Source organism: Cnephaeus nilssonii (genome assembly GCF_951640355.1).
Source record: "Cnephaeus nilssonii genome assembly, chromosome: 7".
Taxonomy (NCBI): Eukaryota; Metazoa; Chordata; class Mammalia; order Chiroptera; family Vespertilionidae; genus Cnephaeus; species Cnephaeus nilssonii.
Genome location: NC_137078.1, coordinates 32,318,828 through 32,463,006, shown reverse-complemented (window position 1 = coordinate 32,463,006; position 144,179 = coordinate 32,318,828). Strand labels below are relative to the sequence as shown.

The 144,179-nt window shown below is 39.8% G+C and overlaps 1 protein-coding gene and 1 pseudogene across 9 annotated transcripts; one reads left to right on the top strand and one right to left on the bottom strand.

Annotated features, from left to right (window-relative positions):
• Nucleotides 1–33,225: 33,225 nt before the first annotated feature.
• On the bottom strand, nt 33,226–116,464 carry ARHGAP29 (Rho GTPase activating protein 29). Of its 8 annotated transcripts, none has more exons than XM_079777676.1 (23): nt 116,307–116,463; nt 98,954–99,190; nt 82,911–83,045; nt 69,907–70,003; nt 69,478–69,550; nt 66,246–66,294; nt 65,457–65,594; nt 63,910–63,974; nt 63,308–63,418; nt 63,130–63,210; nt 62,512–62,700; nt 61,508–61,645; nt 49,921–50,078; nt 49,237–49,376; nt 48,860–48,964; nt 46,267–46,365; nt 45,084–45,223; nt 44,626–44,814; nt 44,217–44,354; nt 39,404–39,636; nt 37,612–37,942; nt 37,371–37,479; nt 33,226–35,230 (listed from the first exon to the last, which is right to left on the bottom strand). In XM_079777676.1, the coding sequence occupies exons 2-23, from the start codon at nt 99,156–99,158 to the stop codon at nt 34,350–34,352; spliced, it is 3,804 nt and encodes a 1,267-aa protein (XP_079633802.1). In that variant the 5' UTR covers nt 99,159–99,190; nt 116,307–116,463; the 3' UTR covers nt 33,226–34,349. The 8 variants fall into 8 exon arrangements, with proteins under 8 accessions (XP_079633802.1, XP_079633804.1, XP_079633801.1 ...); XM_079777678.1 differs by having other exon boundaries at nt 98,954–99,182; nt 116,307–116,426; XM_079777675.1 differs by lacking the exon at nt 116,307–116,463 and adding an exon at nt 104,662–104,818.
• A 1,232-nt stretch (nt 116,465–117,696) lies between these two features.
• Nucleotides 117,697–127,651, top strand: LOC307102792 (high mobility group protein B1-like; annotated as a pseudogene). Its single transcript has 3 exons — nt 117,697–117,727; nt 119,375–120,015; nt 127,583–127,651. The product of its transcript is annotated as a high mobility group protein B1-like (transcript).
• The last annotated feature ends 16,528 nt before the right edge of the window (nt 127,652–144,179 follow it).

Here is a 144,179-nt window from a genome sequence, read left to right as displayed (position 1 = left end):
GAGGACACCTACCACACCAGGAAGGGAACAGAGACTGGGAAGGGCTCTGAGCCAAATCCTGTTTTTGCAAATAGGGGCAATCTCCGTAGCAGCAACATGCTTGCCACAGGCATGGAATCATTTCAGGCCAGCAGCCACAGTCCTCGGTATACCTTTGGGTGGCCACAAAGAGCACATTGAGAGTAAAATTAAGTGAGGATCTTAATTTCTTACTGAAAAGAGGGAGGGAGGAGGGAAAACAGTTGCATACTGGCTTTTCCTTCGTGTTCCACAGATTGCCATGCAGGCGGGGACTGTGGACTGTGATTTTCTTGTTTGCCATTGTGCACCCAGCACCCGGCACACTGCCCGAGGACTGTTAAGTATTTGTTAGTTCAAGGAACAAATGAATGAATTTAACAATGAGTCTTGTTTGAACGTTGTCTGTATTCATTCTAGAGGGGGAACTCTCAGAAGCAAGGGATTGAGTCTCTGAGTACTGTTAGCACTTGGCTCCTGGGGGCAACTAATGACTTGAAAAGTTTCACCGGCTTTGCCAGGGGCGTTGCCCACAGATGAGCAGGCTCGCACTCAGTTTCCCCTCTGCCTCCCCGAGTCCTGTCTAAATTACTCAGAAAAGGACCATCCGTGCGCATGGTTGGACGGTCTCTTGCTCCCTTTTGTGCTGGTTATTAAGCAATTGTCCCTCAGTCCAAAGCCGCCAGCCAGCCAGGGCTTCCTCCTCCTGGGTCTGGACCCGAGAGCAGGCACAGAGCCCCAGCAGCAGCCTCGCGGCTCCCCTTCCTCGCAGGTCTGAGCCTCAGCCCCACCGACCTCTGCTCTGTGCTTCCAAGTCTTAACCCCACTTTCCCCGCTTTGTTCTCTCAGCTGCAGCTGTGCCATTGCTACCTCCATGGCACCTGGGAGTTCTCTTTACCCTCTCGGTTACCAGCTGTGTCACAGCCAACACCTCTTTAGAGTAAGTTCTCTCTGACTGAGACACTTCAAATGTGCCACCGTTGGCCCCCTGCCTTCTCTCCCACTCCTTCCCACACCCGGGAGAACCCTGTCCTGCCGGCATGAACCCACCTTGAATCAGGACTTGGAACAAATCCATCCTCTTCCTCCCCACACCGGATTTTCCTCCCTGCCCTCCTGCCTTGCCTGGCTCCAGTCTCTAAGCTCAGCTCTGCCCACTCCTCGACCCTCCCCGCTTCTTCTTTCGGCTCCGTTAGCCACTTTTAGTCATTTGACATTGGCGTGACTCTGCCAATAGCATAGTGCATGCGTCCCTAGAGTCATATATTTAAAACATACTCTGGGGTTTCCCAGCTGGACCAGAGGTGAGTCCCGGGTGGAATCTGTGTCTTAAGCTTCTAGCCCCTGGTCCACAGCCCGGCGTCTGCTCACGGAAAGGGCTCGGGGAACGGCTGTGATGGTTAGTTAGTAGGGTTGTATCTCACTGGAGCTAAGACACCGTCAGGTAAGATGTACTGTTGTTCTTTGCACACTACGGAAGAAACAAATGTGTCGGTTTTACTGTCACCTGAGTGTGAGCTGCGTCCCAATCTCAGAAACGTGAAAATGTGAAACCCAGTGTGCCTGGTAGAATCAGTGACTCAGTGTTTCTGGGCGGGGAAGCTCTGGGAGAGCGTTGTTTTCTGTTGAGCCTGCTCTCCAGGACTGAGGTCCTTCCCACTGCACAGCATGGATGCTCAAGGGTGTGTGGACTGGACTGGCGCCTTTAAAAACCGGGGCCGGGGGAGGGACGGGTGGGCAATGGGTCCAGAGGCAGGGAGGGCGAAAGAAGACTGCAGTGTAACCGTGCTGGGCGGTGGGTGGAAAATGCCCACCTTAGGACAGGGAAGCGCCTCTTTCTGTGAAGGACGCTTGTCAGAGCGGCTCGCAGAGCCGCCAGCCGGTTGACCACTGCTTCGGTGCTGAGTGGCAACCGGCCCATCCACGGTTCACCCTCCCCACCCCCTACCCCCCGCCCGCTGTCCCACCCCACGCTCTCCACCTGTTTATCGGCCCCACACCTCACTCTGAGACCACACGCTGCACCTGTTACCTTTTGCCTTTTCCGCAGGGTCCAGTTCTTCCAGAGCAGAAGCTGGATCTGCCTCGCGAAGCCCATGCTGGTGACCACGGGAGACCAGATCACGCAGAGCAGCCGAGGCTCTGGGAAGCAATGGGCATGAATGCCGCCAGAGCACCTCCGGCTCAGGCCGTGTCCTTCTCTGGGTGATTAAAGGCTACTTTCCCCTAGCAAAGCAGAATCCCTTTTAATTATGCATAAGCCTCTGCCGAGGAAAGCAAGTGGACATTCTGCTGGCTCCTGTTTAAGAAGAGAAGGAGAACCCTAAAGACACAAGTTGCTGAGCACTAAGCCAGATTGGGGGTGGGGGGGGTGGGGAGAGCATTTCATGGGAAACCAAGATCCTCCGGGTCCCCCCTCCATCAGAGGGTGCTGGGAATCTCTGACCTTAAAATGTGAGATAAAAGCTCTTTGCATTAATATAGGCTAGGCTTTGGCCTCCACCATAGCTGCTCTGGGTCAGCACCCAGGGTTCGATGGCCCCTGTCACCTCCACCAACCCATGTGCCAGATCTCAGATGATCTCTCCCCTTGGTAGCCATTATCTTGCTCTGTAGTGACTTTAGGCAGCTGTTGGGGGCATCTCTGAGCTTAGCAGATGGTAAATGGCTTTTATCTCCTGTGCTAAAATTGATGGGCAAGTCATGGCTACCTGGAGCTGTGCTGGAAAAGTCACTGGCGGTGCCCAGGCTCAGCGGGACAGAGCCCATGGCTGACCAGTCACGCCTGATGCAGGTTGTGCCTGAGAAAACACAGTGGGTGCGCCAGCTACTGTCACCCCGGCTCACAGTGGGGTGCTACTGGGTGAATGTGTCCTCGGGAGTTGGATCCATGATCCTGAAGGACATCACAAATACCAGACACCCTGGAACTTCACCACTGGGAACTTTCAGTCTCTACCTCCTCAGATCAGAAGTTGCTTCTCTTTGAAAGATTCTAGACCCTTGAGACCTACAGAGGGTGGAGGAGAGCCACAGAGAAGGAGTGGATGTGGACTTCAAGGGCTCGTGATCTGGTTGTAGACATGTGACAGGAACTGAGAGAAACGGAGGAGTGTGTGATGGAAACTGTGAGGGGGTACAGGCTGTGCATGGTGGGGCTCCCAAAAAGAGGAGGATGGTTTCCACTTAAGAAATCAGAAAGGCTTTTTTTTTTTTTTTTTTTTTTTGGCAGGTGGTTGCTTTAAAGATAGGCTTTGATGCATCACAAAATAACATTTTATGGTACTTTTATGGTTTATAAACTGCTTTTGCATGTGTTATGTCATTTTATCCTCCCTACACGTAGATCATCACTCTGTTTTTCAGAGGAGGAGCCTGAAGCCTCGTGGGGTTAAATACTTTGCTCAGGGTCACACATGACAACACTGGGTTCCAGCCATTTAAATCCCATACAGAGACAGGGAGGCAGGAACAGCTTATCCTGCCCAAAGAAACCACAAGAAGTGAAGCAAGGCTCGAGTGCAGGGTGTGGATGAAGTGCTGAGAAAAGAGGCTAGAATGGGGAAACAGGGACCAGGCTCACGAACTGATGATTATTATGGACTTGATCGAGGTTTCCTGAGCACACGCGAAGTGATCTCTGAGTGACCCATGGGTGCAGGGCACCCACAAACAGAAGCAAGCCCTGTGCAGAATCATTCAGATCTCACTACGGCAGTGATGGCGAACCTATGACACGCGTGTCAGCACTGACACGCGTAGCCATTTCTGATGACACGCGGCCGCATGCCGAGGATGAAACATTTATTCCTCCTGAGGATGAAACATTTGCAACTAGAGTCTTGGAGTTAGTTTTTTCCTCAAAGTGACACACTACCCGAGTTATGCTCAGTTTTTTGGCGAAGTTTGACACACCAAGCTCAAAAGGTTGCCCATCACTGCATTACAGGCTAAAGAGCCTGGCTTTTATCATGCAGAGGCAATGGCAGGTTTTAGTCCAGTGGCTGCCAAGAGTCGTAAGTTCACACTGGCAGCAGCATCAGATGGATGGGGGAAGCAGAGAGTTGGCGCAAAGGCAGTAATAGGGGAGAGATTGGAGTGATAGAAGGAAAGAGATGCAGTGGCTTATTGGACGTAGGTGATAAAAAGAGAAGAAGTCAGCTAGAATGACTGGGGTTTAGAGTCATTGGCTGGCTGAATAGTGAGATGATGAGAACTGAGGACAGTGCCAGAGGAGGGTCCTGGGGACTGGGAGGAAGTAGGAGAGAAGATGGGCTTGCGTTTGACATCTTGACTTTGAGATCCCTATGAGGATATCTGAGTGGAGCTATTCAGCGGGCAGTTCTGGGGTGGAGACACAGATTTGGGAATGATCAGCATATACATTAAGCCCTGGGAGTGATTAGGCAGATTCTCCAGGGACGATGAACTTGGAGAGTATGTGGGGTCACTGAGGGGGAGTTACAGCTGGTGAAGGACTATGTCTCCCGCCAAATTCCCAAAGGGAAAAAAGTTGTAGTCAGCAGATATGAGCTATATAAATTGTGTTCTGCCACAGTTTTAAAAATAATTCATTTTCCATTGAGTTACAAAAGAAAAACGTAAACTATGAGCACTTAGTTATCATTTAATTGATGATACTCCAATAGCATTATTTCCATCTAATGGAAGTTCTTGCCTGAACAAATGTTTGTTGATGTTGACACTCTTTTTTACTGTGGTAAAAATAGACATAACATAAAACTTACCATTTTAACCAATTTTAAAGTGTATAGTTCAGTAGTGTTAAGTACACTCATTCACATTGTTGTCCAACTATCACCACTATCCATTACCAGAACTTTTTCATCTTGCAAAATTGTAACTCTACACCCATTGAACAATAACTCCCCATTCCCTTCTCCCTCTGTCCCTGATAACCACCATCCTACTTTCTCTCTCTATGAATTAAACTACTCTAGATACCCACATAAATCAAGTATGATATTTGTTCTTTTGCATCTAGCCTATTTCATTTTGCATAATCTTCAAGGTTCATCCATGTTGTAGCAAGTGTCAGAATGTTTTTTCCTTTTCAAGGCCCAATAATAGTTCATTGTATACATATGTCATATTTTTTGGATCCATCCACTGATCCAAAGTCAGCTGAGCTGTTTTCACCTTTTGTCAATAACGCTGCTATGAACACGGGCCCACAAATATCTGTTCAGGTCTCTGCTTTCAGTCTTTTGGGATATACTCCCAGAAGAGGAATTGCTGGATCAAATGGTAATTCTATTTCATTTTTTAGGAACTACCATATTGTTTTTTATAACAGCAATAAAATTTCACATTTCCATCTGTAGTGTACAAGGGTTTGAATTTCTCCACATCTTCACCAACTTGTTATTTTCTGGTTTTCATTTTGTTTTAGAATAATGGGTGTGAAATGGTATCTCATTGTGATTTTGATTTGCATTTCCTTAATGATTAGTGATGTTGAGGACACTTATTCTTTAAATATTATAGCTCTATTTAAGTTTGAATTTTCTCTCCTACATAACTACAGTTGTTTAAAAATTGTCAAAATAAAAGCCTAGGTTCACAGTTATTTTAAATATTTCTGAGAATGTGCTGTTAGTCAAGAATGGTGCTGATAACTGCATATTTTATTCTAATGGTTGTCACCAGTAACAGTAATTCAGTGATTTTCAACGAGTGTGCCACAGGAATTTTTAAAACATGTAATACCTGAATATTTACTCTTTTCCCTTAGATTAAAAACAAAAATGACAACAGTCAACACAACAATAGCTGTCTGGTGTGAATGAATCAAAATTATACCTTTTTTATTTTTTCGCCAGAATGGAAAAAACATTTTTTGGTGTGCCACAGAATTTTAGTAATTAGTTTATGTGTACCATGAAACAGAAAAGGTTGAAAATCGCTGCACTAATTGGTTGGGGTAAATCTGGACTTGATGTAAATGTATAGAATGCTGTGGTTTCAGGCTTGAACCCCACACATGGAAAATTATGAAGTCAAGTGATGAGCCATATCAACCCATATTTATCTTCATAAGTACAAATAAGCAAAGATGAATGGTAATATTTTTAAGATTTTGTTATTCCTGTTTCTGAGAGTTGAAATGCAATGTTATCAAGGAGGAGACATTTTGTTACTTCTACCAGTTATGCTGCCAACAAAAATTCAGTAGTGGAAAAAATATATAGTTAAAAAATTCTATTTGGAAAAATGCTCTGGCAAATGTGTAAGTTAAATGAGTTAGAATAATTGTCCTTTTGGAATGTAGATAAATTTGATAATGAAACTAACACCAATAGGTAGTCATCAGTTCACATGAAACAGGCTGAGGAAAATAGAACATCTTGCAAGTACATCATTGAACACAGTATATTTCTTTGAAAATAGTGATGATAGGTGAGATAGAAAGCATTGCAAATGTACTAGAGGCCTGGTGCATGAAATTTGTGCACTCAGGGGGGGTCCCTCAGCCCAACCTGCGCCCTCTCACAGTTTGGGAGCCCCCGGGGGATGCGGGCCTAAGCCATCAGTTGGACATCCTTAGTGCTGCCACAGAGGCAGGAGAGGCTCCTGCCACCACCGCTGAGCTCGCCAACTGTGAGCCCAGCTTCTGGTGCACTCACCACCAGGGGGCAGCTCCTGCATTGAGTGTCTGCCCCTGGTGGTCAATGCGGGTCATAATGACTGGTCGTTCCGCTGTTCGGTTGATTTACATATTAGCCTTTTATTATATAGGATGTAAAAAGTATAAAGACAGTTTTGAGACATCATAACTAAGATAATGAAAAATACCTTGATTTCTAAATTTGAGTTTATTCCTACAAATTCAAAATTACATAATTGGGCAATTAAATATGAAACTCCTTCAATCATCATGAGTAGCATAAATGCTTCCTCTGCTTATTCAATAATATTTGACAAGGTAATAGTGCAATAAGTGAATATACATTAGTTTATGAAAGTTACTCTGTAAAAAAATCCAAGATTGGGTAGAAGCTGCTAGCAGGTTGTCTGCCTGGTTCACAAAGATTTGTTCTTCTCTGAGGGTGATACCAATGCCAAGAGAAGGTCTACAGAAGATTTGTCAAAGCTATAGGTCCCCGCACCCTGACCATAGCTGATTGGTCATATATGTGACCTTAGCTGGGCCAGTCAGAGCCTATTCACAGAATTTTTGATCGTGGATCTGAGAGAAGGATGAGTTTATCATTACAGACGTTCCCAGGAACTATGAGAAATTAGAGGCCATGCTTAGTCATTAGATTCAGTTTGTACTTTGTAGGCGAAGGGTGGAATTTGGGTTGAAATCTCACTTGCTTTTGCTGACTAAACCTTGGGCCCAGGCATAGGACTGCATTTAAGGAAACGAAGTGCCTTTTTCTTTTCACAAGGGTGCCTTCTGCTCACCAAACTCTGCAACTGTGAGGCCGCCTCTACACAGCAGCGCCTTTTCTAATCCTCACAAAAGGGCCATGCAGGCTAGCCCAGGTCCTGAGGCTGTGTGCCCCGCCACGGGGAGAAATCCGATCTGCAGTGAGGGGGAATGAAGGGAATGTGCAGAGAGAGGCCCAGGCAGACAGCATAAGTCCCAGCTGCAGCTGTGCTCCTGTTCCCAGCTGTCCTTGGGACACAGCTGCTCCCCTGATTTTCTTTCAGGCAATTTAGCTGTAAGACATCCCAATCCTTCCAATAAAATCCCTTTTTGCCTAACTTAGCTCAAGTTTGGCTTCTATTAGTTGCAACCAAAAGACTTCTGATGAATGTGAGTTATATTAATCAAAGAGAGGATATGACCTGGACCAACTGACATAAGGCAAAAAAAAATTTTTTATTCTTTTATTTTCAGCCCATCAGAATATATCTGAATAAGGTTCCTGGGCAGGTACATGACTGCAATATTAACATAAGCAGGAAACTCAGGATAGCTATAGCAAACTTTAAAGACCTATACTGTCGTATCTTTTAAGAAAGTAAAAGAATTCCAAAATTTCAATGTTGTTAATTCTGTATTTATTAGGAAAAAGTTGACATTTTTAAAAAAACATGCTAAGCAGTATGAAGGCATAACAAGTAGGATAATGTGTGATAGGTTCAAAACACATCAGTCATTGTATATATCAGCTGGGAGTAGAGCACTTCATAATTTATCAAAACATTAAAAATTATATCAACTGATTCTTCAAATACTTTGGTGGCCAATGAATCAAGTGGGATATTTATATTTGTCTCTAGTTCTGAGCCAACTTTTTGTTTAAAATTTATTATTCACTAAGTGTTACAAGGATTTTTTCTAAGGAGCCTCAAAGTGAAACTGTAAACACATTTTTCCTTTGTTTTTAAAAGTAGAAGCAATACCACATAGTTTATCATCAGAGAGAAATGATGAATGTTGCAAAACCATTTGGCACAGAGTATAAGGAATTTCTCCAAAAAATAATCTCTAAAAGTCACATATTTAAAAATGTCTTTTGGATGAAAAAAAAATTAAAAATCATGAGAATTTGGGTAGGGCATTTTTTCCTACCTCCTCAGGATAATATAAAATTCAAATATATTACTATAGATTTCTAACTGTTATTAGATTAATTTACAGTTTTTTCCTGAGGATGATTATACCAAAACAAAAATAATTTCTGAATTAAGTAAAGCAACATCAAAATACATTAAAAAAATTATTTACTAACTTGATAGGAGTGTAATCTGTGCTTTTCCCTAAAATAGCTGCAGCTCAATTTTATCTTTTAATCAATCTTGACTCTTACCTGACGTGTCATTAGTGAGTCTTGGGGCTTGGAGCTGCTGCATATTGCTTTGACTTGAATGGTCACTGCAGCAGGAATTGGATGCCCATTTTCTACTTTGCCTTGATAGGAACTTCTACACAGTGTCATAAAGGAGGTCCAGGCCCCATCACTCGTTATGGTGGAGTGGAAATTAATGACCAAACTAATTGAACTTAAGCATCCAGTGGTTTTATAGAATGATTAGCCCATACACTGAGAAATTAATTATATTTTACCTCTCTTATGAGAATCTTGCACATTAGCTGGCATTAATTTAATCTTTCATGCAAGAATGTTGGACTTCAGGTTGCTGTTATTGTTGGGCTAATGTGCAGATATTGAATTTTAGCTTATGAAAATAGTACTATTTGAAAAAATGTTCACCTGAAACATTTCCACCAGCTTCATTCTTGCTTAGTGAGAGGAGACACTGCCCTCTTGTCTAAGCAATCTTGGCCCATCTGCCTCCCAAATATTCTAGAGCTGCCCTGGGGGACAATGTAGAGGGAAAGGTCTAGGATGGAAATCCAGGGAGCTTGCCCCTTAAAAAGCAGGCACAGGAGTGTTTTATCACACCACACCTTCCAGTAGCAAAACTTGGAAACTCACCAAGTGTCCATAACAGAAAAATGGATAAATGAATTGTGGTGTATTCTCTAGCAATGAGTGTGAACTATATGTACAGAAATATGGTTAATTCTCCAACCACAGTGCTAAGCAGAAGTCCGACACAAAGCATTTGTAGTCCACGTTTACCTACAGTTCAAGCACAGGCAAAAGCCATTTCTTATGTTCAAAGTCAGGGTGATGGCTACTTTTTGGGGGGACATGGTGGCTGGAATGGGGTACAAGGGTGTTTCTGAGAGTGCTGGAAACAGTCTGTCTTTTGATCTGGGTTCCAGTTACTTGGGTGTGTTCAGTTTGTGAAAATTATCAACCTGTGAGTATATGATTTTTACACTTCTTTCCAGATATGTTATACTTCAATAATAATCATTTTTTTTAAAAAGCGGGTGAAGAAAAAGAACACAGTGAGAAAACTTGATTGAAATGAGCTAGAGATGATGGGGAAAGTTTGCAGAGGGCTGTCCTGGAAGTCCCAGAAAAGAGATGTTTCAAGAAAGAGGAATTGATCCTCACTACCAGATGGCTCAAGGAAGGCCAGTGGGACAAAGATGGAAAGCGGTCCCTGGGACTTGATGACTGACCTCTGAGAGGACAGTTTGAATGAGGCAGAAACCAGACAGGAGAGGGTTGAGGAGGGAGATGGAGGAGCACACGGCTCTGGTAGGTGAGTGACCAAGACAGTAGCTAGAGGGAGCAGCCAGTCAAGCAGGTCTTCATTTCCCCGAAGACAGGAGAGATTTGACCACGTTAGTAGGTGGGAAGGAGCCAGTTGAAAGGAAGATACTAAAGTCCCTGAGGAATGATTGATGGGGCCCCAAGGAAGGGGAGGAGGTGGAATTAGCCTTGGGCAGGAGAAGGGGCACTTTGCATTCCACAGAGCCTGTGGGAGTGGAGGCCAGGAAGGTGCAGCTACAGGTTCCTTGAGGAAGCCAAGGCTGGGAGTTGAGGGTGCTCACCCTAGCACAGGCAGCAGCTATCTTAAATAGGGCACAGGAAAAGGACACTGAGATAATGTGAATTATAAATTGGTAACAAAAGCAAATTTATAGTCTCATCTTGCCTTTGCTCTTCTTTGATTCTTGATTAAGCAAAGTGCGTGTCTAGTAAGCCAACTAAAACGGGAGAGTAATTTATGTACAGGGTATAGAGATCTCTGGGGCCAAATTATTTCTGCACAACCCCCCTCCCACCACACACACTCTCTCTCTCTCTCTCTCTCTCTCTCTCTCTCTCTCACACTATTAAACTCATCTAATTAGTTAGTAAATTATAGGTAGTCTTGTTATGCAATACAGATGGACAGTTTCAACTAATTAGCAACAGCAACAAAAAAGTTTTCTGAAATTCTTTTCCCAGTTGCAGTTATTTCTGCTCTGTCGAACTGGACCCTTTCAAAAGTGTGCTGTCCCTGGGAAAGCAAGGTTCTAGTGTCTGGGTCTCACCCTTCACCTTAACCTACACTGTAGCCCACCAGGGCCCTCTTAGTTTCCCTGTACCCTTCTCTCTCCTAGACACCCAGCCCCGCTCATATCTCTGGAGTTGGCCCAGTCTTCAGACTGCATGGAGCATCAACTGGCACCCTGACCTTCATCAAAGTCAGGATCAATTTAGGGAAATTGTTCACATGAAAATTAAAGATTTGGACATGTATCCTTGGGAACTGTTCATGGACCTTGGGAGATGGGGGAGGGGGTAGTCTACACACCCGAGTATGAAGAACCCTGCTCTAGCAGAATAACGCTAAATCAAGCCATTATCCAAAGTGGGGAGGCAGGTTGCTAGTCCAATCACACTTTACACAAGCACTTCAAAAACTGTTTGGAGTTTTGCTGACTTGACATTTAAAAAACCCACCAGAGCCCAGGGATTTCACATTCTCTGGGTATTAAGTGCAAGAGAATTGGCCAGATAACAGTTTCAGGGGATGCTGAGGAGTGTTTCATAGCAGACCATTAGTCTGAGCTGTTACCACATGGGCCACAGCGGCGGTTCTGAGCTGCTGGCTGTGCAGTCTGGTAACACCTGAGTAACCCCGCTCCCCAGCCAGCCCTGCCGCTCTGCAATCCCAGGGCATCGTGAGCTCAGCCTCGAGACTCGGGGCATTCCAAAGGGCTCTGCCGGAGCGGAGCAACCAAGTGACAAACTTGAAAAACAGACGAGAGAGACATTCTGGTGCCAAAAACAATTTTTGAGACTCAAGGACCTGGAGTCATTCAGCACAAGCTCTTTGTGGTGGTCCTTTAAGGAAGACCATTAACAGCCGTGATTTGAGTACCGGTGTGGAAGGTGTGTGCTACTTACAACGCTAGGGAAGACTGGGCGCCTCCCCTCGGAAATTTGCAATCAGGGGGTTGGCAAGTGAAATCTCCACCGACTGGGCAGGGGTTCTGCTTCACTTCCCACCACAGGCGCAGAGCCGGCATCCCGGGGCCACTTCGCAGCAACGATCAGGAGGGCTCCCTTCCCCTTCACCCGCCCAGAGGGCAACACCGCACAACGATGTCAGTTCTTCGGTGGCTGTTTGACCTTGAGCATGGGGAAGGCAGAGGCGAGTGGCAACGGCGTGGGCAGCGTTCTGTGCGGTGGTAGACGTGGTGTGGGAAAATAGTTCCTGTGGCTGCAGCCTGCCCGGCCACACCAAGAGAGCTTGTGGTTGCTTGTCAGAGTCCGTCAGCTAACTTTGTCAAAGGGACAAAAACCTCTCTGGGGTGAGGAAAATCTCTCTCTTCAGCACCTCCCTATCACCTCTTCCTTAATGACTCGCAGCACCCTGCCCTCTGCCTCCTCCTCTGTCACACCTTTGGGGCAGGGGAAGTTGGAACGGGAAAGAGGTCCTCATGCTCAGCTGCAAATGGTGGGTTGGCCTTCGTCCCTGCCCTGGATTCATCTCTGTGTCGACCCCAGTGGGAATGTGGCTTGGTCATTTTAGCAGAACACAGATAGCCTTGGCAACTCTGGGGTCCAAGCAGTCCCCCTTAGCAGTTACCCGGGAGCCCCCTTCAATGGTGTGCAAGCAGCTCTATCCTCATAGCTTAACCAAATTCGGATTCTATTTACTTCTATTAAATTATTTCAAAAATGCTGTTCCTTGACCTGGCTGGTGTGGTTCAAAGGTTAGAATGTTAGCCCTCGATCGAAGGGTCATGGGTTCAATTCCCAGTCAAGGGTATATACCTGGGTTGCAGGTTAGATCCCCAGCCTCAGTTGAGGTGCGGGCGGGAGACAACCAATTGATGTGTCGCTCTGACATGAATGTTTCTCTCACACCCCTCACTCCCCCCGGCCCAGCCCTCCCCCCTCGCCTCTTCCACTCTCTCTAAAAATCAATGGCAAAAAATATCCTAGGGTGAGGATTAACAAAAAAAATTTTTTTAATGCTGTTCTTCAATATCAATTAATGAAGATTTGAGTATGAATATTGTGGTAATGTAGAAAATCACAGTCTTTGAAATCAGACAGAACTGGGTCCCTATCTCAGATCTGCCCCTTAGCTGTGTGACTGCTGGTGACTCTCTAAACTTCTGTGTGTATTGAAAAACAGGATGTTGCTATTAAAATGATGAGAGAAAACGTCTGCATTAAACCAGGAGCCCTTCAAGAATGTACCTGTAGGGTTTTGTTTTTTAATAAATGATGCTTCTTTATTTTTCTCTCAATAGCTACTTAAGTTTGTTAGATTCTGTTTGGAGAAAGATTGAACGTGGTCCCTCCCAGTCCCTTAGCACAGAGACTGTGCTGCTTTGTCAAGAGATAACATCAGGTCAATGCTGGTTTCTCAGCACGCCTGGAGGAGCCCTCTTGAGCGATAGCCCTGTCATCAAAGACAAAACAAACCTTGTAGTAAAATAGTTATCGCTGGCTCTCAACCTTTAGCAGCTAAATGGCAGCTAGAGAATGGCAAACACTCAGAGCCTAACCCAGGGATGAATTCCAGCCAGGAGAGAATCCCAGCAGGGCTGCCGCAGACCTTGTCCAGAGCACGTAGGCTTTCCCTCTGAAAGGTGTTGGATCAGGACCACCAAGATACCAAAAGTAAATTCTTGCTTTTCAAACGAGAGACTCGCCCTGTATAGAAGGTGCTTCCATGGTTTGCATCCTCTGTGTAACGCGGGTTAGAGAAAGAATAAAACCACCCTTTGACTCAGGCTGAGTGCAGTCAACCAGAGTAGGGGAGGTGGGGCATGCAGTGAGCTTTGGGGAGAATGCCAACAGACCTCTTTACTGTTATTATTACTGTTGTTGAAGCCATGGACAGATCTCTAGGATCAGTCAGACGCAGCCCTCACAAGTCCTCTGAGATAAGTCTGTTTTTGAACAGAGCAAGCTTTTATCAGTGCTTCCTAAGAACATTGCCTTCTACCTTTACTAATGGCCGGACACAGGTAACACCTGTACTTTATGATATCTAATTAATTTTGAATTGGCTCACTTTTTATACTTAGCCGAATCTTCAACTATGATCTGGGCAACCACAGGGTTTTTATGTTATGTTTTTCTAGAGCACTTTAGAGCCCAGCACTATTAAAATACGTTGTCCACGGACCACCTAACTACTCGCGTGTCCCACCAGTAGGCACACCATACTTTGAAAGGCATTTCTTTAGATGGTCAAGTATATCATGAAAGGAGTAACTGTTATAGGCGTGGGATTAATGCTTATTTTTCTTTTTCTATACTACTTACTAAACATTCTCCCAACCTCTTTTTGGTTAAAGAAACTCTTACGTATATAAAAATTCTTTCATGTACACCATCTCACAGGATTCTCACAACTCCCTGTAGGTAGGCTGGATAAACATTATGACCTGCACTTACGGAGGAAATTGAGGCTCGGAGTTTGAATTACTTTCTCAAGAACACACAGCTAGTCCCTATTACGGGAGAGATAAGACCTTATACCTTCAGACACTCCATCAGCCAGTTACATCACACTTCTCCTTCTTAGTAAGTTCATGGTTGACAGGGCCCAGGTGTGTGTATGTGCATTTAAGCTACTCTCATCATCTAAGACAGAAACTTAAGTCAAGGTCAACTTGTCACAGAGACAAGACTTTTGTTCCAACTCAATGGAAAATAGTGTGGCTTCTATTCTCTTCAAGATTTTGGTGGTTAAGGACGCATGCTTTAGAATCAGACACACTTAGGTTTGAAACTCTATTCCACTGCTTAGTAGGTGCATGACCCTGGGAAAGTTTTTAAAAACGTGATCAGTTTCATCACCTGTACAGTGGGGATAATAACACTTGTTGCAGAGAGTTGTTGATAGTGGCTGTTGAGAACCCTTACATCACCGAGCCATGATTAACCGAGATGATATGAAGAGTCTATCACTGTGCTCAGTCTAAAGGGACCATTGGCGGCTACTATTACTTTGATAAGAAATGTCTATTGTTGATGCATTTGCTATATAATACTTTGAAATCAATGATGACATGATTAAACTTTTAAAATGTAGGTCCACCTTCATACATATCCAAATATGCCTGTAACAATAGAGGTCTATGCAAGCACTTACTATTTCCCCTCTAAATGCATTAACATTTTGTGACCCCAATAACCATCATCACCTCTCCAAATACCTTCACAGCAGCAAAGATACGTCACATTTTTATAGGGCTTAAAATGTACATGAACTCGCTCGGGTAAGCTAACTCAAGTCATCTGTCCTTCATAACTGCCCTTTGGTGCAGATATCATTCTCATTTCACAGATGAGGAAATATTTTTACAAAGGATGACCTGCCAAGGCCACGGAGTGTGTAAATAGAAAAGCTGGGACGGAAACATAGGCCTTCTCATCCCTTCCCACCACATGAGTCTGACAAAGCAGGAACTAAATACATGGCTGAATCTTCCTTTGACTTACATCTTCTCTTCCTGGTGCACAAGGTCACGGCCTCGGCACACGCTGCCCAGGGCCTCTGGGCTTCGGGAAGCACCCCCTTTTCAGTGGACACCAATGTGGGAAGCGGTTGTTAGCTCTCCATCCTAGACCGTAGTTGTATCCCTTTTATTTCAGCAAGGGAATCAGGCAGCTGAAATCCAGTATTTTCTAAAAAGGAAAACTGAGTCATTTGTTTTTCTGCTGATTTCCATTCTAACCGCCTACTGTGCTGATAGATGGCAAACATGATCATCTTTTGGTGACTCAGCCACATATTGGCAGCTTGTCTGGGATTCCAATTCCATTTCAGGATACTGACTTCCTATTTCCTCCCCATTTCAGAAATCATCACAATAGACTTTAATTACCACTGTGAGCATCCAGAGGGAGGAAAAGGCGGGTTGGTTTTACACGCTGTTAGCTCTTTCAGCCTCGAAGACGAGACATTTGGCGGGGAGCCTGCAGGAACAGGCATCACCCAGCCCTCTGAGGTCCAAGAACCCCTTCAGAGGGCTCTGGGCCTCAGACTTCGCTTACACTTCAGAGAAAAATTAAGGAAAAGCAAAAACGAGCAGCACTGGAGAGAGGAGGCAAAGGCTAGAAAAGTGAGGAGGGACAGAGGGGAGGTTCTCCCGTCAGGTCCCTCTCATGTCACGTTAGCCCACAGGCAGGGAAACCCCGTGGCACTGACGCAGGTGGAAAGAGTAGCTGGCATTCCTCTTCCTCTTGCCTCTCCCTCGCAGCCTGCGTCACCATTCCAACTGAACACTTTTGCAACATTAAGTATTTACTAACTTCTCCCACTATAGAGAACTGTATTGTGTCAGATCACTTAGTAGTATTCTCTCTTGATTAGATTTTGAATTCTACCTGAAGTTGTTTTAGTGGAGTCTGTATTCTATTTTCATTCAGATTAAAGGGCAGGTTTTGTAAAATACCCCCAACAGCTTTGGTAAAACACTTAATTCACTGGGTTTGAACACATTGGCTCCAAGACTGAATTCAACCAGGAGTAGATGTCTCCAAGGGCAATGTAAGGTTCTTTGCTGTACAAATACATTTGTGAAAAAACAGGTTTAATAAAACCATATAATACACGCCTAGCATGGGAGAATTCGCACAGCGGCCTAGGTTGTTAAACCTTGCACAGGTTTCTTTTGGCTGCTGGTCATGCAAAAAACAAAGTACAGCCCATAGCGTCTTTCTGTAGGTGCATGCACACGGCACAGAATCAACCGGGGATGGCTGTGGGCTTGGTGGCCAAGCTACTCAATCAGGATCTCTGGGGTCGAGGCCCAGAAATCCATCTTTTTATTTATTTTTTAAATATTTTTATTGATTTCAGAGAGGAAGTGAGAGGAGAGAGAGATAGAAACATCAATGATGAGAGATCATCATTGATCGGCTGCCTCCTGCACGACCCCTACTGGGGATCGAGTCCGAAACCTGGGCATGTGCCCTGACTGGGAATTGAACGATGACCTCCTGGTTCATAGGTCAACGTTCAACCACTGAGCCATGCTGGCTGGGCAGGAATCAGTATTTTTAACAAGCTTCCCAGGTGATTGTGATGCAGCTTGCATTTGAGAAGCACCCCAGAGGTTAGAAAGACAGGCCAATATTCCATGAGGGTGTGAGGTTTTGCCATTCAAGTTCAGGTACTTCTCACAGCTTTCAGATTACTACAAACCAGTAAAGGAAAAGGCGGGTTGTAGAAACCACCAGGAGTGGAATTGGTTTATATTAGAAAATATAACCTTGACTTCCATTATGTCACTGGCAAATCTTTGAGAATTTTAACTTACTGAATCATAGAACTCAGGTCTGGGATCTTTTATGTGAAACTCTTATTTGAACGCACGGATATTTATTCATTTTTAATTCAAGGAAAAGGACTCCATAAATAAAAAGAATGGTTTATGACAACAAAGGCATATTCTTTGTGCAGTCTTACATCGTTAGCAACCAGAATCTCCTTACCAAGTGGTTTTTGTGTGTGTGTGTTTTCTTTTTTTTTATTACAAAAGAGGTTGGGCCTGTCCGGGTTAAATCAATAATTCGGTGGGCTCAAATGACACATCTGGAACAAGTGCAGCTATGGCTTTGTCAGCATTTTATTTACTTAGAATAAATAAATAAATGGGACTTGATGTAATGACTGCCAATAATGCCTCCAGTGAAGCTCGATCTCAAGTCAGTCACCACTTACGCGAACAGATTCTGAGGGTTGTCTATGTGCCAGGCAATTAAGCTGGGTACTATTTTATAAAGAGTTCCTCTCAACACTCAGCTGTGCATCAGAATTACCTGTAAAGCTTTTATAAAATATTAAAGTATGGGTCCATCCCACATCGACTGAATTGAAACCTTTAGGGGCAACATCCACATAATTGAATGCACAAACCTCCCCAGGTTCAAAAACAAGGTTCAAAACCATGGTGTTAAAAATCCTACCTTCTGAGAATTTCTAGTCTCCAATAGATAATATTAATATAAATACATTTGTCATAGGACATGTAGTAAGAACATATTTTAGACAAAACACAATAGCAAAAGATAACAACAGATCCAACACAGAAACAAATATACTGTATAGACAGAAGGGTAAGGCCAAAGTTGGCAGAGATTAGATAAAGCACAGAGATATTTCTGGGCAGACTCTATGACATCTGGTTGATGGGAAGAGGAATAGACTGCATTTGTTTTTTGGGGAATTCAAATTAAAGGCTTATAGTCAGAAAAACTGGATCTAGTTTAAAAGGCAATGCTTCAACTTTTTCATAATTCTTATATATTTGAAGTTGTGTAAAAATTATACAAAGAAAGTATCTAGAGTGTATATAATTTGTATTAAAATTATATGACCTCTAATTTTTATTTTAGGGTAAAGCTATAAACAACTAAATTCTACCTAAGACTGTATATGTTATCAGGAAAAATAAAAGACCAAACCAATATGCTGTGATCATGTATGAACACATATTACATGTGTGTTTAAGTGAATTTCAGGCAGTTGTATAGTATGAAGTGAAAAGAAATCAAGAGTGTGCAGTCCAGCTAATGAGAGGTCTTCTGAAGGGCATTCTGTGGAATGTATTTCTCTTGGCAGTTGCTCTAGTGGACTCGATTAAATTCTAAGCAGATTTCTTTAATCCTTAGCTCTAACTGGGTCAGCATCATCTGATTCTGAGTATTATTACTGGAGACATATGCACAGTGATTATTGAAATAGCTGTAATAAGCTTACCTAGAAAGTCGCTTTTTCTTTGAAAATGCTCAAAAGATCCAATTCACATAAATTGAAAAGTCTCAAGTAAGACCACCATAATGTAGGGGAGGGAACAAAATGAAGTTCTCTCAGAAGACAAAAATTCCTTTGAGTTTTTTTATTTGTTTTTAGGCTTCTTAGTAAAAATGCTTAATTTGCCTACCATATTCTTTATATTGGTTCAGAAAGATTCTGTTGGGTAATTTGAGGACATGAGCTTGAAGAGTCTTTAGAGTTGGGAAGAGAAACCTATTGTTTTAAAATCAGAAAATCTAAACAAGAGTCAGCTCTGTGGCTACCCCTTACCAGAGACCATCACCAACAGGTGGGACAGTGATATCATTTCAAATCGGGTACCACTCATTAAGTTAGGGCCCTTATCTTGTACCCTGTCATCTCACCAAATTCTCTTATTGTTTACTAGAGGTCCAGTGCATGAAATTCATGCACTCAAGTGGTTCCCTCAGACTGGCCTGCCGCCCTCTTGCAGTCCAGGAGCTCTCAGGGGATGTCTGACTGATGGCTTAGGCCTGCTCCTAAGCAGGCAGTTGGACATCCTTAGTGCTGCTGCAGAGGCGGGAGAGGCTCCCACCACTGCTGCTGCGCTTGCCAGCCGTGAGCCCAACTCAGAGCTTCTGGCTGAGTGCTCCTCCCCCTGCGGGAGCACACTGACCACCAGGGGGACAGCTCCTGTGTTGAGCGTCTGCCCCCTGGTGGTCAGTGCGCATCATAGCAACTGGCCGTTCTGCCATTCGGTCGATTTGCATATTAGCCTTTTATTATATAGGATAGTTTGTTAGGATTCTCTTTGAGGTTTATGTTTACAATTATATTCCATGTATAAATAGTGATCATTTTATCTCATCCAAGTTTTTTTTTTACTTCTACAGTCTTTCTCTTGCTTTATTGTATTGGCCAGTGTTCCTAGTACAGTGTTAACTAGTATTCAGATAGCAATAGTAATAGGTATTCTTGCTATCCTTCTCTGTATCAGAATATCTCTGGTGTTATTCGTCCATTAAGTATGATGCAGACATTTTAGGTTTCCAGCCCACGGCATCCCCAGATAAAATTATGTTAATAGATTTTTATGTTACAGGACCATCCATGCCCACCTGAGAGAAACTCCAGAGTTTACAAATGTAGAAGGCACTGTAGTGGCTGGGCCTAAGGAAGCCATAGTACCATTTGCCAATTATCTGAACTAAGGAAAAGGGGATCTTAATTCTGTTTTTGAGATCTCTAGATTGAAAATTCATCACAGGAAACATACTTTATCCATCTCTGTATTCATAAATAATCATTGTCCCAATATGCACTATAGGAAACATTTAAAATGACCTCCCATCTCTGTAACTGAGTCTTTGAGTCATAACGCCAGATGACCTAGAGGAGTTCTCAACCCCTCAGACACTGTCTCTCACCTGCCCGTGCAGTGCCCCAGCCACGGGGACTTCTGGTAGTCAGTGGGCTCATCCACTCCACACTATTGCCCATGTACACCAGTCAGATCTCTGCCCATCTGTGATTCCCACAATGGAAATAGCAGCATCTTTTCTTGTTTAATGGTCTTCAGAAGCTGCCCTGTGTCTACAGGCTGAGGATCAGCAGTAGGATGAGAAGCCAGAGACCCTGAAGGCAGGATTTCCCAACTCACCTCCAAGCTTGCAGGCTGGGGCCGAGGGTGTTGGGGAATGGGAAAGGGAGACTAGGCAGGAAGGAAGGAATGACAGCAAGGAATGACACTCCCATTGATGTTTACCAGTGACAGAAACAGATGTCAACTGACCAGGTAGTTCCATTATGTTCTCCAGTTTGGTTGTCTTAAACAATCTATAAAACTATTTTAAAGTGCATAAACACTAACACCTATCCTATATAATAAAAGCGTTGTATACAAATTGTCCCCTCCACCGGGAGTTCGTCCGGGAGTTCGACCAGGGAGCAGGGCCTGCCGGGGGAAGGGAGGGAGTACCCGGCCGGCAGCCAGCAGCCACTAGTTATTTCATAGTAAGATGAAGAGTCCCGACTCTATAATCTGCCAGTTCTATGTGTGAGTCCTGCTTCTGTCAATACTGGTTGTGTGATCTTGGACAAGTGTCTCAATGAAGACTTAGTTTCCTAGTGTGTGAAACAGGGATGATACACTAACCTATTTCTTCAGCTTGTGTGGAAGAAATTAGAGAATGTATGCAGAGTACCTAGTAGTGGCTTGCAAATAACAGAGGCTCATAAATGTTAGCTACCTTGATTTTCTTTCTGGGTTCCCCAAAGTGATATGATTCTTTTACGTCTTACAGGGTGAAAATTGAAACCAAGGCTCCAGGGCAAACAGAACGTGCTATTGATTTAACCTTGAATTCTTATGCCATTTAGAACTTCCCTTGAAAAAATGTACTCATCTTACAGCCAAAGAAGTGATTGAAAATATTGAAACCTGACGGTATGGCCCACAGACCTGAATAAAATCTAAGAGACCATGATTTTAGAGGAGCTATGAGTCCTGAAAATAGGTTACAAAAATTGAGTTTATATATATACTAGAGGCCCGGTGCATGAAATTCGTGCACGGGGGTGGGGGTGTCCCACAGCCCAGCCTGCACCCTCTCCAATCTGGGATCCCTCTCACAATCCAGGACTGCTGGCTCCCAACTGCTCACCTGCCTGCCTTCCTGATTGCCCCTAACCACTTCTGCCTGCCAGCCTGATCACCCCCTAACCACTGCCCTGAGAGCCTGATTGATGTCTAACTGCTCCCCTGCCAGCCTGTTTGCCCCAACTTCCCTCCTCTGCCGACCTGGTCACCCCTAACTGCCCTCCCCTGCAGGCTTGATTGCCCCCAACTGCCCTCCCTTGCAGGCCTGGTCCCTCCCAAATGCCCTCCCCTGCTGGCCATCTTGTGGTGGCCATCTTGTGTCCACATGGGGGCAGGATCTTTGACCACATGGGGGCAGCTATCTTGATCTTGTGTGTTGGAGTGATGGTCAATCTGCATATTACTCTTTTATTAGATAGGATTTAGCAGCTATAACAGAGCCATAGAAAACAGGTTCTACAGATAAATTTAAACGCAATGTGGACATTTAGATTATTTTGGCCTGTCTTATATTCTATTTTAGATGCATCAGTCAAAACCCAGAAGAGAGAATTCCTGTACGTAAAACAAACACTTATTGGAACAGCAAGGAAATATTTAGCTCACAGTCTGACCCATTCATCAGATCCAGGGCTCAGTAAACTTTTTTTTCTTTAAAGGGACAGATAATAAATATTTTAGGCTTTGCAGGCTGTAGGGTCTCTGTCCCACCTACTCAACTCTGACGTTGTAGCAGGAAAGCAGGCACAGACACTACATAAATGACGGGGCATGACTGTGTTCCAACACAACTTATTTACAAAAGCAGGTGGTGGGTCAATGCGGTATGTGGGCCATAGCTTGCTGCCCCTGCTCCGAACCATATATCATACTCTAAATAATGTGACTCGTTCAACTACTCAGAAACAGATTTAGTCTGTTCTCTGTACTAGCTAGTTAACAATTTGTGCACTGCTCACCTATGAAGATATAGAATTATATATTTAGATATATATTTGATATAAATATATACAAAATTTTAAATGTTTTACCTAATTATGAGAAAGCTTAAAACTGTATCATATTTATTTTATATGCATGTTTCAGTTGTTGACAGTTTTTGTTTTGTTTTGTTAATCCTCACCTGAGGATATTTTCCCAGTGATTTTTAGAGAGAGTGGAATGGAGGTGGGGGAGAGAGAGAGAGAGAGAGAGAGAGAGAGAGAGAGAGAGAGAGACATCGATGTGAGAGTGACACAACAATTAGTTGTCTCTCACACGCACCCCGGCCAGCACTGGGGATTGAGCCCGCAACCCAGGCATGTGCCCTTGACGAAATTGAACACAGGACCCGTCAGTCCATGGATTGATGCTCTATCAACTGAGCCAAACTGGCTAGGACAGTTGTTGGAAAACCCTAATAGTTCATCCCTCTTCCAACATTTCCTCTTTGTTGTACTAGTATGTACACTTTAATTTTTTAAAATTTAGTTTTAATTATAGTTGACTTACAATATTCTATTAGTTTGGGTATATAACATAGTGATTCAATATTTATATTCCTTACAAAGTGATCATCACAATAAGTCTATAACATCTGTCATAACACATAGTTATTATGATATTGACTCTATTCCTATGTATTTTAATTCCTGTGACTTATTTTATAACTGGCAGCTTGTAGCTCTTAATTCTCTTCCTCTACCCCCCACCCCCTCCCCTATGGCAACCATCAGTTTGTTCTCTGTATCTATGAGTTTGTTTCTGTTTCATTTTGTTTTTCATTTGTTTTGTTTTTTAGGTTCCACATATAAGTGAATACACTTTGAGTTTTTAATCTGTAATTCAGTTTTGAGCTTTTTTTCCCCACCATTATATAAAATACTTAAGTTTCCAGCACTGAATTTGATTGGAAATTTAAAATTTAAATATACCTAAGACCAAGTGATGAAAGACAAACTATCAACATATTATAAAATCCAAGTAACTAAACCACATGATTCAGAAACAGGATTAAGGGTATCTGTGAAGTCCAGATGATTGCCACTGGTAAAAATTAAAATGCTTTGGCTGCTACAGAAAAATGTTAGAAAATTAAGCTCCCATTGTCATTTGGAACATAAAAGTTTATGTTTAACAGGGGACAACTGTTAAAAAAAAATTGTCCTCTCTTTTACAACTACTTTATACTGGAGAGTTTGGATTTTTTACAGAGAGGAAGGGAGAGGGATAGAGAATTAGAAACATAAATGAGAAAGAAACATCGATCAGCTGCCTCCTGCACACTCCCTACTGGGTATGTGCCTGCAACCAAGGTACATGTCCCTGACTAGAATTGAACCTGGGACCCTTGAGTCTGCAGGCCGATGCTCTATCCACTGAGCTAAACCGGTTAGGGCTGGAGAGTTTTTTTAACCACTGCAATCAGAAAATTATTTCTATAAGTAAGCACTTAGTTTTACTAAAAAGGAAAACTGCTTCTTACTGAATTTATCAGTTTTACAACTTCATTTTATTGAAGATGGATTAAAAGAGACCATTTTACAGGAGGAAAAAAAATCAGTGGAACTTTACAATCAGCATGTTGTGTTTATAAGTTTCAAAACACGAAAGTATGATATATATGTGCTCAGAAGTCACTCAGGAGGCTTATCGAATGTCACCGAATTGTGGGCTGCAATGAATTGAGAGCAGTTCAAGAATTTGAAGCTGAGCAAGATCTAGATATTTGCTGATTATTTTTTAAGAACATCTTGGTCCAAGGTGAAAAACCTGATGTGTGGTGTTTTTTTTTTTAAAAAAAGGAATGAATTAACTTTTTACAAACTAAACTTGAAGGGCATTTAATTAATAGCCAAGTTTGACTGAGTTCATAGATGTATAACCTTAATCAATAGAGACCTCACTAAAGTTTGTTGAGTTAGAGATACATGCAAAGTGCTTGGGAGAGTACCTGACGATGACCAACATTTCTTGTAATATACACACATCATGGGATAGCAGAACCACCACAAGCTTAGAAGTCAGTCTGGCCTCGGTTCACATCCCTAAAAAGGAAGTTACTTAACCTCCCTTGCACAGTTTCACCAAGGGCAAGACGGTGATAGTCCAGATTCTGTAGAACGCGTCCAAACTTGTCTTCACTTACATTTCCCGTTTCTGCCACGTGAAGCAGGCTGTCTCCAGGCAGAGTTGCAGGGTGAGTCAGGTTTCAGAGGGAGTGTATTAGGAGGCTCTCGGACATGTTTCATTTTGAGAGAGGAATGATGTTTTGAGCTCTTGGTCTATAAGCAGGTATATGATGTCAGAGGAAAACCAAACGATATCAAAATCAAGCTTGTGTGGCACTTGATAAAAAAGCCTGAGTTGACAGACTCACCCTCAGAAAAGTAGGGAAATTACATGATTTCATTAAACAAGTTATTCTCACTTTAAAAGATATGTAGGTATTAGTGAATACTTCTTCCTGCTTAGCAGACAAGAACTCTTACCTACTCAATAGAAATAGATATCCCTAAATTATATTAAAGGATTGAAGGTACACTTTGAATAAAATTATATATGTGTGTGTATTAAAATTAATATAATAAACACTTACAAACCACACTGTTAATGTAAAAACTTGCTTCTGTGAATTTCCTTTTATGAAAACTTCAGCAAGTATTTCCATAAGTCAAATTCATAGGAGTGAAATTGCTGGGTCAAATTACATTGTCACATTGTAAATTTCACATTACCTTGGTAAATTAGCTTCTGAAAAGTTTCACAATTTACAGGCCAACCTAATGTAGCTGTGCCCTGAATCCCAAGGCTTTTCCAACTCAATCTGCTTTTCAGTTACACTCAACCCGCAGTGAAAGCATAGAATATGAACTGTCTTAGATGTCTCTCATATCTGATCAACTAATAAATGGACTATAGCATTCATCCTGTCCAACTAATTCTAACAGTTGGTAAATTCATTTGCATTTTTATGTACATAATTGTATCATTTGCAAACATATGACTTTTATTTCCTCCTTTTCAAAAATCCTCATGCCTTTCATTTTTTTTTTCTTGCCTTTTTGTATGGCTAGAATCTCTAGCACAATGTTGAATAGACACAGTGATTTGTATGCATCCCTGTGTTGTTCCTGATCTCTGGGCAAAACGTCAATATTTTACCACAATCTGTCTGTAGTAGACTGAAGTTCTATCAGTTTAGGGAAGTCCTATTAATAGTTTACTAAGCATTGGGTTGTTGTTTTTTAAATCAAAAATGGCTATTGAATTTCATCAAATCCTTCTTTTTTAACTTGCATCTTATTGAGGTAACTATATTTTTCTCCCTTTAAAAATGTGGCAAATGTGTTGCTTTTTCAAATATTAATTAAACCACGTTTGCATACATGGAGAACTAACTTCATGTGGTAGTGATAATTATCCTTTTTGATTATTACAAGTTTCTTTTCGATATGCTGTGATGTCCTGGCCAGGTTTTGATATCAAGCTTAGGATGAACACAGATTGTTTGGAACAATGGCTTTTTTCTGTAGCCTGGAAGAATTTATATAAAGTTGGAGTAATTTCTCCATTAAATGTTTGAAAGAATTCACTGGTGAGGTCTTACTTTTCTTTGTGGGAAGGCTTTTAATAACTGATTCAATTTCCACTAATAGAAGAAGACTCTCCAGATTTCCTATTTGTCAATTTAATTTTTGAGGAATTTGTCCTTATTCAAATTTTAAAATTGATATTCAGTTGTTTATCATATCACTTTTTAAAAATGTTTGTAGAGTCTATAATATTCTTTTTCATTCCAGATATTATTTTTCTTTTTTATTGACTTCTTACTGGAGGTTTATCAATTTTTATAATCTTTTCAAAGAACCAGCATTTAGCTTTATTGTTTTTCTTTAGCTTTGTTTTCTATATCACTGCTATCCACTGTTTTGTTTTCTTCTTCCTACATTTTTTGGTTTTAATTTACTGTTTTTGTTTCTTGAAATGAAGCTTGATTGGTTTTAAACTTTTGACTTTCATGGTAAATGTAGTTAAGGTTATAAATTTCTCTCTAAACATTGCTTTAGTGGCAGCACAAAACTTTCAATATGGCATGTCTTCATTATCATTCAGTTTAAAATATTTTCTAATGTCTTGTTGTTATTTCTTCTTTGATCCATGGATTATTTAGAAGTGTGTTCTGTTTAATTTCTAGGTACTTAAGGATTTTCTAGTTATCTTTTGTTACTGATTTCTAGCGGTATCTCCCTGAAGCCAGAGGGAATAATTTGAATTATTTCAATCCTCTGAAATGTTCTGAGGCTTTCTTTATGGCCTGGTTATTGTCAGTTTTGGTCAACTTTAAATATGAGCTTAAATGAAATATGAATTCTGTCATCACTGACAAGTGTTCTCTGTATGTAAATTAGGTAATTTGTTAACTGTGTTCTTCAGATTTATATTTTCACTACAGTTTTGTCTGTTCAGAGTTATGTTAAGGTAATGCTTCTAATTGTGGATTCGTCCATTTTTCCTTTTAGTGGTATATTTTGCCTTGTACATTTGAAACGTATTAGAATATCCCTCTCTATCTCTACTAATGCTTCTTGACTTAAAATCTGTTTTCTCTGATACTGGTGTAGCTACATAAGGTTTTTCATTAGTAGTTGCATGGTTTACCTTTTTCCATCCTTGTAGTTTTTGTGACTTTAAGATGTGTCTCTTGAACACAGGATGTAGATACATTTTGTTTTCTTCCCCAGTCTGATAATTAGTTTATTGCTTGGAGTATTTAGTCCATTTTCACTTTATGTAATTATTGATTTAGGTGGTTTTATACCTACTATCCAACTATTTATTTTCTATTTGACCCATTGTTTTATTTTTTCCTTCTGTTTGTCTTTCAGATTACTCAAATATTTCATTTCCCTTTCTTTTAACTTATTATTTTTGATATTACAACACATATCTTAAATATAATACATTTACCTTGAAATGCTAGAACTTTATAATAATTCCATTCCTTTTGCCTTTGCCATTATTGTTGTCATGTATTTTAACTCTGCATAAATTTCAGACTCCATATTACTAGTATCCTATATAATAAAAGGCTAATATACAAATTGTCCCCTTGACCAGGATTTTGACCGGGAGTTCAACCGGGAGTTCGACCAGGGGGCCGGGCCAGCTGGCCAACCACCCTCAGTCCCTTGCCCTGCCCGATCGGCCCTGATTGGGGTGGGCTGGCCAGACCCCACCTGTGAACGAATTCATGCACGGGGCCTCTAGTTGCTTTACAATAGTCAATATTCATCTACACTCACCTTTCTGGAGGTCTTCATTCTTTTCTGCATTCCTATATTTCCATCTAGGGACATTTCCCTGTGCCTAATGACCCATCTACAGGCCTGCTAGTGACTAATTCTCTTTTTTTGTTTGTCAAAAACATCTATAGTTCACCTTCATTTCTGAAGGATATTTTTACTCTTTATAGAACTTTGAGCTGACAGTCCTCACCCCCCAGCACTTCAACAATGTTTTCTAGATGTGCTGACATTAATAAGTGACAAAATGAAAACACTGAAATTGCTTAATGCAATGCTTTTAGGATTTCTAGCACCTAGACACATTTCAGTCACTTTAAATTCAAGGTCACAGAATCAGGATCAAGAGCTTGAAAGACTTTACAGATTACCTAGCCCAATTTCCTCCCCAATAATAATCCTTGTAGATAGGTATTTAGTTTTTGTCTTGAACACTTTTTTTTTTTAGTTTTGGAAACTCACTAAATCACAAGACAATGCATGTTATTTGAAGAAAGTTCTAATCATAAATTGCTTCCTTAGAGAACACTGACATGAAAACTGCCTCCATGCACCTCAGTCATGGGACTTCATTCTGCCTGAAGGAGCAAGCAGGATGTTTAATCTTTGGTTTTCACTTTGACATTAGAAGAAAGCTATTAAGTCCATGGCTTCCAGGTTAAGCATACCTTTCTCTACCCATCCCAATTCCACCCTCAACCTTCATTCACCACAACCACACAGGTCACTAATCCCTGTCAATTATGTTTCTAAAAATAAATTGGAATGTAGGTCATCATCCCCACAAACAGTGGCTTCATTGAGGGCCCATTTCTCACCTGGATTGCTAAGAGATCTCATGCAAACCCTATTCTCTCTCTGCTGAAAATCTTCAACAGCTCTCCAGGACAGCATTGTTCTGAGACAGAGTGCGGAGGGGTAAATGTTATTCTGTTACCTGCTCTGTTGTTCTCTCATTATTAGCAAAGTTTATCCTACAAAACCAGCTGTAACCCAGAAAAACTTTGGCAATTTTAGATGCAACAGTTATAACTAAGTGAATAAGCTTTAATACACACACACTAAAAATGACCATTGAGTTGGGATATGACAACCCTAAACTTCAGTATCCTAGCAACTAGAAATAAAAAATTCTAGCCTGAAAGTATAGGATTTATGACAGCTTCTGTCTTAAAAAAAAAGATGATGCAACAATTTAGAAAGACAATTTATAAACAGAATTTAAAGACAAAATTTATAATAAAGACATGTGGGTTCAAGTCCCATCACCCTTTATTAGCTACATAACTTACAGTAAATATTTAACTTCTTTGAAGTCTATTTGCTCATCTGAAAAGGACCGTTAAGAATACCCTATTTTGTGAAGATTAAATTAGATGGCAACCACAAAGCAAGTTTGTTTAAATAAAAACTTAAGTAAAAATTAAGTTTTCAAAGCAGCATTATTCATAGTGGGGGGAAAAACCCACAAAAACTGGAAGCAACTTAAATGTCTTATCAACAGTGGGATGAGTATATTTACAACAGGAATACTCCACTGTAGTTAAAAAAAAAGGGGGGGGGGGGAGGAAAAAGATGTTTGTAGCTACAAACATCTATATGGTTTAATCTCGAAAATATGTTGAAGAAGCAAGCCATAAAAGAATCAAACAATTATTTCACTTGTAAAAGGTTAAAAAAACAAGCAAATAATACCTAGGTAGCAAGTTAAAAAAAAAACAAAAACAGCCAGGGAATCTATATATATTAAATACTAATATGCAAATAGATGGAACAGCAGAACAACCGAACAACCGGTCACTATGACGTGCACTGACCACCAGGGGGCGCGCGGAACATGGCAGGTGTCGGCAGCAGGTGGCAGAGCATGGAACATGGTGGGTGTCGGCTGCAGTGGGATGGTGGAGCAGGTGAGCAGGGGCGCCAGACCAAGGCAGGGCCTGCCAGTCGCTGTCATCAGGGTGAGCCTCTGGTGGTTACTGAAAATTCTTTGCTCCCACATGGTACAGTCCGCCTAGCGCTCGCACACGCTGCCAGTGCCCGGCACTGGCCCCAATTATTCGACGCCATCAGCGGGTGTGGGCGGTGGCTGCTGGCCCCGATCACCCTTTAGGGCTTCTCCACATCCCCCTGCTCCTGAGGAGCAATGGGGGCCAGCAGCCGCCTCTTGCACCCACTGCCGGCAAGGGCCCCACTCGCACCCACAACTGGCACAGGAGTTGCCGCTCACACCTGCTGCCCGTGCCTGGTGCCGGTCCTGATCGCTTGGTGCCATCAGCGGGTGCGAGCGGTGGCTGTTGGCCCCGATTGCCCCTGAGGGCTTCACCTCCCCCTGCTCCTGAGGGGTGATCAGGGCAGCAGCCGCTGCTCACACCTGCTGACAGCGCTGGCCCCGCTCATACCCACTGCTGGCGCTGGCCCCATCGCTCCATGCCGTCAGCGGGTGCAAGTGGGACTGGCACCTTCAGTGTGCGGGAGCGGCAGCGGCAGGAGTGGGGCTGCCGGCAGAGAGGGAACCAGGGGCTGCAGCAGGAGGGGCCAGGCAGGGGCGTGGAGGATGGGCCGAGACCCGCCCCTGTGCCCACCGCAGCCTCGCAGCCCACAGTTCCTATCAAGGTGCACGAATTCGTGAACTGGGACCCTAGTAATTAACATAAAATTCAAAATAGTGGTTATAGCTGGTGTGGGGAGAGGCAGGCATGTGACCAGGGCCTCGTCCCTGTTGATAGGGTTTCAAGGTATGTTAGGGATCAGTGTGGTCAGGACCAGTACAGCAATAGCTGTAGACTTATTTGACATGCGTGGGGCTAGATGGACCAACGCAGCCGCTGGCACTGTTGGGAGGCTGACACATAAAGGAAGAGTAAGCAAATACTATATCTAAGATTATGGGAGCCAGGTTTCTCACTATGAGAGAAAGGAGTTACAAATATGTAAAGACTAAACCCTGAAGTAGTAACCTAGAAATGAAGGTATTAATGTAAACTCAAGGTTTTCCATATATATTTATGTACAGGAATACATATATTTGTATGTCTTATGTGTGTATGTACACATGTATTTCTTTGATCTGTCCACCAGTAGGGCTTAAAACCAATGACTTTCCGGTAGCAATGAGCACTTCTCAGCTCATTTTCCATATAGTATTTCCTTTGAAATGAACCACGGCTCCTTGGAAAAATGACTGGGGCAGGAAAAAGTACAAGTTATCCTTGGGATACCTTCATGTGTCAAAAAATAAGGAAAAGCTCAGAAAGTCAAAAGAACATAGAAGTGAGCTTGAAGAGATTCCCATAGACCAAGCCTGGCAAAAGTATAAAAATAAATGACAGTAATATATTGTAGCTTACTGAATATAGTAGGAATCCATGAGTCCATATTCATAAATGAATAAGCAAAAAGACAAATGGAGAAAGGACCACTAGTACAGTAGACTATCAATCAAAGCATAAGAAACCATGTGGCAACCAGAATTGTAATAACTGATTCAAGCAAGAAGGGTTAATGGACTCTAACTGGTGACAATTTGTAAGAAACAGGAAGTTTACATACTTCTCACCACACTCTTTTCATTAACTTTACAATGGAGAAACATGATAGATACCATCCTAACCAAGTGATCCAAACTAGCATTACCAGGAATGGGACAATTTGATATTGTGTAGCTCATGGCATGATACAGTGAGAATATAACATCATTTCCATCATATTCCTGACAAAAAAATATATATCCCAAATCCAATCATGAGGAAACATTAGCTAAACCCAAACTGAGTGACGTTCTGTAAAATAATTGGCCTATACTCTTCAAAAGTGTCAAGGTCATGAAAGAAAAGACTGTTCCAGATTGACCAGTACAGCAATAGGAGACGAGAGAGGACAGCTGGGTGCATATGGTCCTGGACTGGGATGCTGGAGAGAAACATTATCGGGACAATCAGCAAATCTGAATGTGGTCTATGGATTAGATCTCATACGCCAACATTAATCTTCTGACATTAATGGTCATACTATGGTATGGTTATGCAGGAATATCCTTGTTTTGAGGAAATATTACTAAAGTATTTTTTAGTAATGTCTGCAGCTTACTTCCAAATGGTTCAAAAATTATATTGGATGGGACTACACTGAAATCTGTAAATAAATGTAAGATAATTGAACATCTTCAGTGTTGAGTCTTCCAATCCATGTAAATCATGAAGCATTTCATTTAAGATGTCCTTAAATGCCTCTTGATATAATCACAGATACTGAATTGTCTACATTTATAACACACCAAAACAATTTTCTGCCTCTGAAAAAAACCCAGAGAATTATGTTGACTATAATTTGTCATAAAATATACAATTCTTGCCATTTAAAGAGCGTTTTATACTTGTACAAATAAGTGTGTAACACAATGTTAGTTGGGGAAGTATGCCCACAGTGCCAGCTTTAAATTAAATCACCCAAGGAAGTGAGGTATGATTCTATTTGATTCTGAGATCTCCAGGCAACAAGTCTCTCATCTCTGTATCAAAAGAAATACATTGCCTAAGGTGTCCTCAAAGTAATTTTAAGTACTCATAAATTTGAAGAAAGTTCTCAGCATGTAAAACAAGCCTATCTGGGGAAGTTATCATCAACCCTTCACAAATGACTTCCTGGAAACTTGAACAATATGCTTTCCACAAAGCTTTCTGGGGGTCTGGCAGCTCTAAAGGGACTCCCCACTACTGCCCTTTCCTCGGCTCACATCCTTTCCATGTGCCATAAAACAGCTTCCTTGTGAATGATTGCCACATAACTGGGTATCAGGGCACAGTGCACACTGTGGGTCTCTAGAGACAGAAACATCCTCTCAGGAGATACTGAATACCCAACAAAACTAAAGAGCATCTACAGATTAACAGTGTAAGCTGGACAAGATGCCAGAGCCCTAAAGGCAAGAAAGACCCAAAGTGAAACTCTCACTTGTGAGGAGAAACAAGAGGCAACTTGATTATATACCCTTCCACTGGGTTGTCTTAATATAGTAAAAGAAAAACGAAGCAGCTTAAAAGTATTTTCTAAGTTTCAGTATGGGATGAGAAAGTTCCGGAGATGGATAGTGATCATGGTTACAGACAATGTGAATGTACTCAATGCCACCAAAAGGTGAATTTTCTATTGTTAAACACTGCCTGATATTATTACTTAGTAATTACACAGCCATTAAGAGCACTGACCATCAGAATCTGACAGCCCTGTGTTTGAGACTTGATCCCAACTGTTATACCTCTAGCCCCTGGAGCACACCACTGAGCATCAGTTTCCTTGTCTATACCATAGGAATGATAAAATACTTCCTACCCATTATAGGCTGCTGTGAACTTGAAATAATTTATGTAGGAACTTAGCAGAGTTCATGGCATAGAGATGGCTCAGTAACTCTTGACTCTTACTGTCTTTTAGGGTTTTCATAGCCATAAAATTATTTTGTATTTTATACAATGAGGACTAAAAACAAGGCCCCAGCACAAAGGATTTGTTATATAAAACTATGTAACAACTTCCCATAAAATGCATTCCATGTTGTAATAAGTCGGGATGTATGAACCCAAGTGTTGATCACTAAGCCAATGGTTAATACGCCTTATAAGTTTCACCCCCTAAGAGGCAACAATTTCAGAGAAGTCACAAGAACTTGAAATAATTTAACAGGTTAATATATATGTATTTTTATCATGTACAATATGGTCATATAAAAGCATATACTACAAATTGAATTCACACATACAAAAAGAGGCTATTTTATTTTTTTGTCCCTTTTATATCCTATTTTAGGCAAAATGATGAAACCCAGAAAATAACAGAACTGCACTAGTTCTAAAAACTCGGAATTTTATATATGAAATATATCCAGTCATCTACACCTCCTCTCAAATTCCAAACAATGAGGCTTACTGAACTATACTTAGAATCAACTTAAATAAATCTTTGCACGATTCAGATGAAACATACATTGTCAATGTTATAAGTCCAGGTAGAAAAAGTACATAAAATTATTCATAAGTAAAAACATTTCATACAAAAGAAATGTTTGTTTGTGTTTTTAAACCCAGACAATATCAAGAGGAAATGCATTAAATTTTAAAACATGTTTTGGACCATTATATAATATACCGAAAGGTTCAGAGTGTTGAACAACAAAATTTTATGCAGAACAAAGCCAAAAGGTAAAAAATTATTAAGTGTATTAAAACCATCTAAAGCCAAATAAGACATCACTGCACTATATAATTTAGAAACTGGTTTAAGTGCATTTTCTCTGTACAATTCAACTACCACTTGTAAATATGGCAATTAATTGAAATGCAATTATATGCAGATTTGCAAGCCTTTTGGCCATTACATAAATATTAAAAAGTTAAGTAAATTGCCAATTGAAAAATAAAAGGTCGCACACATAACATAAAAGCACAATGGTCAAAGATGCACTATAAAATTGTGTTTAAAAAAAAACAATCATACTAAACAAAGAGCTTTCAGGCACTTGCATTCAGAAACATTTCTTTTATAAATAAGCACATAGTTTCATTTCAAAAAAATAAAGCTGATTCTTCCCAATTGCAGCTATTAGTTGGGAACTATATCATATATTAGGGATGCATTTAAATGGACCATTTTATGGGGAAAATCAACTAAACTTCAAAAAATACAGATAATTCCAGTGAGACACAGAGGTGGCCCTATCAAAACATTCTACCATTCGATACAACCAACACAGGATAACACAATACAATGACAAAAAGCGAAATCCACAATTTGGCAATCCTATACACAAGGGGCCCTGTCAAAAACTTTCATAAAACAAACACAAAACAAAACAACTAAAAAAGACAATGCTACACAAACTGTGGGGTTTCATCTTCAAGGTCTTCAAATTGTTGCATTCGTTTAAGCCTTGGCCTCTGACATGTTGGGTGCACACCGGGCAGGTCATGCTCCTGAGAGTTCTCTTTAGGCTTACTTGTCGTCGGCTGCATGGGACAAGCTGGTGTGTTTTCTGAGTCTGGAACTGATTTCAGCATATGGCCCCGAGGAGCGTGAGCTACGCCAGGAGACACTGCTGGGGAGGATGCTGCAGGTTTCTCCTCAACCCCTCTCACGCTGGCAGTGGGAGCATGTGGTTTATAAAAGGTTGTCCAGTGCTGGGGCTGCAGTGTTCTGGGGGCTCTGACAAAAGCGGGAGGGCAGGCGTCGGAGGACTGTCTCTCCAACACCTGTCTTGCTGTTTCAGTGGGTGGCTTACTAGGCTGGGCGGCATTGCCTGGATGGTCCCCACCAACCCTGATGCTCCTCATCACTCCTTCTTGGAGTGCATTGGGCACAATCATTGCAGTCTTTGCATTGAGGTCTTTTTGTTCATACTGTTTCTCCCCTGTTTTTTGTAGAGTTTGCTGGTGAAAGCCATCAAATTTGAAACAAATGGGAGGGGTGTCTTTTCTATTAACTCCTTCAAAGGCAGAATTCTTGCAAAGCTTGTCTGAATTTACATTTCCCATATTTCTGCCGTTTCTCTCATGAGGAGGGCTTGCAAGAAGAAGCTGTCTCTCAACAGGCAAACTTACAGGTCTAATCTTGGTCCTTGGAGTATACCTCTCAACAACACTGTTTGTTTCCCTATTGGACTTTAGAGAAAATGGCTTGGAGGTTTTACAAACATCTTCCGTCTTTTGTGATGCTGATTCAAGCTCTTGGTCAACATGCAAACACACTTTGTTGTCTGAAAAGGAACAGATTTATTTAAAAATCAAACTTCCTGGCTCTTGGTTAACAAGAGGAACATGCTCTCAAAACAACAAAGGTCTTACATATTTTTCTGTTATTCTTAGTTATCTATGCAGAGGAGTTTAAAGGTATACTCTGAATAAAAATGTCAGAATTTTGTATTTACTTAAATCAATATAATAAACAGCTACAAAATCCATTGTAGGCTAGTAAAAAACACACAAATGAACAATAAAATACTTGCTGAAGTACTTATTTTTATGCACCATGAGATGACAAACAAGCAGTTGCTGGGTCAAAGGGTTGTCATGATTTCAATAGGCAGACATTGGTAAATTCACCTCAGAAAAATTACACCAATTTACAGGCCAGCCAAATACAGGTGTGCCCTTGAATCCCAACACTTTTGCCAACTCCCTAAATCTGCTTTTCATTTACACTCAACCCACATCAAGAGCATAGTATATGAAATGCTTTAGATGTCTTTCAATCTGATCAATTAATAAATGGACTTATAATATTAATCCTGTCCAATTAAGGTTCAATAGGTTTAAGGAAAAAATGTCATTCACTCCATTTACTGTTTACTCCTAGACTTACTTTCTTCTCTTTCCTATCAAGTCTGGACCCATGGCCCATGTTTTCTCAAACTAGAACCCTGACTTCCTTTAAGCCCTTTTCCTTTATGCTGCATCTTCCCTAAAAAAATTCAATTTCTGGACAATTTCAGTCCTCTGCTCATACTCCTCTTTTGGGCAGCGGTCTGCTGACAGGTGCCCACAGAATCACTGTCAGCTGACACCTCATCTGACCTTCCTTCCTTAGCTAGGATTGACAACCTCTCTTCCCTGGGCTTCCAAGCAACACTCCGCTGTTTCCCAGCACCACATTTACAGACCACTGTAAGGGACCTGACTTATTGTGGTGGTGCTGTAGATACCCATTGAAGTATATTCTTAAGTTCTGAAGGGAAAGCTCATAGCCTAATGGATAAGAGCACATACTCCAAACCCCAGTTGCTGGGGTTAGCTCAGCTCTACCACTTCTGCACTGGGCAAGGCAATCTCACTGTCCCTCAGTGTCAAGATACTCATAACTGCATTTATGCTGATGGATGACCTGAATGTCTAATCATGAAAAGTGCTCAGAATTTTCTGGTATACAATAAGCACTCACAAATTACATTTATTATTGTAATTATTCTAATTGGGAGTCCTAGATCGTGGGATAGTAAAATAAACACAAACATAGATTCAAATACGGACTGAACAATTTATTAGGGACATGACCTTTGGTATGATTTCACTCTCTCGCACTTTTAAACTATAGTTGAGTGGAGCTAATGTACTTACTTTATAGCACTGTCATGAAGATTAAGTCAGATAAATGAAACCAAACAATAAGCACAGTGCCTATCACAGAGAGGAAGGTGCCCAGTCAGGCTATGTCAATGCTATTTGATTATACATCCAATTTAACACATATGGCTAAATTTTTAAAAACTGGAATTTAGCTCTAGTGATGTACAGAATTACAGTAATAAATGGAAGCCTTTCCACAAGCTTGATAGTTACCAATCACTGCAAATAAAATTATCCCATTGAATAAAATGACTGTAGTCCAGGAAATAAAAAGACATAAACATTTGTGTGCTTAATGTGCTAAAGGCAGGTGACAGGTAATACATTTGAAAAAAACTTTAGGAGTTTTAGGAGTCTAAATTTTTTAAATTTTAGGAGTCTAGTTGACTCCTTATGAGCAGTTAGATCAATACAATGATCTTTAGTAACAGAGATGCTAATGAGCTATCATACTATCAATACATTTTCTGCCATGACTGTAGTTGATGGGAAAAATAAATTCACAAAGAGAAAAACAAAAAATAAAAAACAAACAAACAAAAAAACCACCTATGAACTCCAAGGTATCTTTTTATAAGAAAGACTATTATGAAGAATGGTATTCATTTAAAAGTGAGGTACACTGACAGATAACTTTCTTCATGGCTAGCAAGATCCATTAACTGAAGAAGCTTCATTCTCTGACTTCTCTCACCTCCACTCACCTTGACTTTTATTCATGGCTTATTGACATAGTTTTAAGTCAGTAAACATGTATTTTACATGGCCACTCACCAATGAGACACACATCACATTTTTCTAATGCATTCTGCTTTTGTTCTGATTCCTCAATTGATGCAGATGTTTCTAGAATTTTGTTTTCATTATCTGCAGTATGGATGTCCTGTTGATGAGAAAGAGTTTTTAAACATGAAAAAGCAAAACACACCTCACAATAAACAAACAGTTCAAAGATTTATAAATTAATATAAATACTATAAAGTTCTAACACAATTCCATAAAGGTCAAAACTCACTTCCTTTGAAGAGAAAAATAGTGACTTCATGAAATGTTCTGGGTCTCTTTCTTCTGGTGATAAGAGAGGCTTCAGAAGACAGCCTTGGTTCACTTGAGGTGCAACACCACCTGTACTACACACAACTACATCTTGTGGCTGCAGGGATCCATCAAAGATCTTCTGGGAATAAGCAATGAGGAACTCTACCAACCGTGCTTGATTTGAGTATTCAGCAAGAGAAGAGATGGTGATAGGAGCAGTTGTGGGCCTTGGCCTAATAAGACTTGGTCCAAAGATCAACCCCAAGTTTTTGGAGTTCATCTTGTTTTCTTCTGCATGATCTACAACCCTGTGGAGTAGAACACATAAAACTGTGTGAGATTTGCATATTAGACTTCCTCGATAGTAATTAACTATGGGTTTGGAAGGATGGAGAAAAAATAGGCTGTAGAAGTCTAAGAAAAAACAATTATTTAATTAAATGTTGACCACACACTAAGTTGAGTTTCATAGTGTCAGGATAAAATTTAAGTAGAAGGAACTACTAGAGTTTTACTAGCAGAAATGAAAAAAAAAAAAAAATACCCCTAAAAGCTGCAGGTCCTCAGGCTGGAAATGTAAACATCATGGTCAAATTTGCTCATATTGTCCACAGCTAGTCTTCACGCCTAGCTCATTCTACTTCCTAAAGATCTCTCTGCTCTACTGTCACTCCCACTGCTCTGGCCTTACTTCAAACTCTTATTACCTTCTTTCTCTGACTATTCAAGGAAATCTGAATTGTAGTAAAAGGCCTCCCCTCCAAACCATTCTCCATATTGCTTCCTGAAAGATCTAATAGGCAAATCTGAGCATATCAAATTCCTGGCTCAAAATTCTTTAGTGAGTACAGAGGAAGATAGTCAACTCATCTGCTAGTTATGTAAGATTTTCTTTACCAGGCCTCTACCTAGCTCACTTGCGCTAGTGCTTATTATATACTAACCTAATCAAATTGCTTATACTTCCCAAACGCAGAATGATCTCATATGTCTCTGTGTCTGTTACCCTCTGCCAGGAATGCTCTTCTGCACATTCTCTGCCACCAAGTCACTATTTAATTCCTCAAGTCTGGCTCAGGGCTTCCTTCTCTGATTCATGACCTACCCTCCGCCATCTTCCTCTGCATGCTGTGCATAGCTCCATAACATAAATGATGCTGTACTGCACTTGTATGCCTCCCAAATTGACAAGCACAACAGGTGGCAAAAACATTATGTTTTCATTCTTGTTTTCCCAACCAGAGCCTGGCACATAGGAGGCATTTGAGGAAAATATGTTGGCTGTATGAATACATTCATTATCTCCTTTCCTCTAACACATATTAGAAATGAAATGCTCATTTAAAAAACAATAGCACAGCCCTGGCAGGGTAGCTCAGTTGGTTAGAAAAGCATCACAATACGACACCAAGGTTGTGGGTTCAATCCCTGGTGAGGACATACTAGTATACAAGATTCATAAATTCTTGTATACTAGTATGTCCTCACCAGGGATTGAATGCATAAATAAGTGGAGCCACCAATTAATGTTTTTCTCTCTGTCTGTCTCTCTTGCTTTCTTTCTCTCTCTAAAATCAATAAATAAAAAGAAGAAGAAATACAATAGCACAACAATGTGAATGTACTTAATAGTACTGAACTGTACACTTAAAATGATTAAGATGGTAAATTTACACTGTGGACTTTACCACAATTTTTTAAAGAACAAAAACAAAAAGTCACCAATTATCTATCCACTACTGAACACTTTTCTTATGCAAAGTTCTTACCGTTTAAGATGTACTATGAGGTAATGAAGACTGTTAAAATTTGATACTGGCAACTGTCTTAGAAGGTCCTTGCTTTTTAGAAGAATTCGGTTGATTTCTATACATGTAGTTGGCCATTTTTTGTCCTCAAGGCTATCCTTTTTTGTTTCTTGTTCTTCATTTACATGTTGGATCTCTTTTGCAAGGTCTATAAATTCCTTGTACAATCGGAATAAAACAAATGGTTCTGGGAGCTAAAGAAATAAAATTACATTAGAAATACCATTCTGTCTCCACTCCCCTCCATTAATAATTTACTGAACAGCTACTAAATGGTATAACATAAATAAGGCTTAAGTTCTAAATGCTACAGATGTGATCTACAAAGTGAATATGACATAATCACCATAAATCATAGCTTTATTTAAAATGAGTTAACTGATAATCAATAAAAGTCTAAACTTTACATTCATTACTGCCCCAAAGTTAGCATGCATGATCTTCAGCTGTTTTACTGAAACAAACCCAGGATGATACACAATGTAAGTCAAGTTAATTAGGAAAATCTTATACTCTTGAGTTTTACTGGTATGGGGGAAACAGAGAACAAAATTCCATAGGGTCCGTGTGTTTTACTTACATCAGACTGAAGATTAACGTAAGATAACATGATTTACAAGAGAGAACATGTCAACATTTTATTTATCTAATTTTTAAATACAACTTGAATTATCATAAGGTCAAAAGGAAAAATTCCTCTGTCATCAAAGGGCATGCCACCTTGATCTGTCCATGCCATAACTTACTTCAATATTTCCTCAGTGATGGAAAATACTGTGTACTTCTACTTAGCTGATGTCCCATACTATCTGTGGTGAGGTGGGCACCTGCTTATCCAGTTTCCCCTGCAGAGAGGGAATGCTTTGAGATCAATTTTTACCCCCACCAATGCAGGATCTGAAGAAAGGAACTTAACTTCTTGGAATTTCAGATTTCCTACATGGTATATGAGTAAAATAAAGGCTGATCGCTCATCCTATAGATTTGAGTATGGTTTCCCACACTAAAATCTTGGTCCCATAGTATTCCTGAGACAAACTGAGAGCTAATAGTATTGGACCCCATTAATTTCCTTTTCCTGACTGACTGGAAGAGATAAAGGATGATTAACTGAGATTTACAGTCATTCAAAGGGTAGTAAGTTTTTATTTCTCAGCTGAGAATCTTTAACCCCTTGCACTCGCTTGCTTTTTTCTCGATTCCTTTATTCTACTCGGGATTTAACTTTTTAAATACCCCAGATTTTACAAAGCGCGGCAATAGAATAAAAATCTGGCGTTTCTTTTCATACAAACTTATTTATTTGGATTTTTTTGGAAACATTCGACATACGAACTGCTACCGATGCTAACCGTGTCGAGTCAGACTCGACATCCGAGTGCAAAAGGTTAATGTGATTATAGAGATATCGATAGTTTCCTGGGCTAATGTGACAGGTCCAATATTTATACCTAATTTTTTTTCTCTGAAACCCCACTGAAATACAGTTAAGCCCAAAGAACTGATAGAACACCAAGGAATGGAGCCAAAAGCAACATTTTACAAGCTGAAGGGCAGAAGAACAAGTGTTGACTTAGCAGGCCTGAGAAAGCTGCAATTCCAAACTGAGATCCAACATGGTTTACAGCAGTGGTCGGCAAACTGCGGATTGCGAGCCACATGCGGCTCTCGAGCCACGGTTTGCCACTGTTGACTAATGAGTTTGCCGACCACTGGTTTACAGGATCCTAAGGAGACTCAGGGACTGTTAGCATGAGGTGCTCTAATTCTGGAGGGTGGGCTAGCCAAGAAGCATTAGATCTTTAGATCCTTGTCTCCATCCTATGTAAGAGCAACCTCTTCTCTAGAAGTCCGGAATTCCTTCTCTGGGCAGTACTGTAAAACTAAGGGTTCTCTGGATGGGCAATGCCAACCGCAAGAAACAGATGAGCAACTATCTAAAAACTAGAGACCCGGTGCATGAAATTCATGTATTCGGGGAGGGGGGGGGCGTCCCTCAGCCCGGCCTGCGCCCTCTTGTAGTCCGGGACTCCTCAGGGGATGTCCACCTGTTAGCTTAGGTCCGATCCCTGAGAAGAGGGCTCGCTGCTCCTTAGAGCTGCCTTGGAGGCGGGAGAGGCTCCCGCCACCCTTGCTGTGCTCGCCAGCCATGAGCCCGGCTTCTGCGTTGAGCGTCTGCCCCCTGGTGGTCAGTGCGTGTCATAGTGACTGGTCGTTCTGGTTGTTCCACCATAATGGTCGCTGGGCTTTTATATATAGATAGGAATTTAATGATTGTATGCATGCTGAATGCAGAGATCCTAGAGCCTTCTTATCCTACTTGGCTCCCAAAGCCTGGCACCACACCTCCAGGCAGTAAAAGACCCTTCTCTGGGGTATCAGACCAGCTCAAGAATAAAGATCTAGAGATGCAGACATCAGGTGTCTCCCAGGAAAGCTCAAAATCTTCAAAGCCTTCATATATTCCAGAGCTTCCAAAGACATTTCAATCCCCACCTCTTTCATTTTAAGCAAACAACCATGGAAGACAAATTAAAATAGGTAAAAAAATCAAACCCTAAAACTTGAAGGTCTAAAACTGTACTTTTCTAAATGGTAGTAGCCACTAACCACATAAGAGTACTAAGCACTGGCAATGTAGCTGGTCCAAACTGACATGTGCTTTTAATGAAAAATATACACCAGATTTTAAAGACTCTAACAACAACACACACAAAAAAGTAAAATATTTCATTAACAATTTAAAAATATTGATTAGATACACAAATATGTTCAATGTTAAATAAAATATTAAAATTAAGTTCGCCTATTTTTTCTTTTTATGTGGCTACTGGAAAATTTAATATTATATATGGATCTACATTATATTTCTATTGGATAGGGCTAGAGGCTACACAGAGAAAAGCACTCTTTTTATTTATTTATTAACTTTTTATTTATTTATTTTTGAGAGAGAAACATTGACCATCGACTTGCTATTCCACCCATCCACGTATTCATTGATTTATGCCTGCATATGCTCTGACCAGAGATTGAACCTTCAACCCTGGCATATCAGGACAATACTCCAACCAACTGAGCTACCCAGCCAAGGCAAGAATGTTTTCTTAAAAAAAGTTATGAATATCCTGAAGTGGGTAAGATACTGCATTCATTTAAAAAGAAAAAATGTTATTAAAAAAACACACACACAGAGAACTAGAGTTCTTAGAAATTAAAACATGACTTTAGAAATGAAATAGTTTACAGCAGGGGTGAATGAAAAGCTTAGGAAATATCTTAGAAAGTATTAAAAAAAGGAATAATAGAAAAAAGGAACTATAGAAGCAGTACATGTTGTCCAAATATAAGTTCCAGAAAGAAAACAGTGGGGAGAAGTGGGCAATAATATAAAACTTCCAAGAATTAAAGGACAAATAACCAGAATGATATACTTCACGGAGTGCCTGAAACAGATGAAATGCACCCACATCAAGACATACCATTGTGACATTTTAGAATAGGGAGAAAAAGAAAGCTCTTTAAGCTTTCAGAGAGAAGAAATAGGCCACACACACAAAGACTCAGGAATGAGAAGGATCTGAGTCTCGAAAGAGAACAAGAAAAATGCCTTCAAAATTCTGAAGAAAATAACTTCCGGCTTAGAATAAATATTATATCCTCCCACATCATCCACACTCTCCAATTCCCATCAAGAAAACAGAATAAAGACAGATAAATAAGGTTTCAAATATTTACTCTTATTGCTCAAGAGATGGGCATGACTAAAACAGAATAAATCAATACAAAGCACAGAAGACAGGTGTTACCTCACAAAAGAGAAGAGGGCGGAGACGAAAGGTTCCAGGATGACAGACAGATAGCAGAACTCTGAAGGACATGTTCAGGACTGTGGTTACTATGCTCTCTGTAACTCTCTTCATTTTCACCAGAGGACTGAGGGCAGCTGGGCTTTGCCCAGGTCATTTTTAACACTTGGCTTCTCATGACAATGTGCTGACTGTTCCAGCAACCCCTCCATGAGCTGCTCCTTGAAGCCACAAAGGCCACTTATTTCACCCCACATAAGTGTTTTCTTTGGACCTAATCCTGTAAACTGCAATGAGCACAGAAAGAGGAAATACAAAGTAGGCCACTCCTCAACCATCTTCCTGCTGAACTTCCAGAGAACCCAGCTTATAGGATAGCCCTGCCTGACACCCCAATTGTGGTGAACTTCTAGGATGCACTCATGATGGTGACCACTGACCTCCCGCAACAGCTATTTTAAAGCACTGTACTAATGAAGGTAAAGCTGGACTATGACCCAGACACTGTTGTTACCGAATTGACTCTTCTTACAACAATAATAGTCTTTCCTTTCACAGCTAGATTTATGCTTTCCGCTTAGTTTTCTATAACTTAATGATATACTGTTTAGGAATTCACAAAAGGTATTAAAACTTAAGAAAGGAGAGGGAGTTATTAACACAATTAGGAAAGACCAGGGGTGGGGTTACAGACTGCGATGGAGAAGGGCACAAAGAACCCTTTTAAAAGGTATAGTAATGTTCTATTTCCTTAAGCTAGGTAATGGGAAATGAGTGTTTGTTTTTATTACTATTGGTCTGTAAACTGTACATACATTTTATATATACTTTAATCTATATATTAAGAAAGATATTAATATAGTCTGTGTCAATGAACATATATGTGCAGCAAATGTAATCAGCAAAATACAAATCATATTTTCGCTCTTTTCCAGTTAATGTTAGGTTTTAAGGGTAGACTTTACCTGTCGAAGGTATAATTTCAAGACGTCACAGATGTCATGTGCACTAAATTCTGAAATGTCTACCAACTGCATTCCATTTTCCAAAGCCTGACACAGTTTTTCAGTTTTTATTTTGTTTCCACATACACGATAAATTCCCTTGAGAAGAAAGAGGGAAAATATTATAAAATCCTGCTTTAGAACAAAGGCTAAATGTGGACATTTAAATATCTTTGGTGTGCCTACTTCAATTTTTATTAGTACTTCAGAAAAAAAACATGTGTTAAATAAGGTAATATTTTCCAAATAAATTTGAATAAAATCAGTTCTTATTAAAAACTGAGAGCACTGTTTCCTTTAAAGTGTTATCATTAGAATAAGTCACACAGGCATTTGCTTAAAAATGTTCATTTTAAGAGTCACAACGTACCTGTAGACACAAGGCTCTACTTTCAATCTCTGAGGCACATACTTTGAGAACAAAAGGGATGCCATCTGGTTCCTTTTTTGCAACTTGTGTGAATTCTGCTCCAAATAAGTGTATTTTCCCCAAAAGTTTTTGATGACCACAAATGATGACTAAATTTTCCAAACACTTTCGGTGACAAACAAGGAGACACTAAAAAAATAATTTGAAACTTGTTAATTTATCTTATAACTATTTACAACTGGACAAGCTAAAGGTAGAGTGGTAACACAACAAAAATGAGTTTAAAAGGTATTACTTATGGTGTTTGAAATACATTTAATAGCAAAATGAAATATAAAATTGTAGAAGGTACACCGTGGTTCAATTTATTTGCAAAAGTTCCTAATCAGTAAAATTAATTTTTTAAAGTATAAAACAAAAAGCATTAAGGGGCTAATGTAATTCCAGAAAGATCTTACCTCTTCACATTCAACACCTTGGAATACTACAATGCTTTCACAATCCCTACATTTTGTGGGGGATCTCAACTTGCGAAACTTGTGAGTGAGAGCTGCCTTTGACATCAATGTTTTCTTATATGTTCCAAGTGAATTGGGTCCTTGAAATAGAAACAGATTATTATATAAAAATCGAAAGGTGACTTTTTTCCATAAGACAGAATATTTTGAAAAATTTGCAATCGTTCATATATTACAAAAAGCTATTATTTTGAGTCTATAAAATAAAGGATCTAATTTAGAAATCTCTTACAAGGCACACATTTATCAAACATTTTAACAATGAGTAAAAATCACCACCAAACCAGTAAGATACTTCTAAAGTAATACAGCATAATGTTTGCAGAATGAGAAAGTTAACACTGTTATTAATATGCCCTTTATTAAGCTGGGAAGGGTTTTATATAGGTGGTATTTACATAGGTTTATAAAATGCCCCTTTTAAAAAAACTTCAAAGAAAACTAGCTGTATGAAGTAACTGTTATATCCCCATTAAGGATAAAGCTATTCTTAAATCATCATAAAATTATAGCTAATACTAGCTAGTAATATATGAATATCCTGCTAGAGGTCAAATGTTCTATACTGTTTTAGGAAATGATGCCAAAACAGGTATCTGGAGGTTTCAAATATATAAAATTAATTTATATGAGTCTAATTCAAGTCATTAAGGTAAAGGACTTATTTTTTTAGAGAAAAAAAAACTTTTCTTTTATATCCTTCAACATCCACAACTTTCCTTGTCCTCAAAAAGTATATTTATTTACCTTTCCTGCTTAACTCCTTGTTCTGTTTCTATAGAAGAGGCTTTTTCAGAATTTCTCATGCATGGCAACACTTTTAACAGTTAAATCACTATATTAGGTTTATGAAAGATCAAAATATCTAGCCTATTTTAGCACCATGCTAATATATTTTAGATCAAGTAGTTTTGCTTTTTGTATTTGTAACATTTGATTAATATATTATCAACCCATACTTGTACATAATTTGTTGGGATATATTTAAGTCATTATAATGCCTTTTGTTTAATACACAGCGAAGTAATTCTTTACATTATAGTATTGTCCTAGTATCATGCAGTGCTACTGATTCAATTGGTTTAGTGAGAGCCTGACTCAGTGATATTCAGAGTGTCAGTACCAGCTTCTGAAGGGGAAGGTGGCTCTCTTTCGTCTAGGTCATCTGCAGAAGACATGGTTCCACTGGATGGAGTTCGTGGAAGTTTTCGATGAAAGTCTCCTAAAAGAAATTATGAATACAATTACCTGACCATGTACTGTAGAATTTTACCAATGGGTAATGACAACATCCTTTTTGTTGTTGTTCCACTTAACTGGTTGCTTCTTGTATGTGCCCTGATCGGAGATCAAACCTGCAACCCTGGTTTATCAGGACAACGCTCTAACCAAATGAGCTACCTGACCAAGGCAAAATGACAACATCTTTTTAATAACACAGTCATAATACTTATTAGCTACAATGTAAAAAATGTGCTTCCAATCTCAGACTTTGGATACAGGGAATTCTGATACTTATTCAAAAGAAAGTTGAACCAAAGAAAATTGAACCAAAACCGACTTCTCCAGGTAAATGTAAAATTGAGGATCATTCATCCCAATGAGACCTTAATTATCAATTTCTGATAGTAAGGGCTGGACATTGTAAGTTCTACAAGACAGGGAGTATTTTCTCTTCACATCATATCTAATAACTGACAGAGTAGCTGGCACAATAGCAAAGTTGTCATTAAATGCTTATTGAGTTAAGCTATAAATAAATGTAAACAATGTAACCTAAAGTTTGTAAAATACATAAAAATCTTTAAATTCAGCAATATAATAGTAATATCATATTTATGTGAACAGTATAACAAGAGACTAGGAATCAGGAACAATGACTCCTGACAGGGAACTGAGATCCCAAGATGCAAGTTTTGTTCGCAAAGGACACAGTTATGTGTACCAAAGCAGGTTCAGAAGCAGCCCAACTAGGCAATGACGTTTATTTTTATTTGCTCCCTGCTGATATTAAAACAGGATTATAGTTAAGAATTAACTTAAGTCGAAACCGGTTTGGCTCAGTGGACAGAACGTCGGTCTGCGGACTGAAGGGTCCCAGGTTCGATTCCGGTCAAGGGCATGTACATTGGTTGCGGGCACATCCCCGGTGAGGGGTGTGCAGGAGGCAGCTGGTCAATGTTTCTCTCTCATCGATGTTTCTAGCTCTCTATCCCTCTTCCTTCCTTTCTGTAAAAAGTCAATAAAATATATTCTTTTTAAAAAATTAACTCATGGCCTTAAATATCTAAGATTCAGAGTTAGAAAGGGCTTTATAAATGATTTAAAACAACAATATCTTCCCCAAAAGATTCCTCTGCATATTCTTAAAAGGTAGTCACCTAGTTTTTGCTTTGAATGTGTCCCTAATGATTGAGAAATCATGAGGTCGCATATTCCATTGTTAGAACTATTCTAATTGCAAAATGGCTTTCTTATGTTACTGAGCAGAAATCTACCTCTCTATAAACCCTAGTCTTAGGTCATACTTCTCCCTAAAGAGGCAAGCAAAAGCACTCTACACCTTTACATTTCCAATATTTAAGGACAGCTGCCATGTCCCCAAGTTTCCTCTTTCCCAGACTAGGCATCCTCAGGTCTTCATCCATTTACCTTGTGACCAAGTTTCCATAATTTTGTCCAATTTACATGAAGTCTCATAAGATTCCAAATAATTTATGGTTTTCTCTAAAACAGGTCTTAATTTCTGGGGATTGCTGAGGAACTACACTGTTTTTATAAAGCTAATTACAAATATTCAGTTAAATATTTAGGCTCATATTTCCAGAGTATCCTCCTGAACACAGCTAGTTTTAAAGGACACAAAGCAAGCCTACAAATAACAGGGCTGCATGGAAATTACTTCTAACTTAAATTCAGAGATTTATTTACATGAATAAAATTTCTATAATATGCAGAACACATCTCCTGCAGTGCTAAGATCCTAAAGGAAGGTAGGTCGCCAGGAAGAACAGAACTGGAACAGTCTCTGGTAGAGGAGTGGAGAAGAAAAATGTCCAAGTAAAAATCTCCTGGGTTCAAGTGCTACCTTCTCCTGATAGTTGTAGTATCACCTATAGCATGTTATCCTCTTTGAAGCCATGATAGGAGCTTTTAGACACTTTCTCTGCCTAAGGAGCATGAGATTATCAAAGTACTATAAAGTACATTTGTAAAAAATTAGTAAGAATAGCAATTACAGGCACAAGAATTAGTATTAACTATAGTGTTCATTACAGCAATTAACTATAAAACAATCCAAAAGATAGATAATAGTTATGTTCACAGAATAGAATACTATCCAAAGTAGAGTATAAATTAAAGATGGCTACTTACACCAATATGGACATTTAAAAAAGACACATGGAAGAAGTAAAAAAAGAATAGAATGATTCCATCTGTATATCATTCTTAAGAGGGGAAGGCTCAACTAGATACACGTATTAAAACATTTGATGGTTTATTCTGGTGGAATAGGGCAATGTTATCAAGGAGGTGTACATAGGTACCTAATTTACTGATAATCTTCTATTTTATTATTTTTCTTTTAACTGCATACACACACACACCTCTATGAGATAATTCATTATAAAAATAAGTAGTTGTAAAATATTTCTCAAAAGGAATATTTTAATCTTTCATTGAATTTTCACTGCTAGAGTTAAATACTTATATACCTGGACTTATAGATTCTGAATCCAAAGATCTAGACTCACTGCTTCCTCCAGTGCTCTCCGAGTCACTGAACATCCCAAATGTCCATGACCTTGTAAAAGGAGGACCTTTAAGAAAACAATATTTAAAGTTAAACTTGGCTGCAGATAGTTCATAAGGCAAAATACTGACATATAAAATGAGACAAATCAAGTTTCTTTAAGCATAATCAATAATCAATTTTAAGACAAGCACAGTGTTTAAAACTGTGAATAAGGCTTTATAAAGTTACAATTCAAGGCATGATTTTTACATTCTAGGGCTGCAACCCATTTAATAATCACATTTAAGCAATTTGATCTTTCATAAACTTAGTGCTGTCTTTAATGTGAATATCTACCTGTGATATCAACACTGTTGGAGCATCTGTCCTCGTCAATCTTATTAGAACTGTCAGGAAGGCGCACAACGTCCTCTAAAGAGTCAGCAGGTCCATATCCAGAAGTGTGGGAACTATTTGTTAATTGCTTAGTTACATTCCTAAGAAAAACCCAAATAAAATTCATCACTGAGGATGACTAATAATAAGGCTATTTTATTCTGTTTTCAAAACAATGTTAATTTAACAAATGTAGAATAATTTAACTAAATATTAAGAACAAACCATATTATATGGTTCAAATTCCTAAAGAAGGTATGAGTAAACTTAATCATTTATACTTATTATAGCTGAAATATACCAAAGAGTAGCAAAAGGCAAGTCAATTCATGTCATGGTTCAACTTTTTAGTATAATCTCTGTGGAAAATGTAGGTTAAGTCTTCATATTAAACATTCAAAATAGGTATATCCATGACTTGCCATTCTCAAAAGATTCCTAAATCTCAAAGATCTGAGCTCTGGGCCAAATAGAAAGCTTTTTTTACTCTTAAGTGAGTTACAACTTAAGTAATATTTAAAAATTCAGAAAAAAGTAAAGTTAATTCTGCCAATATTACAAAAGATACCACTTTATACCAGAATAGGAACTTAGCAATAAATATTTTATCTCTTGAAAAAAATTTAGCTGTACATTCACACTTACCCATCAACTTTTTCTTCTTCAGTTGAATTCGTGGCCCTGACAAACTCACTATACTCTTGGCCTGGGTCATAGAGTTTGGCACTATCACAGAGAGACTGTAAACTGTTTGCGAGGGAGGCAGCCTGTAGTTGTTGCATCTGGAAGAGGTTAACTGTTACCTATGATCACAGATAAAGACAAAAGTCAAAATAACGTGATATACAGAATGCTATGTAAATACACATTTACTTCAAGTGACAACACCAAGAAAAAGGAATAAAGTGAAGCAAACAACACTGAATACCATCGTTAGCATACTATGTTGCCTGACTTTGTGCTAGGTCTAGATTCAGAAAATGTAAGTTTTAATCCAACATCTAGGAGCAATCATTTCCAGCAAAACTGGCTTAAACCAAAAAGTTCAAAAACACAACTCTGTGTCCCTTCTGGTTCACAGTTTTGGGAGATAAATGTATTTTTGAGGATCCCCAGCTCTGTACTTGAATGATCTGTCCACAATTGTCTCAACTTTTACATAGAAAATGTGGGAGGGAAATTTTAATCAGAGCACTATTATTTTGACATTCATTTTTCAATCCTATAAAAATAGAAATGCTTTATATGTATAATGTATCCTAGAGTACTCAATTTTTATAATTAGGTATTATTTTGAATGTACTCTACTCAAAATACATTATTCCACTGAGTTTCTACAAATGTGTAAATATCATTACTACTATTTAATGTAACAACAGTAACAATATAACAACTGACAGAGCTTCTAATATGCCAGATCCATTCTGAGAACTTCACTAATTTAATGCATGAATTAACTAATTTGATGCTCACAAAAACCTAGGCTTTGGGTATATTATAGCAAACAGATGAAACACCAGTCCTCATAGAGTTTAAGTTCTCCTCAGACTGGTGTCAAACAGAGAGAGAGCAAATTAAGTAAATAAGATAATTTCTGGTAGTGAAAACTGCTAATAATAATATGTAAGACTGTCAAGTTATGGAATATGACCAGATACATGTTTATGGAAGAGTACTTTTGACATGGTAGGTTAGTACTGGCCTTTCTGAGGACATAGCATTTGAACTGAGACCTGACATAAGAAAGAATGAACAAACAGCTTCAGGGAGAAAAAACAATCCAGACAAAAGGCAAGAATTAGTGGGAAACAGCATGTTGCACTCAAGAAACAGATGAAAGGTCAATATGACTGAAGCAGATTGAAAAGGTGAGAGAAAAGGGGGGGCAGTCATCAAAATCACATTAAAGAGCCTGGACAGATGTTGGGAGAGTTGGGGAGTGGTGGAGGGATTGAGCAAAAAAGAAAAAAAAGAGAAAAAAACTCAGTGTGCTGACCGCTGTGAGATGGGTGGAAGGAGGTGGAGGAGGGTATATGGGGGATAAATAGTGACGGAAAGAGACTGGACTTGGGGTGGTAAACACACAATACAATGTATAGATGTTGTGTTGTGGAATTGTGCTCCTGAAACCTGGATAATTTTATTAACCAGTGTCATCCCAATAAATTCAATAAAAAGGAAACAGCCCAAGTGCCTATCAGTAGATGAATGGAGAAAAAAGGTGTGGTACATTTACACGATGGAATGCTATGCAGCTGTAAAAAAGGGTCTCCTACCCTTTGAGACAGCCTGTGGGCACCTGGAGTGTATTATGCTAAGTGAAATAAGTCAGTCAAAGAAAGACAAGTATCACATGATCTCACTTATATATAGAATCTAATGAACAAAATAAACAGATGAACAAAATACGTCCAGAGGCATCGAAGCATGGCACAGACTGAAGATCTCCAAGGGGTAAAAGGGACGGGCAGAGATTAACCAAAGAACTTATATGCACACTAGAGGCCCGGTGCACAAAATTTGTGCATGGGGCGGGGGGTCCCCTCAGCCTGGCCTGCACCCTCTCCAATCCGGGACCTCACTCGCAATCTGGGACCGCTGGATCCTAACCACTCACCTGCCTGCCTGCCTGATCGTCCCTAACCACTCTGCATGCCTGCCTGATCGCCCCTAACCACTCTGCATGCCTGCCTGATCACCCCTAACCCCTCTGTGCCTGCTGGCCTGATCGCCTCTAACCGCCTCTGCCTACCTGCCTGATTGCCTCTAACCACCTCTGCCTGCCTGCCTGCCTGATTGCCCCTAACCACCTCTGCCTGCCTACCTGATCGCCCCTAACTGCTCTCCCCTGCTGGCCTGATTGCCCCTAACCACTCTCCCCTGCCGGCCTGATCGCCCTTAACCACCTCTGCCTTGGCCCCCGCCACCGTGGCTTTGTCTGGAAGGACGTCTGGAAGACATCTGGTCTATCCGGTCTAACTAGCATATTACCCTTTTATTAGTACAGATACCCATAACCCATGGATTCAGACAATAGGGTGGTAAAGGCCTGGGGTGGCGTAGAACTGGGTGGAGGGGGACATGGGGGGGGGGGAAATGAGGGACATTTGTAATACTCTCAACAATAAAGAAACATTTTTTAAAAAAGGGGAAAAAAGAAAAATATGACATACGGATATAACATATTTTTAAATGCCACTCTGTCTCCTGTGTGGGGAATATGAATAATGCTAAATTTCATTGGCTAATGTTATTTCAAAGACTGTCATGTTTCCTCTTCATGCTCTGGATATACCAAATTATATGCTGAACTTATGATTAGCCTCTAAGTCTTTTCCAAGGTAGACAGGCATTCCTCAAAGGTAACTAAAACTCATCACAAATAGCATTTGAAAAGTGCACCTAACAGAACAGCTTATTAGTGCCCTAAGTTTTTCAAAGAACAAAGGAACTTCAAACTACAAATGGTAAAGTTTAAGTTCAGCAACTAGCTATGATCAGGAAATTCTCCATTTAATGGTAAACTGGACTTACTTTCTTGATCCTAAAAGTAACTATACATTTTTAATACTTTTAATAAATTTTATGAATCTAGTTAAAAACACCAATAATTTGAAAAGCCAAATGAATAGACTGGTATAACCCATTCATCTGCTGAATGTCTCTGAGAATCTATATATATAAAACCCTAATATGCAAATAGACCAAACAGTGAAACAACTGAACCAGTCACTATGACGTGTGCTGACCACTAGGAGGGGCACGCAGAACATGGTGGGCATCGGCAGCAGGAGGCAGAGTGCAGCACATGGCGGGTATTGGCCGCGGTGGGATAGTGGAGCAGATGAGCGGGGGTGCCAGACCAAGGCGGGGCGCTGGTCACTGTCATCAGGGTGAGCCTCTGGTGGTTACTGAAAGTTCTTTGCTCCCACATGCCACAGTCCTGCTGGGCACTCATACCTGTTGCCAGCGCTGGCCCCATTTGCACCCGCTGCCAGCGCCCGGCACTGGCCCCGATCGCCCTTCAGGGCTTCTCCACTTCCCCCTGCTCCTGAGGGGCGATCAGGGCAGCAGCGCCACTTGCACCCACTGACAATGCTGGCCCCGCTCGTACCCACTGCTGGCTCTGGCCCCAATCGCTCCACGCTGTCAGCGGGTGTGAGCGGGGCTGGCGCCATCAGCACGTGGGAGCTGCGACAGCTGGCAGGAGTGGGGATGCTGGCAGACGGGGGATGGGGGGGCCACAGTGGGAGGGGCCAGGTGAGGGTGTGGAGGATGGGCCGAGACCCACCCCTGTGACCACCGCAGCCTTGCAGCCCACAGTTCCTTTCAAGGTGCACGAATTCGTGCACTGGCATAGGCAGCAGCGGGATGGTGGAGCATGTGAGCAGGGATGCCAGACCAAGGCGGGTGCCAGTCGCTGTCATCCGGGCGAGCCTCTGGTGGTTACTGAAAATTCTTTGCTTCCACGTGCCATGGTCCCGCCCAGCGCTTGTACCTGCTGCCGGTGCTGGCCCTGCTCGCACCCACTGCTAAAACCTGGCGCCGGTCCCAATCGCTTGGCTCTGTCAGCAGATGCGAACGGCGGCTGCAGGCCCTGATAGCCCCGGAGGGCTTCTCTACCTCCCCCTGCTCCTGAGGTGTGATTGGTGCAGCAGCCACCACTCACACCTGCTGACAATGCCAACCCTGCTCATACCCGTTGCTGGCACCAGCCCCAATTGCTCCACGTTGTCAGTGTGTGGGAGCAGTGGTGGCAGGAGAGGGGCTGCCGGCAGAGAGGGAACCAGGGGCTGCGGTGGGAGGAGCTGGGCAGGGGTGTGAAGGATGGGCCAAGACCCGCCCCTGTACCCACTGCAGCCTCGCAGCCACAGTTCCTTTCAAGGTGCACGAATTCGTGCACTGGCCCCTAGTCTATACTAATAAAAGGGTAACATGCTAATTAGACCAGACATCTTCCAGATGTCCTTCCGGACAAAGCTACGGTGGTGGGGCTGAGGCAGAGGCAGTTAGGGATGATCAGGCCGGCTGGGGAGAGCAGTTAGGGCAATCAGGTTGGCAGGGGAGAGCCGTTAGCGGGATCAGGCCGGCAGGGGAGAACAGTTAGGGTGATCAGGCAGGCAGGCAGAGGTGGTTAGGGGCAATCAGGCAGGCAGGCAGGTGAGAGGTTAGTAGTCAGTGGTCCCAGATTGCGAGAGGGATGTCCGACTGCCAGTTTAAGCCTGATTCCTGTGGGATTGGGCCTAAACTGGCAATTGGACATCCCCTGATGGGTCCTGGATTGGAGAGGGCGCAGGCCGGGCTGAGGGACACAACCCCCCCCCCCCCCCCCCCCCCCCCCCCCCCGCCGGCCCCATGCATGAATTTCGTGCACTAGGCCTCTAGTTAATAATAAAAGACGTAAGTAATAATATACTAGTATACAGGTAGCCCAATCTTAAATATCTTTTCCCTAAATTATTCAGCCTTCTCCCACACTTAACAGAAATGCTTAAGTGAGGTCCCCAGGTGGGAGTTCCTCCAAGACTTGTTAAGCATCTTAACTGAAGTGGCCCACAGGTACTTAAAAAAACCATCATGCCCCTTTAGATTTTTTTGTCCCGCAATGTGTTTTCTGAGTCAGGGACTCAGTCCCTTTCTTCTAGGTTCCCAATGGTTAGCAGTGTCCACATTTGGGGAGATGACCAAATAAAGAGTAATAGGAAGTGTTACTGGTCAAGGTCATATTGTAATTTTGTATGTGTTCTGGTGTTGCTCCCTCAAGCACATAGGACTTCCAATTCTATGCCCAGCGTTTGTCATCAATTCTATGCCCAGCGTTTGTCATCTACATCTAATTTTTTATTACTCCATGGGCACAAGAATTAGTGTAAATTTTTCTGACAGCTGATGAACTACAATTATCCATAATTTCAAATCAATGGAAAAAATTTCTCTAACTTAAATGAGCAATATAAAAATTAATTTTTGTTCAATATAATATTATATCTAGAATTTTTTTTAAATGATAGTTTTCTTGAATGCTCTAAAAAAAAAACAACCCCAAAACACTCTTCTTCTAATTTTTCCCATTTTTCAAAGCCCAATGATTTGATTAGGTCTTTAGTGACTATCTTGCTCATTTCTCCTTCCTCTCACTTAGAAATTAATTATGATCTACATCCACATACTTCAATGCTTTAAAATTCAAGACAATTTTGAATATTCAAGAATAATCCCTAATGACCATGATATAACTATTTTTCTGGGATATGAATCTGATTGTGTATGTTCCTTAATATAGTGAATAAACCTGATTGTCTATCATCTTTATATCTCAAGTGATTTTGTTTTCTCTGTAATATATATGCAATGACATATCCTAGAATGAAAACATATATTTTTAAAAACAATTTGGGAGGTGGTGTTGAAAAATAAGTCACCAAAAATACCAATTTCTTTGATGGTGGAGAAGAAAACGTACATCTGAGAAAGTCACCGTTTTTACCTAGATAATAATATATATAATCAAGAACTGTTGTTGGATTTAGTATTTGTTTAGATCTAAATGTGAATAATGCCATTCAGAACAAGTAACACTGATGGATTAAATTGGTTCAAAAAAACAATAAATAATAAGAAATTTTATTCACAAATACACATATAGAACCTCTATATAAACTGTCTTTATACATTACATCTTGCAGTGATTTTCATGAGTTTGGGAATTTGTTCAAGTTTAGGGAACTTGAACTTCAAATTTTATTTCATACACTGATATATATTGCTTCCCAATTTTTCAGATGTGTTAATTCTGAACTCCTTGAGAGCAGATATCTGTTTTACTTTTCTTTATATAACTAGTAGGCATTTATAAATACAGATGTATTATATACAATTAGGCAACCTCTTTCTTGTTCACATAACATGAAATTAAAGAAAATCGTAATTGTATCACCAAGTAGCATCACTTTTTAAGAGGAATGTAGACAAACGAGATTGCAGCTCATGAGAGAACTTAAAACCATGTTACATGAAAAAAAGTAATCATATTTTGGGATATTTAATATGAAAAAAAACACAGAGAATAATTATCTTTAAATACTTAAAAGTATTGTCTTGTGGAAGAGGGATTATATTAGTACAGTATGACTTCAAAGGTCCACAGGAAACAGATTTTTTTAGCTCAATATAAACATCATACTAATTTTGGAGTTGCTCAAACCCAGACTAAATAATCATTCAGCAAAACAGCACAGGATTTAAGAGCATAGGCTCTAAAGTCATTCAATCAGGTTCTTCTCATCTTAGAGCCTTACAACTGTGTTTGCTGGGTGACCCTGATCAAGTTATTTATAACTTCTCTAAACAAGTGCTTAAAAAAAGTTAATGTGCAAATGAATAATGTGGGAAATCTTGTTCAAAAGACAGATTCTGGTTACAAAACTACAGAGTGGGATAAAAGTACGTTTACAATTATTCATTTTGGAAATTAATACAATAATCCTAATATATAAGAAGCCAGGGGGCCGTCATGACCGAAACACTGGATGGACAACTGAACAGCAGGCTGCAGCGGGGTTAGTGAGGGACGACCAAATGACTGAACAGCGGGCTGTGTGGAGCAACCATGCCAGCAGGGGGGCAGTGTGAGGGCGACCAGGCCAGTGGGGGGGGGGGGGGGGGCAGTTAGGGGCAACCAGGCTGGCGGGGGGGGGGGGGCGGTAGTTGGGGGCAACCAGGACAGCAGGCAGGCAAGCGGTTAGGAGCCAGTGGTCCTGGATTGTGAGAGGTATGTCCGACTGCCGGTTTAGGCCCGATCCTAGGGATCGGGCCTAAACCGGCAGTTGGACATCCCCCGAGGGGGTCCCGGATTGGAGAGGGTGTAGGCTGGGCTGAGGGGAATCCTCCACTCTGAGCACAAATTTCGTGCATCAGGCCTCTAGTTAATAAAATAAAAATACAAGAAAAAACTACGTGTTTTGTGTACTCACAACTATAAACCTACTTTTGCCCCACCCTGTATATCCTTTGTGCAACTATTAAAAAAAAACTATACAAAGAAATACAGTTAAAAAACCAACAAATAAAAATGCAGATAACAGATAAATTAAAAGGTGGATAAGAATTTTATATAAATTAAAATATAATTGTAATAGAGAATAAAATAGATTAAATCTATACAGGGGGTGGGCAAAAGTAGATCTACATAATACAAATAAATAATACAATAATAAATAAATAAGTAAATAAATAAATAATAATAAAAGAATAAACTCACATATTCACAACTGTAAACCTACTTAGCCTACCTCTGTATTAAGTAAATTAAATAGATAAAAATGTAAATTAAATAGATAAAATAAGCAGCTAGAGGGCAAATAAAGGGAAACATAAGATATACACAGAAAACCAATAATGAAATAGACCTAAATCTTGAAAATATATTTACATTAAATATAAATTGTCTAAACACTTCTCTTAAAAAGACATCATCAAAATAGATTTTTAAAAAATCAAGAACGTCCCGGCCAGTGTTGTTCAGTTGGTTGGGTGTTGTCCCATGTACCAAAAGATTGCCAGTTTGATTCCAGGTCATAGCGGAAGCCCGGGTTTCAGAATCAATCTCTGGTAGGTGCATGAGGAGGCAGCCAATGGATGTTTCCCTCTCACATCAATATCACTCCCTCACCCTTTCTTCTCTCTCTAAAAATCAATAAACTATTCTTTAAAAATAAAATTAAAAAGTCAAGACAACTATATGATATATAAGGAACTTCACTTTAAATATAATGATCAAGTTAAAAATAAAAAATGGAAAAAGATATACCATGCTAAAAATAAGGCATAAGAAAACTGAACCAGCTATATCAATATTAAAATAAAGTACAGTAAAATGGAAGGAAAATTACCAGTATAAAAAAAATATTTCATAAGGATAAAAGGATCAATTCACCAAGAATATATGTTATTAATGTATAAGTATCTAACAGAGTTTCAAAATATCTAAAGCAAAATGGATAGAACTAAAAATACACAATATTTCAAAAACTTTAAAACTCTTTTCTCAGCAATTCATAGAAGTAAATCAAAGGCATAGAAGAAATAAATAACACAATAAACCGACAGGAATTTATTGACATTTATGGAACTATCCAGCCAACAACAGCAAAATAAACATTGTTTTCATCAAGTGCACACTTGGAACATTCACCAAGACAGAATCATAAAACAAACCATGACCAATTTAAGAGAACTGAACGCATACTCAGTATTCCTCTCACCGTAACAGAATTAAACTAGAAATCAGTATCAGAAAGATAGCCAGGAAAGGAAATTAAACAATAAACTTCTACAGGTCAAAGATAAAGTCTCAATTGAAATTAAAAAACATTCTGAACTGTACAAAAATAAAAATATATAATTCAAAATTTGTGGGATGTAGAGAAGCAGTGCTTAGAGGGAATTTAAATCATTATATATGTGTATTTAAAAAGCAGGTAGGTCTCAATGAACAATCTAAGTTTCCACCTTTAAATAATTTAAAAGAAAAGCATTAGTGTGGTGATTGCAGGGGCAGGTAGGATAGTGAGTGGAGGTAGAGAAGGATATAGGGGAATAATGATGATGCAAAAAATAAACTTTAGGAAAAAAAATAAAATTTTAAAAAAATCAAAATAAACCCAAATCAAGCAGAAATACATTTAAAGAACCAAAAAAAGAAAAACCAATGAAATCAAAAGCTGTTTCTTTTGAAAAGAACATTTATAAACCTCTAGCCAGGCTAACCAGAGAGAGAGAAAGAAGGCGCAAATTACCAGGATTGAAAGAGAATATTACTACAGACAGTAAAAGAGGTAAGAGAATACTATGAACTCCATGCACCACAAATTTGACAACTTAGATGAATGAGACCAGCTCCATGAAAGCTACAAGCTACCAAAAATTCAACCAAAAAAAAAAAAAGATTAACTCAATTAGGCATATATCAAAGAAACTGAACATACAGTAAAAATTGTCTGAAAATGAAAACAAAGCCCAATGCTTTCACCAGGCAATGCCACCAAACATTTAAAGAAAGAACACCAGTTCCACAAAATCTCCTCCAGAAAACAGAAGTCAAAAGATCTTAAATACTCAAAACAATTCTGAAAAAGGATAAAGTTGGAAAACACACTACCTGATTTTAAGAATTGCTATAAAGCAACAGTAATCAACACAGGAGGGTTTTGGCAAAAGGACAGACACACTCATCCATGAAACAAAATAGAGACTGAAGACCTACAAAAATGTGGTCAGCTGATTTCTGACAATGATGCAAAGTCAATTCAATGGAGATGACACAATGTTTTCAACAAATGGTCTTGGAACAAGTTGACACCTGTATTAATCATGTTCCTTATTTTATGACGTTATTTTGACATTTCAAAAAGCTTGCTGGCTGGGGAGTGACTGCTCCCCCCATGGATAGCCAATTCTTAGCCTGGGAGCACATCTTTCATATGCAATTCCAACTACCTCATCATCTCTCTCTCACTCACCAAGCCAATGTTTTCCCATGCCATATATCATCCCAGGGCCTGTTACCAAACAACCGGAGACCATCCCTATACCTTAAAGGCCACTGGTATATTATTCAGAATAGCCAATCCTATATTGCTTATCCTGCCTTATATTGCCTTTTCCTTGGAACCCTCAATTAAGGGTCTGTATTCAGCTTGCCCCTCACTCCCACTGTTTAACCATACTTGGTATTTCTCCTGCAGGCCCTGTGTAGCATAGCATGTCTCCATCTTTCAACAACACTGACCACTCCAAGTCTGCATTCAGTCACCTCCATAAACTAAAATCCGCTGGATATAATTTTAATAAAACATCCATATGCAAAAAAGCAAACCTCAACTTATACTTCACACCTTAGATAAAAAATTAACTAAAAATGGATCATATATCAAGCTTTTAGTAGAAAATACAGAAATCTTTGTGACCTTGGATTAGGTGATACCAAAGCATGACACATGAAATAAAAAATTGATAAATTAGATTCCATCAATATTTTTGCTCTATAAAAGATACTGCCAAAAGAATAAAGAGGAGACTTTAAGACACTATATACAAGCTCAACAACAACTAATTAAGTGTTCTAGTAGTCATGGATGCCGAATAACTGGAACTCTCATACATTACTAGTTAGAATGAAAAATATTATGGCCTCCCTGGAAACCAGTTTGGCAATTTCTTATAAAGTAAAACAGGCATTTATCATACCTCTCATTAATCTCACTCTTAGGTATTTACCCTAGAAATATGAAAACTTACATTAACACAAAAAACCTGCAAACAAATATTCATAGTAGCTCTATTCATAATCACTCCAAATTGGAAACAACACAAAATATCCAATAGGTGAATGGATAAACATCTCATATAATGGAATACTACTTTGAAATAAGAAATGAACTATTAATACATGCATAACATTGATGAATCTCAAAGACATTATGTTGAGTACAAGAAGCTAGTCTCCAAAGGTTACATACTAATGATTCCATTTATATGAAACTCTAGAAAAGACTAAACTAGAAAGATGGAGGACACATCAATACTTGCCTGGGGTTAGGGGTGAGTGGAGAATTTGACTATAAAGAGGCAGTGTGCGGAAATTTTCTGAAGTGGAATTCCTCTGAATCCTAATTGTCATGGTGAGTGGTTACACAAATTTATGCATGTGAGAAAATTTGTAAAATGTACAATCCCCCAAAAAAGGTGGGTTTAAACTTTTTTTTTTTTTACAAAAACAAGTTTAAAGAGGCAAACAAAAACACTTAAGGGCAGGATTATTTTGTTTTCAAATAAATCACTGGGCTCAATTTTATTATTCAGTTTACTCAATTTTTGAAAAACAGACCTCACAGTGCTGATAGAAAGTTTCAGGGGTCAAATCCATTTTGTCAACCAAGCTAAAATAGACAGTGGCATAAAGGCAATTTCAAAGTCTCAGACATCAGTTTTAATTAAACAAATCATCTACTCATGAGGTGAGGGTAAGGGGAACCAGATAAAAAATGTAACTCAAACCATTATTAAAAACTTAGCCAATTTTAAAACTCTAAATGTTCCATTAATTGTAGACATTAAATCCCCTTAAGATTCATTGGATTTAATTTAATCATGACACATCAAGCATCTCTCTCTCCTTTCTACAGATAACTTTTTTCCCTCCTGCCTTCAAAGTACTGAAGAAATTACTTACAGCTTTAAGGGTAAGATCACACTGGAAAACAAGTTTCCGGAGTTGTGCCAAAATATCTCTCTTAGTATTTTCTAGATCATTTCGTCTTTCTTCAACATTTGTCATACAAACTTTATAGAGTTCATTTGCTTCTTCTACCTTCAGGAGTAACACAGAAAAAAATAACACTAACCCTCAGAATCTATATTTTAAAACAAATACTACTGCAGTAAAGCTCAGTTTAAATAACAGACAATAGTGTGGCGAAGGCTTGGGAGGGGCGGGTGCAGAGAAGAGGAGGTCAATGGGAAAAAAATAACAACAAAACAAAGGGGACATCTGTAATACTTTCAACAACAAAGATACATTTAAATAATAATAATTGAAAGCCTTTATGCATAAAATTCTGATATTTTGTTTTAAATAGCATATTTTTAAAGATAAATAATTTGTTTTGGTCAGTGATTCAAGGGAACTTAATATCAATGAATAGTCAAGTACGATTTACAATTAGTATATTGTTTGCCTATAAAATAAATGTCCAATTCTACTTAACAGCCTTTTCTACTTACATTTACCATTGTCTATATAATCTTCTTACAGAATTTATTAAATTATATTTCATAAAGACAAAGCTTCAGCCTAACCTTGTTATTAGGTATTGAGATTAATACACATATACATTCATAAAGAACCAAGTCAAAAATATTAAACTTCTGCTTTCTCTAAGATACTTCTTTCACAAACAAACCCAAAAATTCAAAAGATAAACAAAAGTCTCTTAGCATAGTGGTTCTCAAAGTGTGGATCCCCACCAGTAGCAGTATCACCTGGGCATTTATTACAAATGCAAGTTGTCTGAGGTTAACCCTAGACCCACTGAATCAGAAACTCTGGGAGTGAGGCCCAGCAGTCTTTTTAACAAGTCTTCCAGGTGATCCTGATGCAAGCCAAAGTTTGAGAACCAAAGCTTTAGCAGATTATTGCTAATTCAACTTGCAAATAACAACAACAAAAACCATTACTTTTTGAAGAGCCTCCTCTTCTAGCCTTCGCTTTTTTTCTAGCTGCTTATTGAGATTTTTCACTAATCCACCGCTTGCACACTGATGCTCCTCTTCTGCGCGAAACATGGAAGATTTTGCTTTTTCATACTCATCTTGACGTTGTATGCATAACAATTTTGCCTTTTTAAGAGCAGTTTCTGTTTCAAGCTACACAGAAAAAAAAAAGAGTATTAAATAGAGAATAAGAAAGAAACCCCAAGTTACAGATTTCTTTAGCATATTCAGCAAGATAGTTAATACAGAATTCAGAAAAACTATAGAGTAAGATATGCACCTTCTCAGGGTGTTGCTTATATACTGCAGATGATTTTTTTTAATGTTTTTAATTAATTTAAAAATACATATTTAAAAGGAAGAGATAGAAACATCAATGATGAGAATCATCGATTGGCTGCCTTTTGCACACCCCTACTGGAGATCAAGCCCACAATTTGGGCATGTATCTTGACCAGGAATCGAATAGTGACCTCCTGGTTCATGAGTGGACACCCAACCACTGAGCCACACCAGCTGAGCTACTACAGATGATTTAAAATATTCACAAATAGGTAGATAAAACTCCATTAAAATACTAACCATTTTATTTTGTTCCTGTTTCCAAAGTTCTTTCATTTCTTTCCTTTGTTTTTCCATTTCATTTTTCCTCCCAAGTAGAGGCTGTCAAGGTATTTTTAAAAAAGAAAGAAAAAAAACGCTGTTTTCTAAAGGTATGCTATTATTTTTAAATATGTGTATTGTACATATAAATTCTTACCTGCACAAATTTGTTGGCTTGGAGAGCTGCAATTGTTTGCTGTAAAAGGTGACTGCTCTCTATATCATTAAGAAGAGCATTGGTAAATAGAGACTGCAGTGGCATAAACTCCTAGAATTTAAAAATGGAAAGTAAATTTTCCAACAGAAATTGCACTGGTGCTCCAGACCCTCCCCCGCCCCACTCTTCTTAAAAAAGAGAAATTTTAAGTTTAGACTTTATTTTTAAAGAAAAATATCTAGTTGTAAATATAACTATGGGAAAAATATTGAAGAAAATTAATAATAATTATAAAATTATCAAATTTTCTAATTTCTAATCAAATTAGTTACTAGCAAAATTAGTAACTAATAAGATAACATTCGTATAAGATTGTGAACTTTCTAGGTGTTTTTTTTCATGAGTATCCAAATCAATTTAAAAGGATATTATTCTGTTAACAAAAAATTTACCATTTAAGTTCTTTCCTATACGAACTATGACATTTTCTGATTTTGCAAGGCACTATCAGGAGCTCATCTGAATAATCTCTTCTATACCAAGAGATTATGAGCTACCATAATCTCTTGGTATAGAACCCTAGTAGTTCACTGAAAACTTACCTGTAGTCCGAAGTTAGTTCTAGTTGCCTCTGCCAACTTAACAATATTTCTAGAGGACTCCAATTCTGAAAAGGTCAAAGAAAGCATCAGAAGATTTAAAAAAATTATTTATCCCCTCCTACACTCCAAAATTTTTGTGATTCCCCAATTAAAAAGTGATCACAAATAATAGTTCACATCATGATATGATGCTGTGATTGTCATCCAAAGTGTTTGTCAAAATTAACTGGGAAACCTTCAAAACTCACTTGCTTAGACCTTTACTCTCTGGGGAATGGGACGTAGGCCTGTATATTGTCCTTTTATAAGACTAATCAGGTGATTCTGAAGGGCATTCTCACAGGTTTTGGGTAAATTCTATATTCTTCCAGTTACTGTTATGTGATCTTAGGCAAATCTGCACTCTTAACTTTAAGCAAATCACCTATCTTGATTGTCTCAGCTGTAAAATGAGAATAATAATTCTTGTCCTGCCTACTTCACAGGGTTTTGATAAGGACTAAATGAAATAATGGATGTAAAAGCATTTTGTCAACCATAAACACTGGGAAAATATTAGCTATTAAGATGTTCCTTATATGTTTCCACTGCCTTCTGTTCATACATCTATTGTTGGTTTTATCTCCTTTTACCATATTATCTTGATAACTAGAGGCCCGGTGCATGAAATTCGTGCATGGGGAGGGGTGTCCCTCAGCCCGGCCTGCACCCTCTCCGATCTGGGACATCCCTCTCACAATCCAGGACTGCTGGCTCCCAACTGCTCGCCTGCCTGCCTTCCTGATTGCCCCTAACCGCTTCTGCCTGCCAGCCTGATCACCCCCTAACCACTCTTCTGCCAGCCTGATTGATGCCTAACTGCTCCCCTGCTAGCCTGATTGCCCCTAACTGCCCTCCCCTGCAGGCCTGGTCACCCCTAACTGCCCTCCCCTGAAAGCCTGGTCATCCCTAACTGCCCTCCCCTGCAGGCCTGGTCACCCCCCCCCCCCAACTGCTCTCCCCTGCAGACCTGGTCCCCCCCCAACTGCTCTCCCCTGAAGGCCTGGGTCCCCCCCAACTGCCCTCCCCTGTAGGCTTGATCACCCCCAACTGCCGTCCCTTGCAGGCCTGGTTCCTCCCAAATGCCCTCCCCTGCTGGCTATCTTGTGGTGGCCATCTTGTGTCCACATGGGGCAGCCATCTTTGACCACATGGGGGCAGCCATCTTGTGTGTTGGAGTGACAGTCAATTTGCATATTACTGTTTTATTAGCTAGGATTGCATTTCTTTTACCCACTAAAGTATGAATTCCTTAAAGGCAAATACAGTATACTATTTGTCTTTTGTGTCCCGAGATGTAGTGGCTGCTCTACAGTAATGTTTGGTAAGTACATTTATTGTAGGAAGAGTCTTTATTTCAAGAAGAGAAAATTGACAATGATTTTATTCACTATAATGAGATAGCTACTAATTTGGAATCATATTACTCATAGTCCGTAGCAAATGAATTGCAAACAATTTAGTTCTTACACCCCAAATTTAATCAGATGCCCCAAAGGCCCACTTACCCAAGTTAAGCTTTTTTTCAACCCATGACACTATGTTCTTGGTATATTTTGACCATGTTTTAGCATATGACAAAGCCAGTTCTACAGAGTCAGTGTTCTTTAACAGCATGCTGTCTAGTTCTGCAGGAGAAAAATTTACTGAAAATAAAAATATTAAGATAAGCACATATTAAATATGAGCATGTAATTCTAAACAAAGAAACATTCAAATTCTAAGATGCTCTTCAATGAAAACAGGTTTAAAAAATACAAGTAATAGTAAAGTCACAGTTTAAACTTAAATTAAAATTTACTCTTGATCTTAATGTGTATTTCTATTACACATCAAGTTACCAGTCCAATTATTCTTTTTTTAAAATATATTTTTATTGATTTCAGAGAGGAAGGGAGAGGGGAAAGAGGTAGAAATATCAATGATGAGAGAGAATCATTGATTGGCTGCCTCCTGCACAACCCCTACTGGGGGTCGAGCCTGCAACCCAGGGATGTGTCCTTGACTAGAATCGAACCCAGGACCCTTCAGTCCACAGGCTGATGCTCTATCCACTGAGCCAAACCAGCTAGGGCCAGCCCAATAATTCTTGATCAGTATCTATCATCATAGTATCTACTCCAGCAGGTTTTTTTCCTTAAGTTTAATATGTAAAACTTTACATGTCAGTTTATGTTGAGATAAATATATTAGGTTACTAAGCAGAAAGAGATCCAAAACATTTATCAAAATTCAAAACATTTATTGAATTTAACTGCAAAGAGTTCAAAAAAGGTTTAAAGTACCTTAAGCATTACCTTTTTCATTGGATGAGTCCACTGATTCCACAGAAACATTTTCAAAAGACTTACAACATGGAAGAAAACAAATTTAAAATTAGAGCAGAAAGTAACTGATTTTTGCTTCAGAATTTTTTCACTCTAATTTGTTACTCTGACATAATTCCTGCTAAAGAATTTCAAGTACCGTATTTTCCGGCGTATAAGACGACTGGGCATATAAGATTTTCCTGGGTTAAAAAGTCGTCTTATACGCCAGAAAATACGGTAGATTAAAATTCCAGCTTCTATACTTACTACTGGATAAATCTGGACAAATTACCATATTTTCCGGAGTATAAGACGACTTTTTAACCCAGGAAAATCTTACACGCCCAGTCGTCTTATGTGCTGGAAAATACGGTATTTAGAACTCAAAGGGCCTGAGAACTCTGTTCAAATGTCAGAACATTTTATAAGAATTATATAGCTTTTTACAACAGCAGTTCTCAAGGTCCAAGAATAAATAACGTCATTGTTTACTAACAGCATTAGTTAATGTTAATGAATCCATTCAAAACATTAAATTCTGCAGATCTCAAAAATATTAGTCAGAAAGTTATAGAAGCAACTTAAGTAGATTGCTATCTAAACAGAAGACAAAGACCTATCTCTTCCAGCCCTTTTACCATTTTATTATATGACTAGAGGCCCGGTGCACAAAATTTGTGCATAGGGGGTCCCTCAGCCCAGCCTGCACCCTCTCGCAATCCGGGACCACTGGCTCTTAACCACTGGCCTGCCTGCCTGCCTGATGCCCCTAACTGCTCGCCTGCCTGCCTGATCACCCCTAACCACTCTACCTGCCTGATCGCCCCAAACTGCTCTCCTGCCTGCCTGATCGCCCCTAACCTCCTCTGCCTCGGCCCCGTGGCTTCGTCCAGAATGACGACCAGAAGGTCGATCGGCTGTCTGGTCTAATTAGCATACTATGCCTTTATTATTATAGACAAGCATTTTCTCTATTGGAAAGCACAGTGCAGAACTTTCTATAATAATGGAAATGTCCTATATCTGCACTGTCTAATAAGGTAGCTACTAGCTACATGTAGCTATTTGAGTTTTTGAAAGTGGCTAATGTAAATGAGAAGTGCATTTTTAATTTTATTTATTTTAATTAATTTAAATTAATAGAGCTATATGTGGCAAGAGGCTACCTTATTGGACAGTGCAGGAAAACAGTATCTACCAAAATTGTTAGATCACAAACAAACTTGATTTAGTTGGGTAATATATAATATGCAAGGATTCAATGCAAAAGAGACCAAATAGACTTGAGATTGAAATCCATCTCTATCACTTATTAGCTGTATGACACGGGGCTACATATTTAATTTAAGCTCACTTAATTTTAGTTTGCCCGTCTGTAAAATGGGGATAAGAACACTACTTTCATAAGGCTATTTTAAAGACTGAGATGATACAGGCTTCACACAGTACATAATACATAATAAGCACTATTAAATAAATGGAAGCTATTATTTTTACATATATTTTTCAAACTCTTCAAAGTAATTTTTTAATTTTTAGTATTATATCATCATAGATTTTATTTCAATCTCTAGAAATTAAAAACTGCAAAAAGGAAAACAATGAGCAAAAGGAAAAAAGAAAGCAAAAAGTATTTTCCTATTAAGAATTAGTATAATTTGTATGCATAACAGAGTCACAGAACAGGAAACAGAATTCACACCAAAAAGTTACAATGTTCAAAGCCTTGTCACACAGATACAATTTTTATTACATCATCTGAACTAGCAGAACGTTTGAAAAGATAACAATGAAAAAAAGATCACGAATGATAGCAAAATATTCAAAGCTCTTAAAATTCTTCACCATTCTGATATGCTTTATACACTATCCTCCTTAATCAATGAATGACTTTAGAAATAGTAAAGTTTCTTTTCTCAATATTGTAGCGCATAACAAATGCCTCATGTAGTCATTTATATTTTGTGTATCATTTTAAGAAAGACCTGGAACTTTTATATTATCTTGATTATACTAAAAGTACTTGACACATTTCCAAATATTTGTTGAAATCCTTTTTGGATATGATCATCCTTAACAGCAAATGATCAACATATGTTCCTAATACAGTTTGTTTAAATTTCTTGCATTTGGTGAAAAACATGTATTTAAATAAAAATACTACAACTATAAACCTTTAAAGAAATATTCTACATAGATTCCTCTATGTTCTATTATTTCACAGCAATTTTTCTTCCAATTGGAAATCAGAACCCAATCCTCTGACATACTTATAGGGATGCTCTTAGAGAGACTTAGGTCTGTTAATAAGTGTTTCATGGTAACAAACTGTAGGATTTGTGAAAATATGAACACTTCTTTACTTCTTGCATTATTTTTTTAGGTTTCCAACAGTCTTTAAGATCTAAGACAATGTCAATAGAGAAAAATGGTTAAGAATTATTAAAAATTTGGACCATATGATATTAAGACACTAAAATGATCAGCTGTGTTCTTTTAAATGATAGTTCTACTTAAAAAGTACAATTACATTTTTGTTCCAGAAACGACCATCCTATCTAATAAAAAGGGAATATGCTAACTGACCCTCATGCCGTCGCAAAGATGGCAGCGCCCACAGCCAATAAGGAGGGAATATGCTAATTGACTGCCCCGCCCTCAAAAGATGGCAGCACCCACAGCCACAGATGGCAGCACCCAGTCCCCTCAGCCCCACTGGGGCAGCAGGCATGCGGCAAGGTCAGGCCCACCCCTAGGTGGGCCCGGCCACTCCACGCACCTGCCTCCGGAGTCCCCCAGTCCCCTCAGCCCCCCAGCCGCCCAGGGCCGGCCTGAGGCGCAAGCAAGCCTCAGATGTCAGCTGCCCAGCTGCCCAGGGCTGGCTCGAGGCGCAGGCAACCCAAGGCTTGCACTGCTGGCAGTGGCAGCAGCAGAGGTGTGATGGAGCATCACCTTCCCCTGGTCGCCAGGTCGCCTCCCGACCCTGAGGGCTCCCAGACTGTGAGAGGAGGCAGGCTGGGCTGAGGGACCCCCCCCCTCCAGTGCATGAATTTTCATGCACCGGGCCTCTAGTAAATTATAATATTTAATATAAATTGATATGTTTTTCTTGCTAAGATAAAAATACTATAAAAGAGTATGCTGAGATTAAGATTAGAAAATTATTGAAATATTAAGTTAAAAATATTAAAGTCTTTGCTTTCACACAAATTTGCCCTACCTTACTTTCCCGAGAAACAGGCAGTCGAAATAATGAATCATTGCCTACATCTCCCATAAGGAAGTTTGTCAGACTATTGAGGGAGGTTAAAAAAAAGAAAAAAACAAGTCATTACATTGCTATGTCACAGGATTTACATTCAACATGTCATCCAGAATAAATTTTTTTAAGTAAGATCCTTAGAAATAAATTCCTAAGACTCTATTCACATAAACCACACAGTCACTTGCAAATCAATGCTGCTCCTAAATAGCTCTAAAGACACCTTCAAATATAGTAATAAAACAACACAGTATATAGCTTTTCCAATGTGATCGTATTTTATACTGGTTAACACTTTACTTAATATGTATTTACTGAATTATGTGACATAACACTCACTAAGATACATAGGCCCAAAATTCGTTAAATGAGAGTCCTCTTACTTACATATTCCCAAAGGTAAGGGCCAAGGTTTCAATGGAAGAAAACACTTCTCTGAAGAGGTCGTTTTTGTTTTCTTCATTAACGTCTGTGAAGTTCACAGCTATAGGTAAAAGTTGGTTAAAATCAATGACAAAGAAAATATTTTAAACCAGATTTATATAAAATCACTTAAACCCTTACAATTCTACCATTACTTATAGAATCATCACAAAAATTCAGAAAATGAACAGCTTAATACACAAAAAGGACACAATGTTCAAGTTCTTCATTTAAAAAAAATCATACCAAAAAATTAGCTTACACAAAAGTAACTGGCATTCCAAACTGACTACTCCATGTATTATATAATTTGACACATCTAAGTGACTCAATATGAAATCAATCAGTCTTGGAGTCCCAGAGTCCATGTCACACCAGAATTCTTTCATTAAGAGTGCTCTGTGCTATTTTCTCTTGCTTATTGCTTTATGGAATTTTTTAAAAACAGCTGAACACATACTGTGGCTTACTTAAGTCAACATGAAGTACATTTTTCACTATGAATTACCAATAACTGAAGTCATATATACATTTGACATAGCATAAAACCTAAATACAAAGCAAGCACATAAAAAATACCCAAAGTTTTAGAAAATTTAAATTCCTACTTATTTATAGCCTTATTTCTTACAGGCCTTTGGCTGCTGAGGTCCATGTTAGTTGATATATAGCTGTCTTCTGTTTATCAGAGGGATATTCTAACATTTTTAATTTTGCTAAAGCAAATTGTGAAACAACTGAAAAAGTTTTCTTATTATAATTTCTGTGTGCACTTTTGATAAAAATCTAGATACAATTTACCAGAACAAAATCTGAAAGTGGGATTAGCAATTTTTTAAAAGTAACCCACTCTAGTCAGGTTGAGTTTAAGAAGCAACTGGCTTCCTATACCCTACCTTCCCTAGGATACTTGCCACCAAAGGGAAGGTAGAGAAACCAAGTGGAGAGGAAGTCACTTCTTTGCCTTAAAACAGAGTTGTTCTTAAGTTTGGCTGCACATTAGAATTACCTAGGGAGTTTTAAAACCAAAGTCTGGGTCCCACTACTAAAGGTTCAGATTTCATAGGTCAGGGTGAAGCATAGATAGTTATTAAAGTTCCCCAGGTGATTCTCTCATATAATTAGGGTTGAAAATACTTGCTGGAAAGCAAGGATCTCTGAGCAGGAATGAAATAAACCCTAAGCCTGCAAACCTCATGAAATTACAACCAAGATTTTACATGTATAAGCCTTTGTCGATATGAGGGGCTAAGGTCCCTATCTTTCATCAGAGTCTTCTAAGTATCCCCAATACAAACAAAAAGAAAAACCTAAGAACCACCATAATTAATTTTAAAAATACTTTTGGACTTCTGTTCTGGCTAAGATGGAAAAATAGGCTTATACTTCTGCCTGAAAGAACTAAAAGAAACCTGTAACAAAATACATGAGACAACAGTTTTCAAGACACTTGCTATCAGGCAACAAAGTACTGAACGACAAGAAACAAATGTGGTGAGCTCTACAATTGCCCAGCTTACTGCCTAATATCACACAAAGTAGATTTCTGAGCAAAGGAAACTACCAGGGATAAAGAAGGTCATTTAATAATGATGAAGAAGTCAATTTATCAAAAGGACATAATCCTATACATTCATGTACCTAATAAAAATTTTAAAATGCCTGAAGCAAAAACTAATAGAACTATAATGAGAAATAGACAAATTCACAGGAATGCCAGAGATTTCAATAAACCTCTCAATAACTGACAGAAAACATAGATGGAAAATCAGTATGAATATGGAAGACTTCAACAATACTATCTGCCACCTTGACCAGATGGATAATTATAGAACACTCCACCCAATAACAACAAAATACATTCTTTTCAAGTTCAAGGTGAATATTTACATACTAGAAGCCCGGTGCACGAAATTCGTGCACGGCGGGGGGTTGTCCCTCAGCCCAGCCTGTACCCTCTCCAATCTGGGACTCCTGGAGGGATGTCCGACTGCCCGTTTAGGCCTGATCCCACCAGGATCGGGCCTAAAGGGGCAGTCGGACATCCCTCTCACAATCCAGGACTGCTGGCTCCCAACTGCTTGCCTGCCTGCCTTCCTGATTGCCCCTAACCGCTTCTGCCTGCCAGCCTGATCACCCCCTAACCACTCCGCTGCCAGCCTGGTTGATGCTTAACTGCTCCCCTGCCAGCCTGTTTGCCCCCAACTTCCCTCCTCTGCCAGCCTGGTCACCCCTAACTGCCCTCTCCTGCAGGGTTGATCACCTCCAACTGCCCTCCCTTGCAAGCCTGGTCCCTCTCAACTGCCCTCCCTTGCAGGCCTGGTCCCTCACAACTGCCCTCCCTTGCAGGCCGGGTGCCTCCCAACTGCCCTCTCCTGCTGGCCATCTTGTGGTGGCCATCTTGTGTCCACATGGGGGCAGGATCTTTGACCACATGGGGGCAGCTATATTGTGTGTTGCAGTGACGATCAATCTGTATATTACCTTTTTATTAGATAGGATAGAGGCCTGGTACAGGGGTGGGGGCCAGCTGGTTTGCCCTGAAGGGTGTCACAAATAAGGGTGGGGTTTCCCTTGGGGTGTGGGGCGGCCTGAGCGAGGGGCCTGTGGTGGTTTGCAGGCCGGCCACACCCCCTGGCAACCCAAGGGGAGGTCCTGGTATCTGGAATTTATTTTCCTTCTACAATTGAAACTTTGTAGCCTGGGGCGGCAGCCATTTCTGGGGCGGCAGCCATTTCTGTGGCAGTTAATTCACCTTCTACAATTGAAACTTTGTAGCCTTAAGCGGGTGAGCCCGGCCAGGGTGTGCGGAAAGCTTTGCTTCCCCTGTTGCCACCGGCAACCCTGGCCTGCTCTCTCAAGCTCCATTCTGCCATTTGTTTGAATTTGTTTACCTTCTATAATTGAAACTTTGTAGCTTGAGTGGAGGCTTAGGCCTGCAACAGCTATGGAAAGCTTGGCTTGCTCTGTTACCTGGGAAACCTTGCTCTCTGGCTGTAGCCATCTTGGATTGGGGTTAATTTGCATACTCGCCCTGATTGGCTGGTGGGCGTGGCTTGGCTGGTGGGTGTGGCTTATGTAGTGGAGTGATGGTTAATTTGCATATTACCATTTTATTAGAGAGGATTATTGGCCATAAAACACATCTCAATGGGTTTTAAAGGATTCAAATCAGGCAAAATATGTTCTGTGACTAGATGGGATTAAATTAGAGATAACAGAAAGATTTCTGGGAAAATCCCCAAATATTAGAAAACTAGATAACACACTTCTAAATAACTCATGAATCAAAGAAGAAAAGAGGAAATTAGAAAGTATTTTTGCACAAATGAAAATAAAACACAACTTATCAAATTGGTGAAGAGGAAGGTCAGGGAGGCACAGAGGGGAGGGATTACAAAGAAACATGCATTATCTGGACTGTGATGGTTCAAAAGAATATGCATGTCAAAACTGATCTAACTCTACCCTTTAAATACGTGCAGTTTACTGTATGCCAACTATACCTCAATAAAGTTGTTTCTAAAATCTCATTGGAAAATAGACTTTAAATGGTAATTTATAAGGTAATAGGAGCAAAAATGTAAAGCTTACTCATATTTCCAAACTTTAACCTGTTAGACTTTAAAGAAAAAAAATACTTTATAATACTATCCAAAATTCTATAATTTTTCTTTACTGTACGTATACTTTTTCATAGCACTACTCGTGATTGGGGGATTAAAAAAACAATTTTTAGTGGTGAAAAGGCAATTATTTGAACCATTTTCCTCCCTATCTTCATCCCCACCCAAATGAGGTCACAGCCATCTAATGAAAATTCCTATTACTGTCCTTGCCTCCACTTCAAAACAGCCCTATATTTCTAATATCCTTTCTCTTTTTTGCTCCTCTTCAGTGTTCCAAAGAAAAGTCTTTGGCTCTTTTCCAATAATAAACTTTCCACTCTCTCCTGCATTCTCCAAAACCCTCTATCACCATCGCTCTCCTCTCCTTTCTCTTGTGGCTTCAACTTGACATGTTTTTTCAAATGCTACTGACATACACAAATCTTCTCTATGTGAAAAAAAAAATCATTTTACCGTATTTCTTCTTAAAGCTACCACCCAATGTAACATAACATTTCTTTACTGCCAAACCTCTATAAATAGGTCATGACTGCATTCTTCAGGATTTGGCTTTTCATCCAGTTTAATGATTATCAAGGGTAAGAAAACTTTTTCTGTAAGGAGCTAGACAATAAATAGTTTAGACTTTTCAGACCATACGGTCTGTTGCAACTATTCAACTCTGCCTAAAGGAGTCAAACTTAAACAAACAAGATACAATGATACACAAACAAATAAGAGTGGCTGTGTTCCAATAAAACTATTCAATAAAACAGGCAGCAGGCCAGATTTAGCCCACTGGTGGTAGTTTGCTGCCTAGGTACATAGGGCTCTGAAGCCAGTCCACCTGGGTTAAATTCTAACTCTGTCTCTTACTTGGTTAAGTAACTTAACTGCTCTGTGCCTCAGTTTCCTCATTTATAAAACAAATAATATGTATTTTGAGAACTGTTGTGAAGACTGAATGAACTTAAGAACAGAGCCTGTTACACAGAAAATGCTCAATAAATGTTAGTTAATATTTTCACTCAATATCACTGAATAACACTGTCAACAATAACCTCCTAGTAGTCAAACTTGGAGGCCTTTTTTATTCTAAAATTCTATCCTACTTAACCATTATACAATGCTCAACAACTCTATCACTTAATACGTATACAAACTTGGACAAACTTCTCTATGTTTCAGCTTCATTAGCTGCAAAACAGGAGCTGATATAACAATAGTACTGACCTCAACCGTTTCTGGCATACAGTAAGAACACCCTCAATAATGTAAGCTATTATTACTACAAATTTTAAACACTTCCTTCCATCTTGAAGTATTCTGCTCTCTTAAACAATGTGGTATAGTAATTAGAAGAAGGCTTTAGAGTTTCAGACCTGAGTTCAAATTTGACCTCTACTACTTCCTATGTCACCTACATTACCCAACTTCAATTCTTGGTATGCACAATGGCATATTATTGAAAGGAACAACAGAGAAAGTGTAAAGCACCTAGATAGAGTACAGTGCTTGGTAATTAGTAAACATAAGTATCCTCATGTTCTACATCTAAAGACAATTTGTACTTCATACAGTTGTTCCCATTCAGCCTGCCTTTTTCACCATTCACTCTCATACCTTTAAGGGAATGAATTCTTAAACTACCTGTCTAGTTTTAACCTCTATGCTCCAGATCTACCTTTCTAACAGTCTGTTTTATATATTCCTTCCCCTACTTCCCAGTTTTTACCCACCAGCATTACAATCTCAACATGAACTAGACACTTTATCTTCCTTTCTATTCTGTCCCTCAAACCTACTATTTTCCATACATTCCTTAGTTCATTAGTTTATTTTTCAAAATGCCTCTAAAATAAGTTTCTTCTCCTTTCCATTCCCATTACTACTGATTTAGTTGAAACGGCCACAATGTATCCCTAGTCTGGATTATTAAACAGCCTGTTCATTGGTGTCTCTGTCTCTATTCTCACCCCACTATTAGTCCTTTTTCAAAATCTCATCAGAAGTTTCGTCCAGGTTCAAATAATTTTCTCCAATGGGTTGCCTACTAAGTCTCAACAATAAGCACTAAGACACACAGAGTATATCTTTAAGAAATCACATAAATAGTTTTCATACTTACACCTGTTAGAATAGCAACTTTCAAACTTTTTTTTTACCACCACCTTCAGTAAGGAAAACATTTTACATCATGACCGAGTACATCATCCTAAAATGTAAAAACCAGGGTCCGTAATGACTGAAGGCTCGACCAACCAGAAGTCAGTCCTGCAGTCAGTGCTGGGTTGCCGTGGCGGCCCAGCACTGACTGCCACTGCTGCGGGCGCTTCGACCCAGCACTGACTGCTGAGGGGGCTGCCGATCAGGCCCAGAAGAGGCCTGGAGAGAGAAGCAGGGTCTGATCCGTAGCCTCCATGGCAGCTGTTGATGAGCCCTTGCCTCGCTCTTTTTCTCCGGGCCTGGCCAGCAGCCGTGCCTCTTTTTCTCTCTGGGCCTCTTCAGGGGCTGCTGATCAGCTCCGCCTCTCTGATCAGGCCCGGAGATAAGCTTGGAGATGCTGACTGGCATAGAAACCGACCAATCAGAACCAAATCTGGGTGAACTGTGAGGAGCCAATGGCTGCCTGGAGGCAGAGCTTTTGACACTGACTGGCATAGAAACCAACCAATCAGAACCAAATCTGGGTGAACTGCAAGGAGCCAATGGCTGCCTAGGAGGCGGAGCTTTTGATGCTGACTGGCATAGAAACCAACCAATCAGAACCTAATCTGGGTAAACTTCGAAGACAGAATGTAAGGTGGGGGCTGAGGAGGGGTTTTAAAGGCAACAGCTGTTTGGTGTAAGGTGTAAGAAAGCGGTTCAATTTTTTAATGACCAGTTTGGTAGTATAGTGCATATGGTTAGCTATCAGTCCAGATATAGGGATTATGTATTTTTTCTGCCAAGAGCATCTCCTCCTGCTGAAAAAGGCTCCCCCACCCCATTTAAGCAATCCTATCCTATATAATCTTTCTATACTAATAAAAGGGTAATATGCTAATTAGACCAGGTCGACCAGCCATCTTCTGGACGTTTGACTTCCTTCTGGACAAAGCCATGGTGGTGGGGGCCGAGGCAGAGAGGGCAGTTGGGGGTGAGATCAGGCTGGCAGGGGAGGGCCATTGGGGGCAAGATCAGGCCGGCAGGGGAGGGCAGTTGAGGGCGAGATCAGGCCTGCAGGGAAGGCCAGTTGGGGGTGAGATCAGGCCGGCAGGGGAGGGCAGTTGGGGGTGAGATCAGGCTGGCAGGGGAGGACAGTTAGAGGCGATCAGGCAGGCAGGCAGGCAGAGAGGTTAGGAGAGATCAGAAAGGCAGGCAGAGGGGTTAGGGGCAATCAGACAGGCAGGCAGAGGCAGTTAAGGGTGATCAGGCAGGCAGGCATGCAGGTGAGCGGTTAGGAGCCAGCAGTCCCAGATTGCAAGAGGGATGTCCGACTGCCGGTTTAGACCCGATCCCTAATCCCTAATCCAGTCGGACATCCTCCAAGGGGTTCCTGATTAAAGAGGGTGCAGGCTGGGCTGAGGGACCCCCCGCCCCGTGCACAAATTTCGTGCACCAGGCCACTAGTATTCACATAAGTTATCTGTTATATAACATTTTTTAAACATCGTTAAGTCTTATTCAATGAGTGTTGCATTCTGATTTTCCTATCCTATTCTCTTTCATACTTTAAAAATGCTGGTCACAGTCCACTAACTTGATGTCATAAAATAGGTTTGAAGTTTGAAAATTACTGAATTAAAAGATATAATGGAAGAAAATTTTCACCATTTATATACGGGGAAAATGCTTGAGGGGGGAAAAGCTACAAAATTTACAAAATGAAAACTTTTAAGTTGTTTCTAAAACAAAAGAAAACTTGAAATGAAATGCATACTATATTCTCAGGCAGAAATGCTAAGTACATAAATTCTCTTTAATTTAATTTATAAATTTCACACAAATCACTCTCAAAATACCAAGATATTTTTTGGAACTCGACAAGGCAATTAAAATATCTTCACAGAAAAATAAATGGAAAGAGGAGCTACCCTTATCAGATAATAAAACATACTATAAAACTACAATAGAGACAGTGTAGTATTGGCACATGACTTAACAAATCAATGGGACACAAAAAGGACCAGAAATAGATAGAAATATGTGTGACAATTCAGTGTATTTATATTAATATGACATAACAAATCAGTGGGAAAAGATATATTATTTGATAAATTAGCTAGACATGGAGATACTCTAGAACCGTGGTCGGCAAACTGCGGCTCGCGAGCCACATGCAGCTCTTTGGCCCCTTGAGTTGTGGCTCTTCCACAAAATACCACGGCCTGGGCAAGTCTATTTTGAAGAAGTGGCATTAGAAGAAGTTTAAGTTTAAAAAATTTGGCTCTCAAAAGAAATTTCAATCGTTATACTGTTGATATTTGGCTCTGTTGACTAATAAGTTTGCCGATCACTGCTCTAGAACATATCAAAGACTTATTTAATAAATGACACCATAAAAACTTTAGAAGAAGAAACACTGGAGAATGCTATTATTATTTCAGAGCAGAGAAGTCCTTCCTAATTCCTAAAACCAAAAAACTATACAAGGGATTGATAAATTTAAGTGTAAAAATTTAAAAAAATTAAAAAAAACACATGCAAATGAAAAGGTAAAAAACTAAAGAAAATCTTCAACTTATATCAAAGATTAGGACTAATTCCACTTACACAGACTTTGTACAAGTCAATATTAAAAAAAAGACCAACCATCAGGAAAAAATGGGTAAAGGGTCAATTGACATAAAAGATGTACAAATGGCTCTGAAACATATAAAAAGATACTTACCTGAACTCAAAATACAAATCAAATCTACACCGATATACCAATTTTTACTGTAACTAGATATACAAAGATTGAATAAGAAAGCTTTATAACCAACTCTGTTGGCAAAGGTGCAGAAAATCAGCCTTGTCAGCACTGCTATCAGAAGGGGAAATCTCTATGGAGGGCACTTTGGCAATATCCAAAATATAAATGCACACACATTCTCTGATCCAGTAACTACCTATCTAAGAATTAACACTGAAGCATTGTTTGTAACAGAAAAAAAATGGAAAACAATCCAAACATCTATTAGTAATAAACTGGTGAAATAAATTACAGTACATCAATATAATGGATTACCATGCAGCTTTGGAAAAAATAAAACAAATAACAACAAAAGAGTAAAGAGACCCTTTATGTACAGATAACTTAGAACAATAAGCAAGGAGGAGAATGCTATGATTTGTGCAAAAAGGAGGATAAAAAAGAGAACGTATTTTATTTGCTTACATATGCATAATAAGATACACAAAAAACAAGTAACAGCTGTTGCTTATCTAGGGAAAGCAATGGGTGGCTAAGTATTTGAGGGAGAAAACTTCACCACTACATATTCTTTTACACTATCTCCATTATCAACTGTGTAAATCAGAGGTGAGGAACATCCGGCCTGAGGGCTGTATAAGGCCTGAAAAATCATTTGATGTGGCCTTGCCAAGGCATTAGGGCTGAATTAAATGTTTTACCAAATATTACAGGCTAATTTTTAAGATGATAATTTTGTATGACCTGGGAATCCTATATAATAAAGAGGTAATATGCAAATTGACCATCACTCCAACACACAAGATGGCCGCCCACGTGTAGTAAAAGATGGCTGTCCCCATGTGGACACAAGATGGCCACCACAAGATGGCTGGCAGGGGAGGGCAGTTGTGGGTGATCAGGTCAGCAGGGGAGGGCAGTTAGGGATGACCAAGTTGGCAGAGGAGGACAGTTGGGGGCAACCAGGCCTGCAGGGGAGGACAGTTGGGGGGGGACAAGGCCAGCAGGGGAGGGCAGTTGGGGGCAACCAGGCCTGCAGGGGAGGACAGTTGGGGGGGGGACAAGGCCAGCAGGGGAGGGCAGTTGGGGGCAACCAGGCCTGCAGGGGACGGAAGTTGGGGGGGACCAGGCCGGCAGGGGAGGGCAGTTAGGGGTGACTGGGCCAGCAGGGGAGGGCAGTTGGGGGCGACAAGGGCTGCAGGGGAGGGCAGTTAGGCACAATCAGGCCGGCAGGGGAGCAGTTAGGCGTCGATCAGGCTGGCAGGGGAGTGGTTAGGGGGTGATCAGGCTGGCATGCAAAAGAGGTTAGGGGCATCAGGCAGGCAGGCAGGCAGGCAAGCGGTTGGGAGCCAGCAGTCCTGGATTGTGAGAGGGATGTCCCAGATTGGAGAGGGTGCAGGCTGGGCTGAGGGACACCCCCCCCCCCATGCACGAATTTTGTGCACCGGGCTCTAGTGATGTTATAAATATCCAAATGGCCCTTGGCAGAAAAAAGTCCCCTCCTGGTGTAAATAAATTGCCTATTAAAAATTAACTTTTCAAAACAAAAAAAAAACATGAGGCTTCTATAATTTTGGATATGTTAGTAAAGCTTATTTTTCTTTTTCATTTGCCAAATTTTAAATATAGGCCAAGCACAGATCATGAAGAATTTATATTACAAATGAGATTTAATTTACATTACAAATAAGACCAAAATATTTGTAAATACTAATGAAAATAAAAATACATAAGTACATAATCAATTACTGCATGTGAAGATGTCTTTATCTACTTCAAAAATAAGCTGTATCTATCTCTCTTATCATATTCCAAATATTTCGTCAGACTGAACTTCCTGCTTGGAAACAGGAGACACAGGAAATACAAATCACTACTAGAATGAAGGAGGAAAAGCTAAGGATTTTTCTTTTAAAGTTAATAAGAGGTAAATTTCACACTTAAAATATAAAATAAGAGGAGCCAGATTCCAATTTTTCACTTATACTTAGAAGTGGAGGGATTTCATGCATTCAAACCTGCAGTAACACAAACAAGATTATACCTCTCTTATTCTAAAGTTGTTCTGCATTTATACGTAATTTTTTAACAGTTTGGTATATTTGCAAAATGCATTGGACAGTTAATATCTCCAAAGCAAGGCAAGTCATAGTTGTTTTCTAAATGTAATCAGGGGGTTATGGCAAGACATTCTCCACATTCCTGACACTTTCTGATACAATAGTTTTCCTTTATGTTCTTCTTTTTAAAATAGAAATAAAAATGTGCCTTACAGATTTTTGAAAATATTAAAGTAGAAAGCTTATGAAAAACGCTTAGACTGACACAAAATAGACATTCAAAAATGGTTTCTACCTCCCCCATGCCTGTCCAGGGTTGGAAAACTAAACCATCATCAAAAAGAAAGAATTAAATAGTCTCTGATTTGACCTCAATTTTTTTAGGACATTGAATATTTTTCATTTGAGGTATCAAATATATTTTTAGATGACCTCAAGAATAAGAGTGTGTGTGTGGGGGGGAGGAGGGTATTTAAAAACAAACTTACACCAAATACAACATAATTTTTAAAGTTTTCTAGTCTCTACTTTCATGGAATCCTATTGAACCAGAATAAGTTTCCCAACAAAGTAATCTTTTAAATTTCATCAAACACAAAAGTAAAATCCTAACAATAATCCCAAGGGTAAAGACAGTCATAGCGGGAAATAATATTCAAAAGACTGCTTTACCACCAAAAAAAATAAAAAAATCTTCAAGGCAGCTGAGAGGCCACTTTCTTCAAATCTGTTTCTGGAATGTGGACACCAACCAAGCACAAGCACACTCCTTCCCCAGGACATCCTGACTGCACACAATAGCTACTGACAACAATTGAATGAACTGTGGTTGCTATTTCCAAGCATGGAAATTTTACTATCTATAGACACAAATTTCCCTATCTAAGTTAAGTTAAATGGCACTTATAAACAGTCTATTTAAAAACAAATGTAGTTATTAAGCAAATTTTAAAAAGCCACAACAGAAGTTATCTATTTACTTTTTTCCCCCAGTACTTGAAATACAGAAAAAAGAGAACCATACAAACAGGACAGGTCTATATCAAAAGTAGAGGAGGCAGTTCTTAAGTATAGACTGTTTTATTGAAAAGATTTTTTTTTTCTCTTCCTGCCTCATCCCTTGACACTTGCCATTTGCCCTCTCTAGATATTAGTGTGTTCACCAAGTACATATCATATTCTTCAACATCCAGAGTTCTTGTACAAGCGCCTCTATCACAGTCTCCAATACCAACCTCTCGCCCAGTTAACGCCTACTTGGCCTTTGAGAGACAGGACAGGTAATTCTGCTCCACAATGAAGCCTAGCCTTTCCTTTCCTTATTCAATCTATAGGGAGTCGCTTTTTATAGTTACTTTACTTGGATTCACATTACCTATCAGTGACACTTAACACTGAAGATCACTTCTTAGGACCTTGCACTTTTAAATTTCATGACACCTTTCTCCAGATCATCTCCTTACTTATTAGGTGTTCCTCTGGTTCCTCTTATCTTCTGTCTCTGGGATCGCATACTCAGTCCAACATTTATTCTGCACAGGCTGAGCTGGTATAATCCTCTTCCATCACCACTTAAATATCAACAACTTTCAAGTCCATATCTTCAACTCCAAATTCCAACTTAACCCCTAATATTCAACCCGTGGTATGTTTCATCAAATCAACATCCATCCCCTCTTCTGTAACAACCATATTGTACATTGCCACATTCCAGCTTTTGCCTTAGATCAGACTGTCAATCCTCATCTAGCTCATTATTTCTAACAATCTCCTAATTTAACTCTGTGCCTCCAGTCTCATTTCTTCTCCAATACTCCCTTTACTCTCAATCCTTCTTATATACTGCAGCCCAGATTAATAAATTCTACTACTTTGGGGCAGCAAGTGATTTAACAGAGAATAATGTCCCAGTTCTTGATTCTTTTAGCACATGCTTTTCACACACACACACACACACACACACACACACACACACACTTCTCACACTTTACATAATGTCCAAATTAAGTCTTCTTTTTCTCTATTTGGTTCCCTAGTTTAAGTTTAGTCACTATAACTTTTCTAGCATCAATTGTCCTCACACAACAAGCTAGGTTTGGTATACTAATAGCCTACTTCAAAAGTATGGACACTTTAAAAACTCAAACATTTTAAATATCAGTTGTGTAGTTTATTTCAGTTAGTATTTTTAAAGTGTTTTCTGCCAAAAATGTTTTTGTTTTTAAGAGAAAGAGTTTTAGGTATGACAGTGAGAATATTAAATATTGAAGTACATAACATAACCCCTATCAATACACATCATACAAATGTCATGAGAGGAGATGGCTCCGTAGTGATCATGAATGAAAATGTATCAGTTGGATTTTTTGCCCTCACCAACCCACTTTTAATAATCTTTCTTACCTTTTACTTTTGCAGTAAGCATTTCTGCAGCATTCTGAAGATCAACAGAATTGAGGTTCTGATGTTTATTCATTACAGACTTTAAAACACGGAGAAGTTCATCCAGACGTATATGAATGACTTCTTTAAAACAGTCTTAAAAAAGAAAAAAAATTAAATTTGATTCCAAAATCAAGTTTCAGGAATGTAAAGCATGAAAAATCATTTCGAAGCATATTTCAAGTAGAAGCATTGGCTCCACAATTTTTGCCTACGAATATTTTCACTTCTTTTCTCATCATTGCAATTATATACAATTTATACATATAGCCTTCAAAAAAATTTAATCATTTTAGTTCACTAAGGATTTCAAGGCTCTCACAGTTATGGTCAATTTTCAGTTTTCTCTGCCTAAAATATGCTCTCCAGATTTCTGTTAAGGAAACTTTATATGGTACATTTTTCCTGTCTTTGTGTTTTTATTCTAATATTCTTTTTTAATATATATGGTAACAGAATTTGTGATATATTAACCAATATTTAAGAACATATAATTTATCATTCAAACCAGAATATTCTAGCCAGTGAAAACAGGGGTGTTACTCATAATCATGACAGCACTTACAGGCATATTCCTGGGTCACCATTCCAGGCAAACCAAAAGGTAAAATCACCCTATAACACTTAAAACCCCTGAAATAATCCTCAATAGTTTCAAAAAGACAACCACCTTAAATACAATACTCTGAGGTAATTTTCCTTTCTGCAACCTTACAGAGCACTAGTGTTTTATAATAGCACTTATTACTAGTGCTTCCTATGTGCTAGGCACTGTTAAAAGGACTTATTATCTCACTTAACTTTCACATTGATACTTATAGGCAGATAATTTTTAAATCTCTATTATACAGATGAGAAAATTGAGGCACACCTAAGTTCACCATGTTACTAGACTGTGAAACCAGACTTTAAATCATATAGTATAATTGTTGAAGCCACACATTTTTTAAAAGTACTTTTTTAAAAATTGATTTTTAAGGATAGAGGGAGAAACATCTATTGGTGCTTCCTGCAGGGGATGGAGCCCACAACCCTGGCATGTACCCTGACCAGAAGTCAAACCAGCAATCTTTTGGTACATGGGATGACACCCAACCAAATGAGCCACACTCTTAATGTTATACTGCTTCCCTATTGAAATAGCTTAAAAAACAAACAAAACAAAATGTTTTTCTAACAGTGTCATATTATAATTATACAATTATTTTTTTTCTGAAATGTTAAAAGATAATCACTAGAAAGAAAAACTGTATATAGGATAAAAAAAAAAACAAGATATTCTAACATCATCCATCAAATATTCCATTCATTAGCAGCATTATCAAGAGAGAGAAATATGGCCTGGCCTGTGCGTCTCAATGGTTAGAGTGCCAGCCTGAGCACTGAAGGGTCTGGGGTGTGATTCCCAGACAAGGGCACATACCTGAGTTGTAGGTTCGATCCCCTGCCCTGGTCGGGGTGTGTGCAGGAGGCAACCAATTGATGTGCCTCTCTCACATCTTTCTCTCTTTCTCTTTCTCTCTCTCTCTCTCTCTCTCTCTCTCTCTCTCTCTCTCTCTCTCTCCCCCCCCTCTCCTCCTTCCCTCTGCCGCCCTTCCACTCTTTATAAAAATCAATGGAAAAAATATCCTTGGACGAGGATTAACAAAAAAGGAAAGAGAGAGAGAGAAATATGTAGGATAAGAAGAGCAGACATGTTCTAAGAGAAGGCACAGAAAAATAGTTCAGGTAATGATGGAAGCAGAGGGAACAATGTCTTCAAGAGAAAATCTGACTGATTCAACCAACAAATTTTGATAGAAAAAAATATACAGGGTATCAGGTACTAGCCTAAGTTCTCTTGGAAATGAATAGAGTCTCTGACACTAAAGGCAAAGAAAATGCACATAAATACTGTACTCTGGCTGATAAAGTGTTTTCAATGAAGGTTCAGGTTAACAATTATGATACTGCTATACATGTATACTGGAACTGAACAATTGAGAAATGGACGGGGGATGGTGGACGCCAGGTGTCTCACTGTTGGAGTAGAAATTTACAACTAAGCAGGGGGAGGAAGCTATAATGATATGTGTGGTGATGGATTAGAGTTGGATATTTGAGTACGAATTTGTGTTTAGCTTAATACAGATATAGGTGGCTACATGTAGAAATATTTCAAAATATGTGTTAGTATGTAGGTTAGTATACACACATTTCTTTGCTCTGTCACCTGAGAGGACCGAAAAGAAATGATACTACAGAAATAACTAATATACCTAGCACCCTGAGCTTAATTTCTAATAGCATTCTCCAATAAAAGGAACCAGGGCTCCTTTGAGATATTGGCTGATTTTCAGTCTGGGGCAGCAAATACATAAGGTAAGTTAGGAGCATCTTGTAATACCAGAAAGTAAGAGCTTGAAAGAAACACATCCTCATATTGAAGAGGTATGCTTAGAGTACACAGGAGCCAACTGAAAGAGCTACCAATGGCCAAAGGTGGAATAATTTGAGCAACTAATAAATAAAGTAGTACTAGATTATAATACCAGAGTATAAAGTAAATATCATGAGTCTATACTGGTACAAACAAATTACTGAATAAATAAATGAAAGAGAAGAAATAGTCTCTTGTACAGAAGAATTCCCAATAATTAATATAGATATTTTGTCCTCAAAAAGAGTGAAGCATATGCATAGTGACTTCCTTCTAAAGAGCAGAGTATGGAAGGAAGTAGAGTAGTACTTAAGACGAGTGATCATGGTCAACATCAACAGTGATAAAGCATGTTCATAGTAAGTACTCTTGATAAGTGATAAAAATGGCACTTTACATCTGTTATCTTCCTTCCTCCCAATATCCCATAGCCCCAGGCTAATCATGAGAAAACATCAGACAAATTCTAAACAAGGTGCATCCTACAAAATACCTAGCCTATGTTCCTTAAACAGTCACGGTCATCAAAGTGAAGAAATTTGAGAAACAGTCATGACCAAGGAGGGCCCAAGGAGACATGACAATTAACTATAATATGATAGGATCCTGGAAGAGACAATAGGGACAATTTATGGAAATCTGAATAAACTAAGGACTTTCACTAATAATGTATCATTATATCAAATGTTGGTTCATTAACAGATGTGCCATACTAATTAATGTAAGATGTTAGTAATAGGAGACACTGGGTATAAGAATATATGGGAACTCTGTACTATCTTCTCAATTTTACTGTGCATCTAAAACTATTTTAAAAATAAAGTATTAAAAATGAAATGTAAATGGGCAAAGAATTTTAGAAATTTTATGTACTATTAAAATTTTTCCATAAATATATATTACTTTTATAACTAAAAATTCATTTACATATTTTTAATTCCTAGGGAAATGAGTGTATGAAGCTAGTTGCATAAGTAAGTTATTAATTACCTTCATTAAATAAATGACCAATATCTACAGTATTTTCTCTGTTTTATTATTGTGGGTGTTAGTGTCAGAAACCGCCCATTGCCTTCACTAGCAGAGAGGTGTGGACAAGGAACCTGGCAGGCTGGTTAACCCTGGAAGCTCTGAAAGGTCAGAGCTAACCACTCACTGTCTAATTGAGACAATGATAGCTGAAGCAACTTCCACCTGTCTATCTTATGTAAATCCTTACTGATTGGCTATTACTGGCTATGGGTGGATCCCAAACCTTAATAAAAGGGATTGCAAGGCCAGAGCGAATAGTAGTCCTTCCCCTAGAGATGGGCTCCTGCCTGGCCCCAATATCGCCAAATTACTACTTTTCTAGTCTCTTTCATTTGTGTGCAGCCTCCTCCAGAACCCGAACCTTGAACCTGAACCCTGAACCACGTGGGACATGAAAGGGGTTCCCGCATGTTAGTTCAGTTGGTTACTTAGTTTAGGCAATATAGCTTAGTGGTTGGTTAAAAGCAGGTTCAAGGGAGGCAACCAATCAATGTTTCTCATATTGATGTTTATCTCTCTCAAAAAAACAACAACAACAAAAAAAAAACCAGCAACAAAAATAAACATATCCTTGGATGGGGATTTAAAAAAAAAAAAAAAAAGCATAGCCTCTAAAACCTGATAGCCTGAATCAGAATTCCAACTCTGTGGCTGAGAGACCTTAATCTAATTACTTAGCCCCCTCTGTGCCTCAGTTTTCTCACCTATAAAAAGAAGATAATGGTAGCTACTTCATAGGGTTGGTTGAATTAAATCAGTGAAAACACATAAGTGGGTGGAACATAATAAGCCTCCATAAATGCTTACCGTTATTCTTATTACTAGTTTATGCAGCAGCAGAAACAGGTTAGTAACACAGGTTAGGTCTGAAATTAAACCTAGTAGCTTTGAAATAAAAGAAGTTTGTAGAAAACAGTAACATTGGACTAGTTGTAAGAAATAACTATTACATTCTTTTCCCTATTTTGTACTGAAAAATTCTTTGGCTTATAACTAAATGAAACTCTAATTTATGGTAATAATTCTGCCTATTTGCCAAAACCAATATTTAGTGATTAGCTAGTGTTATAAAATTGTATTGGATTCTTTATGAAACCTATGTTAGCTTAAAAAAAAAAAAAAGATGGTCATTTCTATCCCCTACTCAGATGTTTCATAATAAAAGCTACAACTACCAATATACTTAGAAAATACTGTAAGAATACACTGCCTTATTTTGGGGTCTCAGGCCAAAAGAGCTTGATATTTGAGTGTCAACAACAACCATCAATATTCAAAACTAGAGGCCCATTGCAGGAAGATTCCTGCAAGAATAGGGCTTCCTTGGGCCTATTCCCACAAGAATAGGACTTCCTGCGGCCTGAGCGAAGCAGAGAAGGGAGCAAAGCCCACCAAGGAGGGCTTCCCTCCCGCCCCCCCCGCCCCCCACCCCCACCCCGCGCTTTCCCTCCCACTGCCGCCACTGCCCCACTTTCCGCTTTCCCTCCCTCTTCCTTGTACACTGTCTTCAGTCTTCGTTCTGTGCCTGCGTATGCAAATTAACCACCATCTTTGTTGGGTAATTTGCATACTTGCTCTGATTGGCTGGTGGGCGTAGCAGAGTGATGGTTAATTTGCATGTTTCTCTTTTATTAGTGTAGATTAGAGGCTCGGTGCATGAAATTCGTGCACGGGGCGGGGGAGGGGTTTGTCCCTCAGCCCAGCCTGTAGCCTCTCCAATCTGGGACCCCTCAAGGGACCTTCATTTTTTCCTCCAGGAGTGTGGTGGAAAAACCCTAGATCACCTTATTGGATTCTTATAATCCAGATTACCAAGAACACTGCAAGTGGTGGCCTACAGGGAGCTTAGCCAATGAGCTGTCAGAAAAGGTATTTACTCTCAAACTGGTTTGGCTCAGTGGATAGACCATAGGCCTGCAGACTGAGGGGTCCCAGGTTAGATTCCTGTTAAGGGCATGTACCTTGGTTGGAGGCACATCCCCAGTGGGGAGTGTGCAGGAGGCAACTAATCGATGTTTCTCTCTCATTGATATTTCTGACTGTCTATCCCTCTCCCCTTTTCTCTGTAAAAAAAATTAATAAAATATATTTTTTAAAAGGTGTATCCTCTGCAGCTCATGCAGCCCCTGGGTTGTGTCCACTGGGCTAGGGGCGTGTCCCTGCCACCTGGTGGTGGCCGCTGGGGTCTCCGCACACCCCAGAGGCTAGCAGCCATCCCCCTGTCGTGGGCGCCTGGCTGGGGCGTGGACCCAAACCACCGCTTCGTGCGCGAGCCTTTGCAAGCGGCTGGGGGCAGGACGGGAACATCCCTGTCTCCAAACACCCCCGAGGCTAGGAGCCAGCCCCACCAGGGGCCCAAGGCTGGGGGCATGCAGGGACCCTGGGCAGCAAGCAGCAGTGGCCGCCAGGGTCTCGGCACACCCCAGAGGCCAGCAGCCAGCCCCCCGTCGTGGGCGCCTGGCTGGGGGCGTGTACCCAAACCGCCACTTCGTGCACGAGCCTTTGCAAGTGGCTGGGGATGTTCCTGCCCGCCAGGCCGCTTGGCGCCTGCACCCATAGGCTCCGAGTAGCCCGGGGGTGTTCTGGGACCCCTGCTGCTCAGGACCTAAGCGCGGGCCTACAGGCTAGGATCGGCCTGGGTCCAGAGGATGTTTTCGGGACCCAGGCCACTCAGCGCCTGCATATGCAAATTAACTGCCACCTTTGTTTGGGTTAATCTGCATATTCGCTCTGATTGGCTGGTGGGCGTAGTGGAGTGATGGTTAATTTGCATGTTTCTCTTTTATTAGATAGGATTAGTGTTGGATATTAAACAAGAACTATAAAATATTAATGGTGTAAATGCTTAAATAAACTAAGGTAATAAATTCTGGTCTTCTCAGAGTCAAGAAAATTAAATGTTAAAATGAATATATTTCCAAAGTATTAAATGTTTTTCAATGTTCTTATTTTTAATTTCTCACACAGTAAACGGTTAATAGATACAAGCCACATCAACAAAAACTCTTTGGGATCCTCAATAATATTTAACATTAAAATTCTATGCTATGATTCTTCTCAAAAGGCACTGCAAATATCCCAATAACTATCAGTTAACGTTCCTTTATTCCTACAAGGAAGCCCTTATAAACACATATTGAAGTTGTTTCAAATCAAAATACTAAAAAACAGTAACTGAGTTATTTAGTAAGAAATTTCAGAAGTAACTCATATTACCCTATAAATAATTCCAATTTCCTGTGATTGAATACACTTCTGAAGCCCATTAATCCACAAAAATGAACATGACAACCAGAGAAAATATTAATTACAAGATTCATAAACTTTCCTATATATTTTAGTAGAAGCATCAACTACTAGCACATCACTATATCCTTATAATACTTCAGCTGGGACTTTTTTATTTTTTAGCAAATGTTCTTTTCCCTTATAAAAGAATAAAGCTATCTCAAATTCTTTTTATGAGGCAAAAGGCTTCTTAAGCTGAAAGTTAACTTTTAAAAAAAGTTTTAAGGAGTTTAAGTAGCTCCTTCAGCAACACAAAATATTCCCTCTCCCCACCAAGCCCAGACAATGGTAGCAATAAGCAAAGCACAAAGCAGTAACTATTCTTCCCCAGTAGAGAAGAAAGGTTAAGTGGCTAATTGGTATGGTAGAAAACAACAGATTTAGATGGAGAAATATGGGTTCCAATGCTTGATCTGCCACACTCCTTGAAATAATCTTATATAAAACTCTTCGCTTCTCTGATCTCAGATTAATTATCAGTAAAATGGAATTAGTAAGAACGCCTGCCCTAGTTAACGTAAAAAAAAAAAGCTGTGAATACCAAATAAATTAGCAGGAACAAAACCGATTTATAGTCTTAATATAAACAGCTATTATTACTATTAAATCTGTAAGCCATTCAAACTAAATGCCTTTGAAAACAGATTTGTCTCCTACAGAATTACATTCAATAACAAACAGACTTATATACCAAGATCCCACAATAATTTGGCTAATAAAAATGAGACATGAAAGTTAAGTATTAATTTCATTTTGTATATAAAATCTAAATTAGTAAATTACTTGGAAATAAAATCATAATTAAAGATATACTTTATAAAAATATTTCTATACCTATAAAGTTAAATTATAGTATTCAATTTAGTCCTATAACTAAATACAAATTAATTTTTAAATTTTATAGTGGCCACATTGTAAATGTAATGAAATTTAATTTATACTACACAAAAGTATTGTATATGCGAATATAATAATGTTCAACCAAAATCTTAACATTAGTTATCCAGAATAGTAAAACTCCAGTATCCCAATGTTTGTTTGTTTACCTACCATCCCAGTAATATGGTAATCTGAATTTTAATTTGTCTCACTCATTTATGCCATTTATTTTCAGCTTCATTCAGCTTATCAAGTGAAAACAGATTAGCCAGCTCCACTTTTTTGGTTCTCATGTATTAACACAATACCACAGTGTTTATATTGCAAACACTTCATGGAAATACTTAAGTAAATATCCATGGTGTTTTCCTTGGTTTTAAAAAAAAAACCTGACAATTTTAAAAATCAGTCTTGTTAATTCAGCTTAACCTCTCTGGGAAAGCAATGAAAACAACAAGGAGGAAAAAATGTTTCAGAACTTATCACTAGGAAACTCCCTTTTTTGCTGTAATGACTTCTGAATTTACAGGATAAAAGTGAAGCATGAATAGCAGCCTTCGTTACCCAGCCTCTTGGGGATTGTAAAAATAACAGCTGACATTTTAAAACACTTATTCTAAGGGCTTTATTTTTGTGAAATCATTTAATCTTCACAACAACCCAATGAGGAAGGTACTATTAACTCCTTTGAACACAAGTAGAAACTGAGGCACAGGAAAGATAAGTAACTTTCCCAGTGGCTGAATGAGGAGTCCACCTTAGGCATTCTAGCTCTAGAATTTGTGCTCTTAATCACTATAATATATATCAACATGGTTAAAGAAGTTATAGTTAATGATAATACTCTACAATCTGTAATTTAATAGGCTTTAACTTCTAATCAAATATGCCAGTTACTATTTTAAGTGGTGTTAAGTAAACCATTCTAGGCAAGTACAGAAGAGGACAGTAATTTCCTAAGAGCTGGCACATGTGTAATCAATGAATTACCTGTATTTCATACTTCATTCCTCAAAGATTCAATCCATATTTTCTAGGCACTAAAATATAACCTATTAACATTCACATTAACCAATCCTAAGTTATACCCATTAGAAATCATTTCTTGAGAGGTTTACTTCTAAAAGAACACAGCAGAAAGGCATGTCTAAGACTTGCAACTTAATTATCTAATATTTCACAAAATTTCTGGTACACTATAGGGGCCAAAAATTAAGTATCGTCATCAATAGTCAAATTAACATTTACTGAAAGTTGTCTGAAATAAATTTACACATCCTCCCATATATTCACCATGGGGAAAATAGGTTAACCCATAAGACAGGATTTCAATTAAGATTTGGGAAATTTATGCAGAACTTCCCTCTTTCAACAAAACTTATTACTTAATGGCATTAAATTTGTTGTTTAATGCTTTTTGTTCAATAAAATTTGCTCTAGAAAGTTAACATCTCTCTCTTCTAACTATACAGTAGTTCTGTCAAATTTAGGATCTAGAATTTATTAGAAGCTATCATTTATGAGATCAGTTATATTTTTACAAAATAAAAGTGATACACTCTTAAATTAGAAAGCACTTTTTAAAAGTAAGAGACCTACTTTATCGGAAACTAATGATAGCTTTATCTCCCTTTCTAGCCTATTTAAAAACAAAACAGAAAAACAAGACACCATTTTCACAATACTAAACTTTTATTACATTTTAAAAATAGTGTCATATAATCAATATACTCTAAGAAATATTAAACTGCTGACCTTCAAATATCTACATATATAAAAGCCTAAGTGACCTTTAGGACGGAACGACCAGAATGACTGGAACCATCAGTCGACCAGTCGCTATGACACACACTGACCACCAGGGGACAGGCGCTCAATGCAGAAGCTGCCCCCTGGTGGTCATTGCGCTCCCAAGCCAACCTCCCGTGGCCGGCCGGCACCGTCAGCGTCCAGCGTTTGTTCCTTCTGCGCCTGGCCCGGTGACCTTCGCCTCCTCTCCTGACCCCACCGGGGCCTTTGGCCCCGGGCTCAGACAGGAAACTGGGGGTGGGTGGTGGCGGATGTGGCCCCTTTCCCAGGGGGGGCGAGGGCCAGCTCCCTCCTTGGGGCTGGCGGCCAACAGTGGTGGCAAGGCAGTGAGGAAAGGAGGAGGGGGGGAGGCGGGGAACCACATGGTGGCAGGGTGCCAGCATCCAGCGTCTGATCCTTCTGCGCCCTGCCCGGCAACCATCGCCTCCTCTCCCAACCCCACCAGGGCCTTCGGGCTGCAAGCTAGGATGAGGAACCAGGGGTGAGTGGTGGCAGACACGGCCCCTTTCCCAGGGGGGCTGAGGGCTGGCTCCCTCCTCAGGGTCAGTGGCCAACCTCCCATGCCCCGTCTCTTCCCCCAGTGCCCTGTCTCTTCCCCCCGCCAGCAGGCCCCAATCGGCCCTGGCCCTGATCATCGGCCAGGCATAGGGACCCCACCCATGCACGAATTCGTGCACTGGGTCTCTAGTATTTTATGATGACAATGGAGACTTCCAAGCACTAAGTACCAGAAAAAATATGTAATCTGAACTACTCCTTCTAGCCCAATTAAAAAGCCTTGCACTTTTCAAATTCCCAAATTTTGTGTTCCACCTGGGAATGGGGAGATGTGTCATGAAGACAGTTTAAGATTACTGTATAAACTAGAAGATTTATGAATCTGTTCTTTGAAATTCATAACACATTATTCCTCAGGGGTGACACCATAAACCTGAATTGGTACTTACTGTGTGTGTGTGTGTGTGTGTGTGTGTGTGTGTGTGTGTGTGTGTATTTTAATCCTCACTCCTTTTCCATTGATTTTTAGAGAGAGAGTGGAAGAGAGAGGGAGAGAGGGAAAGACAGAGAGAAATATCGATGTGAGAGAAACACATCGATTGGTTGCTTCCTGCACATGCCCTGACCAGAGCCCAGGCCAGGAGGAATCTGCAACCGAGGTACATGCCTTTGACCGGAATTGAACCCAGGACCCTTCAGTCCACAGGCTAATGCTCTATACACTGAGCCAAACCGGCTAGGGCACATAGCACATATATTAATCTGTAATGTTATATTTAAACACAGAGGACATATGTTTAATTCAGTGCCTTCAGCATTTTAACGTAAGATGCAAAATTTTCCCCTGTAATTATTCATAATGCACCCTAATAACACAGGATAGAGATCTAAACTTCAAATTCCACATCTGCTACTTGTATAAGACTACAGGGAAACCTCCTCCTAGAAATAAGTAGTGGACAGAAAGAATTAACAATTCTGGCCCTAACCAGTTTGGCTCAGTGGATAGTCGGCCTGTGGACTGAAGGGTCCCAGGTTCAATTCCAGTCAAGGGCATTTACCTTGGTGCAGGCACATCCCCAGTAGGGGGTGTGCAAGAGGCAACTGATCGATGTCTCTCTCTCATAGATGTTTCTAACTCTCTATCCCTTCCTCTCTGTAAAAAATCAATAAAATATATTTAATAAAAAAAGAATTAACAACTCTATCACTTGCCCTATCAAAGAAAGTGTTTTCACAATCCTCTGAACTCCCACATTAAGCTCTCTATTTTTATTTGTAAATAAAAACAGTAGAGGCAAACTGCAAACATATCTTAACCCTGTTAAGGGACATGGGGCTCTTTGGTAAACACCTATTTTCTTAATCAGTTCTTCAACAACTACTGCAATATGAGCTTTACATTCACACTTGGAAAATTTTCATAAATATCACACTTAAAATCTATACTAATAAAAGGGTACTATGCAAATTGGTCAGGATGCCCTCACAGTAACGACCGAACAGCAGGCTGCGTGGGGCGACCAGGCCGGCAGGGGGGTTAGTAAGGGACGACCAAACGACTGAACAGCAGGCTGTGTGAGACAACCAGGCCAGCAGGGGGGACAGTGAGGGGCGACCAAATGACCAAACAGCAGGCTGCGTGGGGCAACCAGGCCGGCGGGGGGAAGGGGCAGTGAGAGACGGCCAGGCCAGCAGAGGGGGGGCAGTGAAGGGTGAACAGGGGGGGCAGTTGGCAGCGACCAGGCCGGCAGGGGGGGCAGTTAGGGGCGATCAGGCAGGCAGGCAGGCAGGCAGGTGAGCAGTTAGGAGCAAGTGGTCCTGGATTGTGAGAGGGATGTCCGACTGCTCGGACCTAAACCGGCAATCGGACGTCCCCCAAGGAGTCCCGGATTGGAGAGGGTGCAGGTTGGGCTGAGGGGAACACCCCCCCAACCCCCGTGCACAAATTTCGTGCACCAGGCCTCTAGTAATTATCATAAAACTCACATTTTAAAAATCCTATAGAATAGTAGGATGTGGAATGCCCCCTAAAATGCACTATGTACTTTGAAAACAAATACTTAGCTGTCTTCTTCAGCCATGAACTGTCAATATTCAAAACAATGTAGAATCTCCAACTCGAATCAAATTTTGAATCACAGAATTATAAAACTGATAGCATCTGTTATAAGCACTTTATTCTTAAAAATTATTAACCCTTTGCACTTGCTTGCTTTTTTCTCGATTCCTGCTACCGATGCTAACCGTGTAGAGTCACACTCGACATCCAAGTGCAAAAGGTTAAATGACTTAAGCCATATTCCAAAACTAGTCATTAAAAAACCTAGGCCTAGAACCTAAATCATGTGTTTTCTTTCCAGAACTCTTTCTGTCATATCCCTTACTACTTATTCAACCAAGTTGTATAACCTGACTGGAAATTGATCTGCTTGTTCAAATCAAAGGAGGACATGAAAACTACACCCTCTAAAGGCAACTTAAGGAAGAAGAATCCAAACAGACCCCAAGAGTACCTATTTCTAGGTAAATTTTTCTCAAATTTGCTCCCATAACAATTTTCTAGGTTTCCTTTTAATGCTATAGAAATCAAAAATATTTATAGAACAAGAATTTATCTCAATTTCTCAAGACTGATGAAGACCAAATGTCTGTACCAGCACTGTTCAATACAAATTTCTGCAATGACGGAAATTTTTATAACTTCACTGTCCAAATTGCTGTGACTGAAAAGCACTTGAAATGTGGCCACGGCAACTGAGAAGCTGAATTCTTTATTTTAATTAAATTTACTTGTTTAAAGTTAAGTAGTCACATGTCTAGAGGCTACCATATTGGATAGTGCAGACCTGGATAATCCCCAGTGAAAACAGAATTGGCTAATGAAATATGAAAACTGAACAGTGTTTCTACAGAGTACCTGCCATGTGAAGCAGGTTAGACAGAATGGAAAGAAACATCATTCTGCATTCATGACCTCTGGATTCCAAATGAAACCACTACTTACCAGCATTAAGGGGTTGATGAAATCACATAACGTATGTTATACATACAACTCATCTGTGAAATGGAGCTAAAAGTACCTGTCTTTGTGGGGACTGTGTGACTCAATACTGTTTGTATATAAAAGTACTCTGTAAAAGGTAAAGTCTAACCTCAAAAATATGACTGAACACCTGAAGCAATAGTCAAGTGGTTTGGACATCATTGCTTCATGACAAGTAAAGTATATAAAGAATATGGCATTCAAATCACACCAAAAGGTGATTTAACTACATACCTACATTCTATGTTCTTAAAAGCTAACCTTTTAGCTGTTTAACAGCCAACTGATATGAATTAAAAGATCATAAACAATGACAAAAATTTGCCATCCTTCCTCTTAACACATTAAGTGCAGTCACTGGTGACTGACACTATACTTTCCGACCGGAAGACAAAACAGACTGGGCGCTTAACGTGTTAAGGAGGCAAAGACAAAATATTGGCAAGGCCACTGACAAAGCTCCATCACTACAAAAGAAAAACAGTGAAACAGCTCTTTGCTGTCTGGCCATAATTTACAACTATGATGGTACTAAAGAATAGCAGAGGTTGCCGAAACCAGTTTGGCTCAGTGGAGCGTCGGCCTGCGGACTGAAAGGTCCCAGGTTTGATTCCGGTCAAGGGCATGTATCTTGGTTGCAGGCACATCCCCAGTGGGGGGTTGCAGGAGGCAGCTAATCGATGTTTCTCTCTCATCGATGTTTCTAGCTCTCTATCCCTCTCCCTTCCTCTCTGTAAAAAAATCAATTAAAAAAAATAAAAATAATAAAGAATAGCAGAGGTCTAGGGATATTTCTCAATACCCAGAATACAAAAGAATGGACTATGTCTATTCTATGTATAGAGACATATGTAATAATATCACCTTAAAGAGTTATAGAATTTTAAATGTTTTACCTGCTTTCCTGAAGATTATATTTCTTGTAATAATTTTATTAGATAAAGAATAGTCTGATACTCTAACAGGCTGAAAACCATGACCAATATTAAAAGCAAGCATATTATGTAGTTCTTCTTATTTATAATGAGGTTAATTTATACGTTACACACTAGAGGCCCGGTGCACGAAATTTATGCATGGGGTAGGGGGGTCCCTCAGTCCGACCTGCACCCTCTCCAATCCGGGACCCCTCTGGGGATGTCCGACTGCCAGTCAGACATCCCTCTCGCAATCTGGGACCGCTGGCTACTAACCGCTCACCTGCCTGCCTGCCTGCCTGACCGCCCCTAACCGCCTCTGCCTGCCGGCCTGATAGCCCCTAACAGCTCTCCCCTGCTGGCCTGATCGCCCCTAACCACTCTCCCCTGCTGGCCTGATCGCCCCTAACCACCTCTGCCTCGGCCCCTGCCACTGTGGCTTTATCCGGAAGGACGTCCAGAAGATGTCTGGTCTAATTAGCATGTTATACTTTTATTAGTATAGATACTCCCTTGTTTAAGGAAAACAGACAAAAAAGGTTCTATCAACTCAAATAAATTAAATAGTGTATTTCCAGATTTTGATAATGATCCAAAGGCAGAAAAACACAAATTCTTGTCAAATCCAAAATTTATTCTGAGATGGCATACATATATCCTTTTAACTATGATTGAAGAACCAAGCATTAAAATCAATCGAAAGGTAAATAATGAAAATTCTCTGACCATTGCTTTCTAATGGGAGTTGGTTATCCAAAAGAGTTATTTTACATTTTTCAAGTAATTTACCAGCCATAAATGGCAAGCTTTATTATCATTAATATAATTGAGTATTTAAATTCTGAAGTACTGATTTTCTTATTAAAAGGATAGTAACCTTACAGCTTTTTAATATTAAATTTCCATGAAAAATATATTTTCATACACATACTTTTATCTCAAGGGGTAGTCTCTTTTGGCTATCTTATACATATTACCATTTTCTTCTTTTTTCACTTAAGATCAGCTTTTAATTCTCTTTCTCCCTAATCTCTCAACTGTCTACTAACAAATTAAAAGTAATAAAAATATATACACATATACACATACACACATATATAGTCTCAAAAGAATGACTTCCGTAATTGTTGTTTTAAATAAAATTCAAATACTAAAATTTTGGGGCTACAATTCAAGTGCAGTTATTTTGGGCATTTCAACCTGAAAAATTAGAGTTAGGCTAGAATACAGTCTTAAGTTAATATTTAAAACAAGGTATGGTTTTAGTTTCTGTTTATCAAAAAAATAAATATTTAACTTATATACACAGAAAATATTTATTGGAATCTTACAAATGTCTGGAAACACCTGGAGGTCTCTTATAGTAACACTAGGTATCTTCATTTTCCACATCCAGACAAACCATTTACAAACATAGAAATTAGGTGCTACTTATCACAGGAGAACAGAAGCTGTATCTTTATTATCATTGCCATCAAATTTGTATATCAAAGAGGCACTAAAAGTTGAAAGACTTAGGTACTAAGATGTGTATAGCTCTTTATCTTTGAAGAATCAAGTCTGGTGCTCTATTATTCATATCTACTGGTAACTAGACAGAGAATAAATTCTTGATTCTCCCTTAATTGAAGAAGCAAACTGAAGAACAACAAAACAGAATTAAGTTTGAGAAAAAAGTTTCACTCAAATGCAGTGATTTTTAGATTAGATATTAGGAACAATATAGAAAACAAAACCTAGGCAGAAGTATCAACAATGTAAATGGTAAACATAAGTCTGGTTATTAAAGACCACTCAATATACTGTTACTATTATGAAGGTTAAAATTCCAATGATCTAAAATTTCCTATGTCAAGTGGACCCACCTGTTAAGAACCCAAGACCTATTTTTGTTTTTTGTATTCTTATTCCCTCACAATTACCAAAATTCCTATAATGTATCTGATTATAAAATAGTTTACACTGTAAACATCAAACGTTTGAGGAGGGGGGATATAATAATTATAGAAGAATAACCTATTTCTACCACTGTGTACACACTTATCTGTAACTAGTCTGGCATTTAAAATTTTACAAACTATCCAGTAAGTATGCTAAGAGAAAATAGTTGACAAACCTGAAAGAATAGCTTCTTTCAAATACAATAGCATATGGGAGAACTTCCTGATATCATTCACCAACTCCTTGATGTAATCCGGGTCAAAAATGGAGTTGGAACTTACAGACTTGAGCCCCATTTCAGAAGTTGTAACATCAGTAGAGAGCTGGCCTGATGACAAAACATGTTTTTTCTTTGTCTTTTTCTGTTTGTGAGCAATCATCCTTTCATATATCAGTCAGAAAAACTGAAATCCTTAAAGGGGTGAGAAAAAAAAGAAAAACACAAATACCACATCAACCAGGGGAACATTCTACTAGGTTTTCACAAATAGCCCAAAGCCCACCTCAGTATTACATTAAAACCAACCACCACAAACACTGCACTCTACAACTACTAATATTAGCAGCTTCTATTTATTAAGTGCCAGCAATCTTGACAACTTTATTATATGCAAACTACTATCATCTTCATTTCACACTAGAGGCTCGATGCACGAAGATTCATGCAAGAATGGGCCTTCCTTCCCCTGGCTGCCGGCACCGCCTTTGCTCCGACCTGGAGCTGCCTTTCCACCTTCCCACGCTGTCCAGAGGCCCGGAGCGGCTGGGGCAGTGGGGAACACCTGTGTCCCGTCCCCAGCTGCTCGGCGCCTGTGTATGTAAATTAACACTCCATCTTTTTTTTGGGTTAATTTGCATACTCACTCCTGATTGGCTGGTGGGTGTGGCGAAGGTATGGTCAATTTGCATCTTTCTCTTTTATTAGTGTAGATGTTAAAGAACCTGAAGTTTGGAGGTTAATTTATCTGGGCTCTTAGCTGATAAATGATGAACTGGTACTTAAACCCAGACTGCCTTGTCATCTAAATCCATGCTCTTAACGCCTGGTATAGAATTTTTGTAATTTTAAAAAGTTATCCCGAAGTGTCATTTAGTGGAAGGACATATCTCCCTCCATGACATCACCTTAAAAAATAAAGATGAAATAGGAGTTTTGAAAAAATAAAAACCTGTTTTCAAAATCCCTCTATGTGTTGGATGGACGCTTCTATACCATTGTCTTTTAATTCTTATAATCTTATGAGGTAGGTATTGTCAGAATGTTATTCCCAAAGTAAAGAGATGATTAATAGCCTTTCTAAATGTGTTACCTGTACAATTTGCTTACAGGATGTGTGTTTTAGGACTAAAAGGAAACACAAAATTAAAAGACTTCATATGACGTCCTGGCCGGTGTGCTCAGTTGGTTGGTTGGGAACCAGCAAACCCAAGCACCCCTGGGGTTGATGTTTCCCCTTTATCTCTCCCTCTAAAAATCAATAAAAATATATATTTTTAAAAAGACCTCATATGATAAAACACCTAATCCTAGCACATAATTGGAACTCAATAAAACTTTTTGTTTCTGATTCATGTTTTCATTTTACCTTTCCAGAAGAAAAAGTCCTAATTTTGTTTGTATCTCTTGGAATAAAAAAGTATATGACTTGTGGAATTAAATTATCTCAAACATCATCATTAAAGCATTTTTCAAATATTCTGGCTTGAATATTTGGATACTTTCAAAACGGAAGAACTACTAGGGACTTCTATAAAATTTACACAGGTTTTATGTAATATTCATTTCCAGGTCACGTGTAAGATATATTATTGTATCATTTACTCTTTCATATACCTCACCTAACTCTGTATTTTTCTTCCTAATCTATTTTTAAGTTATCCACTTCTATCTCTACTACCACTCTAGGTGAATTACTATCATTTTTTGTCTGAGCTACTGTCACTAATTTCCTAAGGATCTGTCCACATCATTCTTTTCCCACTCCAAATTGTTGAGTATACTTTTCAAAACATGAATCTCATCATGTCATGTCTCTGCTCAAAACTCTTCCAAAGGATGAGTAAGGAGCTATCGTGCACTACAAGGCTCAGCATGAGATATGTATGGGTCCTAAATACCTCTGCAATGTCCTCTGGAGTCAAGATTCCTAGTCAACACTCTCAACACTCCTGCCACACACACTTGCTTCTCATTCTTCCAACAGTGTTTGTTTACTGTGACCCACAGTAAAAAATAATTTTATATTATGGGCCACTACACACATTAAGCATGTTATGTTTTTATGTGGTGTTATGTATAGGAATACAGAAAACAGATCTGGCTAAGGAGCCAGGCGATAGACTCAGATGATCTCTATTCTACTCCATTTTTTAAAATGCTGGTTTTAACCCACCAAATTGGTTTCACACTCATAATGGGTTCATGACCCTACAACTTTAAAAAACACTCACTGTTTAATTCAGTATCCAATCTCTATACAGTTCCCATTTGCCAGACTATTCCTTTCCCTTTGTTTACTCATTTTAATCTCAGCTCAAAGATCACTTCCTCAAAGAAACCTTCCTGGACCACCCCTGCCCCTATAATCACCACCACCACCACCAAACTAGAGCAGAATCTCCTATTAGAGATACTTTATAGTATCTTATACTTTTCATGAACTTTCCTATTTAGATGATAATCTCAAGGAAATCAAGACCACATCTGTTTGCTAACCATTTGTTTTCTGTTCACAGCACAGTATGTGGCATATGAGGGATGAAATATAACTATTTGCAGAATGAAAATGAGCTTATAAATTTATAAAGTTTTAAATAATTTTTATAGAAGCAAAAATGGTTAACTCCAGATTGTTGCAGTGTTTTAATTGGAAAATATCAATGTTTTTTTAAAACTTGTCTCTAAAGCAGTACCTTAAAAAAACAAACCCAAAAACAAAACAAACAAAAAAACTCCAAACATATGAAATTAAGGCAAGATTATATAAAACTGAAATCAAAGTTGGAATTCTATGATTGTTTCTCTACCTCTGATTATTAAAGTGTCCTAATACTTCTTTTATAGTTTTTAAAGTTCCTTTATTGAATAATCTTTTTTATCTCAAATTACTTGAGAATGTAATTTCGATACTTAAACTAGTTTCAAACCTATCTAACATTGCCCTTAACTGTGTAGATAATTTCTAAAATGAATGTAGGACAATTTTTAAAGCACTTTCATTAAGTCTTCCCAATAAAAAGAAACCCAAAACAGTCAAGTGCCTTATTTTGGCAGTTCTTTTACACATCACTAATTGAGAAGACTATTAACCTAACATCACTTTTGCAGCTTATTTAATGAAGTCATTCTGATTAATTTTGACAGCTTTTAGTTTAATAAATTAGAGAACTGGTTGTTGTCATTGGTAAAAGGGTGGTTATAAAAATTAAAGACATATCAAGTTCTAAATAAAACAATTCATTTATCTCATCAACAAAAAAAATTACTTTAAACAAGTGTCATATTAGTAACCCAAAGTTGTAAAGTGTTTTAAAACTGCTTAAACATTTTTAGTCAAAACTAAGAAAATCTATAAACAAAAAACAACCACGAGGAAAGAACTAAAAAGGGTTATACGCTACCTCTAGTCAGCATAATGGTGAGTAATATACTAATTTTGTTACACATACTTTACTACTTTTCATATTTCAAATTGAAAAAAATTACAGGTGAAAAATTTTTAATAAAGTTAATTCAAGTTTTCATAAAATTAAACTATGATAATGAGAAAGTTTGGTGGATAGATCATCCATCCACACTACTTTCCAATGTCCCAAAATGAACACCCTCTAGTTGGTATAACATAAAATGTATTTTGTAACTAATTGCAACTGGTAATTTAATTAAATGAGGTAATAATATGGAAAACACTTAGCACAGTGCCTGTCTCATCATGAAGACGCAATAACTGTTAGCAGTGCTTTGTTGTGGGAGATTATTTTTTAACACAAGTAATGAACAAGATGTGCCTTCACTGCAATATATCTGAAGACTGTGAGCAAGAAATATAGAACGAGGAACAATTCCAGAAACGTAACTGATTTCATGGAAACCTACTAAATCGCTTCCAAGTGAAGTTGAACCGTGCAAATAGATTGTTGAGCAAAATACCTGTGAAACTCTCCTTAAATGCATCGCTTTAAACTTCAAACCATCAACATTAAAAACGTGTTATATCCACTTCTCAAAGAACTTTGTAGCAAACAGAAAATTACTGTGCAAAATATTTTATTATGTTCTAAATTCTAAGTAAAGTGCATTAGAAATGTGAACGCTAACTTCCAGGACCCTGGAATGTGGTTTTTCCAAGACTTCAGTAGTCTGTGTTAATGTCAGATGCCCAATATACCCCCTCAACCCCTGCAATGTATCATTATAGAAGTATTTTCATTTTAGGCAGTGGGCTGACTGAGGTATAAAATTGCCCCAAATATCTGTACTTAATAGTTCCCATCTTACTCTTTCTACCTCAGGGGGAAAAAAACTGCCAGTTATTTCAGAAATCTGCTATTTCGGCACAATTTCTGATTTGGTAAGAATTTAACTTAAAAAATCTAAGTAAATCAGAAATATTCATTCTAGAGGTCTTTAATTCTGTTTTTAAAAGGCACTCTCCACAAAAAGAGAATAGGGGTATGTCAAAAGTTTTAGCAATAATATGCAAATAACTGTAATTTTAAAGAAAGGCATGCAATGCACATACACTTCATTCCTGTGCAACTGGAACCCAGCACGTTTGAAAAAGAGGAAGCTGCACAACCTCCCCCGCCTCCAGAATGTCTAGCATTCTTGGCAGGCAGGGCTCTGCCTTGACCAGCCCAAACTACCCAATGCCAAAGAGCACGTTCTCCACCCCAGGATTTAAAAACAGAGTGGGAAAAGGAGCAAAAAGGCGGCGAACTTTGATAGTGAGGGACACGAGATATCGTCACGGAGATAGCTGGAGACGGGGAAGGGGCACTCAGCTCCCTCCTTTACCAGCGAACAGTCCGGCCCTCCGAAAAGGTATGAGGCCAATTTCTTCTTGAGAAAGACAGTTAAAAAAAAAAAAAAAAAGATTAACATGGAGACGCGAGGTTCCTTAGGCACTAGGGTTCCGGCTTGAAAAGTCCCAGACTTGAGCTCATCCATCAAAAAGAAATTTTAAAAACCAAAAACCAAAAATACCATCAAGCCCCAAACACATCCACAACGGAATGGGGGAAAATCAGAGACAGAACCAAACACCCCTCCTCAGCCCAAAAGACAGACGAGTTCAACAACGCCCCACGGAAATCCCAAACTATCTCAGGAATGAGACCCGGTGGAGGGAGGGCTGCTGTCAGGGCAGGTGGGAGCTGGACGCGATCAGAAAAGCAAGACCAGAGACCAGACTAACGGTCAAGAGCAGGTTCTGAAGCAAACGGCGGGGGCTGAAATCCGCACTCTGCCAATTCCTAGTCTGAATATCCCGGCAGTTTTAACCCGTTTCCCCGTGTGAAAAACGAGTGAAGTAATCTCGGACCTGCGTGAGAATTAAAGAACTTCCATGCGGAGCGCGCCCTTAGAACAGGACGCGGACGGTCGGACCCGCCGAGTTTACTTCTAAGATCTTCGTCACCATCCGCTCGGGGCCACCGCGCGCCCCTCCGGCTCCAACGCCCAGGAGCCGCGCGCCCCTCCCCACGGCCCGACCCCTCCCCGAAGAACCTGGAGCCCCGCGGACTCCGGCCCAGCCTCCAACTCAGACCGCAGGGCCTCCGCTCGGGGCCACCGCGTGGACCGCCTGGACCCTCGACCGCAGCTCGCGGGCGGCCGCCGTGAGTGACCCCAGCCCGGAGAGGCAGCCACCGCCCAAAACTCACCGCGGCGCTCCATCCCGTGTGCCGGATGCGGACGCCCGCCCAACTCTCACGGCCGCCGGCGACGTCGCCGGCGAGGGCTGGAGCTCGTCGTCCTCATCTCCCAAGACCCGCGGACCTCGGCCAAGTCACCGCCGCCCTACAACCACCACCACCACCACTGCGCTGGCCGCCGCCGCCGCCGCCCGCCCCCGGGCTTGGCTCCTCCCGCCGGACTCGTCCCGCCCTCTCGGGCCCAGCCCATTGGTCAGCACCTCCGGGAGGCGGGGCTCGGCGTCCAGCTCTCGCGCACTGGACGCTGAGTGTCAGCAGCACCCAAACCCGCAGAGTGTCCCCAACATCACAACACGTGTCCGTCACTCCGTGGGGCACGTTAGGAGGAGCGAACCTTCGGAACAAGTCGCCTGATGGCTAGATCTGGCTAATGGGAGTTTCTCAAGGGGAGCAATCTACATTTTTTAGGAGGTACTTCTTTTGACCACCTTGTTTCTCCCCCTCCAACTCCTTTAAGAAAACAAAAACAAAAAACAGGACGCCACACAAGTAAAGTGTAACACAGGCCTGGGGCTCAACTCCTTTTCAGAAGAACGAACTTCCTCAAAACCGGCCAACCACTGTGCCCTCTGTAGGGGAATACTTTCCACTTGGAACAGTGATATTCAACCTTTTTTATTTTTTTTTTTATCTCCTGGCACACATAAGCTAATTACTAAAATTCTGTGGCACACCAAAAATATATATTTTTTGCCAATCTGATTTAAAAAAATAGGTATAATTTTGATTCATTCACACCAGATGGCTATTGTTGTATTGGCTGTTGTCATTATTTTATTTGACAACCGAAGGGAAAAGAGGTGAGTCCCTCTGACTAAAATAGGTATTGCATGTTTTTAAAATTCTTGCGGCACACTAGTATGCCACAGCACACTGGTTGAAAATCACTGATTTAGAGCAATATTACTTTATTCAACTGCACTCTCAAACTCACTCAAAATAAGAAAAACGTCTTTGAAAGATAAAATAAAGCAGCAGGGGCTGAAAGCACATAAGCTTCCATATCATACTACTCACTGGAACAAGCAATGTCATTTACCACAGTGCTGGAACATTCAGAGAGAACTGGAGACACAGAGGGCATATGGGGAGGGTGGCTGGATAGTAGTGGAGGCAGAGAGAAAAATTATCACGTGGGAGAAAGCAGAAAAAGACAAGAGTGTAAGGAAGAGAAACAGAAAAAAAACAGGGCTGCAGGCACAGGGAGAGGCAAAGCCAAGTAAGGAGAAACAGGTGAAGGCAGAAAAAGAAAATAAGAATGAGAAATAAGAGAAAGGAAAGACTACCTAGCTACAGAGATATTTGAAAAAGGAAGTGAGCATGATAGAGCGAACAAGTGAAGTAGAGAGAGAGGGAGAAAATACTCATTGACAAAGAGATGAGGAACATCTTACATATCTTTGAACTCTTATATGACAAACAATGGTGGGGAAATAAAGCAAATTTGGTCCTTCAAGTGCTACTTGGAAAAGATATATATGAAAATGCTGAGCTCCTTGGTTACTTTAGCTCCACACTAAATTTTTACTCAACCCCACAAATTTACCTCTGCAAACCCCAAACACAACAGTACCAAGGACATGCCACAGATACTCAGGAAACCTCAAAAAACAACTGTCCTTCTAACACTTAAAAAGAAAAATGCACCATGGACTCTCACCATGGAAAGTGATAATGCCCTGAACTGAAACTAAATAACTCTTCGGAGGTGATATCAGGAGATCCCAGGCCAAAGGGAGAGTGGGGGTGGGAGAGCAGTGCAACCCTGATTAAATGATAATTAAGATTTTCAGGAAGCAATATGAGAAAGTCACTCAACCTGAAACACCCCCTTACATTTATTTTTAAATATATTATTTTGGTTGATCTATCCAATATTCCTCTTAATAGAGAGGATTGTGTTCCTTATTAAAGTAGAACTGGCAATGTCACTGACAATGTCTTCAACAAGGTCCTGATGGGGAGAAAAGGTATGTGGGGTGGAGGTGGTGGTGTGACAAGAAACAGAAAGGAACACACAGGAGCGTGGAAGAGAAAAATTAGTGAAAGAGAAACAAAGAAAGATGTGAGAAGGCAAGAAACAGTTGTGGAGAGGTGAAAAAGACAGAGGGAAAAAGACCAAGAAAGATGCAGAGACAAGTGGAGGCAGAGAAAAAGAAAATAAGATGGAGACAGAACAAGAAGAGAGACAAAGAGAAATGATGCAGATAGAGACTGCCCAATGACAGAGAAATGGAAGAAGGACACTTCTCACAATTCTTGAGAAGTGAAGCCTATTAGGCCCCTAGGATGTTACCTGAAAAAGGTAAATATGAGAACCCAGGCTCCTTGATTACCTGGCCTCTACAATTATTTCATAGACTTAATTTTTAAAAACGTACCCATTAAGCCTTTAACCTAGCTGTACTAAGATCTAGAGCACTAGAGGTACTGGAGATACCTAACATCCAAATGTTCCTGTTTGGAGGACAGTGATGCACCATGGACACTCTCCATGGAAACTACTGATGACTAAACTGAAGGACACGAATGCGGAGAGAGGAAAGGATTCTGAAGGTAGTGGCAGGGCAACTCTCAGGGAGCTTAATGGAGGAAAATCTGCCCCTCTGAGCTGCTCTGGGTTACTTTCAAAACCCTTCCCACTAGATCTACCTCCAAACCATCTCAAAACAGACTATTGTGCATAGGATGTGACACAGAGTGGGTCTTCAATGAACACTAGGTGGTTAATTATAAGTAAGGTTTCTCAATCCCAATCTTCCTCTCAAACGTTTTTAAAAATACGTTAATTTTCTGTCATCTCCATTTTTCTTCCTTAGTCAGGAGGATAGTGACATTTGGAAACATTTGAAAAAAAATTATTAATCTCCCCACTTGCATTTTGTTTATAATAATGTTATATCACACATATAAGTTACAAGTATGAAAAGCACGTTATTGCAATGATACCTTTCTGCAAGTCCAAAACTCTTGGTTAATAATTAAACAGTAAAGTATTTTTTTAAAAATAAAATCATCTGTACATATACTATAGAAATTCGACATCTTAAAATGTTATTCAACAAGTTGCAGGAAAAAAATTGCTGAAGAAACATATAACTGAAAAGAAACTACTTGAGCTTTTTACCATTTTACATTATTATTGTCTCTAGTATTTCCTTCTCAAACAGAAATTCCTATGCTCTATAATGTTGCTCTTGAGTCAGCCATTCTGTAGAGCTTCAACTTATATATTGTTAAAATCTTTTTCATGTGTTCTCTGCAGTGTTAACACAGTATTGTCATTTTTACTAGGTAGGTGTCTTAATAATCCTGAAGCTCATTCTGTAGTTTAGGTAGCCTACTTTTCATTACAGAACATGGTCCTAAAAAACGACTTACAATGCCTGGAGACATTTTTGGTTGTCATAACTCAGGAAGAGGTTTTACTGACATCTAGTGGCTATACACCAGGGATGCTGCTAAATATCCTACTTGCACAGAAAAGAAACCCTCCCAAAGAATTACCTAGCCCAAAATGGTCAATAGTCTCAAGGCTGAGAAACCCTGCTCTAGATTCAATTACCACTCTATAAGCAATGCTGAAGACAGAGGATGCACTAAATTACAGCACAGGATGCACTCAGCAAAATCTAGACTCAGCCATTTGATAGAGCAAACACAATTTAGTAAATAAATTGCAAGAAAAATATAGAAAGAAAATCTGTAGATTAAAAAAAACCTTAAATATACATATACATATATATATATATATACATATATATATATATATATATATGTAATGCAAGAATAAATGAGACCAGACTTGCCCTTCTACTATGTTGTCTTCAGACACTGTACTACAGGTAGCACAAAACTGTGATCCTTGAGAGAAGGGATCACAAATAAATGAGGTAAACCCTACAATGGCCCCAACTTTCCACCTGGAGACACAGTCTAGACCATGGCACAGGAAGGGGAAAGCCATGCAAAGTGTGGTACTCTTGTTGAGACAGAGATCATAGTCCAGGGAGACTGGGGCAGCTGAAATCTGTAGAGCAGAGTAACAGAGAGGAAGGAAGAAGACTCCAGAAATTTGCACAGGCAATTCCTTAATTCTCTTGCTGAATATAAGGGAGAAATTCCACAAGAATGGTTAGCCATGGGAAATGTAGCAGGACATTTACCATGGTTCCCACAGGGCTGAGAGACCTCTTGAGTTTTCATCAACCAGACCAGGAGGGGAGACCTGTTGAACACTCAAGGAGAGATCCCAGAAAGGCATGTGTTAGTAGTACATCTAAAAGAGCCCTAATAAAAGTGGCATCCTAGACTCACCCCAATGAAGCTTCAAAACAAGTCTCATTTTGTAAATTTCAATAATGTGTTGTAGTACTTAAAACATATGCTGAAGTAAAATGCATGACAATACCACAAAGTAAGAGAGGAGGGAAATGAAAGTATATAATAAGGTTCTTACATTATATGTGAAATAGCATAATATTTTTAAGGTATCTATAATAATAAAAGCTAATATGCTAATTAGACCAGATGTCCTTCCAGACGTCCTTCCTTCCTGACAAAGCTGCAGCAGGCGGGGGCCTCGGCAGAGGCAGCAGAGGCTCCGGCCCCGTGGGGGCGGGTGGGAGCCAGGGCCAAGACCCTTGCACGATTTTGTGAATCAGGCCTCTAGTACTATAATAAGTAGAAATATATAATAAAATCTTAAGAGGTACAGTAAGCCAATAGAAGACGTAAGTGGAATTTCAAAAAAATTAATCCAAAAAAAAGAAAAGAAACAAAAAACAGATGAGAAATTAAAAACAGCAAGATGACAGATTTAAATCCAATCATATCAATAATTACATTAAATATAAATACTCTAAACACACCTATGAAAAGTCAGAAATTGTCCAATTGTATAAAAAGTAAGACCCAACTACATACTGACGGTAAGAAACAGACTTGGAATACAAAGATACAAATAGATTGAAAGTAAAACAACAGAAAAAGATGTACCATGGAAATATGAATCAAAAAATTAGAAATAGTTCTATTATATCAGACAAGGAGTTTTACCAAAGATAAAGAGTAACATTTCATAATGATTAATAAGTCAATTCATTATAAAGACTTAATCCTAAAAGTGTATGCACCTAAAAATAGAGCTCTAAAATATATGAGGCAAAAACTGACAGAAGTGTCAGAAAAAAACAGATAAATCCAATATAGTTAAGATTTCAACAATCTTCTCTCAGTAACTGATACAGATAGCAGAAAATTTGTAAGGATATATAAAATATAGAAGATTCAGACAATATTATCAGCCATCTGATAGACATGTACAGAAAATTCTACCTAGCAACAGCAAAATACATATTCTTTTCAAACAAACATAAAATATTCACTAAGACCATGTATGGGACCATACATACAATAAGTCTCAATAAATTTAAGAGGATTGCAATCATACAGTATATGTTCTGACCCAAACAAAATTAAATTTGGAATAAATAACAATAAAATAATTGGGAAATCCCTAAATATTTATGTTATAAAATATATTCTTAAATAATCCATGTGTCAGGTTTCCACAAGGGAAATCTGAAAATATTTTGAATTGAATGAAAATGAAAACACATGTCAAGTGTATAAGTTACACAGTGAAAGCAGTGGTTAGAGAAATATAGAGCTTTAGATTTTTTTGTTAAAAAGAAGGGTCTAAAATCAGTGATCTAAGCTTCCACTTTAATAAGCTAGTGAACAAAGAACAATTTAAACACAAAAGAAGTAAAGGAAAGGAAATAATGATAAGAGTAGAAATCAATGATATAGAAAATAGACAACAGAAAAATCAATATAACTAAAAGCTGGTTCTTTGAAAGAAATCATTTAAAGACATACATATTTAGCTAGACTGATAAAAAAGTAAGAAGAGAAAACAAATTACTAATATCATTAATGAAAAAAAGGGACATCAGTACAGACCCTACAGATATTAAAAGAATAACAAGGCAATGTTATAAACAACTTTGCCAATAAATTCAACAACTCAGATGAAATGGAAGAATTTCTTGAATTACACAAATGACCAAATCTAACACAAGAAATAGAAAATCTGAAAAACCTTATATATATTAAAGAAATTGAAAATGTCTCAGAAAGAAAATTGCAGACCCAGATGGCCTCACTGATGAAATCTATTGAATCAGATAAAATAATCCTACAAAAACTCTCAAAAAATAAAGACAGGAACATTTTTCAACTCATTTTCTGAGGTCAACATTACCCTTATTCTGAAACTAGACAAAGACATTATCAGAAAAACATACCAAATTTCTTGACATAGTATTAGCAAGTCAAATCCAACAATATGTAAAAAGGATATTACATTATGACCAAAAAGAGTTTGTCCCCGGAATGCAAGCTTCCTTTATTATTCAATGGGGGGGGGGGGGGAGTGTGTGTGTGTGGGGGGAATCTTCTCAATAGATGCAGAAAAAACATCTGACAAAATTCCACACCCATTCATGATTGAAGCAGTCAGCAAAGCAGGAATAGAAAAGAATTCCTTCAACCTGATAAAAGGCATATACCAAAAATCAACAGCTTACACCATAGTTAATGATAAAAGACAATGTTTTCCCCTTAAGATCAGGATCAATAATGTTACTGAAGGTCTTAGTATAATGAAACAAGGGAAAAAATAGCACATACAGATTGAAAGGGAAGAAGTAGAACACTTTATTCTGAGTTGACATGTTTGTATACCTAGAAAATCCTAAGAGACCTATAAATAAGTTTGTCAAAACTGGGGATGGGGTTGTACTGACATTTGAATGACATACAAATGAACATAGCAAGGTCACGGACTACAAGGCCAATATACCACAATCAACTTTATTTCTATATAACAACAAACAATTGGACAATACAATTTTAGAAACTAATACTATTTACAATAACATCAAAAAATACTTTTAGAAATAAATTTAATAAAATAGGTACAAGATCCTAAATTTAAAACTACAAAAAAACTAGTGAAAGGTAAAGAACTGAATAAATCAACAAGTATACCATGTTCATGGATTGGAGGATTCAATATTGTTAAGACTTTAATTTCCCTCAAATTCATTCATAATTTCAAGCAATCTCAAATAAATCCCTCCTGAATTTGTATAGAAATTGGCAGGTCAAGTCTAAAATGTACATGAATATGTAAAAGATATGGAACAGCCAAAACAATTTTGTAAAAGAACAAAATCATAAGACTTACACTGCCTGATTTCAAGATTTAGTACAGTTACAGTAATCAAGACAGTGTGATATTCCTATAAAGAGAAACACAGACCAACAGAATAGAATAGAGTCCAGAAATAGACCCACATATATACAATGAGTTGATTTTCAAGAGGTACCAAAGTAATTCAATCAGAGAAAGGCAGTCAAATTGTGCTAAACCACATTTGAGAGAAAAAAATGACCCTCAACTTACTTCACAGCATACCCTAAAATTGTATCACAGACCTAAATATAAAACTTAAAACTATCAATTCTTTAAATTCAGGAGTCAGAGGGGGCAGCTGCCCCCCCCCCTTTTTTATTGTTGGTAGTATTACAATTGTCCCCCATTTTCCATCCCTTTGCCCCCTCCACCCAACCCCCTATGTTCTTTAGCTATTTTAATAAATAAAAGCTTTGACGGAACACAACCATGTCCAATCACTTATGTATTGTCAATAACTATTTTTGAGCTACAACAGCAGAGCTGAGTAATTGAATTGCTATAGCCTGTAAGCCTAAAATATTTACAATCTGGTCCATTAAAAAAAAAGTTTGAGGATACCTCTTCTAAAAGAAAACATGGGAGGAAATCTAGGGAACAATTTCTCAGACACAAAAAGTAAGAACCATAAGAAAACATTAGTAAACTGGACTTCATCAAAATTTAAAATTTCTCTTAGAAAGACACTATTAAGAAATGAAATACAAGTCACAAATTGGGGGGAAATATCTGACAAAGGACTTGTATTCAAATTGTATCAAAAATTCTTACAATTAGATAATAGGAAAACAAACAACCCAATAAGTTAATGAGTAAAAGATATAAGCAGACACTTTGCAAAAGAAGATACACAACTGGGCAATACGCATATGAAATAGTGTTCAACATCATTAGTATCTAGGAAATGCAAATTTAAACTCAATGTGGTACCATTAAATGTCTACTAAAATTCTTAATTTTAGCTAAACTGAAATACTAAATTTGGGGCAGGATGCAGAGCAACTAAAATTCTCACACATTGCTGCTACACAAGGTACACAACCACTTTGGAGAACAGCCTGGCAGTTTCTTATACAGTTAAACATACACTTACCATACAACCCAGCAATTCTACTCTTTTGAAATGAAAACATACATTCATCCCAAAACTTGTACACTGGGTAGAAAATGTTTCAGTCCTCACATTGGCAAGAAATAGAACTTTGGCAGTCAAATGATGCTAAATAACTTGACATCATGCTATAGGTACAGTAGGAAATTATAAACAAGCAAACAAAATAGTCTTCAAAGCAGGATGTACATAGCAACTTTTTTCATGATAGAAAAAAACTGCAACAACTCAAATGTCCATCAACACATAAATGGGTAAACAAATTGTGATATGGCCTTATAATGGAATACTACTTAATAAATATCCAAAAACCATAGCTGAATCTCAAACACATTATGCTAAACAAAAGAAGCCAGACACAAAAGAATATATACTGCATTATTTCATTTACATGAAATTCTAAAAAAGATGGAACATAATCTTCAGTAACAAAAAACATCAATAGTTGCCTGGGGGCAGGGATTATGGGGGGGTGGGAGGAGGGAAGAGCTCCATAATAAGCATGAGGGAACTTTTTGGAGCGATGGAAATGTTCTGTATCTCGATTTGGTGGTGATTACATGGGTGTATACATTTGTCAAAACTCTAAGTACATATGCAAAAATCTGTTATGCTGGTGCTCAATGCATATTACATAAACTATAAGTAAAAGTATAAGAGATTCCTTTTGAATAGTTCCTCAAACTCAACTTCCTTCCATAATACTTTAAAAAATATTTTCCATCCTCTTCCTTAGAAAGGAAGATTGTGGTATTTGAAAACTTTCACAGTGACAAATACTGAAACATTTTTTATGAAAAAGAAAAATTCTTATCTAGGGAGGCAGTATCATCAAATGGCTCTTGCTTATAGAGCAATAATAAAGACAAGAGAAAAATCCTCATCATACCTAACCTTCCTTTTAAACCTCCTTGTTTCATTACATGCGAATGTGTCTTTATGTGTTGTGGCTCATCATCATGCTATAGGTAAGGTAGGAAAGTATCAACAAAGCAAACAAAATAGTCTTCAAAGCAGAATCATGGAAGCTGATCAATAACATCCTGGTATACATTAGACATAACTAGCAATTCTGGCCAGAAGGACTCTTCCACCTTCCGTGCTTATTAAAGTCATTTTCTTAACTTCAGTCTCATACAAAACATCACCTTGTCTAAGAAGCCTTCATTCTCTCCACTGAAAAGAAATCATCCCCCTACTTTCCCAACTGACATTCAACATACATTTCTTGGGTAACCCAAGATATTATGTCTTGGGTCCTATTTATTCAGATTGTTGTCTACTTCTACCCAAGAGACTGAAAGGTTCCATAGGACCCTAACATAGAATGGGATCACACTAAATTGTCTGAGTGAATGCTGAAATGAATCACCAATACAAATCCTTCCAGGATGCCTTCTGGGTATGAGTTTTGTTCAACATACTACGTAACCCCGGGGCCAACAGCAGTGGTTGCAGAAGTCCAAATTCCTAGCTAAAGGGCCTTTACAGAAGGCACTGATAATTTAGGTGTTCTATTTTAGAGAGGTGGGCAGAGCCAGAATGACCAGCCATCACAGATTCCTGAACAGTGCTTTCCTCCTCTCAGCCAAAGTTCTATTTCTTGCCAATGCGGGGACTGAAACATTTTCTACCCAGGCCTATCACGTTCCTCCGAGTTCACTCTTAAACTCTTCTCAGAATTAGAAGACTAGAGCTATTTGAACCATAAAAGCTAATGAAACATAAGCGTCAAGATTCCTCACTTGCACAGTTCCTACAGTCAGGAAGCATTTCTAAGTACGCCTTTCTGGCACCCTGCCTAAAGAAATCTCTGAAGAAAGAGATCTAAATCTGCAAGACTGTCGTAGTATTTGTTGATTTCTTTATTCATTCTAAATATTCACTGTCATATCTAATTTAAGATTACTTTTCGTGAAAAGGAAACCCCCTCACCAAATCTGAATAGGGGGAAAGAAAAGGGTAAATGTGGAACCAATAGCTCCTTGGCTATTTCAGTTACACTTAAGTCTTGGAACTTTCACAAAGCACCTCCTCACTTCCCCCCAAAAGACCCACAGTCAGAAGACAGGATATCAAAAAATTTTAAAAAAACCTCAATGTGGAGAGGGAGGGGGGGATGATAAAGAAACGTCACTTTTGTCTCTAATGAGAGGTAGGAGTGAAAAAGCAAGATAGACTCTGCACATGTCAGAGGGTCTCAAAGCGAGGAGAGTCCCCGGCTACTCTCAGGCCCAAGGAGAGCCGTCCAGAGAACGAGGTGTGGATCCTGAGGTCCTGGTACGGCTAAGGAAAACCTCACCGGGATACTCTCTCCCGGTAGCAGCTGCCATCCTCCGCGGGCCAATTCCTATTTTGCAAAGCACAGGACTTGCTCTTGGGCCGAGGCTGGGAAATGGTAGATACAGGCTGGGGGCGGGGGTGGGGAGGGGTGGGGAAGGGACAGCTACGGGGAGAAGAGAGAGAAGTGGGGGTAGAAGGGGAGGGTATGGAGAAAGCGACACGGACGCACCAGAGGGGGGCACGCGGGCAGAAAGGGAAGGAGAGTGCTTTTCCACCTTTAGGGCGCCCCCCACCCCGCAAATGTTAAACAGTCGAGGCCTAGGTGAGGTGAAGTGTGATTTTTTTTTTTAAAAAAAGGTAAATATGGAACAAGAGATGTCTGTGATTTTACCTAAGTCTTTGCATTTGTCGGACTGAAGTCTCAGAAAACGCCACCAAACTTCCAAAAAGATCCCCAGTGAGGAAGGCGAATGTGAAGACCCAGCGGGGGAAAGGGGAAAGGAGCCCGCATTCCGACGGAGGCGGAGGAAGGCGTGTGGCCAGACAGGGGAGAGGGGCTGCAGGAAGCTCGGCGGAACCTGGAAGGGGATGCAAGTCCGCCGGCCAGTCTCTCCCGGCGGCCACGTCGCTTAACTCCGGACACCCCTCCGGGGTCCGCGGGGTGCGCGAGGCGACGGCTCGCGCCCTCCCGACTTCTCCGCTCCGGCCACTCCCGGCGCACCCATTGCTCGGGCCGAACCCCTCCCCGAAGGACTAGGAGCCCCAAGGACCCCGGCCCGGCTCCCAGCGCAGACCGCAGCCGCACCGCTTCCGCTCAGAGCCACCGCGTGGGCCGCCCGGACCTTGGACCGCACCTCGCGGCCGGCCACCACGCGTGACCCCAGCCCCGAGCCGCAGCCGCCGCGGCCGAAGCCAGCGCCGCCGACCCACACTCACCGCAGCGCTCCATCCCGCGTCCCGGACGCGGACGCCGGCCCGACACTCACGGCCGTCGCCGCCGCCGCCGAGGGCTGGAGCTCGCAGACCCCATCCCCCCACGACCCGCGGACACTCGGCCCAGCCGCCGCCGCCCCTGCAGCCACCGCCACTACCGCGCTGTCCGCCGCCGCCCCGCCCCCGGGCCTCGCTCCTCCCGCCCGGCCTCGCCCCGCCCCTGGAGCCCAGCCCATTGGCCCACGCGCAGAGGGGGCGGGGCTGGGCGCCCAGAAGCAGGTGGGGCGGTTTCTGGCTCTGGCACGCAGGGAGACCGGCTGTCAATAGCACGGGAGCCAGCAGACTGTCCCCAACAGAGGAGGTGTTGGCCAGACGGTGCGGTTTGCCACAGGACCAGCGAAGCGAACCTTAGAAACAAGTCACCTTTTGCACCCTCCAGCAGGGAGCAGGTCTTCTGCCCTTGTTGTTTACGTGGAGATTTCCCTGGTGGACACTTTGAATTCCTTCTAGGAATCTGGTCTTCAACTTCTGTCTGCCTTCTTCCCCCACCCTTATGGAACAAAACTACATTTCGTGCTTAACTTTAAAACTGCCCGACCCGCTGCTGGGCGCCAGGCAATCTGTCTTATACTGATTGTCATTTCCAGAAACTAAATTATCCAACTATTATGGCTTATAGAAGTTGCTCAATAGATACTAGTTGAATTTCCCCCTAACTGTGCAACTTGCTACTTACCATTAAATGCTCCCCTAAGTAGTGGTATTCAACAACAACCAAAATTAAAGCATTTATCTAGAAGTTTAAATTTATCTATTTAAAAAGTACAGTGTTTCTGTTGAATAATTAGTGTATATATTGTAATATACCCAATCTACCAAGAATACCCTTCCTGTCATCTATGCTGAGACATAGCAGGCGCTCCGTAAGTTTTAGTTGAGTAAATGGGTAAAACTTTGGGAAGGGAATTTGGAAAAGTTTCTCAATCTCAACCTCCCCTTAACTTTTTTTTTTTTCAAAATATATTAACATCTGCCACATTCTCCATTCTCTTTTTTAACAATATACTTTTATTGATTTTAGAGAAAGAGAGGAAGGGAGAAGGAGAGAGAGAAACATCAATGAGAGAGAACTATCCATCAGCTGTCTCCTGCCTGCCCCTCTACTGGGGATCAAGCCTGCAAGCCCAGAACTATCCATCAGCTGTCTCCTGCCTGCCCCTCTACTGGGGATCAAACTGCAATCACTGGGTGCACAAGATGATGCTCAACCAACTGAGCCACACCAGCCAGGGCATCCACTCTTCTTTTTTTATTCTGGAAGAATATGATTTTTGAAAACAGAAAGATGGCAATTCATTTTTGCAAAATAAATACAATTATTAACTGAGAAAGAATGGCTATCAAAAATATGTTATTTGAGACAGGTAGCTCATGTGTTTGGTAAAGAAAAGAAATAATTAAGGGCAATTCTGGCACTAAATTCTATTAACCATGTCCCAGCACATGCCCTTATGCACCAACTTGTTTTTTACATATAAACATTTCTTGGTTAAAATGGCTCAAGAGCATAGCTTTGAAGGACAAAGAATCACAGACAAACTAAAATCTTTCCATGATAGAGCTAATACTGCCTCTGCTAAAGCCTTCCTCTTCTCCTCACTGAATATCTGTCATCCCATTTGACATTATATGGTACATACAATCCTATTCTTGTGGCACTTGTGGTTCTCATAAGTATTTTATTTGGTAGCATTTATTTATACTAATTAGATTGTGAAGGTCTACAGTATTATGCTGCATAGGTATATGTCTGCTATAGAAGGGACTAAGTATTTTCTGGAGAAATGTTGAGGGAATGACCCATAAGCCAAGAAATAAAAATCCTTCAAGATATGTTGGTTTTGTTTTTGTTTTTACCATAAGCTCTGCTCAACTTGTTTAACAGGTGAAACCAAATGCAATGGCTTCAAAACCACTTGCCTAAGGCAAAGCCTGTCCCAAGTACCCTGTGACCTGAGGTGAAGGGATTGATAATGCAGGCAGGTGCTCCACGCGGACAGTAGAGATTGGAGCCCAAAAGGAGAGTTCAGTGGATATAGGTGCTCTTCCTCTCAGCCACACTTAAGTGATAGTCTGTTTCGGAGAGTGCAACATCAGCCACCAGACCAATTTTACTCATTGTTCAAATATGTATTGAGTACCTCCAATGGGCCAGGCATTGTTCTAAGCACTGGGAATTATACTAGTGAACTTTAAATCCATTCTCAGGCTCTCCTCAACCATGATTAAATGCCTTGGAGAGGAGTTGAAGTAATGAAATCAGGTAGGGGTGGCCCAAAGGCAGGCAGGCTCCCCATCACTGTAGCTGCCTTTGACCTTTGCTGCTGGAGCATTTAAAAAGAATCACGGAGAGCCCGACAGGCCACACTGAGTACAAAGACACCAGATTCCAAACTGGACAAAACTCACCAAGCAGGTTATTAATCTTGATTCCATGATGCTAGTAATTGAGAAACAAGGAATCAATTCAGACCACATACTGGAAATAAATGTGAAAGACATTTCAAACATTCAATAATTCTGTGTTGTCATGAGGGGAGAGGAAATGAAGGCTGAAAAAAAAAAAAAGAAGAAAAACTCAATTGAGTGTATGGCTATGATATCATACTAATTTCATGTTTGGATTAACATATTAAATTTCAAACCCCAGCTGTTTTTGTTTTGTTGTTTTTGTTATCTTAAGCTCTCTGTAAGACATTTGATAACATCAATCTCTGTGCTTGAGTCACTATGTACCATGATCCTACTTAGTGTTTTAACAACACATGTAGGTAAACTCTCCCAATGGTTAGTGCAAAATGATACCATTGGCTTAAAATTTGAATTATTGATATTGTTGTGAATGAAGAGATGATAATGATGATGATACAGCAATAAAAACTAGCCTTCCATGGACAGCCATTGCAGTACATTGAGCTCTATAGAGACAGTGCTGGGGCAAGTGCCAGCTGGACGGGCACTGGGCAACTACTGTGTGCTTACTGAGGAAAAGTAACTAAATGTGGCCAAAGGAGATCCTTAAGAAGCTGAGAGGCAAAATGTCATTGTATGCTTTCTTTGTGCAAACTTGCTGGGAGGAGCACAGGAAGTAGCATCCAGATGTTGCAGTCAACTTCTCAGAGTTTTCTAAGAAGTGCTCAGAGAGGTGGAAGACCATGTGCTAAGGAGAAAGGAAAATATGAACACATGGCAAAGGCAAACAAAGCCCGTTATGAGAGAGAAATGAAAACATATCCCTCCTAAAGGGGAAACAAAAAAGAAATTAAAGGTCCCAATGCACCCAAGAGGCCTCCTTTGGCCTTTTTCTTGTTTTGTTTTGAGTACCCCCCAAAATCAAAGGAGAACATCCTGGCCTATCCATTGGTGACGTTGCAAAGAAGCTGGGAGAGATGTGGAATAACACTGCCTAATAGACAAGCAGCCTAATGAAAGGAAGGCTGCTGAGCTAAAGGAGAAATACAGAAAGAACACTGCTGCAAAAAAAAGGGAGTCATCAAAGCTGAAAAAAAGCAAGAAAAAGAAGGAACAGGAGGAAGATGAGGAAGATGAAGAGGAGGAAAAGAAGGAGGAGGAGGAGAAGGAGGAGGAGGAGGAGGAGGAGGAGGAGGGGAGGAGGAGGAGAGGAGAAAGAAGAACAAAAGGAGGAGGAGGAGCAGGAGAAGGAGGAAAAGGAGAAGGAGGAGGAGGAGAAAGAGGAGGAGGAGGAGGAGGAGGAGGAGGAGGAGGAGGAGGAGGAGGAGGAGGGGAGGAGGAGGAGAGGAGAAAGAAGAACAAAAGGAGGAGGAGGAGCAGGAGAAGGAGGAAAAGGAGAAGGAGGAGGAGGAGAAAGAGGAGGAGGAGGAGGAGGAAGAGGAGGAGGAGGAGGAGTTGTTGGTTTTATGGAAGTTTTTTTTTTTCTTGTCTATAAAGCATTTAATCTCCCTGTACACAACTCACTCCTTTTAAAGAAAAAAAAAATTTAAATGTAAGGCTGTGTAAGATTTGTTTTCAAACTGTACAGTGTCTTTTTTGTATAGTTAACACACTATCCTATGTGTCTTTAGATAGACCTGTCCTGGTGGTATTTTCAGTAGCCACTAACCTTGCCTGGTACAGTGTAGGGGTGGTAAATTGGCATGGAGATTTAAAGTAGGTTCTTGCTGGTGCACAGCACAAAATATTTATATGTGGGGAGAGTAGTTTATTCATCTTCAGTTGTCTCTGATACTGCTTATACAAAATAATTGTTCTGTTAATTAAAGAAGACATATGTAATACTTTCAACAATAAAGAATTTAAATTAAAAAAAACACAAAAAAATAAATACCACTCTGTAATTGCAAAAAAAAAAAAAAAAAGTTGCAGCTGTTTTGTTGACATTCTGAATGCTTCTAAGTAAACACAATATTCTTATTTTTAAAAGCTAGCCTTCCATGGTTTGCTCTGTGCTAGATACTATCTTAATTATTCTTTATGTTTAGTGAGTCACAACAGCTCTATGAGGTATTAGTATCATCCCCATTATACAAATGAAAAACTTCAGCAGAGATCAAAAGTTCAATAGTTTCTGTTAGACTTAAAGAAAATTAGTGTTAAGATGAAGATAAGTTTGATCATACTTTTCTTAGGAAAACTTCCTGGAGAATCACTCCTCTTATTCTTCCTCTGCCTCTCTGGCCTTCTTGCCTTTCCCCACATGTGCCAGGGGCTCTCTTGCCTGGGGGATTTTGCCTTTGCTATTCCATCTGCCTGGGATGGGCTCTTCCCCTATATCTATGTGACTTCTTCTTTGCTCCCTTCCAGCCTCTCCTCAAATGCTCCATACCACTGACATTTCCGCTCCATAGAAAACAGCATTTCCCCTCTTTGCTTCTCTCTATCTTCCTTGCCCTGCTTTAAATGTTGCCACCGCACTTACCATTCTATTGGCTTGGTATAGTTATTAGTGTATTTGTATATTTTTTTATCTTTCCACACCAGTGTGAAAATGTTAGCTATGTGTTAGAAAGGACTCTGCCTGTTTTGTTCACCATTGTACTTGGAAAAGAACTTGGCATTAATCAATAAACAAGAAGGTTTGAAGAAAATAACAGTAAATATGCCTAAATACTAAATTTATCTTTTAAAAGGACTGGTTTGTTAATATTTTGAAAGTTTTAATCAGACAAAAGGACCATGTTGCTTTGTTTGACAAAGATTTTTACATCAGCTGCTTGTAACCAACATAATACATGCCAAGTTTAATTACTTCACCCAATCTTTACCTGCAAGAACCATAAATAACTCTAGGATCTTAAATTATTTCCTTCCTTCTCTTAAGTGAGGAGTAAACATTTTCTGCTATTGTTTTTCTTTCATTTATTCTATCAAATGCTAATTAGATAAGAAAGCAAATATAGCCACCCCTCAACTGTGTATTTTATTCAATGGATGACACTATGGGGGGAGAGGGGGTACATCTTGTCATTTGGACCTCATGAAAACCTTATGAGATGGGAAGATGAGATCTGTTTTTCACCAAGAAAATATCATAATTTTCAGAGTCAGAGAGATGTTAGAGCTTATCTACGCCATGCTCCTTTATTTTATAAGGAAAGTTCAGCCAGCTTTCCCAGAAATCACAGTTAGTGCTTGGCCTAATTAGACGGGAACCAAGACCAGGGGTCTTTCCACACTAATTGATAGATTAAGGTCTTCAAATGTCTGTGAGTTTATGAAGTTAGACCAGTGCACCTATCTGTATCATTCTTAGTTTAATGTGTAAATAAGCTCTACTAACATCTTTAAATATGAAATTTGTACTGCAAATTTTCTTCTATTATTTTGGAGTTCTGACATATTAAGTTAGTAAAAAATAATGGCCCTTTAAAAAATGGGTGGCTTCACATGGAACCAATGACAAGTTGGTTTGCTTTTGAAGTAGAAAGTTGTCCTGAAGCATTCTGGAACACATGCCCAGAGTACAGCCTTTCTCTTAGGGAAAAAGCTGGCTGGCATTAGGAAGGAATAGAGCTCAATGGAAACATTGCTAATCTCTTTCTTTATCTACCCACTGAACAAATATTGCTGAACCCTGAGAAACAATGCTACCACTAGGGACTTTAATGAGTGTTTATCTTTCTAACTGCATATTTATATAGGGGTGGCTGCCTGTGGCATGCTTGCCAGAGGATTGGGAAGTGACTGCTTGTAAAAGTTGAAAAATATTTAGTTTTACAAACCTGTTTCAGCAAAGTTTCCTCTTAAGTTCATTCAAGAGGACATTACATTCCACAGTATCAGAAGAACTATTATTAGCCAATCATTGAGATACCTAGATTTAAATGATTGTATTCTGAAGTTATTCTAATACCTGACAATGTAAGGCTAAACCAGAAGAATAAAATACAGGAAAAATAGTACTATGAATTAATAACCCTATAAGATTGGTGCCTCAAAATGTCGATAAAATTTTGCTTCAAAGATCTTGAAAAATATTTATTATCACTGCTGGATTGACATCCTTAGCCATGGATGGATTTGTCATCCTTATTATGCTTGATGACATATTCAGTTTAAGATGTTCATGAGTGTAATTAATTTCATATGGGAGCTACATGGTACTAGATTATATGAGGTCACAAGCATAACTATATATCCTACTAGCCAAAAGACTGATGAAATACCTCTTATGTAACATCACTGAAACCATCAGCTTAGTACATGCAGGGTGGAGAACAGATGGACTGGCAAGCAAGACATCAAGACAATAAGTAGCCCTGCTTAGAAGTTAGCCTGAGTTGGGCTGCAAAAATGAAATTGCTTTAGATCCCTTCTGTGAGTAGATAAAGACAATACTCTTAGTTGAAATGAACAAGATCAAGACAGCCTCTAATGACTTGCTTCTGGCTAATGAGTAAGAACCGGGGGTGGGGTGGGGAGGGGGTGGAAAAAAAGAGTTTCATACTGGAAAAATGACTAAAAGAAAAGATAAAACAAGCTTACCAAGGAAACAGAATTTAAGGAAATGAGTAGATCGATAGATAAGAGGTCTAGATGTACATCTTGGCGTTACAGATTGAAAAAGTAGAAGCTTAGAATATGGGTCAAGGAACAGTGGATTCTAGAAGGACTTTTTGAAGATGTTTCACAGAAAAGTGGTATCTCAATCTATATAAACTTTTCTGAACACCAGCAAGTCTCTGAAACGAAGCTGCCAATGCCAACAGGAATGTTGTATTTGTGAATCAGTGTTGGAAATGCTCTGAAAACTGAAGGGGCTGCATGGTTTTGGTAGTGGGGGCAGGGAAGGACTATGGGGAGAAAGAAAATGTAAAGGGGATGGAGATCACTAAGAAATTTTCTTGAGCACAAGGTAGATCACTGATTAATCTGACAAAGTGTTCTGAGCTGAATTGTGTCCCCTCAAAATTATTATGTTAAAGGCCTAACCCCACTACCTCAGAATTTGGCTGTATTTGGAGATAGCGTCTTTAAAGAGGTACTTAAATTAAAATGAGGGAATTAGTGTGGGCTCTAATCCAAAGTGACTGATGTCCTTATAAGAAGAGAAGATTAGGACACAGATACACACAGACCCTGTGAAGGCACAGGGAGAAGACAGTCGTCTATCTACAAGCCAAGAGAATCCTCAGAAGAAACCATCCATGCCAACACCTTGATTTCAGACTTTTAGCTTCCGGGATACTGAATTATTTTGGGAAAAAAAAAATTTCTGTTAAGCCACTCAGTCTGGTATTTTGTTATGGCAGCAAACAAAGACACAATACCAGTTAAGTTCTAGGCATAAAATAGTACCACTAATGGGTTCTAGTTGGATCCAAGATTATTTTCTTCACCCACCCCATTGAAATATTAATTAAATCCAAGTCTGGCTGAAAATTGCCATTCTCCAAATCTTTAAGTGGGGCATTTTGTCTTCATAATATTCACAAGTTTCAATGAGTCAATATCACTCCTACTCTGGGGTGTGGGCCCGGATGCAGCATCATATCCATTGTAATATTGTCATTAAAATCAAAAGGCAGGGTGTTTACAAAACTGGTGTCATGTAAGTGTTTTCAGTGGGAGGCGGCTGATTGGTTTCTGCTCAGAGTAGAAGGGATGCTTTGGTCTCTTCATTTGTACCCAACACAGGGGGAATTAAATTGGCAATTTTAAGAACAGTATTGCTGCTACTACCATTAGTATTGGTGGCTAGTTAATAATAACAACCCCATCATAATTTTTGGTTCACTAATAAGAGCTCAATAGGCATTAACTTACTTTTCTATTATTTTTGGTTCTATAGCATTTCACAGGGTACTAAACTCTATCATATATATAGATTACTTCAATTTATCTTCAAGACAAGTTGTGGAATATGAATTATTGTTATCATTCTCATTCAGATTTCTCACAAGAAACTGTATCTCAATAAGGGTAAGCTACTTACCCAAAGTTGCCCAACAGGTTAATAGCAGAGATTGAACTGAAAGTGAGGTCACCTGTCTCTTCAAGCAGGACTCTTTCCAATGCACTCACCAGATCTAAATAGTCCTATTACACACTGTCAGTTTCCAATAATCCACTTTGATCAAGGAATGACATTTTTCGTATTCATTAAATATTCTAGGTAACAAAGAGTTTTGATATTTATCATACAGATTGTACCTATCCTACAAACAATCCATGAATAAACATACAAATGGGCAGAAGCGGAGAATGTCCCCCACCCCCTTTAGTAAGTTATTTCTCCTACCAATGGCCTTGGTTCAGAATTTCTAATGAGTGAGGGCTTTAAAAACAAACAAACAAACACTTAGAACATTCTCACATAGCGTTCCAACTACGAATACTCAGGGATAGATCAGTACCCAGTACTAATCTTTAGATATTTTGTAGTGTATTTATTTTATAATACATATAATACATTTTTTGGGGGGTCTGTATATGTGTGTGGGATGAGGAGTCAATGACATTGTTTCTTTATGCTAGACCTACAAGCAAACTTTTGGAATACAGTCCATTCATTGGATAGGGACTCCTTAAAAATTAAGAATTTTCAAAGAATTTGTTTATGTTCCTCTCAAACAAATTGTTTTATGATTCAGAAGACTCTTCAAGAATTTTGCAATGTCTCTAAATTATTATTGTGACACATGTAACATAACCCAATGATATGTGCCCTATAGATGAAAAGAATAATTCATTAATAAGAGACCGGAAGATGACAAAGTGTTAATGACATTACACAGGTATTGCTATGTTATTAGAAATTCTATCAGAATCCCTGATAGCACCGGAATGAGGTCCAGCATATGTACTGATTGATGGCTCACCCTAACTCCTCCTTAGAGAAGGAAGATAGAAGCCCCACTCAGGTGTTGGCTTCTGGTGACGGAGAACCAATTATTAGGTGTGATATACAAAGGTGTTAAAATAGAGATTGAAAACTCAAGACCCTAGAGGTCGGGGCAAACAGAGAGCTAGACTCCCAGCAGGAGGGAATCTTTTCTTACTTTGCTCCAGACCACTGAGGTAGGGTGACCAACCAGGTATCCCGATCTGCCTCAGGCCGTTTCAGTTAATACCTGTTCAGGCATAATTATTAACAGAGCCTCCTCTCACTTTCAAAAGTGTGCCAATTTGAACAATACAGTGTAAAGGCACTTCAGTCATGGGAAAATTTAGGCATAGTATTGTCTGATTTCTCTCTCTCTCTCTTTTTTTTTTTTTAAACCAGAAATTAGGGCTTTATAAAACATCATTGGAATTTTAAATGTGGCCAACAAATTTCAAATTTTTAAAAATTTTGTACAGGTCAAGAAAATCCCATAGGGAGCAGAATCTGGCCTGGGAGCTGCCAAGTCTGCAATCTCCGGGTTACAACCTCTAGCTTAGACGAGCAGGCTTTTTGGAGAACTTGTCTCTCACATAGCTGGTGACAGAGGGTCTTAGAGTGCCCCCCACAGGGAGGGCCTTCTTGCTCTAGGAAGTTCCAGTAGAAATCAGTGAGGGGTTCAGAAGATGGCAGGCCTGATATGAACAGTTTAGGCAGATTGTTCTAGACCTTGGTAATAATTATAGCTGGCACTTCCATATACTTAATGCACAATATAGATTTTCTCATTTACTCTTCCTAAGTCTGTGAGGAAGATATTACTATCTCCATTGTTATAATGAGGAAACTAAGCCTTAAAGAGACTAATTAGTTTGAACAAGGTCACCTACCAAGTGGTGAAACCAGAATCTGAACTCAGGTCAAACTTGACTCCAAAATCCATGAATTTATTCTCTGTATCCGCTGCTTCCCAAGGTAGAGAGCTCAACTTTCTCTTTCAGTTGGGACATTTTTTTATTTGAGTGAATCTTTTTTGACCACTTGTCACTATGGAAAATTATAGTCCTGATTCTGGGTCATTTTCTTGCCTTTGTTCAGGGCATTAGACCAGAGGCCCAGTGGTTAAGCCCAAACTTTTAGGAATGGGGTGCTTCATGGGATTAAGAGCCAAAGTCCCAGTTGATCATAAGCAGTGTTCATTTATCAGGTGTCATTCTACCCAGATCCTTTGAGAATTTATAATGGTGCTAGGCAGCTGGTCAAAGACCTAAGGTTTCATGATTTCAGTCATTTCTGTATTCTGTATCCATTTTAGAGATACAAGTAACCAATAGACCTCATCTAATGGAGCCTAAAAAAAAAAAATAGGATTTTATTTCCATTATTAATTTGACCAAAGATTGGGAAAACATGTTGTACTGGGTTGTCTACTGCCCCTCTCCTCCCCACCCGCCTCCCCCGTTCATGTCTGCCTGGAACTTCAGAATGTGACCTTATTTGGAAATAGGGTCTCTGCAGATGTAATTGGTTAAAATAAGGTCATACTGGATTAGGGTAGGCCCTAATTTGAAGACTGAAATCCTTATAAGAAGAGAGACACAGAGACCTACATACACAGTGGGAAGATGGCCAGGTAAAGATAAGTAGAAATTAGAGCAGTGCAGCTGTAGCCAAGGAACACCAAGGACTGCAGGCAACCGTCAGAAGCTAGGAGGAAGCAAGGAAGGCTTCTTCTCTAGAGCCTTCAGCGGGAGCATGGCCCTGTCAGTGCCTTGATTTGGGGCTTTTGGCCTCCAAAACTGTGAAAGAATAAAACTTTTTAATACCATTCAAACTCATGGCAATTTGTTGCAGCAGCCACGGGAAACTAATACACATGTTATAGAAGAAAACATGTTATGCTGTAATGCTCTTTTAGGATGGATTGGATAAATCCAAGTCAAAAGCTCAAGAAGTATTTCCTGGCCCACTGTTAGCTGAAGAGTAAACTCCTCAGAGAGGAAAAGTTGCCTCCCTATATAATGCAAAAGCATCTGTGGAATTTCTACAGGGGACCAGAGGCATCCAGTGTGTTGGTTCAATAGGGCTCAGTTCTGAGCTAATACAGACCAAGACATATTGGGATAGGAAGTCACCCTCCAATCTACCACCATTTGTTACACTGTCCCAAGCCTGGGTGAGCCACAAGCATTTGAATGTGCATTATATAGTAGCCTTTTCCCATGTGTGCCCTGTCTATCTGACTGCTATCTGACTCATGTTCTCTCCTAAGACTATGATTCTGACAACCTTATCAGCTTTTATTTCTCTAAGGGCAGATCTCTATTTTACTTTAACCTCTGCTGGGGTCTGCCTCAAACTGGATGAGTTAGAATCTCTATTGTTCCTGTCAGTAAGTGGCAAGAACAATAAACACAACAACCAAGAATAGCTGCATCATGCCCTGACTGGTTTGGCTCAGTGGATAGAGCGTCAGCCTGAGGACTGAATGGTCCCGGGTTCGATTCCAGTCAAGGGCATGTACCTTGGTTGCGGGCACATCCCCAGTGGGGGGTGTGCAGAAGGCAGCTGATCGATGTTTCTCTCTCATCGATGTTTCTAGCTCTCTGTCCCTCTCCCTTCCTCTCTGTAAAAAATCAATAAAATATATTTTTTTAAAAAAAGAATAGCTGCATCATTGTAAAAATGGCATTAGAGTCAGGCTCATGGGTGCCCAGAGGCCCCCAGGGTAACCCACGATGCATTGCATTCTAAAGTAACTTCTAGTCCTTAAATGATGTTCTGGTCTCTGCAGCTGTTAAGAATATTCCCTGACTTACATCCTACATCCCTACAACACCATCTTCTCAGTTTCTCCATTTCGCCATTAACTAAGCTAAATGCGTCTCTCTTCTTGAAACATTTAAAAACCAGCTCATGAAACCACCATCTGCCTTTGCTGAATTCCATCAGATTAGAATTAGATCAGCATCCCAGTGATTCGAGTACCCAGTCCCTTATTGGACATTGACTCTTGGACTGTTCATTACTATAGCTTGGCCAGTCCTTCCTATCCCCAGCTCTGCTGCTTCCTGCTTCCCAACTCACTTGCTGCAGAAGCTCTGGCACACCTTATAAATCCAGGCACATGAGCTATGATAACACTGATCCCACTGAATAATGCAGTAATAAATATTTGTGCTTGTTTCAACAAGGTTAGGTCTCATTTGGCTTTACTGTGTTATTCATATGGGTCAAGTATAGCTACATCTCAACAGAATTCAAGATTTCGGTAATTTAGAAGTAAAAAAATTTAGAGTGTTATGTGTCTATAATGTTGTGTGTTTGTAATGAGAAACAGCAGTGCTCTAAATATAGTAGAAGCCTTGCAAACCATGTACAGCACGTGTGTAATTTTGAGGCCAATTATGAAGTATCACACAAGGAGGCAGAGCACCTCAATGAAATAAACTTCACCCCTAATTCCCTTTGGGTGTACACAGTATGTTTATGTTGATAATAATACAGGCTCATTTTTAAAATTTGGTAGAATTTTAAAATAACCTATGATATCACTATCCAAGATAGTAATTATTTATGTCTTAGTATTCCTCTTTTCCATTTTTTTTTTTTTTTTGTGTAGGTATTTTCACAAAATTACTCTATATATGCCACTGTCTACTTCCTTTTGTTTTGTTTTTGCTTTTTCCACTTAGCATTTTATAGCATAAGGATTTTCCCAGGCCATATAGGATTCCTCAATAGTATGATCTAGTGTGACCATATACTAGTTCATTTTCTGGAAGATTCTTACTTTAACCAGTTCATTTCTCTACCATTGAATGTTTATATTGCTTCCAATATTCTTGGGTATGAATAACAAGCTTCCTTGTACATAAAGCTAAGTTCATACTAATCCTCATTTCCTTAGATTACATCCCCAAAAGTAGCATTTCTTGATCAAAGGCTGGGCATATTTTTATGGATATTTCTACATATTACTACTTGGTCTCCAGAAAGAATACAACTATTCACAATCTTTACAGTGGCATGTTAGAATGGCCATCTCACCAAAACAGTCCTTAATTTCTTTCTCCCATTAGTTGGCATAAGTCCCATTGAGCCTCGGGTGTTCTTGCTGGCTCCCATCTGAATCTTTCTTTGTTAGGTTCTATACTGATCCTCATCTCATCTCCACTGTGCATAATTGGTACCCAGACATCCAAAGCCTACCCTTTTCATCCCAAGCCTAAGAAGTTTCTGGCTGGGAAGAACATCAATAGCCCTTGCCTTCCTAGTCAATGTAGGTCTGGAAATGGTTTTTGGTTCTCAGGCTGAAATGCAACCCAAGGGCTTCAGTGTCTTTGGGCAATGGTTCTCTTTGAATGCCCCTCAGTGCCACTCTATGGCTCCCTCCCACTTGCTTCTTTTGGGCTTTTGAGTTCATTCAGGGGAATCCCACCCTGTACCCCACCATCAAGTATCTGCATCCCCTGTAGCACACTTGCCTGTCCATTACCTGGGATTGAACCATCTCTTGCTCTTCTCCATTTCCGATTGGATAGACTTTCCTGGAAGAGTTAGCTTTACATCTCACAATCCTCCATCCCTACAATCTTTCATCCTATCCCACTCTTGGTGTCTGCCAGAGGCCATCGAGGACATTCCCTTAAGCCAGTGGTCGGCAAACTCATTAGTCAACAGAGCCAAATATCAACAGTACAATGATTGAAATTTCTTTTGAGAGCCAAATTTTTTAAACTTAAGCTTCTTCTAGCGCCACTTCTTCAAAATTGACTCGCCCAGGCCGTGGTATTTTGTGGAAGAGCCACACTCAAGGGGCCAAAGAGCCGCATGTGGCTTGAGAGCCGCAGTTTGCCGACCACGGCCTTAAGCTGTTCTTCTGTGTTGGTTGTCCCTTTGACCTTGACAGCTATGAAATGGGACAGTATTTTCTAAACCTTCTCTTGCTCTTTGTCATGGTCTTTTATTGCCAGGCTCTCTTCCGGGTTGCCCCTGTCTCTGGCAAGCCCCTCTCACTTTGGCTCAGGGCTTCTTCTCTGTTCCCAGCATGCCCTGGCCCCGTGCACTGCAAGTCCAGTGAGAAACTGACACTTCAAGGCCTTGCTTCAGGATATTAAGGGAGTGTACAAACTGTGCACTGAAGGACTGTGGCAGTTTGCCAGTTTCATCTTAATAAACTCGACTCCACTCCCCAGCCTTATCCCATCCTTGTCCAACTCCCATTTGGTCTTTGCTGTGTCCCATTTGTTTTAAGTTCCATCTCTGGGATCAACACTTTGGTTGATCTTCCCTCTGACCTCTGACCCACCGTATGCTATCCCTATTCCCCACTTGGCTCTCCTTCCTGCCTTGGCATGACTGACCTGGTTTGGCTTCCCTGTGAGCTGAAGCCATAGCTGCCCTGGCAGGGATGACCTGGCATTCCTGAAGGCCCTGCCTCCTGCCTGGCTCTGGCCCTGCTCCAGAGCTATGTGGGCAGGATATTTTTAACCCTTTCAATTTCAGTTTTCTCCTGAGAAGGTAACGCCTACCACCTGACTAGGCAGCTCAAGCTCAGACCATCTCTTTCTCTTGAGCCCTTTCCATGGCATGCTTCGGGAAGGAATGTGGAAAATAGGGGCAGTCACTCAGATCTGAAGAAACTCTAAGAAACCAATTATCAATTACTGCTTAGAATGCCATGATTTCCCTTCGGGGTATTATTGCCCGATGCCATCAATTTATTGGGAACTACAGTTCCCAATTTCATCCCACAGTTGAGATCTCCCCTCTTTGTTACTGCCCGCTCCTCAAGCCCCAGTGACTTTTCCTTAGACCTGATCCTGACTGTGTGAAAGCCCTACCTCGAGGGTGCGGGTGGCTTGTTGCCTTAGTGAGTTCTACAAGAGATAATGGGGGACACTAAAATCAAGAGGGTGAGGAGAAGTCTCTTGGTTTGTGAAGGTAAAATCTACAAACCCAGGAGGAAACCCTGGTACCCCTCCACTCTAGCAGCTGTTGCAGACTTGGCACAGAACCAGGAATGTGGATGTGGGGAGATTTGGGAGAAACACTGCTCTTGTTTCTGGCCTATTTTATGAGCCAGCAGGAAGGCACATGGTGGTATTCTTTCTGGTCAAGCTGCTTTTGATTAAAAGAAACTGAAACCTACCCAGAGTTCGGGCAATTGGAATGAGAGAAAGGGCTGGCCCTCTAAGGTAAAGCTAGCAGGAAAGTAGGGAATGACAGGCAAATTGGCTGACACGGCCAGGGCAGTGGGTCAGCCAAGCATTAAATGGACACTGCTAACTGTCATTAGATTCCTTCTGTGGTGTGTTCATTCCTGGACCACAAAGTCCAGGAACTCCCAAAGCCCATGCTACTCCAGAAACTACTCTCGGCAAAGTCAATATGCTCTCACCTCCAAAATATGTTAGGGAATTTTCAGAGCTTTGTGTGGGCGTCTGAGTCTCTCTCCCTTCCTGATGGAGAGGGGCTAAATTTTCCAGAATATTGTGCTTACTGCGCCAATCTAAGGGCTAACAGTATCTCCTTGCCATATGTGTTTTTTTTCCCCTCCACTCTGCTCTCCTCCCTAATTTCATGCCCTGAGCCCCCTAGAGTTGTGGCCTTTGCTTCTTTTCATCTGCATTGCAGTGGGGCTCAGGGGGCAGAACACACAGAAGCTGGGAGAACCAACTCATTTCTGTAACTCTGGTTCTAAAGAGGACTCTTTGGGTTCAATGGTGTACCTGTTAGCCGTTCCTTACTAAATTCATAATAACTTACCTCTCAGTGTTCATGGCCTCCCCAGCACTGGAGTTTCCCATTCTAAGCTTTCTGAGTCAAACTTTCTGGTTCTGGAAACACATATACAAATAAACTATTTGTGCCCGGCTGGCATGGCTCAGTGGTTGACCATTGACCTGTGAAACGGTTCAATTTCCAGTTGGGGCACACGCTGGGGTTGTGGGCTCAATCCCCAGGGTGGGGCATGCAGAAGGCAGCCAATTGATGATTCTCTCTTATCATTGATGTTTCTATCTCTCTCTCCCTCTCCCTCCCTCTCTGAAATCAATAAAAATATGTTTTAAAAAATAAACAAATAAAATAATTTGTGACAACCAATCATTAGTCCCTGGAGGAAGTATTAGTACATTCATTGCCCTTTAAGCTTTAGAGCATTGGGCATCATATACATGAGGAAACCAAGCTCATAGAGGTGAAGTGACTTGACCGAGGCCACATGAGTTAATGGCAGAGCCAGGGCAAGAACTCAGATCTTCTATTCTCAGTTCAGGAATCTTTCCACTGCCCTATATCTCCCTCAGGGCTTTGCTCATGTTTGGTTTATGCAACACTGTATTTTGAGTTGAAATTACTTCTGTAGTTTAGAAATAGGACAGTTGCCTGTTTAGCATTTTCTTTCTGACATTCTGCAATGGAGCCTGAAAATAATACGGGCTGCTACATAGAACTGGGAGTATCTTAGATCTTCAACAGGTGTGTTAGGGATCCCAAATCCTGGAAAGTGCTTGTTGGTGTGTTCTTACCTAACTTGTAGTTGTACATACAGCCTTGGTTTCCAAAGACTATAGTGTCACAAGGCTTGCATGTGGATTACAGCCTTAATGTCCTTGAGCACCTTTCTTAAATTCTGGGATGAGGGAAAAGTGCAATGTAATTGTCAAATCTCATTTACATTTCTCCTCTGCTCCTGTGAAAATTTAACTCACATTTTATCTCCTACCACATGCACAAATGTAATAGTACAATGTAATGGAGAGGTAATAGAAATGAAAAAATGAGATGATGGGTTCTGATATCAAACAAATCTGGGGTTGTATCCAGAATTGGCCACTTGCTAACTGTGTGACCTTGGGTAAATAACATAACCTCTTCAAGACTCAGTTTTATCACTTATAACATGAGTATTATTTGAAATAATTATATGAAATAATCCACTTAACCTTGGGTGTGGCCAATAGCAAAGGCCCCCCAAATCATGATTTGTCATTGCTGTGAACTACCTCAGTCTTCACTATATAATAGGAGATCTTAAGTACTCAAGCTACTAGATGATATAATTGCATTTCTTTGGCAGTTCTAATATTTGTTTTGTTACATTTTCCCTCTTTCTATAGCTCTCAATTATTTTTACACTGTATAAACTTCAGTTAAACATAGGTTACTTCTGACCAACAGAAAATAATTAGTAAATTTTATTAATTATAGTTGTTCAATATTTTGATTTTTAAAATTAATTGGGTCTGTATTCATTCCGATATTCATTTTTAATATAACAATTGAAACTCTTAGTTTAATTAAAATATTTCTCTTATATGGCAGGAACTAACCTATCTAATAAAGAGGGAATATCCTAATTGACTGCCCTGCCCTCAAAGATGGTGGTGCCCACAGCCAATAAGGAGGGAATGTGCTAATTGACTGCCACACCCTCAAAGATGGTGGTGCCCAGTCCCCTCAGCCCTGCTGGGGCAGCAGGCATGCAGCAAGGCCTGCCTCCGGAGTCCCCCAGTCCCCTCAGCCCCCCAGCCACCCAGGGCTGGCCCAAGGCACAGGCAAGCCTCAGATGGCGGCTGCCCAGCCGCCCAGGGCCGGCCTGAGGCGCAGGTAACCAGGGCCGGCTGAGGCTTGCGCTGCCAGCAGTGGCAGCAGCAGAGGTGTGATGGGGTGTCACCTTCCCCTGATTGCCAGGTCACCTCCCGCCCGTGAGGGCTTCTGGACTCTGAGAGGGGGCAGGCCAGGCTGAGAGACCCCCTCCAGTGCATGAATTTTCATGCACCGGGCCTCTAGTAGATAATACTTGATATGTTAATTTCAAAGTACCAGAGCTTTTTTGTCCACTCACCTACTGATGGGCACTTGGGCTGTTTCCAGAATTTAGCTATTGTAAATAACACTGCTATGAACATAGGGGTGCATACATTCTTTCTGCTTGGTGTTTCAGGATTCTTAGGATATATTCCCAGAAGTGGGATCACTGGATCAAAAGGTAAGATGCATAAAAGACTTAAATGTAAGTCCTGAAACCATAAAAATCCTAGAAGAAAACATAGGTAGTAAAATATCAAGCATCTCACACACCAATATTTTTACCGACAGATTGCCTAGGGCCGTGGTCGGCAAACTGCGGCTCGCGAGCCACATGCGGCTCTTTGGCCCCTTGAGTGTGGCTCTTCCACAAAATAACACGGCCTGGGCGAGTCTATTTTGAAAAAGTGGCATTAGAAGAAGTTTAAGTTTAAAAAATTTGGCTCTCAAAAGAAATTTTAATCGTTGTACTGTTGATATTTGGCTCTGTTGACTAAAGAGTTTGCCGACCACTGGCCTAGGGCAAGGGAAACAAAGGGGGAAAAAACACAAATCTCACCTTAATAGGCTTACTCAGATCATCAATTTAACTCTTCAAGCTTTCACCTTCCCTAACTCCTGCCACTCCCTCTCTCCCCACACGTACACACTGACACACTTCTGAACTACCTTATCTTGCTCAATTTTTTTCCCATAGGATTTATCACTATCTAACAAACTATGTAACTGTATTATGTTTACTTTATGTTTCCCATGGACAGGATCTCTATCTCCTTAATATATCCCACGTGCCTAGAATAACACCTGAGAGACAGGATGTGTGCAGTAAATATTTTATGAATTAGTTGAATGTTTGTTAAATGAATACACTGGCATATTTAATTAAAGTCTACTTAAACTACCAAATGATTATCTTCCATAGGAGAAATATGGACAAATCCCTGAGCCATAATGTCTATTTGTCTTTTTGTATTTTCTTGCTAAGCCAAACTAGACTTTAATAACAACTCTTTAGAAATATATGCATGTGTGTATATGTGCATACATATGTACTTATATAATATGAATATAAATAGAGATACATGCACACTTGTAAGAAGATTTTTTTTTAGTGCAATAACTTTTAAGTCTGTCAACAGAATATAATCTTTCCCCACTTTTTTCTATCTTGAGGCAATGTTTATTTCTAAAGACACAGAAATTTCAGCACATATCCCACAGAGCAATGAATGCCCTGGGGTGAAAGTCCAGAAAAAGTTCCTTTTCAAAACTCTCAGAGTTAAGTCCAGATCTGGCCCAGATCCATTGAGACAGCTGAATCATTCGCATGCTGGTGCTTGAATATGGAGTATTACTTTAGAGCAGCGATTTTCAACTGGTGTGCTGCAAGAATTTTTAAAACATACAGGGACACTGACCTCTTTCCCTTAGATTGTCAAATTAAAAAAAAAAAAAAAAGACAACAGGCAACACAACCATAGGTGTCCAGTGTGAATGAAGCAAAATTATACCTATTTTTGGTCAGATTTGTAAAAAATATAATATATTTTTGGTGTGCCACAGAATTTTAGTAGTTACTTTGTGTGCCATGAGGTGAAAAAGGTTGAAAATTGCTGCTGTAGAGTGAAGCTCAGAAGGAATCTGTTTTTATCTAAATTAAAATGGTTATTTGCTGCTTAGCCCTGGCAGACTGACTTGACTCATTTATTCATGAGCATTCATTTAATGTCCCACTCTTTGTCAGGCATTGTGTTAGGTCCTGGCTGCATGTGATGAAAGGAAGACGTTCCTTCTTTTAAGGGATCTAATCTAGGGGAAGTAATAGCAAGTAAAATGGCAATTATAATACAGTGTAAGTGTCCCTTTACAGCTGACGACAGGATGCTGAAGGAACACAAGGGGTTAGGATATAATTGTGGTCTCTAAATAACCCAGACCATTGCCAAGTTCACCCTTAGACAATTAGATTTTCAAGATTGGATCAGCCTTTTTGTCTGCTCTTAGATGTCAATCACTCATGTCCAGGAACAGAAGGAGCAAAATTTGTTATTATCATTATACTATTATTATACTTTTAATGATAATGATGACAGTGAGGAAAAGGCAGTTTATAAAACAAGAAATAGAATCTTAGTCATAATTAAAGTCATTCAAATGAAAATGATGATACAATTGAATTACTCAATCATTGAGCACCTACTGTGTGCCAAGTACTGTTGAAGGTGCTGCAGGTAGATACAGTAGGGACTAAAGCCTACAAAATTATGGCTCTCCAAGAGCTTATATTCTAGTTGAGGAGACATTAGATACACAAATGAATAAATAATAGTAGGTGCGTGAGCATATGAAGTCCTGGCTGAAGCCCAGCTTACAGTGGGTCCACTGGGCCCATGGATTCAAATGGGGGTCATTTCCCTCATCCTCAAGTGTAAAATTGAGATCGACAAACATTGAAGTTGGAGATGGAGTAAGTCAAGAGGATGAACAACAAACTACAGTTTTGCTCCAGGACTATGTTAACTATCCCACTTATCATAATACACTCTAAAAAAGAGAACTAGACTCTCCTCAGGACATTATTACATTGATAACATCAAGCTGATCAGGCAAAAAAAAAACAAGAGGTAGTTAGCATGCTAGAGACTTGGTAAGATACATGCATTTCAGAGGGTGAAAATAAGCCCTAGGGAGATTCAGGGATCTCCCACATTTATAAAGTTCCCAGGGTCTGGCAGTCAGGGGTATGCTGGGATATGCCTCCAAGGTAAGAGACACATCATTACTGCATCTTACATTACTTCCTCCGCTACAAACAAGGAAGCACCATGCCTGGTACACCTTTGAGGTTCTGGAAGCAAGAAATTCTATATCTAAGAATATTTTGCCAGTCCATATACCAGTGTCATTTAAAGAGTTCCAGCTTTAAAAAGGACTCTGCCACAGGTTTCATGCAAGCAGCTGGGCTGCTTGGGCCGCAAGTTCCAGTAGACCTATGCCAGTCAAGTTGTCAGTGCTGGGAAAGTAGGGTTTACAGTAAATTCCAGAGGGAGAATCATAATGCAGGCCCCTGGATTTCTGAGCATGGTCATGCCATCTGCAGCTAAACATTATGCACCTTTTGAAAAATAGCTTTCGATGTGTTACTGAGCCCTGGTAGACATGAAATGCTTGATCAGGGGCACCAAGTACCCAGAACTACCCAATTTACGAAGTGGGTTATTTTAGGCCCACCAAGTTATAAAGTAAGACTGATCCAGCAGTAGTCCATTAAAAGAGGGAGCTGGTACACTCAGGATTGAGCCCAACAGCACCAGAGGGCACACGTAAATTTGAGGAGCAGATAGTTTAGACTCCCATGTCACCCACCACAGTTTCATTAGCATCTCTTCTTCAACTTGCACCTACTTGTGCCATATAAGGGGGGAGGGGGGCTGTGTGACCAGCTTCAACAGAAGAAAAGTGCTTGAGCTTGAATTAGGAACGGGTTGGCTTTGCATATGGGAGCAAGCCCAAAGTGGACAGCAGCTACCTTATAGCCACCCTTAGCGGTGGACTTAAAAGGGAGTGAAGAAGGGGCATGTTCCTAATGGGCAGAGCTGAGAGCAGCATACCTGAATGTCTACTTTGTGAGGAAGTGACCCAAGATAACAATGCATATTTGTTATCTATTGCACCATTCCAAATCACCTTACAACTTAGCATAAAACAACACATGTCTCATGGTTTCTGTGGGTCAGAAATCTGGTGTAGCTTGTCCAGATCTTCTGGCTCAGGGTGTCTCACAAGGCTGCAACCAAGATGTGAGCCAAACTGGAGTCATCTCCAGGCTCAACTGGTGGGGGAGTCGGGTGGGGGTGGGTCTATGGTCAAGCTCACTCATATGGTTGTTCATAGGATTCAGTTTCTCTCAGGATGTTAGCCAGTCCTTTTGTAACTAATCTCAAAGGTGATACCCATTACTTCTGTTGTGTTCTACTCGTTAGCAGTAAGTCACTAGGTCCAGGTCACACTCAAGGGGCAGGCATTACATAAGGACATGAATACTAGTAGGTGGAGCCCATTAGGAGCCAGCTTAGAAACTGCCTTCCACAACAGATTCCTTGGCAATGGCCAGTGGCAGTGGCCCATTAGAGCATTAGACTGGCCTCCTGAGGGTACAGCTAAAGTGCTAAATGGTGGCAATACCTTGCAGGATGGAGTGCCATCCTTTGGGACACAGAACCTTTTAAAGACTCATGATCCCCCTCTAAGAAGGATACAAAGGTTGGAAACAGGAGTCCGTCTCACTTACCGTTACTCCCAATGACTCATCCTGGAAATTCTGGGCTTTGCAGGGTTACAAGCCCTGTTCCTCAAAGGAAGTACCCTCTTGCCAGGGACAGAGCAAGCAGTCCCATTGAATTACAAGGTGCAGCCCTGACCTGGACACATTGAAACTCTGTGTCCAGAGACTAGCAGACAAAAAGTATAATCAGAAATGATTGATCCTAATCAGCAAGAGAGATACTTTTACAAAATGGGGGCAGGGATGAGCACATGTATAATTCAGATTATCTACTTGGCACCTCTTAGTAATCTGGTACCTAACTGTAACTGTGAACAGGCACATAGCAACCCTGGTGCTGGGAGGATAGAAACACCCCTCTGGGATGAGGGTTTGGGTTCAACCAGCAGGAAAGCCACCAATATCTGTCAAAGTAAAGGTTGAGAATAAGATAAATTTAGAATGGACACTAGAGGAGAGAGAGAGAGAGTGCCAGTCTTGATTCTAAGACTAACTGCAGAGATGGGACTAGAATTTTTCCACTACCCTCCTTTTTCTATGATAGTCCTACATTACAATCTGAAGGCTCTCCCTGCCTACTCCCAATCTTGTGCCCCCTGTATGGGCTTTGCGCCAATAAACTTCAGGCGTGTCTAATTCTTTCTTAGTGACTGCTTCTTGAAGAACACAAACTGACACAAGAGCAGACTGAGCTTATCCCTTAGGGTTCAGGGGAAAACCCCAAAAGAAATTTATTAAATCTAGATATATTCAAATCCAATGTGTGAATATCCCAACTGTACACATCCACACTGCAGTTGGACTTTTAGAGCACAGACTTGTACATTAGCAAACACTGTTAATTTCCATTCCTATGGGCAACTAGATGCCTTTGTGACTGTTGGCCAGTGCCCCAGCAGGTAACACCTCAGGTTGGTTAGAAGAGTCCTGAAAGCAAAGTAGGAGTTGCCTGCTGCTGCAAATGCCCATGAGACAGAGCCTTGGTCAATGCCAAAACTTTGGAAATCTTGAATACTAAAGGAAAACGGAAATTTCATTTAAGCTCCATGATCAGAGAAAGAAACTAGTAAGTAAGATGTTAGATGAGTCAGCAAGCTGTCCTCCTCGGCATGAGCTACAATCCTCTCTGCAGGGCATCTGTCTGATTAAAGGACTTAAGCAATTTATTTTAACAAGAATGGTCAGCAGGCTTTCCAGAAATGAGGGTTACAAGTTAAATAAAAGATGCCTTTGGAGGTTCTTGGCTTAGTTTCTTATTTCTCATTCAGACCTTTCTTGCAAAAAGAAAAAAAAAAAAGAAAGAAGAAAAAAACACTTGAAATATTTAGTGCTCCACCCCCGCCTCCACATTTTTTTTTTAAAGAAATTTAATAGAAGTGCTGTGGGTGTTTGGTTTTAGAGGCAATGGATAATATGTAAGACAGATCCCACATTAGGGGATAAATGTATGTGACGTCAAACCCCACTTCTGTCTATTATGATTGAAGCTCATGCAAAATAAACATCTTACATCAAAGCATGTTTATTAAACACCCAAAGATCTTGCCTTGGATTTTTTATAGAATTAAAGAATTTTTTAGAGTCTTTGTTCTGAGGAGCCGAACAGTTTATCATAAAAAAGAGGTTGAACCCACAGTTCTTTCAAATGGCAATGCCTCCATTAAAATTAGAGAATGATCTGGCTTTATTAATTTAAAAAACAACAACACAAAGACAGTTGAGGAATACAAAAAACGAACAAGAAGGAATATAGGCACATATTTTAAACTAACAGCTAATATTTACTGAACACCTACTTCATGCAGGTCTATAAAGATTATCCCATGTATTCCAAACAAGAACCCTATAAAATAGAATGCCATTATTATCCCCACTATCCAGATGAGAAAACTGAGACTTAGAGAGGCTAAGCAATGTGACCAATGTCACAAGGTCAGGTCTATATGATTTTAGGGCAGGAGCTGGCAAACACTTCTATAAAGGGCCAGATTGTTAATACGTTGGGCTTTGTGAGCCATTCAGTCTGTCTCTCTGTTGCAACTACTCAGCACTGCCATTTTACCATGAAAGCAGCCATAAATAATAACTTAAACGAGTAGGCATGACTGTGTTCCAGGAAGACTTTATTTACAAAAACAGGTCATCTGGCTTTGGCAGGTGGACCTCGCCTTAGTGACTGTTGTTTCCTATTCCCAGATGGGACCATGTTCTTTCAAAATAAATGTATGTGGGATCCTGCAGAAAAAATCCTAACCAAGTTGGAATTATCTAAAAGACAAACTCATTCACTGAGCAAATACTGAGTGCTTACAGCTGGGTGTTAGTAATACACAGGTACCTTATAGGGAAAGTGATACATAGTGAAAACAGATACCTTAGAATGAGTTTACGGTGGGGAAGAAAGACATGTAAATCGACAATTCTTGATTTAATGTACTGTGACAGGTGCCATATGATAGGGGCATTGATTAGGGTCTCAAGGGAAGTAGAGGAAGGATAACTAAACCGGCCTGGAGAGTCCCGGGGATTCTGGCAGAATGGGCTAATGATCCAGAGACAACACTGTGCTCCTGCCGCTGAGCTCCATTCTCCAGGAGCAAAGATTATTTGGATGACAACAGCGGGGGCATGGCTTCGGCTTGCTGTGCAGTGTCAGTGTCTCATGCACCAGGGTCTGCCAATGTCACCTGGAGGACTGTTCAAAGACATCACCAGTTTATTTTTAAGGACCTTAGTTTCTCTCATTTTGCCTTCAATTCTGTCGCTCTCTAGAAGCTACTGTGCTCAGTCTCCAAGGTCATCTGTTCCCCCAAAGAATAGCATGAAGAGCAAGTAACTGTGGGTTGGCCTAACAGAGGTTCTGAAACCCAACTGTCTAGGACCGTGGTTGGCAAACTGCGGCTCGTGAGCCACATGCGGCTCTTTGGCCTTCTTGAGTGTGGCTCTTCCACAAAATACCACGGCCTGGGCGAGTCTATTTTGAAGAAGTGGCGTTAGAAGAAGTTTAAGTTTAAAAAATTTGGCTCTCAAAAGAAATTTCAATCGTTGTACTGTTGATATTTGGCTCTGTTGACTAATGAGTTTGCCAACCACTGGTCTAGGAGATACATGAAATAGCAAGCTAGGGTCCTGATACTAGAGGTTGTGATTTGGAAGGCCTTGGTTTTGTGTCTGAGAATCCTACTTTTTATAAAGCACCACAAGTGATTCTGATGTGCACGAATTATGTTGGGAAATCGCTGCTGTGGAGGATTTCTAAAGATGCTTTTAACTTTTCCAGCCAGCTATTCTGTGTTTATTGCCATGACTACATTGACAAACATCCTACAAAGAAGGAAGGAAAAATCAAACTGGCTTTAGGGATGTTTACCAGGGTTTCTACTTTCTCATCACTGCCATTTAGGGGCAATGATGTGTGGGATAGACTGTTGTTCAGGAGTCAAGTTTGTTGCCCTAATATGCCAAAGAATGGTCAGGAGCTCCTCCTTGTTAGGTAATAACAAAAATGTGAATCTTGGATGGATCTTGCCTGCATGCTTACTTCAGGCATGTTTTACATAGCAAAAGAGCAGCACCTGCATATAAATCAAGTCTAGCTAGGCACAAGCAAGATTCTTCCTGCCTCCAGGTTCTGGACAGGCAGGGGTTGGCAGGCTTCTTAGCCCCTGTGTTGTTTTAAACTGATGCCCAGTAGGGTCATTGAGTGCCAGCTGGCAAAAGTTATAAAGAGGAGAAGGAAAAGGGTAAAGAAGAAGAAACATACAAGAGAAGGACTGTTAGAAGGCAACAAGAAAGAAAAGAAATGTTGGAGCATCAGAAAGTCTCCTATATCCTGATTCTGCTTTAAAAATTAGTACAGTTATTGGGTTTGGGGTTCTCTGGTACTCCCAAAACCTGGATTCTCAGCTTCTATTCCAAACTCGGCCATTTGGGTAGAAACAAAGTCACAAGTCCAGCAGGAGGGTTTTCAATCTAAAAAAAAAAAAGGTTTGGAAGCCATCCTAGAATATTAAATTATTGCATTTGTCTCTTCAGAGGGTATGGGGTAGGAGAGCATCTTGTTAGATTGCAGAAATATAGGAACAATCCTATAAAGGTATCCAATGATCACATTAAGCCATAATTTTTCATACATAGAGTTTATTTTTAGAGATTTTATAATATAGATATTGAAATTCCTAATTGAATCCCAATTTTCCATTGCCATTGTAGTTCCTAATATTGACATGTAGGAAAAAAATGATCATCTTATGTGTTTCTTAATTTCTTTTTTATAACATTTGTCACCTTGTTCTGAGCATGGTAAAGGGCCAGTTAACCTCAGTGAATAATTATGACTTAACAGTCTTAGCATTAACTGGCCAATAGGTTTAAATACTGTAGTTATGACCCCAAAATTGTTACTGCGGCCTTTATGAATAGTGAAAATTAAAACAGGCGTGCTTTCAACAAATTCTGACACCGCAGGCACTTTCCAAGCAGTCAAGTCCTAATTGTCCATGCTTTGGAGCAGAGTGCACTTCTTCCTCTTATTTTGTAATATGTTTTTATTCTAACATTGAAATATGGATGCTTCCAGAATTCTGGGAATTCAATGGACTTTAAATAAAATAATGTTGCCATTTGGGAGAGATTCAGCTCTGCAGAAATTGGGAGAGCAAGCCAACTTCTCATTCTTAAAGATGAGTTAAATATGCAGGGGGAGGGAGTAGTGTTGCAAAGAAAGCGAAAGGCAGATTTGTCATGGATTTGGATCATCAATGTCTGGTTATCCTGAAGGAGACAGCACAGTCCACGTTTTTCCTCAGATAATGCCCCCTCGAATTACTGCTCAAGGTAAAAGCAAATGCTCATTTTGACTAGGATTTTAAACAAATTATAAAGTAGTGTGTGTTTTTAAAGTACCAAGGTTTTTGTAGGCACTAAGTGGATCAGATTCATCATTTTATGCTATAGTGTGTGTGTGTGTGTGTGTGTGTGTGTGTGTGTGTGTGTTGTCTTAATATAGAAAAGGAAAAAATAAGGGATTCTAGTCTGCAAGTCTATCTGGGAAGAAGGACCATTCCGTTGTAGCAATGAAATAGTTAATATCTTAATTATTCTCTTTCTCTGTCTCTGAAATTCCCTCATCTTTTCCCAGTCAAGGTAAATTTCCCCCAGTGTGCTGTGCCTGCCAGGGTGCTAGGAGAAAGGCAGGGGAAAGGATGGGCTGGTGATTTTCTTCCCTAAGATCTCTACTGGTTAGAGCTGATCTTATTCACCAATTGCCAGTAGGTCCTCCAAGGTACAGGTCCTGGAGGGGAAACAATTCAGCCCTTAGGAGCAAAGGGGTTATCTAGTTTGGGGAAAATAAGCACATCTTGATAACTCCAGTCTGCCTCCAAATTTTATTTGTACATCAGCCAGTTAATAA

What these genes read in the sequence shown, in the direction of transcription:
- ARHGAP29 (XM_079777676.1), bottom strand. Translation starts at nt 99,158, where the DNA reads ATGATTGCTCACAAACAGAAAAAGACAAAGAAAAAACATGTTTTGTCA. An exon ending in GAAGAAGAAAAAGTTGATGG is followed by an intron (nt 49,377 to 49,920) that starts GTAAGTGTGAAT and finishes GGTTTTTCTTAG; the next exon opens with GAATGTAACTAAGCAATTAA. An exon ending in TTCAGAATCTATAAGTCCAG is followed by an intron (nt 46,366 to 48,859) that starts GTATATAAGTAT and finishes AATTTCTTTTAG; the next exon opens with GAGACTTTCATCGAAAACTT.